Source organism: Natrix helvetica (genome assembly GCF_964273705.1).
Source record: "Natrix helvetica genome assembly, chromosome: 2".
Classification (NCBI taxonomy): domain Eukaryota; kingdom Metazoa; phylum Chordata; class Lepidosauria; order Squamata; family Natricidae; genus Natrix; species Natrix helvetica.
Window position 1 is genome coordinate 278849270 of NC_138552.1, and position 144179 is coordinate 278993448.

Consider the following 144179-nt stretch of genomic DNA (forward strand, 5'->3'; position numbering starts at 1 on the left):
ACATAGCCATGCTGATAAACCAAGTGGCAGCAACTTGGTTTATTTATTTATTTATTTAGGTAGTTAGTTAGTTAGTTAGTTAGTCAGTCAGTCAGTCAGTCAGTCAGTCAGTCAGTCAGTCAAACAAATATGTGGAAGACAACAGGTATAAGTATAAACATGGACATGAACAAAGGAAATGAGTACAAATAAATGGAGACAGTAGGACAGGGACGGTCCTTTGTCCTGGAGACACCCAATTGAAAGCTCATTTCATGTTCCTGGCAAGAGCTGGAGTGAAGGTTGGGAGCTCAGCCTAGCCCCACAGCAGATCTCATGTCTCAAACACAGACTTGCTAACCTCCTGCCCAGCATTCCAATCACTTGGGCCAGTGTGCTCTTTATTGTTATAAAGGTTTTTTTTTATTTTTTTCATTTTATAACATATAATCACATGTATACTATTACATAGCCAACATCATATTGTATTATTAAATGTTTACATCAATTCATCTTTCCATCAACTCCCAAAAACAATTATTGGCTTTTCTGCTCTCCATACACCATATTTGTACCTTATCCATCACTTTCTCCTCCCTCTCTCCTCCCCCTCCCTACCTCCTTTCTTCCCTCTGTCATCTTTCCCTTCTTTACTTCCCCTTCCTCTCTCCTTCTCCTCTCTCCCCTTTCCTCTCCTCACTTCTCTCCTACTCTTCCCCCACCCCTTGCCCTCTCTCCTATCTCTCTCTTCTTCCCTTACCTCTCTCCTCTACTTCCCACTCTTCATCCCATTTACTTGGTGTATTTCAGCTTCTGAGCAAGCCCCATTTTATGTTGATGGTATTTATAATTTCTTTTCAATATACATATTTAATTTTAACATGTATTCTCCTCCTTTTAAAAAAAATAGAGCAAAAAAGTATACATATATAGTCATTGTGCTTTTAAACTCTCTCCACCTCGCCCCCAGCCTAATTTTGGCTGAGATGTAGACCTGGTTACAATTCCCAGCTATTCTCGTCATTATCTTTATATAATTATACATCCTTACATGCCCCCAATTTGTGATTCTGTCTTTAAATCTCAATAGTTTCCTATTGTAGGTATATTTTATGTTCCTTCTCTATTTTTCCATATCTTGGATTAGATTACCCTTAATTGTCTATAAATGACAATCCTCGCTGTTCAATGTTCATTACAATTCCTAAATCTGTTATATAGAATAACAAGAGGTAAACATCTCACTTTATTCATCATCTTAAAGGTTCTATATATGTCCATGTTTCATATATTTTAACCCATGCTTAGTGCTTAGTTGTCCTTCTATTGTCATATTCAGTCAATTCACAACTCAGTTTAATTATCATGTATAAAAGTGAATCACAAACCTCTGCTTTACAACCTCCCCATATCATTTTCATATTTAAGCATATTCCACATATTTCAACCTTTGTTTAATTATCTTTCCATTATTATATTCAACCAATTAGCAAAGTCCATTTTATTGTCATATTTAGGAATAAAACCCTTATCTTAGCTTTATATTTTCCCATATAACAGTTTCTAGTTGTCTGGTTTTTTCCTAGTAAGTCTTTTGTCCCACTTCTCTGTTCCTGTCCTCCCTTTTCTTTGTTTGACACATCCACTCCCAGGCAGCCATCAAAAGGATATTTTATATTTCTGTTTGTTGGGGCATACTCTCCTACTTCAATTTTCCTTATGCCACTAACAACCTCAACCTCTTTTGTCTGCTTTTTATTCCTTTTTGTTGGGACACCTCCCCTTTTTACAGTTTTCCCTATACCACTACCAAGACCAATAGAGTTTTTTGTCTGCTTTTTATTTCCCTCCATTTCTACCCCGTCGTTCCTTGCCCCCCTTCTTCTTTGAATTCTTCTTTAGATATTTGCTTCTCTGGGTTCAGAATTCTATTTTGGCTTGCTTTTAGTGATTTATGCATATTTTTAATAATTTCACGTAGTTCTTCAAATTCCCAGTTTTCCATGATGTCCAGTTCCAAAGTTACAGTTAGTTATACAGTTCTTATTTCAGAGTTCTGATCCACCTTAAATTTATCTACTTCAGCTGCAGTGGGGAAGAGCAATGGGAGCCATCTTGGTCTTTTGTTCTTCCTTAATGTCCAGTTCCAAAATAGCAGTTAGTTATAAAAGTCTTATTTCAAGGTTCTGGTCCACCTTAAATTTAATTTAACTACTGTGAAATTGTAAGAGAAGCTGGAGCCATCTTAAATCTTTTGCAGAGAGAAAAAAACGATGAAAAAGGAGAAAAACCCCTCACATTTCCAAGTTTTTGACTCTGTTATTATTCTTTCCACTGCCACCTTCCACCTCCGGTTGACCACAGCTATCAAAACATATCAATTGGAACAAACTTGCAAACAGCCAGATTCGGAACATTTCTCTTTTGCCTCCTGCTTTCCCAAATTCAGATTTTGAGAAAATCCCGATCTGACCATCAACATTATTTATGCTCTCAAGATTTCTTTGCCTTTTCCAGGTTTCATTTTTGGCTGTGGGTTAGATAATTTTTTGTACTGGTCTTTCATCTCTTCCCCACCCTCCTGTTCATTTGCTTTGACTGGAAGTCAGCATCTTGTCAGCCATATTGCAGGCTGCCACCCACACTCCGATTCATAAGGCAAATCTCCGACCTGCAAGGGACCTGTTGTCTCCCTCTGGGTCTACTGAGACACTGCCCTTCTTCGCCCCCTCTCCAGAGGGGTTCTGATCCAAAAAAGGATCCCCGGAATAGGTTTGTCAGACAGGGTTCATGTGAGGCTCTTCAGAGCTCACATCCCCCATGTCTGTCCAGCTGGAGAACTTCCTGTCAAATCTAGCGTGCTCTTTATTATCCCCATTTACAAAAGGAAATAGTACACAAAACAATGAGGAGATTGAAATAAGGAAAAGAGAAAACATAGAAAAAACTAATTAAAAATATAGGTTTAATTATTTTTATTCTTTATTTAGTTTGTCAAGCATGTACAAGATAACAGGTATAAGTATAAACATGGAAATGGGTAGGAATCAATGGGGGCAGTATGACAGGACGGTAGGCACACTGGTGCGCTTATGTATGCCCCCTTACAGGCCTCTTAGGAATGGGGTGTGGTCCATGGTAGACAGTTTAAGGTTGAAGCTTTGGGGGTTTGAGGATGTAACAACAGGAGTCAGGTACAGCATTCCAGGTGGTGACTACTCTGTTGCTGAAGTCGGATTTTCTGAATCGAGTTTGGAGCGGTTTACTTTGAGTTTGTATCTATTGTTTGCCCGTGGATTATTGCGGTTGAAGCTGAAGTAGTCATTGACAGGTAGGATGTTGTAGCAGACAAATTTTGTGTACAACGCTTAGGTCAGACCATAGGTGGCATAGTTCTAGGTTGTCCAAGCCCAAAAGTTGAAGCCTGGTCGCATAAGGTATTCTGTTGTGAGCAGAGGAGTGCAGTACTCATCTCGTGAAATACCTCTGGACTCTCTCAATTGTATTAATGTCCGATATACAGTGTGGATTATTCATTATATTTCTCCATATCTTACTGTCCTTGCAAACCATCCTTGAGTCCACCATATTTACCTGTGGATTCACACCTAGCCTTTAAATTTCTCTTCCCTTTCTCCTTTTCAGAAACACCTCAATGTCATCCCAGCAGCACAATTTCTTCTGTCTTTCCTCCGCCAACTCATCCACTCTTCCTTCATTTAGGCATATGCCTAATGCCTAACACATATTCAGAAAGAAACTCTTGTCTGACTCTAACAGTATTTTTAAAATGAACTGTCAAAATAAATTGATGAGAAAAATGAAAAATGTCCCATGGAAACAGAGTAATTGAACTATACCTTTATGTTTGCATTATTTATTTAAATGCAACCTTAGAGCTAAGCAGAAAATTTCTAGATGGCTTGTTTTTTTAAAAAAAAATGTTGGTGGAGGAGAGAGGTTTTCTTTCTTTTTATCTTCTTTGTAAAAAAAAAGTTTTATTTTTTCGTCCAAATATTTCCCACCTAATTAAAAACATACCCCCCACCCCAAATTTCTAAACAATTCTATATGCCACGATCATTGCAGATCATGCAAAATAGTATCAAGGTTGGTAAGACTATTATTACTCATGCAATAGCACAGCACAATAACAATAATAATAGTTCCATGAAAGCAAAAATTCAACACATCCGGGAACAACAGCAAATGTCGCTTGTGCAATGAGAAAAATGAAACAGTGGATCATCTTATCTGATGCTGCAGCAAAATTTCACAGACTGATTATCTACAATGTCGTGATCGAGTTGCCAAAGTTGTACATTGGAAGCTTTGCCTGAAGTTTGAATTCGGTTGCAGCGAAAATTACTGGGAACACCCAATTGACAAAGTTCTTGAAAATGAGAAAATCAAGATCCTGTGGGACTTTTAGATCCAGACAGATATCTCTCCCACAACACTCCTGATATCACTATTGTGGAAAAGAAAAAAAAAGTCTGATTCGTTGATATTGCAAAACCAGGTGCTGCATGAATGGAAGAGAAACAGCTAGAAGAAAATAAAGAAATATTGCAGTTTGCAAACTGAAATTGAGCTATTATGGAAGAAGAAATCAATAGTTGTACCAATAGTAATAGGAGACCTTGGAACAATACCCAAAGGGCTGCCTAGATATTTTGAACTTATTAGACCTGAATATTCTGACTTTGCAAAAAACTGTCCTACTTGGAACTGCCTGTATATTCAGATGCTACCTTAATAGCTCTTAGGTCCTTGGTTAGGACTTGAACTGTTACATTTTTACCAGTCCCAGACTGTGAATCAAATTGAAGATTAAATCTGTAATAATCATAGTCATAGAAATAGAACAATTGGGCAAAGGCAAGCAAGGGTAGTACCAAGAGTAATAGGTGCCTTGGGTGCAATCCCAAAACAACTGGAGCACCACTTGAACACCATCGGCATTGACAAATTTGCCATCAGTCAATTGCAGAAGGTGGCTTTACTGGGAACAGTTTCCATCCTGCGACGATATTTGTAATACCATCAAACATCCAGATTTGCCTATCTCAGGTCCTTAGTAAGGACTTGATAGGTAGACAAATTTGCCAACTCCAGTCTGAACATCTGGTTGATTGTAATAACAAAAAACAACAACAACAAAGCTAGACACGACAGAGTTGCTAAATTAATCCACTGGTCATTATGTAAAAAATACGACTTACCTGTATCCAAAAAGTCATGGGAGCACAAAGTAGAAAAAGTTACCGAAAATGAGAAGTTGAAGATCTTATGGGACTTTTTAATACAGATGGATCGTCATTTGGAACACAACACCAGATGTCATGGTTATAGAGGGCTGAAACGTACAATTTATTGACATCAGCGTCACCAGGAGATGCCAGAGTCGAAGAAAAAGAACTGGAAAAAATCATGAAATACCGCGGCCTGGCAATCGAAACTACCCAATTATGGATGAAACATGTAACAGTGATACCCATTGTCATTGGGGCACTTTGTACCATGTCGAAGAATTTTATAAGATGCATCAACAAATTGCAGCTTCCTGCAATAACACCAGCGGAACTGCAAAAAACTGAGCTACTCAGAACATCGTATTTTTTAAGAAGGTACTTAGTTGATACCTAGGACGCTGGCAGCAACCGGTATCAACCATTAGCACCAGTCAATGGTATTTGTGATGCATTTTTGAATGTTCAGTTGGCTGAGTTTAATGTTTAATGAATAAATAATAATAATAATAATAATAATAATAATAATAATAATAATAATAATAATAATAATAATAATAATAACAACAACAACAACAACAACAACAACAACAACCATCACCACCACCACCAGGCCATTTTAGCTAATGGACTCCAGTTCCCAAGAAAAAAATAACAATGCAGTGAAATGTATTTCCTGTAAGTAGGGTGAAAATTATTTATGTTCAACAGTGACACCAACAGAGGGTGCCAAATGTTTCCCCCCCAATACATTGTTTTATTCCATTATAAAATGTGAATAATACATTATAAAATGCAGACAGAAACTAAGTATAGTGGTATATATATATATATATATATATATATATATATATATATATATATATATATATATATATATATATATATATATATATATATATATATATATATATATAGTCAGAAATGGTCAGCATGTGACAACTTAGATAAGTTAATTCTTTAAAGATGAGAAAAAGTTATATATATATATATATATATATATATATATATATATATATATATGTATGTATGTATGTATGTATGTATGTATGTATGTATGTATGTATGTATGTATGTATATGTGTATTTGTGTTACAACCCCTGGTATGACTAAATATGGGAGGAAGGTCACTACTCCCTCTTTCTGTCCTTCGGCTTATCACAAAGACCATGCAGGCAGAAAACCAGGGGTAGACCATGCAGGCAGAAAACCCAGTCATACCAGGGGTTGTAACACAAATACATACCTATTTCCCTGGCTCAACTGATAAGGAAGAGAACCCGTGGCTTAGTGGTTAAGACTCCTGCCTAAGATATATACAGCCCGGGTTCTAATCCCAGTAAGGGTATGGCTAGCTGATGAGAGCTAATTAGCTCGAAATAGATTTATCCTAGTCTCCCTTTATTTATTTATCAGTACAATTACAACACAAATATAAAAAGGCAACAGTAAAAATAAAAATATGGTTTTCTGCCTGCATGGTCTTTGTGATAAGCCGAAGGACAGAAAGAGGGAGTAGTGACCTTCCTCCCATATTTAGTCATACCAGGGGTTGTAACACAAATACATACCTATTTCCCTGGCTCAACTGATAAGGAAGAGAACCCGTGGCTTAGTGGTTAAGACTCCTGCCTAAGATATATACAGCCCGGGTTCTAATCCCAGTAAGGATATGGCTAGCTGATGAGAGCTAATTAGCTCGAAATAGATCTATCCTAGTCTCCCTTTATTTATTTATCAGTACAATTACAACACACACACACACACACACACACACACACACACATATATATATATATATATGTGCGTGCGTGTGTGTGTGTGTGTGTGTCAAATATGATTTCTAAAAGGTTAATTATGGTAAATTATACCCTTAATGCTGAGTGTTAAATTAATAAACAGTTGCATAACACATATTTCATAATATGAGAAAGGTTTCAATTCTTAAAATTAGGACTTAATGCTGAATTCTCTGCCGTATTGTTATTTATAAATGCTAAAAGAATGAAAGGAGGAAGAGAAAGAGAGAGAGGAAGCTGTTTGAAAAGAATAGATGGGTATTTAATTTCTGGCTTCCCCCTTTAAACACTTGGGCTCTGTATGTCTGTGTGTGCATGGACACGTATGATTTGTCAGGGTGCTGATAATTAAGAATACAGCTATAACTTGCAGAATATACAGCTTCACTGTGTACACACCAATCATGTATATACTTTCGTCAGTTTCCTGAATGATCAAACCCGCCTGGCTCACTCCTGAGCCACTGCGAAGCTCTGAGGTCTCTTGTCAAATCAGAGAATAAAATGAAATAGTTTGTGAGGAACACGACACAGATATTCCAAAAGAATGTAACTTTAACAAAAGAAATTCTCAGGATCTGCAATTGAATTAGATTTCAAAAGACCGGAATGTCTGCCAACTATGCATTTAATTTTAAGGAAGCAACTCGTTTAAGACGTGTCATGTAGCTGACAGGTGCTGTGCAGAAACACAAGGGTGCCTATATCTTTCTAAGTGGGGTGTGGATCAGAGTGTGGTTATTCTTCAGCTATTGTGTGTCTCGGAATTTGTAGTGCAATTTTTCACTCTAAGGCCTACCCAATTATAGATTTAAAACACAATTTTAAGGCTAGGTACCTCTTACAGAAAGTTAGAAATTAAATTGCAATTTAAAAATGGGAATTTTTTGACAAAACATCTTCAAAATTTTGTATTTCAATATTTCGTTATAAACACAGTTTTGCTCTTGGCATTTTGTTTTGCTTCTTCAATTGCACATTAATGCAAACACACACACACACACACACACACACACACAGACAAACCTGAAACAACAACTGGATTGAATGCTTGTAAACGAACAGATGCAAAGCTGGTCTGGACTGAAATAGTACAATTTAGCCACAAAGTTTACATTAGATACTCTCATTTTCATTTTGCAAAAGTGCAAAACACAAGAACTGATTGAATACTTATAAATGAACAGATGTAAAACTGGCAGGGGCTGAAACAGCACCATCCATCTGCTAAAAATGTATTATATTTTTTTCGTGTTCTTTTTCAGATGTAACAACTGCTTAGAAGATCTTTTGGTCATTGTACTTTACTTCGTCTTCCTCCTTTATTTTATGTCTCAAGCTGCTACTATGGCCTCTGCAAAACAGCAAATAATATTTCTGTTTTATTCAGTGTTTCTACTTGCTTTTGTAGGGATTGGTGGTGCAGTCAATTTTGTTTCTTCAAATCTCACGTCAAGTTCTGTTCATTGCTGTTTACAAATTCAGCTGAAATAAAGGTTACACCTATTGTGAGCAAGAGCATGCTTTAACATTTGGTAGTGTTTCTCCAATTTGATAACTTTAAGATGTTTGGAATTCAGCTCCCAGAATTTATCAGGCAACAGCTGGCTGGGGAATTCTGGGAGTTAAGGTCCACACATCTTAAAGTTGCCAAGTTTAAAATCTCCTGCTCAAAATTATACCTAAAGATAAAGCTACTGATCAGTGGTGGGATTCAATTTTTTTTACTACTGGTTCTGTGGGTGTGACTTTGTGGGTGTGGTGTGGCTATATGGGTGTGGCTTTGGGGGCACAGCAGGGGAAGGATACTGCAAAATCCCCATTCCCTCCCCACCCCACTAACCTGTTTTCCAGCTCCATTCTCCTGTTCAGGGAAACAAAAGAAGATATATAGTGGTTTCCACCAAGGTCCTCTGTTACGGAAGGAACAGAGGTTTATCTCATTGGTCGAAGGGTCTGACAGCTCCCTATAAAAGGGCTGCTGTCAGACTCAACCTTCGCTGCATTGTTCTCACTTGTTGTACTTTAATAAAGAGCTGTTGTTGCCTTTTAGCCTTGTGTGCCTTTCCATTACCCGATCTAACACTGGCAAGGAAGGTGGGATTGGAAGGCAACTAGGCGAACCAAAAAGAGTGTAGCAATCCAGCAAGTACATCCAGCCTGGAGCTCAGAGCAGCTTTGAGCAGCCATTTTTGAGCGGCAAACTCAAAACGCCCTCAGGACACAAAATGGCTATGCACGCCCCACCGGCTCCATATGACCCAGTCACCAAGCACTGGGACTCAAATATGCTGAGGTTCGACTGCTTTCTCGAAGCCAACAACCTCATGGGCCTTTCTGAAGGCCGCAAAAAGAACATGTTCCTTTGATACTGTGGCCGGGAAGTGTTCAAAATGGCGAAAGACCTCTCTGAACCAACGCCGCTACAATCGTTCACTTGGTCCGTGCTCCAGCAGATGCTGAGGACCCACTACACCCCCCAAGCAATCCAAGCATGTTCGCCGGCATGAATTTAATATTCAGAACCAGAAGGAGGGCAAGTCGATCAACGAGTACGTTGCGGCGCTACGAAAAGCTGCAGCGTACTGCGAGTTCTGAGACCTAGACGAACTTATTCTTGACCGCATTATATGCGGTGTGCGTGACATTAATTTACAGAGGAGGTTATTCGCTAAATCTAACCTCACTCTACAAATTGCCTTGGACGAAGCCAGGGCGTCTGAATCGGCCGTCAAATCTACTGAAACTCTGCAGTGCCAAAGTGCTCCACAAGACACGTGAAAGAGTACATACATACATCGCGAGGCTGCAGAGGCCGAGAGCTCAGAAGGTGCGGAAGATGACAGCTGCTGCATGTGCAGTAGCTGCTCCCAGCTGGTGTGCAAATTCAAACCGCATCTCCCGCCTTGCGCTAGCTGCGGAGGAGGCCATGCCACATCAGTTTGCCGTTTCAGCGATGCTACCTGCCAGCGCTGCGAGCAAAAGGGGCACATCGCCAAGGTGTGCCGGAGTGAACCCTGCTATTACCTGGCATCCAAGAAGCAGACCAAACCACCAGCAGAGGCCCAACCAAGGGGCCTGGCAGAAGCCACCACGGCGCTCAGAGGGCGACACTAGAGTCACCTACCATACCTCAATCGGCCAAGTCGCACCAGGCGGCCAAAAAAGCTGAAGGTCACAGTCCTCATCGAGTACTCTCCATGTGAAATGGAGATCGACACCGGGTCATCTCTGACCATCATGCCATGGTCTACCATCAAGCAGGTATTCCTAGCCTGAAGAAACAACATCTACATACCCCTGACATTCGCCTTCGCGATTACCAGGGGAACCGGGTCCCCATTGTGGGCCAAGGGACCTTCCGGATGAAATTCAAATGCTTCAGCAGCCAACTCCCAGTGACGGTGGTCAGCGGCAACTTGCAGGGCCTCCTGGGGCTTGTTCAAAGCCCTGGGCCTAGAAGTGACCAGTATCAACACCTTGAAATACAAAGGTGCCAAAGCCATCCTTAAGGAGTTCAAGGACGTCTTCAGCACTGGTCTGGGTAAGTATGTGGGGACTCCAATCTCCTTTAATTTGGACCCCAATATAGCCCCCATAAGGCTAAAACCCAGGAGAGTCCCTTTTGCTCTCTGCCCCAAAATTGATCTGGAAATTGACAAGCTCGTAGGCCAGGGAATCCTAGAGCCGGTTGATCACGCACGCTGGGAGACCCCTATTAGGGATGTAACTCTAGGCTTGGCTTGGCAATGTATATAAGCTATGATTATTTTACTGTTACTTTAAATGCTTAATAGATGTAATTGGTGTTAGCATTCTAAATACCATGCAGAATAAATCATTGTCCAAGACAAAGGTATCCTTAAAGGTCCAATTTATTTGTACAGGCAAGTTAGCACCTCTATGGAAAATTCCAACACTGATTTAGATCCTGTGGGTTCACCCAGTTGAAAGTTCATGCTCTATCCCCACACCCACAAATCCATCACTTGTTCCAATCATCATCTTCCACGCTGGCATCTACACCCCTCTACTTCCGGTCAGGTGTCGAGGTGCGGAGACAAAAGATGACCTTGGCTTCTATAAAAGAATGTCAACAATACATTCCACAATCCTACTCCTTTCTATTCCCCCCTCCCAACTACTACACTAATGAACAGCATAGGAAATTAATAAAAAGTGTGGCAGGCCAAAGATCCTAAAAAGAACATAACTACAGGCCTGACAATTGGTTTGTTACCTCAAGCAGCCATAAGAGGGAGCCAGTATGGTTGTTAGATCTCTCTCTCTCTCTGTGTTTTGTTAGAAGCTGGTTGGTGTATTTTTCACTCTCGTTATGCTTCTGTCAGCGTTCCAAATATCATGCAGAATTAAATCATTGTCCAAGGCAAAGTGATCCTTAAAACTCCAATTTAATAAGACAGGCATTTTGGCATTATGCTGTTGAATTTCAACTCTAACGCACATCCTGTGAGTTCACCCAGTTAAAAGTTCATCATCTATCCCCACACCCCATAATTCATCACATGGTCCAATCTTCATCTTCCACGCTGGCATGCACACCCCTCTTCTTCCGGCCAGGTGTCGAGGTGCGGAGACAAAAGACGACCTTGAGCTTCTAAGAAAATCCATAACAATACATTCCACAATCCTACTCCTTTCTATTCCCCCCTCCCAACTACTATACCAATGAAACAGCATAATATATATATGTTTTAAATATGTGGCAGGCCAAAGATCCTAAAAGGAACAGAATTACAGGCCTGACAGGCGGCCTCTCCTCAAAAGAAAAACGTTTCCTGAAAAGAGAATAACATAAAAGTTAGCCTATTAAAATTTAACCACCTCTTCCTCCCCCAGGGGGACCCTTTGGCTTATCAGGGAACTTCTCATGGAATTGCTTCACTAATTTATCTGCTTTCAGATCCCAACTTTTCACCCACGTAGCTTCTGACAAAGGGTATCCCTTCCAATGCACTAAATATTGTAAGCGACCCCTATACAGCCTGGAATCTAATATTTTTTTCACTTCATAATGTGTTTCCCCTTCTACCACTACGGGAGGAGGTGGAGTTTGGGTGGATGGTCTCGTGCTAGACTCTCTTACCGGCTTCAATAAGCTACAATGGAATACCAGGTAAATTTTCCCTAAGAGTCTGGGTAGGCTGAGTCGAACTGTAACTGGGTTAATTATCTTTTCTATTGGGAAAGGACCTAGAAATTTTGGACCTAATTTCTTACTAGGCATCTTTAATCTTATGCATTTAGTAGATAAAAAAACTTTGTCCCCCACTCGAAAGGGGGGTTGTAGGGAACGATGTTTATCAGCTTGCTTCTTGTAGGCTTCTGCCGCATCTGTTAGTGCCTTTTTGGTATTCTCCCATCCCTTCTTTAGTGCCTCCAGCCATTCATTCAGGGACATGGAGGAGGGAGGTTCCTTAGGTAGTTCAGGCATGGGAACGAATTCCATGCCACTGGTAATCTGGAAAGGAGTTAATCCTGTACTGCCGTGAACTGCATTATTATATGCTACTTCAGCGAAAGGTAGCAAGTCCGACCAATTGTCTTGCTGATAGTCCACATAACACCGGATGTACTGTTCCACCATCACATTGGCCCTCTCTACTGCCCCATTTGTGCTGGGATGAAATGCTGAGCTGAGTCCCTGCGTGGACCCGATCGATTTTAGGAATTCTCTCCAGAACTTGGTGGTGAATTGAACTCCGCGATCTGAAATGATCCTTTTTGGAACTCCATGTAGACGATAAATGTGTTTCACAAACATTTTTGCTAATTTCTTTGCGGATGGTAGGCTTGAACAAGCGATAAAGTATGCTTGCTTGGAAAACAAATCAATAACTGTCCAGATTACTTTATTACCACTGCTATCTGGAAGTTCGACGATGAAGTCCATTGCTATCTCTTCCCATGGTCGGCTAGGGTTGGCCACTTGTTGTAGTAGTCCAGGGGGCTTTCCCGGACGAGTTTTCATTGTTGCACAAGTAGCACAGCTTTTTACATAATCTTCCACCTCCGACCTCATCTTTGGCCACCAAAATTGATGTCTAGCGAGGTGGAGAGTTTTCAGGAATCCAAAATGACCTCCTAGTTTCGCATCATGACTCCGCTGTAGCACTTGTAATCTCATCTCTGCAGGGACGTACAGTTTGGATCCCTTCCAGGCTACGCCATCATTAATCGTTAGGATGTCCTTGTTGTTGTTGAACCATGGGTCTGTCTGGAGGGCTGCTTTCAGTTCGGTTCTCAGTTTATCTTGGCTTCGACTGGTGACTTGAGCTGCCTTTTGGTGAGAAGGAGATATGATGGGGTGGAAAATTTCTTCCTTCTTACTGTCAAACTGGGGTTTTCTCGACAGTGCATCTGCTAACAAGTTCTTCCCTGCGGGGATGTGTTTAATTTCAAATTTGAACCTTTGGAAATATTGGGCCCAATGGACCTGTTTGGGGGATAACTTTCGATGGGCAAGGAGAGTTTCGAGGTTTTTATGATCAGTCCATACCTCGAACGGTATATCCCCCCCCCCCTTCCAGGAGATGTCTCCAGGTGAGCATGCTCCACCTGATCGCGAATGCCTCCTCCCAAATGGGCCACCTTCTTTCCGTAGTGGTGAGTTTCTTGGAGATGTAAGTGCATGGTAAGAGGTGGCCTTCTTTATTCTTCTGTAGTAGCACCGCGGCTATCGCGACATCACTGGCATCCGTTTGGATTATGAAAGGTCGCTCTGGATCGGGGTGTTGCAATATGGGTTCTTGGGCAAAGAGCCGTTTTAATTTCTCAAAAGCCTTTTGACAGTCGATTGTCCATTTTAATGGTTGGTTTGCTTTTGGTTTAGTAGGGGAAGGCCCCGTTCTTAATAGGTCAGTCAATGGTAGGGCAATTTCAGCAAAGGTTGGAATAAACTGCCTATAAAAGTTTGCAAATCCAAGGAAGCTTTGTAATTGTTTGCGAGTGCTTGGAGGTTTCCAATCTAACACCGCTTTCACTTTTTCTGGGTCCATTTCTACTCCTTCATTGGAGATACGATATCCCAGATAATCTAGCGAGGTCTTGTGGAATTCACACTTTGCCAATTTTGCATAAAGTTTGGCAGCTAGAAGTTTTTTCAGGACTTGCCGTACCAGTTTCACATGTTCTTCCATGGTCTCAGAGAAGATCAAGATGTCATCTAAATAAACGAGTACTCCGCGGTACAGGTGGTCGTGTAGCACTTCATTTATGTACTGCATGAATACCGCGGGTGCTCCTTGTAGTCCGAAAGGCATGACTTTATATTGGAAGCTGCCTAAGGGAGTATTAAAAGCGGTCTTCCACTCATCCCCTTTCCGGATTCGTATACGGTAATATGCCTCTCTCAAGTCCAGCTTGGTGAAGATCTTGCCCTTAGCCAAGTGGTTCAACATATCTTTCATGAGAGGGAGGGGATAGGTATTCTTTTCGCATACCGCATTCAAAGCTCGTAAGTTCACACAGAGGCGAACCCCCCCATCTTTCTTTTCCCTGAAGAGTACTGGGGCCGCTACTTTTGATTTTGCTGGTTCAATAAACCCTCTTTTCAAATTGGTGTCGATGTACTTCCTCAATTCTATCATCTCTTTAGGCGTCATAGAGTACATTTTGGGCTTTGGTAAGGTTACCCCAGGTTTGAACTCTATGGCACAATCTGTGGCGCGGTGAGGTGGAAGGTAGTTTCCGTCTTCCTCACTGAACACCTCCGCCAGATCCCAGTAAATCTTTGGGACTCATTGGATTCCCGGAGGTTTAGTGTCTGCTGCGGTTGCTGCAGGTTCTGGATGGGTTGGGCTGTTAGGTTCCAATGTTCCTGGGTGGCCTTTTGGTTCCACTGGTGGTAACGGCCCAAGTCCAATAGTCACCTTTCTAACGCCATCTTCCCACTTTATAGTAGGTTCCCACTTGTCCAACCATGCAAGCCCTAGGATAATTGACTCCTGCATTCCAGGGGCCACGATGTCTCTGAGGAACTCATAGTGGCAGCCTATCACCAGCTTTACTAACTCAGTGATCTTTGTAGCCGGAGCTCCTCCAATTAGGGTTCCATCCACTTGCTCAAACGGAATGGGATGTTTTAGGGGTCTGGTGCATATACCTAGTTGCTCCACTATTGACATGCTGATTAAGCATCGGGTGCAGCCGGTATCTATAATCACCCCAACTTCCCCTTCTACCCCCGTTTTCGGTATTTGGAGTTTGGCTTTTATTTGGAAGGGGCGGATAGGTGCACTCACCATTGGGTCGTCTTCTGGGTTTCCTTCCTCTTCCTCCTCTGAGGTGGCCAGGGCGTTTTCAGTGGCTCCGCTCTCTGCCCCTGCTGGCTGTTGTGCCAGACGACTTTTTTCTGGTGGTTTTCTGGGGGTTTTCTGGATTGTGCTGGCAGGTGGTTGGCGTGGTTGTGGAACTGGGGCTGGAGCCCAGCATGTAGATGCCCGGTGGCCAAGCTGACCACAATGGTAGCACTTTATTTTGGGGGCCCAGGAACGAAGGGTTGGCGGGGGCTTTTCAGTTTGCTGCCTCTGCGTTCGGTGGGCTAACGGTTTTTTTTCAGGGGTTCTGGTACCCGGCTTTGGATAGGTGTTAATTTTGTGGTCCAGTATGATTGCAGTGGTGTACCATTCTTGGATACGATCTGGGGTCCCCCTTACGGCACAAGCTTGTTTCAGTTTGGGATCTAAAGCCTTTTTGAACGTATAGACCAATAGTCCCTCTGGCCAGTATCGTAGTCTTCCAGCTATTCTCCGGAATTCCCAAACTAATTCTTTGACCGGCCGACTCCCCTGTCGTAATTCCTGGATCTGGTCTTCAGCATCTACCTGTTGGGCCACATCGTAAAATCGGGCCTGCATCAGTTGGATGAACCCCGTTATGTCATCTAACTCAGGAGCTGCTTCTTCATGGAGTTCCGCTATCCATTGTGCTGCCTCTCCTTCATTCATCCCCTCTGCTATTTCTTGGATCAGTTCTTGATCCGTCGGGTATTGTGGGCCTACTTGGTCAACGTACGCCAATACTCGATTCATAAAGTAAGCCAGTTTGTCTTGGCTGCCATCATAGATTGCACGGAACCTTGGGGGGTGTGGGAGGAGGAGGGGGTGCTGCTGGTTGAACCGGAGCAACCTGTCGGCCTGCTGCTTGGGGTGGTAAGCTTCTTTGTGGGGCCACACCCATCGGTTGGGCAAAAGCCTGCTGAGGCATTGGTGGGGGGGCTGGACCCTGTGGTGGTCCCAGTCCCTGGCTCTGCCTCTGGGCAGCTATTTGGGGTGGCGCCATTAGTTGGGAAGGGGCAGGCGTCCACTGGCATTGAGCCCATCCATGATCCGGGAAGAAAGCCCAACCTGGATTGGCTTGATTGATGGGTTCAGAGCCATCACTTTGCAGAGGGGGGGAGGTGAAAGTGTTCCAGGCCCCTTTCGGCTGGTTAGTTTTTACTTCCCAACTTTTTTTCACTCCAGGAGGGGGGGGTGCTGATTCGCTGGTGGCTGTGTGGAAAGAACCAAGGTCTCCACTCCACTGCGCAGCAGTTTCTCTGCTGGGAAAGGATAATGTGGGCTTTGCTAGGCTCCACCCGGGTGGTTCTGGGGCCCCCATGGGTTTTTGTTCACTCACATTTAGGCGTCGGAATTGATCCTGAAGGCCCATCAAAGACTGGCTGTGTGAGAGCGACTGAGATCTCCATTCATGTGCTCTTCTCCCCATGCTCCAGTCGTCTGTCAGAGTTCCCTTGGGGGGCCCCTCTCCTTCTAGCAGGCATTCCTGAGAAGCAATAAATCCCGAAGCTAATTCCGTCTGTGAGGAAAATCCTGGTTTCGGTTCCTTTCGCCGGGCGCCCACCTGAAGTTCCCTTCCCCTCGCCTCTGCCTGTTGAACTATTTCTTGAAATAATGTCAGCGTTCCAAATATCATGCAGAATTAAATCATTGTCCAAGGCAAAGTGATCCTTAAAACTCCAATTTAATAAGACAGGCATTTTGGCATTATGCTGTTGAATTTCAACTCTAACGCACATCCTGTGAGTTCACCCAGTTAAAAGTTCATCATCTATCCCCACACCCCATAATTCATCACATGGTCCAATCTTCATCTTCCACGCTGGCATGCACACCCCTCTTCTTCCGGCCAGGTGTCAAGGTGCGGAGACAAAAGACAACCTTGAGCTTCTAAGAAAATCCATAACAATACATTCCACAATCCTACTCCTTTCTATTCCTCCCTCCCAACTACTATACCAATGAAACAGCATAATATATATATGTTTTAAATATGTGGCAGGCCAAAGATCCTAAAAGGAACAGAATTACAGGCCTGACAGCTTCTCTGCATACTCGCTCTTCAAATGGGGAGCTTAATTACTATCGTGACACCTGTCAAATCTGATGGGTCTATCCGCATCTGCGCAGACTACAAATGCACAATCAATAAAGGGTTGCAACAAAGCGCTTATCCTGAACCCATTGTACAGCATTTACTACATTCTTTAGGCCCCGGAAAAATATTCGCTAAATTGGACATGGCGCAGGCATACCAACAATTGCCTGTAGATGGCACTACGGCAGAAGCCGAAACCATTGTGATGCACAGGGGTGCATTCAAATGTCACCACCTGCAATTTGATGTTAGTATCGTCCCAGGACTGTTCCAAAGAGTCATGGAACAGCTTTTGCAGGGGATTCCAGGAGTCGTCCCCTATTTCGATGACATCTTGGTATCGGCTGCAAATGAGATGCAACTTTTCAAACGTTTGCGAACAGTTTTGACTAGAATTCGAGACAAAGGCCTCTGTCTCAAAAAAGAAAAATGCCAAATTAACATGCGAAGGATTGAATTCTTAGGGTACCTAATTGATGGCTCTGGGATTCACCTGACCACCCAAAAAATTCAAGCAATCCAGAATGCCCCTACACCTCGCAATCAAACCGAGCTGCAGGCGTTCCTCGGGCTCCTTAATTTCTACAGCGTCTTTCTTAAACAGAAAGCCACTGTTGCTGAGCCCTTACATCGTCTCCTGGAAAAGAACACGAAGTGGTTCTGGGGCAGAGCTGAGGCTGCCATATTTGCCATGGTAAAAAGACTTCTGTTGGCGGACACTTTTCTGGTACACTACAGCGAGGCCCTGGCACTGGTGCTGACCTGCGACACTTCCCCTTTCAGTGTCAGTGCCGTCCTCAGCCACTGCATGCCCAATGGAACCAAGGCTCCCATAGCCTTTTACTCTAGGACCTTGTCCGCTGCCGAGCGGAACTACATCCAGCTGGATCGTGAGGCTTTGGTTGCAGTGGCCGGAGTAAAGAGGTTCCATGAGTACATATGGCCATGATTTCAAACTAATTATGGACCACAAGCTGCAACTGGGCTTACTGGCTGGGGACCGACCTTCCCCAGTGTCATTATCACCGCGGATGACCAGGTGGACCATCTTCCTAGCTGCCTACTCCTACCATCACATCCACCGACCAGGTTCCACTTTGGGGCACGCCGACCCTTTGAGCCACTGCCCACTGCCTGAACTTCTTGCTGACCCTACCCCCAAGATGCCAGTCCTCCTTATTGATTGCCTTGAGACTGGTCCTGTTTCGTCCAGTGATGTTGCCCGCCACTCTGCAAAGGACTCCACCATCAAACAAATTTTGAACTGGGTGTGGAGGGGGTGGCCAAGGGGCCTGTTGGGGCTGATTTCAAAATGTATTTTAGCAAGTGTAATGAGTTATCTGTTGTAAATGGCTGTTTACTGTGGGGGGACCGGGTCATTGTTACACCCAAACTGTGCATTGCAGTATTAGAGGTTTTATATGTAGGGCATCCTGGAATTGTCAGGATGAAGTCTTTGGCTAGGAGTTATGTGTGATGGCCTAACATGGACAGGGAGATTGAAGAATGGGTGGCTACCTGCACACTATGCCAGGAGTCCAGACCAGCTCCCCCAGAGGCTCCCGCTAAGGAGTGGGAGTGACCTCAAGCACCATGGTCTAGGGTGCACATTGATTTTGCTGGCCCAGTTCATGGCCAGACATTCCTACTTGAAATGGCTAGAGGTAGTCCTGATGACTTCTACTACGGCAGAAGCGGTCATCAAGGTACTACAGAGACTTTTCTCCATGCACAGCCTGCCTGATGTCTTGGTCTCTGACAACCGGGCCCAATTCATCACCATGCAATTTGAGACCTTCTTAGCAGCTCAGGGAATCAGACATGTCCTGGTCACGCCATTCCATCCAGCCTCCAATGGTCAGGTGGGGAGAATGATGAGATCTGCAAAAGAGGACCTATCCAGGATGGGCCTGGGAGATTGGCAAACACAGGTTGAGCACTATTTGCTAATTCAGCACATCACACCCAGTGCCACTACAGGGAGAAGCCCCTCTGAGCTTCTCATGGGTCGCCGGCTAAGATCCCACTTAGACCGGCTACACCCAAACTATTCTGCCTCATCGCCCCATGACTCCACAAGCAAGATTCAGAATTTTAGCATTGGGGACTCAGTATATACCCACAACTACGCTGGGGGAACTCTGTGGATTCCTGCCACAGTGATAGGCATCACCAGGCCTTGCTCTTATCTTGTAGAGCTTGAGGACAGTTGGAATTGGAGAATGCACATTGACCAACTCCGTGGCTGCCTCTCCAACTCCACTCTTAGACAACCAGAGGTAACTCCTGCTCGAGTTAGCCAAAGTCCTACCCAAACAGAGCAAACAATCATTTCTTCCTCAAGCCTGAGGGTACCGGGAAACTTATCTGGTTATTTTGCAGGCCCGCAGCGAGTGTGAAGCGAACTGGCTCTAGAAGCTCCAGCCGCGGCCTTTGAAAGGTTCCAGGAGCTTCCACCAAGCAGAGCTGCGGAGCAAACAGGTCCGTCCGACTTGTCCAAAGAACACCCTCCGACTGAACTGTGCAGGTCTGGCAGAGCTACCCAAAAGCCCGCCTACCTGCATGACTATGTAACGAGTAGGATTATTCCATCTAAGAGGGGAGGGGTGTTAGATACTTGCTTCAACTATAGTGGTTTCCACCAAGGTCCTCTGTTCCGGCGGGAACAGAGGTTTAATCCTATTGGTCAAAGGGTCTGACAGCTCCCTATAAAAGGGCTGCTGTCAGACTCAACCTTCACTGGATTGTTCTCACTTGTTGTACTTTAATAAAGAGCTGTTGTTGCCTTTTAGCCTTGTGTGCCTTTCCATTACCCGATCTAACAAGGACTGGCTGAATACCACCTCTGCTACTGCTTAAAAAAAAATAGGCAGTGAGGCTTTACCTAGTTCTTCAAAGTGCTAATAAGCATGACAAAATGTTATCAAATACCTTCAGCTAGAGTATGTCAAAAATCAAGATGGCAGCTACGATGGAGTGATCAACCTTTTTTGACCATACTTTGTGGACATCACTGCCTTCACTCTTTTTTAGAGATTCTCTTATGCAGAACCATTCTGTGCTTTAGTTCTCCTTTCGGTTTCCTTTTCTCTATTGTTTTCTGTTTTGTTTTTTAACTGTTAGGAGTCCAATTGCAGTGTAGCTCAGCCAACACAGGAAACATCAAAGAGCCTTTTTAGATGTTTGGTTTTTATTTTTATTTTTTTAAAAATCATTACATTTTGTTTATTTATTTTTTGGGGGATTAGAAGTGTGCCTCATGTCCTTGTACTTTGCCATGATAGGGCCAGATTTTTTAAAACAATAAGTTAAATAATCTGTTGATTCCCCTGGGAAGAAACTTCTTTGTAAGCCTTCTATTTTTCTGCATCAAATTACCTTTTTCATTGATTTCCCCTTGCAGGTTGTCCTCAATTTACAACTGATTGCTTAGCAGCTGACCCATCTGAAAAAGGAGACTTATAGTGTGGATGCGGGACGTGGCGGCTCAATGGCTAAGACGCTGAGCTTGTCGATCAGAAAGGTCAGCAGTTTGGCGGTTCGAATACCTAGTGCCGCGTAACGGAGTGAACTCCCATTACTTGTCCCAGCTTTTACCAACCTAGCAGTTTGAAAGTGTGTAAAACTGCAAGTATAAAAATAGGAACCACCTTTGGTGGGAAGGTAACAGTGTTCCGTGAGTATTTGGTGTTTAGTCATGCCGGCCACATGACCATGAAGATGTCTTTGGACAGTGTTGGCTTTTTGGCTTTGAAACAGAGATGAGCACCGCCCCCTAGATTCAGGAATAGCTAGCACATATGTGTGAGGGGAACCTTTACCTTTACCTATAGTGAAGCTAGGAAGTTCCAACAATCGCTGGTCCCTGCAGTCTCATACCTGTACTCCCAGCACCTGGCAAGACAGCTGCATTTGCAGCATCCTGACATCCTGCTTTTTATAACAATTTGCCAAAAACTATCATTGCTTCTAGGTTTTGGCAAAACCATGCCCATAGCAAACCATTGGTTCCCTTAATAACCAAACCATTGGTTCCCATAAACAATTTTACAACCATAATAACTTATGACCCTAATGGGAAGGCGCCATTACGGTCATAACTCAAGGAGTATCTCTATTTCCCAAACATCCATGCCACCGTTTTGTTTTTTTCTTACTTTACCTATTTTCATTCTTTGTACACAAACCTTTTAGTTTACAGTCAGTGGCGGCATTCAGCCGGTTCAGACTGATTCGGGCTGATTTGAGATAACTGGTTGTTAAATTGCTGGCTGGCCCTGCCTCTTCCTATCCCGCCCCTTCCAGGAGTCCCCCTGTGCCCCGTTTTGACTCCCAGGTAAGTGCAGGGAGGTCTACTAGGCCCAATGTATAGTTCCCAGAAGACGACCTAATTAATATACGAGCCTCGAGACAAAGTTCAAAAGAAATCCAATCATTTATTAGGATCGACATTCTGGCGTGAACTCCTGTGGAGCCAAAACTGCTTTCGCTTAATTGCGTTTGAACTTTACCCCTGTATCCCCTCCCTTCTGTCCTGCGTCATAACTCATATTCTCCAACTAGGCTGTAGACATGAGATCCGACTCCGGCCGAATTTCCCCCCTCCATGCCAGCCTGATAATAGTCATGGCAACACTTTAGAAGTTGACACCCAAAACTGGACGCAAAGGATGGTATGGTGCCCCCCCCTCCGCAGTCCGTTTTTGCTCATAGCGGGGTACAAGAGGCCGAGTGCTGCCTGTCACATCACCTGGCCACGCCCACACAGCTGATCAGGGCAGAGAACCGGTTGTTAAATTATTTGAATCCCAACACTGCTGACAGTCCATTTAAGGCAGGAGTGTCCAACCTTTGCAACTTTACGACTTGTGACTTCAAGCGTCAGAATTGGCTAGCTGGCAATGTTAGCAATTGAAGTTCACAAGTCTTAAAATGGCTAAGGTTAGATATTCCTGCTTTATAAAGGGAACTAACGCCGCAGAAATGCAAAGGACAAAGACAGAGGAAGAAGCCCAAATATCCAGACAAGGAAGGGAGACAAGCTGTAAGTTTTGGAGAGAGACAGAAGTCTTTGCAATTTATAAAAGCCTCATTTGAGGATCGCTTATTTGCCTCACACAATTAGAATCAGAAACATTTTAAAATGAAAACTGGGACTCCTGTTAGCCCCACAAAAATGTATGCTTTGTTCCTGCCCCCCCCCTCATCAAAGTCAAGATGTGGGTGGAACCATCCAAAAGAAGAAATCCTGCCCTACCCAGATGTTTTAATTATATAAATCAGTCCAATCCTGTTCTTTATCCAATGCACACAGAAAGGGTACCCAGAATCAAGAGGCAGTTCAGTGTGCGGTGTTTTATTTCACCATCTTCGTACAGGAAAGCTTTGAAAGTCTATCCTTGTCTTCACCAATTCAGCTAGTCTAAAGGAAAAAGAAAAGAGGGGCCAGCAAATGATACAGAACCTGCAAAGTTAATTAAATTAGCCTGTTAAGCAGGGGGCTTGTAGGCCAAAGGAAACAGGAGTGAACAGAACCTTCTCCATTTTTGCATCCTGCAGCAGATATCCCAAGTCAGCGTTTCATTAAAGAAGCTGTTCTTTCTGCTTTTTCTTTCAATTAAAAAAAATCATTTACTATAAGTCACTGTGGAAGACTAGGAACTTTCAGCTAGCGTATAAATTGGCGATACAGTCAATTTGTGTTATTACCCCTTCTGGAAATTTTGTCTGTAGTGGATCATTCTATAGAATGGATCTCTCTGTGTTGATTCAGATGGTCCTTGACTTACGACCAGAACTGAGACCAGAAGTTCCATTGCTGAGCATGTTGGCTGTTAAGTGAGTTGCACCCAATTTTATGACCTTTTTTTGCCATGGTTGCTAAGTGAATTACCGTGGTTGTAAAAGTGAATTATGCTGTCGTTAAGTGAACTGGGCTTCTTCTATTGCTCATCAGAAGATGTCTGGAGAACACATGACCCAAGAATGCTGCAACTATTGTAAACAAATACTAGTTACCTAGTGCCCGAACTTTGATCACCTTATCCTGGAGTTGATGCAACAGTCATAAGTGGGAGGACTGGTTGTAAGTTACTTTTTCCAGTGTCATTATAACTTTGAATAGTCACCAAACAAATCACTATAAGTCAAGGACTATCTGTGTAGGAGAGAAGGACATCCACACATACCTCTCCCCTTTGGAAGTGCCTAACCCCATGCCACCCATTCATCTATTTTACTCTACAGCAGGGGTATCAAACTCGGTTTCATTGATGGCCGCATCAGGGTTTTATTTGAGACACCAGCAGAACACAAGTAAAGTAATGTGGTGGTAACCTCTAGTTTACATAGCAAAGAATTCCCTGATTAGTGTAAAACTGATTAGAATCTTGTCAGTGTCAAGCAGTAGCAAGAGGCTGAGGAGGTTTCTAATTGATTAATAAAGGCAGAGCTGAGCTTGTTAATTTGCAGGTTACACTTTTAGGGAAGTGCTAAGTACAGAGAAAAGCAGCTCAGGAATAGATTGCTTGTTTAGGCAATGTCTCCTCTCTGTCAGGGGGAGAAAAATAATAATAAAAAAATAGGTCAAGCATGTATTAACTGATGACTCATAACTAAGAAAGGTGCTCTGAAGTTTATAAATCACAGTTATAACTGCAAACTGTGTATGTCCAGGCAATTGATGAATAAGACCCACCTGTAAATAAATTTCCTTACTATTGTAGGTATAACAGCTGCTTCACTAATAGCAACTATCTGTCTCCCTTTCTTACAGACAGTATTTTCAATGTCCAAATGTATGATCAAATGTGCTATATGTCTAGCATTGCAAAGGTGGGTATCAGTGGCACAAGCTGTCTAATGAAATGAAGTTAAACATTGCAGCAGCATTTTAGAATAAAATAGAATAACAGAGTTGGAAGGTTTAAGGTTTAAGGTTTAAGGTTTATTTAATTTATAGACCGCCCCCCCTCCCCGTAGGGACTCGGGGCGGTGTACAGACCATTCATAATCAGAACAACAGAAAATAACATAAGGCATAGAACAAAAACAACACACACACACTGTCTGTATATAAAACCCCAAAACCAATTTAAATAATTAAAAACAATTTTAAAACCCGTTTAAAACCCCAATATAAAATTTAAAAAGCCATCCAGGAAAGTTAGTAATAGATGTTAAATGCAGTTACGATTATAATTGTAATTAGGCCAGACCAGCTACTCGAAACAGGTGGGTCTTGAGTTTCTTGCGGAAGGAGCGGAGATCAGAGGTGGTTCTAATATCGGGGGGGAGGTCGTTCCAGAGGGTTGGGCCCATCACAGAGAAGGCCCTACTCCTAGGCACCGCCCGCCCGCACTGTTTAGCGGAAGGTACCCAGAGGAGGCCCTCTCTGTGAGAGCGGATTGGTCGCAGGGATGTATGGGGTAGAATGCGATCCCGCAAATAACTAGGTCCTGAGCCATGGAGCGCTTTGAAGATGACGATCAACACCTTGAAACGCACCCGAAAGGCCACAGGTAGCCAGTGCAGCTCGCGCAGGAAAGGTGTTACATGGGAGTACCTAGTACTCCCCATAATAGCCCGCGCGGTTGCATTCTGGACCAGCTGGAGCCTTTGGGTGCATCTCAAGGGGAGCCCCATGTAGAGAGCGTTACAGTAATCAAGGCGAGAAGTCACTAGGGCATGGGTGACTGTGCAAAGGGCGTCCCGCTCCAGTAAGGGACCTTGGAGGTCTTCTAGTCCAACCCCCTGTTTAGGCAGGAAACCCTACACCACTTCAGACAAATGGTTGTCCAACACCTTCTTAAAAACTTCCAGTGTTGGAGCATTTACAACTTCTGGAAGCACGTTGTTCCACTGATTAATTGTTCTAACTGTCAGGAAATTTTCATAAACTTGGTTAATTTTAATGTTGACACAGGGTTTATATGGGTCAATAGTTTAACATCTTGCACAAAGCTAGCCTAGTTTACAGTAAAATATTCTGTCTGTGCAACCTAGAAAATGGATTAATTCAGTAACCAGGTTAAGAATCCTGGGTGAACCCAGACCGTCTGTTTTTGACAAACTTCTGAAATGCTTTTGCATTTTCTGGTTCCACTTAAAACTTTGGGGGAGAGTTAATCAAATGGGATGTGTTGTCTGGATGCCATCTCTGTCTCTACCTAAAATACAGTCTTGATCCTTTTCAAACAGCAACAATCCTCCCTCCCACACACACGCACATGCAACGCAACACATAACAAAAACTTTTTATTAGCAGTGCCAGAAAGTGATGAAAAGGAATTAGGAGACGTGAAGACAGGAGACAAGCTCCTTTGCAGCTAATGAGTCCTATTTGCATGGAGAATTCATGTCACCCCCACTTCTGTGTCCTTGGCCGTTCTTGCTCCTCTGTGCCTGCCTAATGTCTCTTGGCATTTATTAATGCCATTTGCTTTGATGGTTTTTGAATCCTCAGCAACTGATTCCAGATGTGTGAGCTGCTTTGATTGCAAAAGTAGCTCTCTGGAAATCTTCTGGAGACTTTACTTATTTGGTAGAATTGTTTTGTTTTTGTTTTTCATGTTAAGATGTTCAGATCTGAGTTTTGTTTATTCTCCAAGGATGGGTTTTAAATGTAGGGTGTAGATTCCTCAATCTATTGTTTTTTTTTATTCCTTTAATGATCCTTCTATGCCACGTCCCTCAGAAGGATACAATTATTGACTTGGGATAAGAAATAGGGGAACATACACAATTAACCACTGGAACAACTTGCCTCCAGAAGTTAGGAATTGTCCAATACTGGAAGTTTTAAAGAAGAGATTGAACAACCATTTGTCTGAAATGGTATAGAGCTATGGCATGCGTGCCAGAGGTGGCAAGCAGGGCCCTCTCTGAGGCCCACAAGCTGTTGCCCCAGTTCAGCTCCGCCATGCATGTGTGCCCATCTACTGCCGACCAGCTGCTCTTCGGGTCTCTGCTGCACATGCGTAGGGGGGGCATACCTGCATGCATGGGGGCAGGGCATATGAAGTGTGTGTGTGTGTGTGTGTGTGTGTGTGTGTGTGTGTGTGCAAGCATGCATGAGGCACATCCAGGGGCCACACATGCATGGGGGGGTAGGGTACATGGGGGGGTTGTGCACGCATGTGCGCCCTTTCAGCACTCAGTCAGGAAAAAGTTTGCCATCACTCATACAGGGTTTCTTGCCTGAGCAGTGGGTTGGACTAGAAGACCTCCAAGGACCCTTTCATTATTCTATTCTATTCTATTCTATTCTATTCTATTCTATTCTACTCTACTCTACTCTACTCTACTCTACTCTACTCTACTCTACTCTATTCTATTCTATTCTATTCTATTCTATTCTATTCTATACAAACATAAGGCAAGACAAGAAACAATGGATGGAAACTAATCAAGGAGAGAAGCAATTAAGGAAAAGTTCCTAATAGTGAAAACAATTAACCAGGGGATCAGAAGTTGTGAGTGCTCCATCCCTGCAAGTTTTTAAGAAGAGACTGGACAGTCTCTTTTCAGAAATCGTATTAGGGTCTCCTGCTTGAGCAGGGGCTGGACTAGAAGACCTCTAAGGTCTCTTCCAGCTCCATTCTGATTATCATACATTGGGTCTTATTTTAGCTAAAGTGGAGCACTGCCTCCAGGAAACATCCTATATTCACAAGCATTGGCATGCTGAGCGGCCCCGACCTGAGACAAAATGAGAATGATTGTGCCTCTGCATTGTAACATTTTGCTGCGGTTCCGACTTGCATAAATTATGACAACTCATCCTGCACTCATCAAACTTCTGTTGAAATGATTTGCTGACGGTCCAAAATGTGAATGCCAGAGAGAATTCTATACTGACAGCGGACATATGCAAGAAATCATCGGTTGGCTGACGGAGCGTTTTTTCTGCCTCTCAGTTCCTCCCTGCACATTGTCCCCACTGTGGTGTATTACAAGAATATATATATATATAAAAGTGAGATGAAAAACTACAGGACTCAATAAGCAATAAGATTGATTCTCCCTTGGTTTCGATGATACTTCATTGCTAATAAAAGCAGAGTCCTTTGCTTCTTCTCCTGGAGGTGGAGAAAATCAGCAACTGGGAAGAAGTTGCAGAATAAATACAGCTGATGATGGAGTCCAGACCAGTGGTGGGTTCCTATAGATTTGGCCTGGTTCGGCTGAACTGGTAGTGGTTTGGCGGCCTGGGTCGCTGGAACTGGCAGTGATCCAGGCTTACCACGCCCCTGAACTGGTTCTCCCAGTGGCGCTGTAGGCGCCGCCGTCTTGTTTTTGGCTTCTGCGCATGTGCAGAAAATGTTTTATTGAACTGTGCATGCGTGCATGGGGCGTGGCCATGAGCGAACCAGCAGTAGTGCCTGCCGGAAGTCACCCCTGCTCCAGACCACAGTAGCAAATCTATGTTTATCTAAAATTGCTGTGGTTTAGGATAGGTAGTTAGCATCTGCTTGGAGCAATCTTCCCAGTTTGGTTATTCCAGATATTTTATTTTATGTTATTATTGTTTTAATTCTCTCTCTCTCTCTCTCCTTCCCCCTCCCCCCTCCCTCCCCCTCATCTCTCATCTAATCTCTCTACCTGTCATCATCTATCTATTATCTATCTATTTATTTTTATTTGATTTCTATTGCTCTATAGATATGAGAATTGCATCCTCCACACTTTCCAATTAGCATAGCCAAGGTCCAAGAATTTTTGAAATTTTCCCAGATCTTTTGGGAGTGTTCCATCTTGGGAAGAAATATTCTAAAGTTTATGGCTTTAGAGCAGGGGCTGTCAAACTCCTGGCTCAGGGGACAGATGTGTCACATGCTGGCCACACCCATGCCCGGTTTAACGAAGGGGGGGGGAGTCCCAATACGTCATGTCATGTGATGCCGCCGTGACAATGTGAGTTTGAAACCCCTGCTTTAGAGCTACCAGATCTGGAGTCCCTTTGGGGAGAGGGGGTGGTCTATAAATTTAATAAAATTAAATTAAATTAAATGGAGAATAAAAATCCAAGGAATAAGTAAAAAGGCAGCAGAGAAATACAGAATACAAGAATGATGTTATCAATCAATCGATCTATCTTTATTGATTAGCCCTTGGGCCATATCAAAGTGCTAAGTTCCAGAGACAGAAACTACAGTTTAAAATGAGAGTGAAATAAACCACAATTTAAAATGTAAATGGAATAAAATACAATTTAAAATATAAACAAAATAGAGTGCAGTAATTTAAATTACAAATTAAATATGCTTAAAATTATATTACAATGTCACCCCTACGTCTATCCCGTCAAGTGGTCTTTCCTACAATCTACCGCGTTCTGCTGCACCAACTTTGTCCTCGTTTCCATCAACTTTACAGTAAATTTGGCAATCCATTTCACCAACTGCAAATTAGAACCTAACAAACAACGTTGCAAAAAGTGCTCTTTGGATTTAGGAGTACTGGTATAAAAGATCCTACTCAACTGGTGTTCCCTCAACTCTGAGTATAGGGGGCAATCAAAAATTACGTGGGATATTGTTTCGACTTTCCCTGTCCGACATAAACAGACTTTCATTTGCACGGATCCCCTTATACCTGCCCCAAAGCATGTTTGTTTGAAGTTGGTCCAATCTCAATTTGGAAAAAAAAATCTCTTTATGACAGGAGATAAAGGCGAAGTTAAATATTTTTCAATTTTAAAAATTTGTTTATTTACTGATAGCCAGGGGCAAACCTTTGCTGCTGTCACTTATGCAATGTCTGATTGCGCACTTATGTCCATAAATCTTTGTGCAATCCAAGCTCTGATCTGCCTAAGATCATACTGCTGCCAGTTTAAAGAAATACCAAAGCTTGATACCTGCTTCAAAATTCTTGATAACCAATTATTTTTATTACTTGAGCTAATCTGCTCCATTAAGTGCTATCTTTATTAATCTCCCTTCCTCCATCTCAATTATTCTTAGCCAGTAATAAACAGTCTTCAACATGGCCCTTGTGCCAATCGCATATACTCCCAATTCTGCCCTCACTACGCATGCTGGGGTTCCAGGGGACACAGCCAAGATTCTCCTCAAGAATTTATTTTGAGTGATTTCCAACCCAGGCAACTTAACTAACCCCCATATTTCTGCCCCATAGGTAAGTATTGGTTCAATTTTCACCTGAAAGACCTTTAACACTGGGGTTAATGAAGATGGAGTTTTCTCTAAAATAAATTTATTTAATTGGGCCGTCCAAGCCTGACCCTTCTGAGCTCCGGCGTTTACATGTTTATTACTACACTATACTATATATAGACAAAGACTATAGTTATCACTATAGTGTTTGTCTGAAGATTTGCAGCCCGTATCTAACAGCCCTAAACAAGAGGGCTTGAAATTCCATGATTTGGGGTGGGTGGGAGGTGAACCTTAAAGAGAAAGACTTCCATTATAGAATTTAGCATTTCATTATCTCAATCTATTGTTTCAATGATAATTTGTAAAAGCTACATAAAAGAAAGCAGATGTGGCCAATCTGCTGTCCCAAAATAGCCCATTTGGTAGTTCCCTGAACCTTGATTAAATTCACGCTGTCAAAATTAATTGGCAAACCACTGAATAAAATGTCGTAACTTCCTGTTCATTTGAAGAAATCAGTCTGAAAAATCTCCAGTATGTTTTCCACTAGGTTGAAAATTAGAAATCCTAACTAATCCTACTCCTATGTTGACCTTATTAAAGATGGGATGGTTTACGGGGGATAGATGGGGAACTCATCACATTTGCAGATGACACCAAGCTGGAAGGAATAGCCAACATTCCAGAAGATAGGCTTAAGATACAGAAGAATCTTGACAAACCTGAACATTGGGCACTATCTAATAAAATGAAATTCAATGGTGAAAAGAGTAAGGTTCTACATTTAGGCAAGAAAAACAAAATGCACAGGTACAGTATATGTGCTACCTTGCTCAATAGTAGTGACTGTGAGAGGGAACTTAGAATTTTATTGGACAACCATTTAAATATGAGCCAGCAGTGTGCAGCAGCTGCCAAAAGAGCCAACACAGTTCTAGGCTGCATCAACAGAGGGATAGAATCAAGATCACGTGAAGTGTGATCTTTACCACTTTATAATGCCTTGGTAAGGCCACACTTGGAAGACTGCATTCAGTTTTGGTCGCCATGATGTAGAAAAGATGTGGAGACTCTAGAAAGAGTGCAGAGAACAGCAACAAAGATGATTAGGGGACTGGAGACTAAAACATATGAAGAACGGTTGCAGGAACTGGGTAGGTCTAGTTTAATAGAAAGAAGGACTAGGGGAGACATGATAGCAGTGTTCCAATATCTCAGGGGTTGCCACAAAGAAGAGGGAGTCAAGCTATTCTCCAAAGCACCTGAGGGTAGAACAAGAAGCAATGGGTGGAAACTAATCAAGGAGAGAAGCAACCTAGAACTGAGGAGAAATTTCCTGACAGTTAGAGCAATTAATCAGTGGAACAGCTTGCCTCCAGAAGTTGTGAATGCCCCAACACTGGAAGTCTTTAAGAAGATGTTGGATAGCCATCTGTCTGAAGCAGTGGTGGGTTCCAGATCTCATCGCAAGTGGTACGCTGCGACGGGGCGAGGCATCCACCACATGCATACCCTCACCACCCGCGATGCTCCAGCTGCTCGGTGGAGTGTTGCGCAGGCGCCGTATGCTTCATACGCTCTGTGCATGTGTGCAAATGGCCTGGTTGGATCAAATACAGGTAAGGAGGACTGGTGGGTGGGTGGGCCCTCCGGAGCAGTGTACCGAAACGGCATCTGGTGCTCCCAGCAGGCACTGGTATGCCCGTACCGGGGTGTGCCAGCTGTAACCCACACTGGTCTGAAGTGGTGTAAGGTTTCCTGCCTAAGCAGGGGGTTGGACTAGAAGACCGCTAAGGTCCCTTCCAACTCTGTTATTATATAGAAACTCTTTTGGCTCCCAGGTTGTTGCATTTTTGTAATCTATTAGATTATTTTTCCCCCTATGTACTGTAGGGGGAAGAAAATGTTCCCCGGAGGTCCTCAGCCAGTAATCTTTGTTTGTAAGTAGACCAATGGGGCAGCCATCTTGTCCTTTCATTAAATCATCTGAAACAGCACAGAACATTTGGTATTTATGTCATACGGGTTAACTGCCTGCAGAATTTGACAGGTGGATATAAGCCATGCCACCATCAAGTTCTCCCTGGTCTTGACCACCCCACTTGAAAGTCTGAAGACTGGCAGGTGGATATCTCAAATGCTTTTGAAGTTAGCCAATTAAACCCAGGCAATTTATAACACCGGTCTGTTCCAAAAAAAGCAACTTGGGGGGGGGGGGGGGGGAATGTGGCAGGATGGTCCCCACTTCTCAAGCTGTTATATTATGACCTCCTGTCAGTGTTTTCATTATTGGTGCTTAATTATTTCCCACCACCCAGCCAGTGTTTATGAAAGAGTTGTAGGAAAGTTTACATTCACGGCACGCCTGCAAAAGGGAGGGAAAATGGCTCCCTATGGAAAGGAAAGACTGCGCTTCCAAATTTTCCAGCTGCACGGTTTAATCCAGGGTTGTATAGCCCAAGGTTGCATTGTCCCTCACAGTGGATGCCCAGTTGTGATTTTTCAGTCTAACTGGGGTGGGGGGGAACACCATTATTATGCACATAAGGAACTAATCAGAGGTGATATTCAGCAGGTTCTTACCAGTTCTGGAGAACCGGTAGCGGAAACTTTGAGTAGTTTGGAGAACGGGTAAATACCATCTCTGATTGGCCCCACCCCCACCTACCTGGCCCTGAATCTGGACTGAAGAGAGCCCTCTTCCATTCTGGAGTTACAATTCCCTGTGTTTTGGGTGGAAGTGGATGCTATAATACTTCCTTAAAAACTTTACTAACAAGGGTTGCGCAGCTAGAGATCAATTTATAAATATCAAAGGGTCATGGATTCCATACACCCTCCTCTTCAATGGCCTGCAGGATAAAAAAAAACTGCCATGGCAAATCTACAGTAGAAATTTAAATCAGTTTAGAAGTGTGGGTGTTCAGATCCTTCTCCATTTTGGAGCTCTATTTGCACAAGTAGTCCTTGACTTGCAATCATTCGTTTAGCAACTGTTCAAAGTTACAACGCCACTGGGTCACATGATCGCCATTTGTGAACACCCCACTTGGCTTCTGGCAAGCGAAGTCAATGGTGGGAGCCGGGTTTGCTTAATGATTGCGTAATTCACTTAACAACTGCAGTGATTTGCTTAACAACTGTAGCAAAAAAAAAGGTCATGAAATTGGTTGTGACTGATATAACTTCCTTGCTTAGCAATGATCTCAGTTGTGGTTGTAACTTGAGGATTACAGCAGAATTCTCTTTGGCCTTCAGTTCTTTCTTGCTTTTAAATATCTCTTCCAGTTTCCAGGCTTCTGCAAAACAGCGGTTGACTTCATATACACTGTGAAGCCAAAATAGGAGTCGTTGTTTGCGGCTTAGCATGTTGTGTGAACCAGCAGCAATTTGGCTTGTAAATCATGGTTATGGCTCAGTGCATTATGGCACATTTGTCCTATACTCTGTCAACTGAGGTTAACCCAACCATGGATTGGAGTGTTTTGTGAAACAAACCAGATGGAAGAAGACTTTTTGGACACAAAATGACATAAAATGAAATGAGGGAGTTTAGTATCAGCAATAGGGTTATTTTTTAGTAAGTCAAAAAACACAGCACAGCATCAGGATAGTTAGGACATAGATATAAATTCTAGTCATGGGTCATTTTTCTATAGAGTCTGCCTAGATTCCTACATTCTCCTATGTGGTTTATTTAATTTGAGGTTACAGCATTGTGTGAACTCAGATATATTTTTATGAAAAGAGTTTAATCTTAGAGTGGGATCCTAGAGGAAAAACTAAAAAAAGTAGTAGAGAATAGGCCACTTTTTGCATACACACACACACACACACACACACACACACACTGAAATGAAATGAAACATCAAATTTTAATTGAAACAAAACATAGCTAATAAGATTGTCCTCCAGTCATCTATTTTAATTATTTATCCTTCTGACATGTTTGGTAAAAAAAACTTTCAAAGAATTTTGGGGGAATTTCTTTCAGGTCCTGGGTCTGCATTTGGTAACTCTGCTTAATGGTGTACTACACTATGTAAATCCAGCCCCTTACTAACTGTGACAATACTTTCACACAAAATAGAATGCAGAAATTTGCTCACGCTGTGTACCTAATCTGATTACTGACAAATTCATTTCCTGGGTTCATATCATACAAAGATTGAACCATAAGCTAACCAAACAAGCTGAGTTTGCATACCAATAACTCACAAAAAAACCTTAAATTAATCAAATTTAGCATTTACATATATATGTCATTGTTTGGTCTTTAGGTGACCTAATTAAACATATACACGAAACAGAGACTGGTAAAAATAGAAGCACATTTGTAGGTGGGCTATTTAATCCCTGCCTGATGTACAAACCCCAGAATTAAAGTCTCCCTGGATAGTTGTTTAATCCTTGTTTAAAGACTTCCAATGAAAGACAGCTCACTATCCCTCTAGATAAGAGAGCCCTACTTTTCCTTAGTTCCTAAGTTGTGCACCACAAAGGTGCTGCGATGAACTCACTAACAATTCTATTTATTAAATACATGTAGTCCTCGACTTATAATTCATTTAGTGACTGTTCAAAGTTACAATGGCACTGAAAAAAAGTGATTTATGACCATTTTTTCACACTTATGACCATTATAGCATCCAAATGGTCACATGAACAAAATCTGGACACTTGGCAACCAGCTCATATTAATGACGGTTGCTGTGTCTCGGGATCATGTCATCCCCTTTTGTGACCGTCTCACAAGCAGCCAATCGAAAGCCAGGTTCAATGTACAACTACGTATGTTACTAACTTAACTGCAATGATTCACTTAGCAACTGTGGCAAAAAAGGTCATAAAATGAGGCAAAACTGACTTAAAATTGTCACACTTAGCAACATAAATTTTGGGCTGAGTTGTGGTCATAAATTGAGGACTACCTGTAGTAAAATATCCTATGTCGTCCATGTGATTTACTCCCAGAGCCATGCTGTAGAGTTTGGGAACCTCAGCCCCTATCCTGAATTGCTTTTGCTAAGAATCATAGAAAAAATAATAATTTTTTTCTGATTAACAAGTGCTATTAAAAGGAAGAAGCTCTGATGAATTGCAGGCTACTTCTTAAAATATGCTTTCTCTTTCTGATTGTTTAGATACCATAGATTAGCATGGTTCTCTTTCTACAATGTCTAAAATGGAATCTTAGAGATTCTATGAGAAGGAAAGAGACCTTGGAGATCTTCGTGTCCAACCATCTGTCCCAGAAAGATATCTTTATGCCATTCCAGACAAATGATTGTCCAATCTTTCTTTGAAATCCTCCAGTGATGGAGCACCATAATCAGGAAATAACTCTCACAATCAGGAAATTGCTTTTGGTTTTGAGTTTGTCTCTCCCTCTGCAAAGCTTCCTTTCATTGGTCCTTCCTTCTCAAGAAGCTTCTAATGCTCATTTTGAATCCCTTATCTTGTAATTTAGATCTACAATATTTAATCCCACTTTAGGGATAACGCGGAATAATAAGCAACTCTTCTGAAGAGAATCTGGCATTGTGTGGTACAGTATGACAACTACGGATGCAGTCTTACCAACTTCCCCCCAAAAACAAACTCCAAACTAAATTATTACCTTTTAAAAAATTAAAGGCTGATATCTCGCAAGTCATCTAGCTTGAAATGTTGTGTCAGATAACCCAAGTCTCGTAAGATTTGAGGCAATTAGTTTTTAAGGGGGCTTGTAAAAGTTACTGACCTCCAGGGATAGAAAGATGGACTAACGGAATAATAAAGCACACTCGGAATGATGTATGGGGAATTTTGTTGCCTGCCATAGATATAACTTTGAAAACAGGGTGTAGGTATAGTCCTCAGATTGAGAGAAAGAGATTTCCAGTGATTGCCAAGAATGCAACCATTGAATGCAAAACATTTTAACTAGTTTCTAAAGAGTCTTTATAGCGCATGCAGCTAATTCTAAAATGGTAGGAAAAATGCATGTTGAAAAAAATATATATTAATATTATTCCAATTTACAGGTTTTGCAGCTGGCCTTCAAATTTAAAACAGGCCCTGAGGTTAGCCTTGGATCAGATTAAGCCCAGTCAAACATTTATATATAATCATGACTGTTTAACAAAGGCTTTTCCTCAGTAAGGAAAAAAAAAGGCAGCCCCAAGTGTTTAATAAAGGAAATAGAAGAGGTTAAGAACCATCATGCTGGCCAGTAAAGGCATCTGGTGAATATTAGACGTGTCAGCAAGTCATAAAAAAGCCAGTTCATCAAGAACATTCCATTTATATATTGCTGACAAGAATAACAGCAGAAAATGAAAATATGAGAAGAAGAATAGGGAGACAGGGGAGAAACATACAAAAAATAGTATTATGTAGTTTTATCAAATAAAGAAAAACCCACCAAGGTAATTTAGAATAATGTTTTAATCTGGCTTCCAATGAACAATAATGTCAGTACCAAAGAAACATGGGTGAATTGTGTTTTCTTGATGGATCAGTTCAACATCCTGTTAATCGTTCTCTTCCCCATGGGTAATAACGTAAACAAGATTCTTGTAATCAAGATAACCGGAGGGATCTGGAGGAAAAGCACTGAAGGTCTGCTTCACCTGAAGAAGATGTACAAAATAAAGGTTACATATGGGGAGAGTTAATAATTGCAGTTTCCACATACATAAAACAAATCCTAACCAGGTTTCTAGTCCTTAGGAACATAATTCATTGTTGTCTTCACACTTGGAAGAATGAAGTGTTGACAGCAAAGCTATTGGACAAGAATTTACTGCAGGCGGTTGAAGGTGGAATTAGACAAATTGTCAAATGTGATTTTGCAAGGAAAAGCTTGGCCGCCATTTTGATTGTTTTGTCTTCTGCTTTGAATTGAGAAGAGTTAGCAACTATTCAAAGTTACGATGGAATCCGCCCCCCCCCCCCAAAAAAGGAACTTATGACTTGATTCTGGAGTTCTGACACTGGCACACACACAACCCACAATCTCATGACCGCATTTCAAGTGTTTGTCAATCAACTCACTTTTACAGCTAGTTGCAAAGTTCTATATTCACCTGATACAATTTACAATATATTTTGCTAGAAACTGGGGGTTTTAGGCAGTTTCCAGCAAAAAACATCCATATAATACATTGTCTCGCTTAACAACCATGGAGTTTTCTTAGTGATCACCACAAAAAATATCATAAAATCAGATTGGTCTCAAGCCTTGACTTATGGCAGCAATGGCTGATGGAAATCCCAAGCTCTGTTACAGCTGTAAGTTAAGAACTATGTATTATTAAGAATGATCATATAGAGGCAATAAATCTGGTTTTCACATGAATACTGGTTGCAATTACGATGAAAATACAATAGTTTGATTAAGGTGGACAATCCAGTCAAACATAATATGCTCTAAAAAAATGGGACAAATTTCAAATCTATTATTAGGAGGGGGGGAATCTTATATGAATGCAGAATGTGGTTACTCTTAGCCTCTTGCACAGATATTAGCAACATAAGATGCTTGAATTTGCAGTATTCCTATATTAAATTTGAATAGTGGAAGTTAGCCTTTTTAAATGGCCAACTTCTTTTTCAGTTTCAAATCTTGCAAAAAGTAGGCATTCTGACTAGAAATCATGAGATTTTAGCCAAAGAAATTCACAAAAACCCACTTAAGATTGCACAAAATTGCAAGGGGCACATTTGTCAAAATGGAGTGAATTGTTGCCATTATATATACATATCTATTCACATGTATAGATAAAAACAGATAACTTTTGAAGGTTAGTGATAGTTAGATAGCTATAGAGATATGCCAGTTCTTAGTGTTCGGTCTACATTTGATCATTGATTGCTTGATTGTGTGTCATCCAGAGGTGGTATTCACCAGGTTCTGACCACTTCTGGAGAACCAGTAGCGGAAATTTTGAGTAGTTTGGAGAACTGGTAAATGCCACCTCTGTCTGGCCCCGCCCCTATCTATTCTCTGAATCCCAAGTCCCAGCTGATTGGGAGGGAATGGGGATTTTGCAGTACCCTTCCCTTGCCACGCCCACCATGCCACGCCCACCAAACCACCCGCACAGAACGGGTAGTAAAAAAAAATTGAATCCCACCACTGGTGTCATCTATTTGTTGAGGACTATTAGCCACCACATAGATTTTCTCCACAACTATCTGTTTCCAATCTGATCTTTCAGGTCTTCATATGATATATTTTTGGTTACTTCATCACAAAGGAAAAAGTAGTATAGTGTTGAATAGATGTTTTAAAAAAGCCAAGAAACATTATTGAGACTTTCTTCTTAAGGAAAAACTAAATCATTTTGGGATCCTTCATTTAAAAGAAAAAAAAAAAGGAATTCAGTAATTTTTACCACTCTTCCAAAATGAAAAAAAGTTTTTAAAAATCTATTCCTTGCTTTTTTTCAACAGTGGCTGCTGGCACAGATCCTCCTACTCTAGATTTGTCTTGATGAGCAGCCACCTTTGTTTAAAAACCTCTGAGAAAATCAAGTCCTTTTTCATTCACAGGAATGCATTTTGCTGTTGACCAGCTTGTGATTTCATGAAGTTCTTCCTAAGGTTTTATTAAATATATTAAGCAGAGACTCAAAAACCATCTCTTGTGGATGCTCCCATTCAGTATTTTTCAAGCTTGGCAACTTTAAGATGTGTGGAGTTTAAGAGTTGTAGATTTCAATCTCCAAGATCTCTCCAGCATGTTTGGGTTGAAGTTCATGCATCTTAAACTCGACAGATCTTAAAGCTGCCAAATTTGAAAAATACTGAATGGGACCATGCATGAGAGATGGATTTTGTTGAGTCCTCAAGGCTACGACACCATTGACTATCATTGCCGACCCCGATTGGTTGAGACGCGAGCAGCCAGCTGGCGGGAGAATGCAGCCATTCTATTGGTTCAGCGTCTGACAGCTCTAGTATAAAAAGGACTGTCAGCTGTCAAATGTTGCTGTTTGCAGGGTCGAGGTTGCCTTACATTTTGCCATGTTATACTGTTAATAAAGGTTGTGTTAGCTTCAACCTGCCTTGCCTCAGTTCCTGTCTGCCTCGTTCTCCCTACAGAACACTGGCAACAAGGATGGGATCAGGACTGAGGTAAAGGAAAAGCGAAGTCACTAATAAGAGCTGTCTCAAGTCACAGGCGATGAGAAATCGCTCCAAGGCTAATTCCTCAAGTTTTGTCCTTCTAAGGATGGCTAATCTACTGGCATTCATGGCATTCAGCCCAGCCACTGAAACATCGGACGTCTACCTCGAGCGGTTCGAGTGCTTCCTGGAAACTATGGCATATGAAATGTCGGACAAATCCACCACAGAAATTTAGAGATTTCTGCCACCGGCCACCCATGCCAGCAGGGGCCATGCTGTCCACCACGAAGATGACGAAGAAGACTTCTTGGACGAGGAAGAAGAGATTAGCCATCTCAAACTGACCACCAGGAAAAAACAGACTCAGGCTGATTTTTCACCTCAGAAGGGTTGCCTGAGTTGTGGCGGGAACCATGCAAGGTCAGTCTGCAGGTTCAAAGCCACAATATGCCGTTGGTGTGACAGGAAAGGATATTTAGTGTGCAGAGCGGCCATGCCAATCGCTGACCCACCTCCGGAGCACGCCTTGTCTAGACAATTCGTAAAAAGACTTCCCAAGCGCCGCAAAGACTGCTTTGCCATCGCAGGTGACCAGCAGCACCCTGATTGGGCTATCAGCCATGTGTCCCTGACTAAGCCTACCTATAAGATATACCTGACTGTGCGCAAAGAGGGAGAGCCCTGCAAGATGGAAGAGGACACTGGCTTTTCCAAATACCTGGTCTCTTGGGCTTCTATCAAACGGATAGTGCCCAGCCTGACCAAAGTTCAACTCAGGCAGTGCCCACTTCACCTCAGAGACTGTCAAGGACAGCCAATACCCATTGTGAGTTGCGGCACATTCACCATAGCCAGCAATAACTTCCAGGGGCCTCTTTCCCCCATCATTGTAGATGGCCATCTACCCAGCCTCCTGGGGCTTGACTGGTTCTCCTCATTGGGGCTCAACGGCATCCACTCCGTTGTTCCAGATTCCTTCGCTGCGCTGGCCAGCGACGTATTTGACAACAAGCTTGGTAAATATAATGGGACCCCCATTTCTTTTAACTTGGATCCCCAGGTGGCACCAATACCTCTCAAACCCAGGAGAGTGCCTTTTGCTCTTCGGACCAAAGTAGATTAGGGCTAGATAAATTAATAGCACAAGGAGTGCTCGAAGCAGTAGACCACTCCCCCTGGGAGACCCCCGTAGTAATACCTATTAAGTATTAGAATTTGCGGGGATTTTAAATGCACCATTAATAAAGGGTTGCACGCCAACTCTTACCCAGTGCCAGTGGTTCAACATCTGCTCCATTCCTTGGGCCAGGGGAACATTTTTGCCAAGTTAGACTTGGTGATTGCCTCCCATTAACTTTGGCCTGCGATGCATCGCCTTATGGCATTGGGGCCGTTCTGAGTCACATCCTACCTAATGGCTCAGAAGCCCCAATTGCCTATTATTCACGCACGCTCTCAGCAGCTGAAAGAAATTACAGTCAGCTGGCTAAGGAGGCCCTAGCTGCTGTAGCAGGGGTAAAGCGGTTTCATGATTACGTTTATGGTCGTTTTTTTCACTTAGTGACCAACCATAAACCCCTTGTGGGTCTTCTGGTGGGGGATCGCCAGACTCCTCAGATTTTGTCTCCAAGAATGTCCAGATGGACAGTCTTTCTAGCGGCGTATAATTATCAGCTACAATATAGGCTAGGAAAAAACTTGGGGCAGGCTGATGCCCTCAGTCGCTGCCCTCTGCCAGCACCTGTTTTGGACCCTGCTCCTACAGTTTTGGTCCTCTTAATTGAAGAGTTGGCCATGCCAGTATTCGCCCGGGATATTGCCAGGCTCTCTGCCACAGATCCCATATTGGCCCAAATTTTGGACTGGGTGCACAGCGGGTGACCACAGGGGCCGTAGATCCTGAGTTTCACCCCTATTATATATGGCAGCATGAACTGTCTGTCCTTAACAGGTGCCTGTTATGGGGCAATAGGGTGGTAGCTCCCCCAAAGCTTAGGTCGCCAATTTTAAGTTGCCTGCACACTGCTCACCTGGGCATTGTGCGCATGAAGACTTTGGCCCGAAGCTACGTGTGGTGGCCCAAGATTGACCAGGAAATAGAAAACTGGGTAGCCACCTGCCGGCAGTGCCAGCAATCTAGACTGGCTCCCCCTTCTGTACCCATCAGGGAATGGGACATGCCCCGGGCTCCATGGGCATGAGTCCATTTGGATTTTGCCGGCCCATTCTTACGGCAGAACTTCTTGGTCCTTGTAGATTCCTATTAGAAGTGGGTGGAGCTGGCACTCATGCCATCCACCACTTCGGAGGCCATAATTAGGGTGCTGGGGAGGCTATTCGTGACTCATGGGTTGCCTGATGTGGTGTGACTGACAATGGGCCCCAGTTCACGCCGGCACCCTTCCAGGTGTTTTTAGGCCAGCATGGCATACGACATGCCCCAATGGCCCCATTCCACCCGGCCAGAAATGGCCTGGTAGAACGAACCATCCGGTCGGCTAAGGAGGCATTGGGCTGCCTGGGGCCAGGGAATTGGCATGACAAAGTGTCCCAATACCTCCTGGCACAGCATACAATCCCGTGCCCAATCACCAAGCAAAGTCCTGCAGAACGGCTTATGGGTCATCGGCTCCGGACAACCCTGGACTGGCTACACCCCGGTTATGCAGCAGAGAAAAGCCCCCTTGCAGGCAACACGGGCTTTTAATGTGGGAGACCCAGTCTACGCCCAAAACTATGGGGCCAAACCAAGGTGGCTTCCTGGACAAATCACGCAACTAACTGGACCCTACTCTTACAAGGTCCTGCTCAGTGACGGGTGAATGTGGCACCAACACATCAATCAACTCAGACGGCAAGCCACCAGCACAGCAGACCAACACCCAGTGCAGGCCCAATCCTGCCCCGGGGAACTAATATCGACAGAGGCTGCTCCAGCGCAGACAGAGCTGCACGCAACACCCCCCACCGATGCGTTCTTGTCACCAGGCTTACCTGAGAATCTGGTCAGTCCCACAGCGGTCAAGTTTCCCGCTGACTCGGCTGCACAGTCTCCTGATGTTCCACAGGACTCTCCACCAGCGGCTCCTCCTTTGGCCACCACCCCTGAACTAAGGCGATCTGGGCGGAGCCAACGCCGGCCGGCGTATTTGGCTGACTACGCATGTGCTAACTGGGAGGAGAGGGGTGTTAAGTCCTCGAGGCTACGATGCCATTGACTATCATTGCCGGCCCCTGATTGGTTGAGACGCGAGCAGCCAGCTGGTGGGAGAATGCAGCCATTCTATTGGTTCAGCATCTGACAGCTCTAGTATAAAAAGGACTGTCAGCTATCAAATGTTGCTGTTTGCAGGGTCGAGGTTTGCCTTACATTTTGCCGTGTTATACTGTTAATAAAGGTTGTGTTAGCTTCAACCTGCCTTGCCTCAGTTCCTGTCTGCCTCGTTCTCCCTACAGAACAGATTTTGATCCTTCCCTTCCTTTCCTTCCGTTCCCCTTCCTTCCCTTTCTCTTTTCTTCCCTTCCCTTCCCTTCCCTTCCCTCTCCTCTCCTCTCTTCCTTCCCTTTCCTTCCCTTCCCGCCCTTCCCTTCCCTTCCTCTCCTCTCTTCCTTCCCTTTCCTTCCCTTCCCTTCCCGCCCTTCCCTTCCCTTCCTCTCTTGCCTTGCCTTGCCTTCCTTTCCTTTCTTTTCTCCTTTCCCCTCTCATCTCCTCTCCTCCCTCCCTTTCCTCCTCCCTTTCCAGTCATCCCCTCCTTCCCCTTCCCTTTCCCTCCCTCCTTCCCTTTAATTAGTTAGCATTCCTCAATGGAGGAGGTGCTAGAGTGGAATCTTACAGAGGGCACAGTTCAGAAATGGGTTGCTGCCGATTTGGCCCAGTTCGGCCAAACTGGTAGTAGAATTCAGACCTGGGTCACAGAACTGGCAGGGACCCCGGCCTGTCACGCCCCCAGAACTCATTCCTTTGCCATTGCTGGGTGCTGCCATTTTGGTTTTTTAGTGATTGCATGTCACTGCATGCACAAAGAACAATTTACAGTGAACACTGCATGCGCGTACAGCGTAGGTTGCATGCAGGTTGCGAACCGGTAGTAAAACCGGCAGCAACCCCCCCCCCTGGCACAGTTAGATAACTCAGAAGTGGTGCTCATTGTAAAGTGCACCCCATTGAAATCAACGAAGTCCTTTTTGCAGCATTCAATGCAGACACTAGAGCCACAGGACTGTGGCGGAGAAGATAAGAACAATCTTTCTTACCACAATCTGGACCTGCTAGAGTCCTAATTTGGGATGGAGGAGTGAAGGGGTAACAGCTTTTTAAAGAGAGTTTATATAACCAGAAGCAGCTCTTTCCATGTATTCTGGAATCACCAAATTCTTGTGGAAAAATTATAATTCTTTACATCATATTTTGACCACACAATCCTTCCCAGCACTTCCTGCCATAAAAATTATTCTTGCCAAATAGGGGAAAAAAAATGTGGGATGCATGCAGCTTTCATGATGAAGTAAATCTTACCTCTTCCTCAGTGAACCGGTCGGCTTGCGTCATGAGCACTTCTTTCATACTGTATCAAGTAAAATAGATAAAGTAAATTAAATAAAGCAAAATAAAATACAAAAATAAAAGAGATAAAGTGAAGAAAAATTAAATTAAATTAAAAATAGCGTAAAGGTGACTGGCCAAGTTGCTTTATCAATGCAATGCCGTCTCTGACACTAAAAGGAAATTGATAGCAGTAAATAGCACAGGTAGTTCTCGACTTATGACCACAATTGACCTCGACATTCATGTTGCTAAGAGAAACATTTGGTAAGTGAATTTTGTCCCGTTTTATTACCTTTCTTGCCGCAGTTGTCAAGTGAACGACTGTTGTTAAATTAGTAACATGGTTGTTAAGTGAGTCTAACTTTCCCCAATGGGTTGTCAGAAAGTTGCAGAGGGGATCGTCTGATCCGGGAACGCTGCAATTGTCATAAATACGAGTCCCTTGCCAAGCACCTGAATTTTGCTCACATGGCTACGGGGATGCTACAATAGTTGGGTGAAAAATGATGATAAGTCACTTTTTCCAGTAACGTTGTAATTTTGAATGGTCACCAAAGAAACAGCTGTAAGCTAAGAATACACACACACACACACACACACACACTTACATACATACACATACAGTACATACACACACTGTGTGATTACTGAAAGGTGCAAAAGGAATTGTTCTTACTATATTTGTCTGAAACGGTATCGGGTTTCCTGCCTAGGCAGGGGGTTGGACGAAGAAGACCTCCAAGGTCCCTTCCAACTCTACTATTGTATTGTATTGTATATTCCATGTATTGTTTACTATAAGGTACTCCTCCCTCCCTCTCCTCCACACTGAATGGGGCAGGATAATACTGGCTGGGAAGTTAAAGTCCACCTATCTTAAAGTTTCCAAGGGTGAAAAACTATTCTGAACTAGAATAATTTCTATTTTGTTGCTTCCTTATGGCCTCACTCTCCACCCTTTCCCTTCTTTACATCTCTATACTCAAATAAATATATCAGTCAGGTGACTACATTGAAGTCCATGAAGCTCTCATTCTCTATAGTCAATTTATTCATCTTTGAGGTGCCACCAGAATCTCTGACATTTCTATTTCAATTATCTATTCAGAAAGTTACTGAATTTTTCGGCCTATAAGACGCACCGGAGTATAAGACGTACCATGATTTTGAAGAGGTAAAAATTATTTTTTTAAAAAAAGGTTTTGCCCTCCCTGGACCCTAGGAGCACTCTGCAGGCCTCCCAAACCCTCTCCATGCTCTGGGGTTTTTGTTTTGCAAAAAACACCCAAACAGGGCATGCAGAGGGTGTGGGAGGCCTGCAGAGTGCTCTTGGGGCCTGGGGAAGGCAAAAACACCCCCGTTTTTGTGAAAAACAGGCCCATTTTCACTTGTTTTTGCCCTTCCCAGCTGCCAGGAGCACTCTACGGGCCTCCCAAACCCTCTGTACGTCCATTTTTGTGAAAAACGGGATGCATGGGGCGGGGTTTCGGGAGGCCAAAAATGCTGTATTCAGTGTATAAGATGCACCCAATTTTTCACCCTCTAGTACACAAAATTGTCTGCTACAATGTCTTACCTGTCAACAACTACTTCAGCTTCAACCTCAACAATACACGGGGAAACAATAGATACAAACTCAAGGTAAACTGCTCCAAACTCGATTGCAGAAAATGCGACTTGAGCAACAGAGTGGTCAACGCCTGGAATGCTCTACCTGACTCCATTGTTACATCCTCAAATCCCCACAGCTTCAACCTCAAACTGTCTACCGTGGACCTCACCCCATTCCTAAGAGGTCCGCAAAGGGTGTGTGCATAAGCGCACCAGTGTGCCTACCGTCCCTGTCCTACTGTCTCCATTTATTTGTACTCATTTCCTTTGTTCATGTCCATGTTTATACTTATATCTGTTACATTGTACATGTTTGACAAACCAAATAAAAAAATAAAAAATAAAAAAGAGGTAGCTGGGATAGGAAAGGACAAGGCAAGGATGAATAAATGCAGTTCAGATTCAATCCTAAGCATTTCACTTCTTGACATATAAAGAGGTCTGGGGGGGGGGGGAAATATCTCTGCACATTTTCCATTATTTATTTTATAGAGAAACAAAGATGCAGATTTTCCAAACAGAGGACTTTCTGCAGTTGTTGTTTTCCGTAATGTTTGTTTCCCCAGAGGGTATGAAAAGAAAAGATGTCCAACAAGAACAAAATCACAGATCTTCATAAGATTTTCATAAACCAGTGCCCGCCCAGTGTCCTTGATGTGGCCCACCAGAAGACAGGATCTGCAGTCCCAGACTCATCCAGCTCCAGTATTAAAACAAGACTGGGAAATCCTACAAGGCTACTTAAACAGAAATGGAAACAATTGTGTTTTATTAATTGGGATGCTGCTTCAAGAAGGCTTTCATAGGGCCAATGACATGGTATTTCATGTCTGGATATGTGTCCAGAAAGACTCCAAAGCATTTAGGGTTCCATCAGAGGCCTACTGAATTCTTAAGGCTTAAATAGATGATATAATATAAATCAGATTGCCTAACATTGAAGCAAATCTGGATTAGAACACAACATTCTACCATTTTTCAGAAATAAACTTTCCATTCTTGATGTCCCAAAGGTGCTTTTTCAAAAGACAATGGATTCCCCCCCCTGAAGTCATTTCACTTCTCATCCAAGAAGCTTCTTTAGTTCTTGCATCCCTTCTGCCTACCAAACATCTGGAAACCAGCCCTAGTCAACAAACGAACACCACCCACCACCCAGGCCGTTACAATACAAAACAACAATGCATACACAGCCAGCACCAATCAGCACCAATCTACCAATTATGATGCAACCACACAACCAATCATTCCACTTACTGAAACAAAGCCAGCACCCCATCCCCTCCCACCAAGATTTACAGAAAGACGGCAGCTCCAATCGCATTTTAAACCTAGCCGACAGCAGCCTGAAGATGGCAAGTGAGATCTTGCCGAAACGTTGCCAAGACAATCTCAATCTTAGACGGGAAAAGACCCGAATACAACAAAACCAGGATAGATAGATGATAGATAGATAGATAGATAGATAGATAGATAGATAGATAGATAGATAGATAGATAGATAGATACATACATACATACATACATACATACATACATACATACATACATACATACATATATATATATATATATATATATATATATATATATATATATATATAATCTCTAACCTTGTTACAAAAAGTCCATGAAACATTTCAGTTGGTAACAAAATAAAAATAAAACAGAGAAGAAAGACAGTTAAAAAAATGGGTCAAAGAGAAATACAATACTAGGTTGGATATCCCCTCCTATTTTTCATCTTGTCCTACTGGTTCTTTATGATTTATCAATTGTTGTTTGTAACTAATGATTGTAACTATTATTACGACCTATGACCTATTACTTGCTGATTATATGTACAGTGAGTTGGTGCACTGGGGACAAATTCCTTGTGTGTCTTATCACACTTCACTAACAAACATTTCTATTTCATTCTACTCCTATTTCATTCCCATTCCATTTTCTTGTTCCATTCCATTCTATTCTAAGCATGGAAGCTTAAAACTTAAAACTAAAAAGATGTAGTGCTTTATTTTTTTTCAAAGCGGCTGCTGAAGATGTTTTGTGATGGCTACCTTTTTTCTCCTCCGCCCCTAAACTCCTGGAATCCTCTCGATCCCAAGTTTTCCAACCACTCATTCATTCATAGATATTGCGGGAAGGAAACAAAGGCGGGTCTCCTTGTGAATGGACAGAAGTTTTTACAGAAAAGGGATAACCCGAATGTCTGAAGCCAGCTGCTGCAGAGTGCCCATGTGAACTTCCGAGTCTCCGAGGAGGAGGAGGCTGCGGACTGAAGGGATATCGTCGCCATCCTTCCTGCCTCAGTTCTTGGCTCCTTCTTCCCGGCGTCCCCTCCCCTCCCCACTGGGAGACCAAGCTCGGCCCAGACACCTCTCAGGGCGCTGCCTCGCCGGCACTCCATTCTCCCCCCTCCCCTCCCCATATCAAGCACAGCTGTCCGATCTGCCCGCCGGTGCCTCTCATGTCACAATTGGCTGGGTGCCGGCTGTCCTCACGCCACCGCTCTTGTCAGGTGGTCCCTCCCTTTCGCAAGGCAGCACCTGCTGCGCCGCTCCCCTGGCTCCAAACACTGGCACGCAGGTGTCTCAGTTCCTAAGACCATCAAAAATATGTTTCACAACCCACAGGTTGAGAACCGCTGCTTTAGACTATATATAAACTTCATAGTGCTTTTACAGCCATCTCTAACGCTTTATAGAGTCAGCCTCCAACAATCTGGGTCCTCATTTTACCCTCCTCGGAAGGATGGAAGGCTGAGTCAACCTTGAGCCTGGTGGGATTCGAACTGCTGAACTGCAGCTAGCAGTCAGCTGAAGTAGCGTTGCTCAGGTATTTATAGACGTCAAAGCGTTTGTCTGACAGGGAGTCATCGAGAAGGGCTTTCTTTCCCCTATTCCCATGCCAATCATCCCTGGCCTCTCCCTTCCCTCTCCCATGTGCTCCTCTTTCCCGTCCTGTCTATGATCCTGGCACTTCATAGGCCTACAGTGTAAGGGAGGCCTAGGCCTTAAAGACCCACTGTGTGAGGGAGCACGCTCAATCAAAGGCCTCTGCACTGGCCTAATCAAGCTCCCTTTCCTTCACAGACCTACTGTGTGAGGGAAGCCTATGCCTGAGTTAGGGCGAAGGATGATACCGGGAACACAGGCTGAAGCTGTTTTCTGCAAGATCAGGCTGCCGCAGTGAGGCGGGGGCGGGGAATCTGCTTAGGCCATGGCACGCTCAATCAAAGTCCTCTGTACTGACCTAATCAAGCTCCCTTCCTAGGCTTACTGCTGTAATCAGGCTCCATTCCCCCTCCCATGACATCACGAACAATTGCCGCCCTAGGATGCCACACTCGCTCTCTTTAAATGCCCAGGCGTTCCAGAGTTATGCTGGAACACACACACGGACACACACAGACACGCACACACACACACACACACCCACACACACACCAGGGGTGTCTTACCCCCACAGTGTTTGTCTCCGGGGGGTAAGTCATCTGTGTACCAAGTTTGGTTGAAATTGCTCAAGGTGTTCCAGAGTTATGCTGGAACAAACAAACATCCATCCATCCATCCATCCATCCATCCATCCATCCATCCATCCATCCGTATATATAATAGATCAGAGCTTGGTTCCCCTGTTATTTTTTATCCATTGAAATCTGTACAGAGAAGGGTGTGGGAAAACCCCAGATTGTACAATAACTCTTGGGATTATAATTTAATTTCGTCTTTTTATTGACTGAGTGAAAAGTACCAATTAATTAGTGTTTTCAAATAAAAAAAACCACCCATTTGTTTGATGGTTCGCCTGTTATGGATGAGCTCCAGGGCCTTTGCCCCATCCTGAAACAACAACTGTCTTAGACAGCTGCTGGCCTTGTTTAACAAGACAGAAAACTCCCATAAAATAAATTGGCAGAAAATGTTGCAACTATTCCAGTTAAGGATTAAGAAACTGGTCCTAGGTAGGAAGAAGACGACTGAATTCCCACTGCTAGAAATTACTACCCTCTGCATTGATTTCCTGTTAGACAGAAAACTGAGCATCCCTTTAGCTAATTAGATAAGGCAGGAAGCAAGATAAAGGAGAATTTCCCCCACCCCAAGAGTGCAGAGAGGAAAGCCTCAGATATTCCAGGCCCTAGAAATAGGCAGGTTGATGGCTAAATTTTGAGTACAATTAATTTCCAACCAATTCTAGTTGGATTCAGATATATGGGGCTCTTCTTACAGCAACTCAACTATTATTTTTCGAGAAAAGCAGAAAACAATAATTGCAGTTTTGTAGCTTTCTGATGTTCAAGCATGCATGTTTGGATGCCCTAGGAGGATGGTGCATGCATATATGCATGTATGTGCAGGTGTGAGGTGTGTGCATACATATAATCTGTTTCAAATCTTCCAAATGAATCATAGCTTCCCAAGCAAGAAGTAAAAATATCTCCAGTGGAAAAAATGAAATGCTCCCCAAAAGGAGGTTAATAAGACCAACGTTCCTGTTAAAAGGTCAAGCATAGCCAAGTTTGAGGGGGAGGGGAGTTATTTTGCTATTGCCATTTCTCGCTCCTTTAAATAAATTTAAAATGGAAAAATGATATTCATTAATAGCAACCCTCTCATGAACAGGACCAATTCTCCAAGAGGTGAATGAGAGGCTCTAATAAATAAATAACAATTAGATTTCAACGTCTAAATCAGGGGAGTCAAACTCGATTTCATTGAGGGCCATATCAGGGTTGTGTTTGACCTCCCGGGGCCAGGATGGGTGTGGCCAGCTCATCGCCACTCATGTCAGGGGGTGCCCGTGGTGGCCCCAATGCTCTGCCAGCGAAAACAGGCTCTCGAGCTCTGTTTTCGGATTCAACTGCTATCTGCAACCTTCTGCCAGAGAAAATAGAGTTTGGGAGGCCACTCTCAAGCTCCGTTTTAGTTGGCAGCAGCACTACGGGCCAGTCCTTTGCTGTTTCCAAGGCAGTCCCGCAAGCCACATCTAAGCACCCCAGGGGCTGGATCTGGCCCCCGGGCCTTGAGTTTGACACCCTTGGTCTAAATGATGGGAGTGTATAAATGGTGCTGAGTGTCAAAATATAGTCATGGAATAGATTTGTAAGGATCATTGTTACCCTTAGGTCTAACAAGTAATACTAAGGTTCTCTTGTGGTGATGAATGAACGGAGTTGTTAGCAAATCTAACTGGTTTACAGAAGACTGGTTGCTGCTAGTGTGATCATTCCCAGCAAGACAAACCCTGGGTTTATATATTATATACTAATATCACCTTTTGGTCTCATGTTATTGTAGCTTTTCCCAACCTGATGCTTTCAATATATTTTGGCATGATAAGCCCAATTATTCTCCACTGGGAATTATAGAAGCTGTGCTCCCAGTCCACCTGTAGGAGAAGAGCAGGCAGAGCCAGGGGAGTGGAGCCAAGTGAGTAAGAAGCCTAGAATTGTTACATTCCCACAAATGGTTTAAGTCCAACCACTCTTGAATTCCATTGACTCTTAATCTAGTGCCATTTAGTGCTGATTGTTAGGGTTAGGGTTAGAGTTAGGGTCATTGCCTAGATCAGCGATGGCGAACCTTTTTTGGCTCACGTGCCATAAGTGGGGGGAGCGCAGGGGGGTTGTGTGCGGGCGTGCCGCACCCATAATGCAATGTGCAACCCCCCCCAGTGTCCATGCGCACACTATAGGCGCGACCCCCCATTTTTTGCATGCTTTTTTCACCCTCCCCAGGCTCCAGAGGCTTTATAGGAGCCTGGGGAGGGCAAAAACAGCCTCCCCCCCCCCGGAATCCCTCCGGAGGCTTCAGGGACCTTCAGGAGGCTTCCCTGAAGCCTCCGGAGCAGTCAAAACGAACCTCCGAGCAAACCGGAAGTCTGTTTCCGAACTTCCGGTTTGCCTGGAGGGCTGGTTTTTTGTGCTCCGGAGGCTTCAGGGAAGCTCATGAAGCCTCTGGACGGCCTCCAGGGGGGCAGGGGAGGCTCTTTTCGCCCTCCCCAGATTCCTATAAAGCCTCTGGAGCCTGGGGAGGGCGAAAAATGGCTTTAAAAAAGGGTGAACCCAGCTAGCCAGCGCGTGCATGTGCACTGCCCAGCTGACAGGGCAGCGCCTCGCGTGCCCTGACAAATGGCTCTGCGTGCCACCTGTGGCACGCGTGCCATAGGTTCGCCATCACTGGCCTAGATTGTTGTGTATAGGCATGAGCAGTAACTCATCTTACCTGGAATCTAACTGGAACCTAATGTATGGTCCTAATTCATTGTCCCTAATACCATCTGGGGGACAGCATAGCAAGGAAGGATTCCTTATTTATTTTACACATGCTCTAAACTACCTATGAGCAGATTATCTATAAATGTAGACTTTTATGGCTAAGTGTAATGAAATATGGGACTCGTTTATACAGAATACAGTAGGTTAAAAATGATAGTGATAACAATTTTTTGTTCGTATTTCGTATTTTGTTATTAATTAAAAAGCAATAAAAATAAACATAAAATATGCATTAAACCACATGACTCTGAAAGCTCTGTGAATTGCACAAATTCAAAACATGCTACAAGATGGAACAAAATAACGTGACAATAAATAACAGCAAACAATCACAGGGCAGATTTTAACAGAATAACAAACCTTGTAGGTCAGGGGTGTCCAAACTTGGGAACTTTAAGACTTGTGGACTTCAACTCCCAGAATTCCCCAGCCAGCCATGCTGGCTGGGGAATTCTGGGAGTTGAAGTCCACAAGTCTTAAAGTTCCCAAGTTTGAACACCCCTGTTGTAGGTCATCTAGTCCAACCCCCTGCCCTAGCAGGAGACCCTACGCCATTTCTGATAGATGGCAGTTCAGTCTCTTCTTGAAAGCCTCCAGTGATGAAGCTCCCACAATTTCTGAAGTCAAGCTGTTCCATTGATTGATTTTCCTCTAGCTTTTAGTTAGCTGAATCACCCTTGGAAAGCCAACCTTTAATAATCTGAATGCACTGAGCATTGAACAGTCTTTGCTTCAAGCTCTATATTTAGCATTTTCATGTGGATCTTAATCTCAATGCCCTGAAAACTTTCAGTGTCCTCACAGAAATTGGACTAAAGGCAGATTTGTTTTCTGTGGCAATAGATTTGATCTTTTGGAGAACTCATTGAAACAAGATCACGTGAAGTGTTAATACCACTTTATAATGCCTTGGTGAGGCCACACTTGGAATACTGCATTCAGTTCTGGTCGCCACAATGTAAAAAATATGTGGAGACTCTAGAAAGAGTGCAGAGAAGAGCAACAAAGATGATTAGGGGACTGGGGCTAAAACATATGAAGAACGATTGCAGGAACTGGGTATGTCTAATTTAATGAAAAGAAGGACTAGGGGAGACATGATCGCAGTGTTCCAATATCTCAGGGGTTGCCACAAAGAAGAGGGAGTCAAACTATTCTCCAAGGCACCTGAGGGTAGAACAAGAAGCAATGGGTAGAAACTAATCAAGGAGAGAAGCAACTTAGAACTGAGGAGAAACTTCCTGACAGTGAGAACAATTAATCAGTGGAACAGAAGTTGCCTCCAGAAGTTGTGAATGCCCCAACACTGGAAGTCCTTAAGAAGATGTTGGATAGCCATCTGTCTGAAACGGTACAGGGTTTCCTGCCTAGGCAGGGGGTTGGACTAGAAGACCTCCAAGGTCCCTTCCAACTCTACTATTGTATTGTATTATTGTAAGGCACGATACTACAGACAAAATGCAGACAATAGAAACAACAACGGGAGGGAAAGGGATTTTTTGTAAAAAAACAAAAAACCTCTACTTACTAATCTGCTTTTATGTAACCTTTTCCTTCTCGATCAAAAACCCTGAAAGCATTCAAAATGATTTCTTCTGGATCAGTGCCTAAAAAAAAAAAAAAAAAAAAAAAGAACAATCAGATTCTTTATACTCGGAACACTTTTTCTGCGCAGGCATTAACGGTAGAGGTATTGAATGTGCAATGTTTGATTATTATTTTTTGCCATTTCATTGATTCCTATATCTTTTGAGCTCTGGCAATTGAAAGCATGAATAAACTCCACTGAACAAGGCCATCTAAGGTAATTCACCCAGTGCTGCTGTGGCAGGTGTTTGCGGGTACTTGTTCTGCATTTTTCAATCATTTGGGATCTATCTAAAAGGGAACAATTCCAATTTTCTGCAGCCGTGTAACTACTCAAGCATGAGCTGCCACTCTTGTATCTTGAGTTAGTTTTGAAAGCATCCTCTTGCATTCTGCACCATATTTTAACGTACTACACCTGTGTATGGTTTGCCAATTGCACAATTAGACGGTGGCAGATAGGACTACACTCCAGAGGGTTAACATCATTGCCCAGAGGATCATTGGTTGCCCTCTCCCCTCTTTGGAAGAGCTTTATAGCCCCCACTGCCTTAAGAAAGTTCAAAACGTTCTTAAAGTTCCAACTTATCTTGGGCACCCTTTTTTTTTTTTGAACTATTACCATCTGGCAGACGGCACAGGACAATAAAAACAAGGACAAATAAGATGAAAAACAGCTTCTATCCCAGAGCTGTAACTACTGAATTCTACTGTATAGTGCAATATTAATGCAATATCAGGGGTTTTCAATTCATTTGTATAGAAATGTGAAGGCTGTGTATTTTTGTTTTATTTTTTATGTATCATGTACGCTGGAGATGGCATTCAATTTCGTTGTGCGAGGTGCAATGACAATAAACTAAACTAAACTTCAGTAAGCCCTGCCCCCTCCCCATATTTTATCAATGTTCCTATTTTCTCATGAACATTGGAATCTCTTGTTTACCCAAATAAGGATCAGACCTGTTGTATAATGGTGACAACTAACTAGGGAACCAAGATTCCAAGCTATTGTTCCAGTCCCACTTCTACAAATGCCTTAGAAATAGGCGCAGCATGGCGCATACTGAGCCACCAAGGCTGCCAGACATCTGAGAACAGAAGAACAACCGTAGCACAAGAGAAGCGAGCACTGCGCAAAGCCAGAGCTGCAAATGCTGCAACAATGATGCCCACACATGTCTTCCCAACATGTAGCACAACGTTTCCTGCCTGTGTAGGCCTTACCAGCCACCTGCGGACACATTGTGGATAGTCCACAACCTGACAGGTTTCAAGGTCCTCTTCGAACACGATGGACAAACATCATCAGAAATAGATGCTACCAGTATTTTTGGATATGATGCAATGCAAGCAGCCTTTGACAGATAATAGCCCATCCCTTGCACGAGATGAGAAAAGAGCAAATAGGTGAATGAATAAATAAAACTACTTGACTGTAACTTTTTTTAGATCTCCAGACCAGGAAAGAAAGGTGACATTGACTCAGGGGTGAAATTCAACTTTTTTTTTTTTACTACCGGTTCTGTGGGGCATGGCTTGGTGGGCATGGCAGCGGAAGGATACTGCAAAATCTCCATTCCCACCCCACTCTGGGGCCAGCCAGAGGTGGCATTTGCTGGTTCTCCAAACTACTCAAAATTTCTACTACCGGTTCTCCAGAACCTGTCTGAACCTGCTGAATTTCACCCTTATATTGACTAGACTCTGTTACTGCCGAAGATATGGACAAGTTGCGTGGGCGACTGCGAGCCACCACATGTTTACTGGACCCGTGTCCCTCCTGGCTTGTACTGGCATCCTGGGAGGTCACACGAGGCTGGCTCCAGGAGTTAGTCAACGCCTCCTTGAGAGAGGGGTTCTTGCCAGCCGTCTTAAAAGAGGCGGTGGTGAGGCCCCTACTCAAGAAGCCTTCCCTGGATCTAGCTATATTAGCTAACTACCATCCTGTCTCCAACCTTTGCTTTTTGGCGAAGGTTGTAGAGAGTGTGGTGGCACAACAGTTCCCACACCACTTGGAGGAAATTGATTATCTAGACCCGCACCAGTCCGGTTTCCAGCCCGGCCACAGCACGGAGACGGCTTTGGTCGCGTTGGTGGATGATCTCTGGAGGGCCAGAGATGGGGGTTGCTCCTCCATCCTGGTCCTATTAGATCTCTCGGCTGCTTTTGATACCATCGACCATGGTATCCTATTGCGCCATCTAGAGGGGTTGGGGGTGAGGGGTACCGTTTTGCGGTGGTTCTCCTCCTACCTCTCTGGCCGAGCGCAATGTGTGCTGACGGGGGGGCAGAGGTCGACCCTGAGGCTGCTCACTTGTGGGGTGCCACAGGGGTCGGTCCTCTCGCCTCTCCTGTTCAACACATATATGAAGCCGCTGGATGAGATCATTCGTGGTTTTGAGGTCGAGTACCATCTGTACACTGACGATACTCAGCTGTACATATCTACCCCGAACCACCCCAACGAGGCCGTCGAAATGATGTCCCGGTGCCTGGAGGCCGTACAGGTCTGGATGGGCAGTAACAGACTCAAACTCAAACCCTCCAAGACGGAGTGGCTGTGGTTACCGGTGCCCCGGTTCAACCAGTGGGTTCCATCACTGGCCATCGGGGGCAAACAGCTGGCCCCCGTGGAGCGGGCACGCAATTTGGGCATCCTCCTGGATGCCCGGCTGTCAATGGATGACCATGTGACGGCCGTGGCAAGGGGGGCGTTCCACCAGGTTCGCCTGGTGCACCAATTGTGCCCCCTATTGGACCAGAGCGCCCTGCACACAGTCACCCATACGCTAGTGACGTCCCAACTGGACTATTGCAATGCTCTCTACATGGGGCTTCCCTTAAGATGCACCCGAAGGCTGCAGTTGGTCCAGAACGCGGCCGCTCGGGCAATTATGGGAGGTACTAGATACTCCCATGTAACACCTCTCCTGCGCGGGCTTCACTGGCTACCTGTGGCTTTTCGGGTGCGTTTCAAGGTGTTGACTATCATCTTTAAAGCGCTCCATGGCACAGGACCTAGCTACCTGCGGGATCGCATCCTGTCCCATACATCCCTGCGGCCGATTCGCTCTCACAGGGAGGGACTCCTTCGGGTGCCGTCCACTAGGCAGTGCCAGCGGGCGACGCCCAGGAGCAGGGCCTTCTCTGTGATGGGCCCGACCCTCTGGAATGACCTCCCCTCCCGATATTAGAATAATGACCGATCTCCGCTCCTTCCGTAAGAAACTTAAGACCCACCTGTTCAACTTAGCTGGCCTGGCCTAACTAGTTTTTGTGTCCCTCTAGCCTGTATTTTAAATTTTTAGGGGTAGATTTTTTTAGGTTGTTTTAATTTTTAACTATACTGTACAGCCTATCATTTAATCTGTTTTATGGGTATTTAAAAATATTTAAGTTTTGTATATTGTTTTATTTGTGGTCTGTACACCGCCCCGAGTCCCTTTAGGGAGAGGGGGCGGTCTATAAATTTAATAAAAATTAAATTAAATTAAATTAGATAAAAGTGAAAGTTGATTGAATTGAAACAAATTAAATAGGGTTATTTTATTATTATCCCATATGCATTTAATGATTATCTTTTTAATTTTTTTTCCAGAATAAAATGTTTGCGAAAGCAAAACAGATTGTCCTTTGGAAGAGTGATAATAGCTTCAAAGTAACAGCTGCAAAATAACTCCAAGCGTTCACAGGACAGAGGGACTAGTTCCAGAAACTGGTTGCCAACATCAGTGCCTGTTGGATTAATGCCTTGAAAAAAAATATAACAGACTGTTTCCTCCAATAGTTTCCTTTTAATCTTTGTAGCACATTCTTTGGAAAGAAATACACACAGATACATGGATTTGATGTTCCTGGTTCTTGGCTTCAAGGTGAAAAGGTCTCTTATGCCTTCACAGCTGCAGAAAAATGTCATTCACCCTATCTGGCAGCAAAATCTGGATAACCATTAGGGGACAGCAAAGTGAGCATAAAATCAACTTTGTTCTGCCCCCTGAAGGCTGCCTGAGTTTTGCAACTAAAGTATGAGAGCCATAATTATTTAAATAACCACCCAACCAACAGGACCTAAATTTGAAACTGAAAAGATGTGGAAACTCTAGAAAGAGTGCAGAGAAGAGTAACAAAGATGATTAGGGGACTGGAGACTAAAACATATGAAGAACAGTTGCAGGAACTGGGTATGTCTAGTTTAATGAAAAGAAGGAGTAGGGGAGACATGATCGCAGTGTTCCAATATCTCAGGGGTTGCCACAAAGAAGAGGGAGTCAAACTATTCTCCAAGGCACCTGAGGGTAGAACAAGAAGCAATGGGTGGAAACTAATCAAGGAGAAAAGCAACTTAGAACGGAGGAGGAACTTCCTGACAGTTAGAACAATTAATCAGTGGAACAGCTTGCCTCCAGAAGTTGTGAATGCCCCAACACTGGAAGTCTTTAAGAAGATGTTGGATAGCCATTTGTCTGAAACGGTATAGGGTTTCCTGCCTAGGCAGGGGGTTGGACTAGAAGACCTCCAAGGTCCCTTCCAACTCTGCTATTGTATTATTGTATTGAAACACTATCAAATCAATTGTTAGCAATTGCCTTCCCATCGATACTCCTGGTGATCCACTAAAATTGTTATGTGGTTTAGAGGATAAGTATATTTACGACACGTAAACAGGCAGAGTCCTATAATATGAACCACGACTCCTCAGGATTCCATATTACATGCATTAATTTAAAGAGGTATAAGATCTACATAAATGAACGTAATCACACATGGGCGCCACAAAATTGGAAAAATTGAACTTGTTTGGAGCTTCTAGCATGGGAGCACAGCTATTGTATACCCTTAACAGAAGATCGGTACACTCCTTCTATCTGGGATGGTCGTCGTCCTCTTCCATCGAGCATGCAGCTTCGGAAGGGACGCACATGGAGCTGTGAGGGAGGAAGGGGACACCCACCTAGCCAGCCAGATCAGCTGAATCAACCCTGGTGATCAATGGGATGACAGATGTCGCAGCCAGATTGCCCTCACATCCTGGGAAAGTTGAGAATAAGTTGCACAAATACCTTGTGCAAGGCTAGGGAGATAAGCAAGTATTACATTTTATGAATCCTGCCACCTCGCTCATTTGGAATAGAATGGCATGGTTCATTGCACAGTCAGCTAGATGCTTAGACCAGATTTGGCATTTTCATCCACCTATTGAGTTCTTCCCGAGGACTTGCGATAGCAGATGTTGTTTAAAGGTATAGTCAAGGGATGTCAGCTGTTCCAAGTAAAGCTGCCTTTTGCAATTGACCGATGGTGACTTTGTCAATGCCGGCCTTCAAATGGTGCTCCAGATGTTGTGGGACTGCACCCAAGGTGGCTATTACTATTGGGATTATGTTTATTTTCCTTTGCCACAGTCGTTGTACTACTATTTCAGTTGTTCTATGGCATTATTATTTTTATTCCCGTTTAAAATAATTATAAACTAGAGGAAGTTATTAATACCAACAATAAAGATCAAAGTAGTCGATGTAACAGAAATTGCAGCCCTTTATATGAGATAGAGTGACAGATAAAAAGATATAGCCTGATTTATATATTAAATAGATGCTGGTTTCATTTTTTAAAATACTCATTGTGCTTCATATTATAATCTTATTCTTCTGCCTATGGGGTCAATCCAAAACGGGAGTTTATCAATATTTATAAATAAATGCATGCAATCTGATAAATTGAATCTGAAAAGAATCGATGATGCAGGGTTTACAGAATATAGTTTGAAAATCTGGGGAGCTACTGCTAAACAATATAAAATACAGTTCTAAAAAAGCCATGAAAAACACTAACTTAACGGAGAAGTCCCTTATACATTCATGGAATGTAGGCTAACACTGGGTATCTATCTATCTATCTATCTATCTATCTATCTATCTATCTATCTATCTATCTATCTATCTATCTATCTATCATCTATCTATCTATTGTATCTCTACCTCTACTTCCCTACCTCCCTCCCTACCTCCCTACCTACCTACCTATCTACCTATCTATCTCTATCTCTACCTCCCTACCTCCCTACCTCCCTACCTATCTACCTATCTATCTCTATCCCTACCTCCCTACCTCCCTACCTCCCTACCTCCCTACCTCCCTACCTACCTACCTCCCTCCCTACCTACCTACCTACCTATCTCTATCTCTACCTCCCTACCTCCCTACCTCCCTACCTCCCTACCTCCCTACCTACCTCCTTACCTCCCTTCCTACCTACCTACCTATCTACCTATCTATCTCTATCTCTACCTCCCTACCTCCCTACCTCCCTACCTCCCTACCTCCCTACCTCCCTACCTCCCTACCTCCCTCCCTCCCTCCCTCCCTACCTACCTACCTATCTCTATCTCTACCTCCCTACCTCCCTACCTCCCTACCTCCCTACCTACCTCCCTCCCTACCTACCTACCTACCTACCTACCTATCTACCTATCTATCTCTATCTCTACCTCCCTACCTCCCTACCTCCCTACCTCCCTACCTCCCTACCTCCCTACCTCCCTCCCTCCCTCCCTACCTCTCTATCTATCTATCTATCTATCTATCTATCTATCTATCTATATATCTATCTATCTATCTATCTATCTATTCATTTGATCCTAATAAGAACTCTGAATGTATAATATAAAATTAATACATTACATATTGGCAGAATAAAACCAGCATTAGAAAGAACAATGCAACCAGAGTGATCAGAACTTTAGGAAGGGAAATCGTTAAAGTTAGGTAAAAAAAAGTTATTGCCTACTTGAAAATAAGGGAAAGTAAGTTCATTCCATCTATTTATGCTAACAGGACATAAAGAACATTTGGAACTCTTGCCTGTCCCTGATCAAAAGAAAATACTTGCAAGTCAAGCCCTCACAAAGGATTTGTTGAGCAAAATAAACCCATCTTTTCCCCCAGTTCTCAAACTGGCCTGAAGCTACAGATTTTTAAAAGCAATTATGCAACAAGGAACGAAGCTGTGAAGGAAGCCACAATGGCAGGTTTGCCGTCCTTTTCCTTTAGAACCCAACACCATGGTATAACTTGGACAATTTCCCTATTCAAAAAAATTAGCTGTGCTGGAAATCAATTAAATTCATCAAAGGTTGGTCAAAGCAGGAGCAGAGGGGTGGGGTGGGTTTCTGGGAATTTTGAACAGGGAGATACATATTCTGACGCCAGATGAGTAGTTAAAGAAAAACGAAAAAGCATTTTGTGCTAATGCCAACCACATGGGTCTCCTCTCTACAAAGAGTTGGAAGAAATGCAATTTGTATACCACACAGAGATCCTTCACTTCATCAAAGAAACCACTTTATGCACCAGCTAATCAATAGGGAATGCTGGCCGCAAAGTTCCACTTTAAAGCAAAGAGTCCAGGAAGATGACAAAATACACAAGGCATATTCGTGTCTTCTCTTGTCTCTTTTTTGTTGTTCTGGCCCGCCAGCGGCTGGCGGAAATGGGAGCAAAGTCGGACAGTGAGGAGGTTGGGGAGGAACATGTGCCAGACCTGGGGGTTGAGAAAAGCTCAGACGAGTGGTTTGTGTCAGAGGCAGAGAGGGAGTTACACAGCAGTGAGGCAGAGGAACAGCTGGAGCCTGTTCCCAGTGTGCGCATGCGCAGAGCTGCCAGAAGACAAGAACAACTAAGAAAGCAGGGTCGACTTAAGAGTAAAGCCACACCTTGGAGGTTATTGGCCCCTCCCATAGGAAACAAAAGAGGGGTGAACAGGGAGTGGGGCTTTTGCAGGAAACAATTCATTCATTTGATCATTTCAAGAGCGGAAAGTTCTGTTTGTGACTATGAGAGACTCTGTGCCAAGTTTTGCCTCGCCCTGCATTTGGAAATTAGTTATTTGGCAGTTCGCCAAACGAGATAAAGTTCGTGTTGATAAACATTCCTCTCAAAGACTGTTTGCTAAGCCTTGCGGACTATGAATGAAAGGAATTCAGTTCTGGTTGCCACGATGTAGAAAAGATGTGGAGACTCTGGAGACAGAAACTATTCTCCAAGGCACCTGAGGGTAGAACAAGAAGCAATGGGTGGAAACTAATCAAGGAGAGAAGCAACTTAGAACTGAGGAGAAACTTCCTGACAGTTAGAACAATTAATCAGTGGAACAGCTTGCCTCCAGAAGTTGTGAATGCCCCAACACTGGAAGTCTTTAAGAAGATGTTGGATAGCCACCTGTCTGAAACAGTATAGAGTTTCCTGCCTAGGCAGGAGGTTGGACTAGAAGACCTCCAAGGTACCTTCCAACTCTACTATTGTATTGTATTGTATTGAATTCACAATCGTGTAAATAAAAGGGGTTTTGCTGGGACCAAGACTCTGTTTCTTGCTTTTTAAGGAAGCCTGGGTCAGAACATTTTTCCCCATCAGAGAGAGTAGAAAAACTCCAATGCTGGAGACTTAAAAAAACAAACACAAATCTTTAATGGATATAAGCCCATTAGTGAAAGAGACAACTTCTATGGGAGTTGATCTCAACTGGGTTGTTCACAACTGTTTTGCTCTTGAGTGCAGAATGCGCTGGCATCTTAGACTATCCAGCGCAACAAAAAGCTGTAGGACAGATTTTAGGCAGAGAAGAACATCATGCACTTCCTCGGCCTAATCGCCCCCTGCAAGCTCAGATGTTGGTGATAATGTCTAAGGATCTTTAGACCTTGCTGCTTGGCAGAGAAAGAAGGAAGTGCCTGAAAGAGAGAGACTTGCTGTCCCACATATGTTCAGCTCTTTCTCCACTCATTCCTGGTTTCAGCTCCATGGACTCCTGTTCTGCCAACAGATTTTTTCTGAAGGCCATTGATCCTTGACAAAGAAAGCATCTCCCAGCTTGAAGGATGCAGGAATCTTCCCCCACATGGCTAAAGTTGCTTCACCACTCCTGCCATCTACTAGAATAGAATAGAATAGAATAGAATAGAATAGAATAGAATAGAATAGAATAGAATAGAATAGAATAGAATAGAATAGAATAGAATAGAATAGAATAGAATAGAATAGAATAGAATAGAACAGAATAGAACAGAACAGAATAACAGAGTTGGAAGGGACCTTGGAGGTCTTCTAGTCCAACCCCCTGCTTAGGCAGGAAACACTATACCAGTGATGGCAAAGCTTTTCAGCACCGAGTGCTGCAAAGGGAACACGCGTGCACACACACACACACTTGTCAGGGCTGCAACCCGGAAGAGGAGCTTCCCAGGGGGCATGTGCGCACTGAAAAATGAACTTTTGGTTTCCAGCGCGCATGCGTCCAAGCAAGCTCACCTTCCGGTTGCTGGTGCGCATGCACATACGACAATCAGCTGGCCAGTGCGTATGCTCATGCCAGAAAATGGAAGACCATCTCTTCCAGTTTCCGGCACTGCCGCATATGCACCAAGGCCAGCTGATTGTCGCATGTGCATATGCACCAGACACCCGGAAGAGGAATGGGTGACGTAGCATGCCAGGCTCCATGGCTCCATGTGGCACTTTGGGCACGCATGCCATAGGTTCGCCATCAAGGCACTATACCATTTCAGACCAATGGTTATCCAACCTCTTCTTTAAAACTTCCAGTGTTGGAGCACCCACAAGTGTTTCACTGATTAATTTCAGTGAAATGTCACCGAATGTCAATGTCAGGAAATTTCTCCTTAGTTCTAGGTTGCTTCTCTCCTTGATTAGATTCCACCCATTGCTTCTTGTCCTCAGGTGCTTTGGAGAATAGCTTGACTCCCTCTTCTTTGTGGCAGCCCCTGAGATATCGGAATACTATAGTTGCTGCCAATTCATAGAAATGCTGCAGTCATCCGGGGGGGGGGGGGGCTTGGAAAAACTGTCTAGATGTCTCTTCACTCAACCAAGCAGGCCAGGCTATAGGTCTGAAACATGTCGGAAGAAGTCATTTAGGTAAGGAAGGCATCCAAACCAGGCCAGTATTTCAGGAAATCATAGAATCATAGGGCTGGGAAGGGACCTTGGAGGTCTTCTATTCCAACCTCCTGCTTAGGTAGGAAAGTCTATAGCAGCGATGGTGAACTTTTTTGGCTCGTGTGTCATAAGTGGGGGGAGTGCAGGAGACTCGTGTGCGGGCGTGCCACACCCATAATGCAATGCGTGACCCCCCCAGTGTGCATGCGTGCACTACAGGCGCGATCTCCCCATTTTTACATGCTTTTTTCACCCTCCCCAGGCTCCAGAGGCTTTATAGGAGCCTAGGGAGGGCGAAAACAGCCTCCCCTGCCCCCCCGGACGCCCTCCTGAGGCGTCAGGGAAGCCTCCGGACGGTCCCTGAAGCCTTCGGAGCGCTCAAAATGACCCTCTGAGCAAACCAGAAGTCACTTCCTGTTTGCTCGGAGGATCGTTTTGAGCGCTTCGAAGGCTTCAGGGACCATCCGGAGGCTTCCCTGATGCCTTCGGAGCGCTCAAAATGACCCTCCGAGCAAACCGGAAGTGACTTCCTGGCCAGTTGACAGGGTAGCGCCTCGCATGCCCTGACAAATGGCTCTGCGTGCCACCTGTGGCATATGTGCCATAGGTTCGCCATCACTGGTCTATAGCATTTCAGACAAATGGTTGTCCGATCTCTTATAAGCATCCACAACTCTGGGAGGAAAACTGTTCCATTGATTAATTGTTGTACCTGTCAGGAAATTTGTCCTTAGTTCTAGGTGGCTTGTCTCCTTCATTTTTTCCCCATTCTTTGCTTCTTGGCCAATCCACAGCTGCTTTGGAGAATACATTGACTTCCTCATCTCTGTGACTGCCCCTCAATACTGGAAAACCATTGGACTTCCGGTTCCGGCGGCTGACAGCAATGGGCAAGCCTTGCTCGCCCCGTGCTTTCCCGGTGGGCTCCCCACTCCTTGGGGGGCACAGGACACCCCGTAGAGGCTCCTGCCGGAGGAGCGGCACCGCGGGGGATCCCCTGGATCGGTGGTGGCCGGGGGCCCCCCCGCTTCACTCTAGGCACCAGGGAGCATGATGGGGGATGCTCCAGCGTCTTCGCTGCGAGGCTGACGGAAGAAAAAAACAAGCAGAAGGACGCGGCTGCGGTGCGGTGAGGCGACAACTCCCTCTCATTCCCTTCACTAACTTGGAAAAATTGCCAGCAGTTTAAACTTCATTTTCGGCTTGGCTGGAGAAGCGTGGCTGGAGGGAGGGGGATTTTTCCCCCCCTCGGACAGGCGGCTTGAAACAATTTTGCTCTCAGCCCCAAGGGAAGGAGGAGGGGGGAGAGCCAACTAAGGATGTCACGCTCCTATTAATGGCGAATTTTGAACTTAAATCTACAATGGAATGATGATCTGGAAAGTTTGGAAACTTTGAAAACTTTTTATGCCTCTAAGCCCGAAGCTGGCAGGGCAAGATGGCACACTTCCACTGTCTTTATGAACTGTGAAACCTGACTCCACCTTTAAAACTTCAGGCTTCCGGTCTTTGTCTCCGTGCTACTCAGACAAATCTCTTGTTGACTGCTATCTTTTGGACTCCCTGGAGTGAAAAACTTTACTCTATTGCCAGGGTGATTAGAAAAATCCTCTTCTGCCTGGACCTTCTGTCTCCTGGACTCTCCTGGCTGTTCTACCTCTCTGACTGATCTCTCCCTGTACTGACTGAACTCTTTATCCTATAAACAATGTCTCCTAAAAAACCACCTCCTGGAAAGCCTGGATTTGCTGCTTCTGCCCCGACATCTGCAACGTCCAGTCCTAGTACACAATCAACGATAACAGCCTTGATGCAACCTAAAACTACAGAGACTGAGTTTCAACAAATGTTTCAGCAACTCCTACAGGGACAAGAGGAAATAAAAAACAACTAAAGGAGATGAAAGAAGAAATTAAAGAGAACCAGGCCCAAATCAATAAAAACTCACAGAGACTGGATCTTTTGGAGGGTGGGACGGCTGAGATGAGGGAGGGGATGGAAGGGGTGCAGAAGGGGAACAAAGAACTTGATACCCAACAGATGAAAATAGAATGTGAGAGAATGTCATTTTACCTTAGATTTCAAAATGTGATGGAGGCAGATGATGAAAATATAAGGGACATTATGACAAGTATTTTGGCTGAATACATCCAGAGAGAGAAACAACAGATGGGGTGGGAAATAGATTTGGTTTATAGAGTGAACTCAGCTTATGCTAGAACACATTACGTACCCAGGGAGGTACACATTAAATTTCTTAGAAAAAGTACAAGAGATGAAATTCTGAGTGCACAAAGGGGGCAAGATTTGAAATACCAGGACAGGCAAATAACCATTCTGAAACAGATCCCCAAGAAAGTGAGGGAAAAAAGAAAAAGCTATTCGCAGCTAGCGAAGAGATTATACCAGAAGGGGGTGTGGTTCAGATGGCTGATGCCTGAAGGTATGCTAGTATTCTGGGAGGACACAAGAGTTAGAATTAACACACCCATAGAGGCACAGGCCTTTATGGAAAAAAACAAAGCTCTCTTAGAAAAACCAGATGATCCTACACCAGATACACAGGACACGGGAGGGGCCGGAGCTCTGCCAGCAGGGGGAGATGGGGCGACACCGAGGAAACTCAGATCACAAAAATGAATAAGAAAATCTGCTTGACATAAGTTGACCGAAATTATTAGTTGAATCTATATGCTGACTATATGTTACTATTTAGTAATGAATTTTCTGTAAATGTATACTTTGAGTATGGAGGGAGGGGGCACCTATCGCACATTGCAACCACCAAAATTTGTACCTTTCCACTACCTTTTTCCCTGTAAAATTTTAAAAAAACCAATAAAACTTTGTTTAAAAAAATAGATAAATACTGGAAAACCGTTATCATGTTACCCCTGCTTCTTCTCTTTGATAGGTAGACATGCCCAGTTCTCCTAATCATCCATCACAAGTAAGCAGGGAGGCATCTCTCAGGATTGAACCAGGAAGGACAGGTCCTCAGTCCAAAAGACACCACTCTTCTATCTATCAAATCCTTGATCTGCTCCAGCTCTTAAAATGAGAAAAGGAGGGCAGGAGATGTCTGCCTATTCCTCTCATCTCATGAGACTCAGACTGACCTAAATCTTATTGGCTTACTTTTAAATTAATAATACAACGTTATCGTATTTAGTCCATTCCCTCATCCTACCCCCATATCAACTCAGGAACTCTTGTTCATGTCAACAATCTACAGAATCAACAATAACCATTTTTGGAATGCTAAACTAACAGGCTATTAATTAGCATTCCGCAAGCCAACCTGAATTAGGACTGATTGCAGGAATATTTGTCTTAGTAAATATTTCATTTTGAAACAAAGTAGTTCCTTAGGGATACAGATGTGTCTGAGCTAAATAGAAGGGCTTTGAACATCTCCTCCCATGATGGCCTTTGCAGAGAAAAAATAAAAATTCTGACCCTAACAAACTACTTTGAAATAATCCTTATTGAGCTCAATCACTCTAGATCGAGGATTGAAGTCAAAATTTGCTTTATCAGCCAGTAAATTGAAATTTAATTGATAAATTTAGTTGATTAATTTGTGTGTGTGTGTGTGTGTGTTTGTGTGTGTATATATTCTCAAAATTTAGGCAACTATGAGAGGATCAGGTTCTATTAGTTGAACAATTAATTGAATAGGAAGTAGTGATTTACTGAATCTTATTAATGGAAAGCAGCTGGAGGATATGTACAAAGAAAATCTTAAGATTTACATTGGAATATATAGGGAAAGGCCTTTCTTCAAATGATGTGGTCTCATTCCATAATATTCTCATCTTGAGTTATGTTCTTTGTGGATGTGATCTGTAGTCCCTCCACCCCAGGGGTGGGTTTCAATTTTTTTTACTACCTATTCTGTGGGCATGGCCTATTCTGTGGGCGTGGTGGTTATGTGAATGGGTGGGTGTGGCCAACTTGATGTCACTCACCAGGAGATGTCATGGATTGGGTAAAATGTGGTGAAGCTCACTTAACAACACTCTTACTCAGCAACCAAAATTTTGGGCTCAATTGTAGCCATTAGTCAAGGACTATCTCTGCCTTCCTCTGCATGGCAGCCTTGTCCTAGTAAACTTCTTCTACTTTCTGGCAATTTTCCTCTCTGTTAGAGGGACCAAAATAATCCAGACAATGTAAGGTTTCCTGCTGCAGCAGGGGGTTGGACTAGATGACCTCTGAGTAGCCTTCTAGCCCTAAATTGCTGTGCTGGTTTTCTTTCTTTCTTTCTTTCTTTCTTTCTTTCTTTCTTTCTTTCTTTCTTTCTTTCTTTCTTTCTTTCTTTCTTTCTTTCTTTCTTTCTTTCTCCCTTCCCTCTGTGGGAAGCAACCAACCCCCCCCCCTAAAATATTACTCCCAGAAAGACTCATTCCACATTCCTGCCAGATAAGAGATAATGACATAATGAGCCTATAGAAAGTTTGGCTCCATTCACAAGCAGGGAATGATCCAAACCCTTTTAGAAACACAAAGCCCATGTTGCACAACCCCCAAAACTTCAAAAACATAGAACCATATAAGAATCCTACCTTTTATCCAGTTTATTGTTCAGTTGACCCAGAAACAAACTGCTGCATGTCACTTTGCAAACTTCCTTTTGAACAGCTTTTCAATTTAAAGCAGGCTTCAATTTAAAGTTTGCAGCATTAAGATTTGTGGACTTCAACTCCCAAGAATTTCACAGCCAGGCATGCTCAGTTCCGATTTAAAATGACAGCATTTATTTTTGCTGAATCCCGGCTAAATAGTGAAATTCCTTCTTTCTTTTTCTTTCTCTTTCTTTCTCCCTTCCCTTCCTCCCCGCCCCCCCCCCTCTTTCTTAGCTTTTAAAACCTCTTTTCCCTTTCCTGAACCAGCAGGGTTCAAGCAGCCCCACCCCCATTCAGGGTCATTCAGCAAAGAGAAAGAATAGAAGATTCCAATTAGAAAAAAAGGGACATGCTGCATCCAAACAAATCAATGACTTTATGCAGGGGGGGTGGTTGCTGCCGGTGTTGTTGTTGGTTCACTTTGCACGCGTGTGCACAGTTGACTTTAAATTGTTCTGCACATGAGCAGAACATGAAAAAATTAGCAAAAAACAGCATCACCGACCAGGGAACTGGTTCAGGGGCCAGTTTGCTGCCAGTTTGGGCAACCAGGGCCAAAACACCATTACTGCTTCGCCCGAACCGGTGGCAACCCACCTCCGACTTAATGGGTGAATGTGATGGTTTTTTTCCATACAAGATGCTAATCTAGAAATTTCTCCTCTCCTTTAATTTTGCCTTAGCATCTGATCTAAAACGTGCATTATGTAGACACAGGTGGTAAGTTACTCTTGCTCATAAAGTTGCTTCTTTGGTACTGTCTTTTCCCGAAAATAAGTCAGGGTCTTATTTTCTTTGGACCCCTGAAATAAGCGCTTGGTCTTATTTTCTGGGAGGTCTTATTATTATGTTAATACCATTTTTTAATGCCTTGGTAAGGCCACACTTGGAAGACTGCATTCAGTTTTGGTCACCACGATGTAAAAAAGATGTGGAGACTCTAGAAAGAGTGCAGAGAAGAGCAACAAAGATGATTAGTGGACTGGAGACTAAAACATATGAAGAACAGTTGCAGGAACTAGGTATGTCTAGTTTAATAGAAAGAAGGACTAGGGGAGACATGATAGCAGTCTTCCAATATCTCAGGGGCTGCCACAAAGAAGAGGGAGTCAAACTATTCTCCAAGGCATCTGAGGGTAGAACAAGAAGCAATGAGTGGAAACTAATCAAGGAGAGAAGCAACTTAGAACTGAGGAGAAACTTCCTGACAGTTAGAACAATTAATCAGTGGAACAGCTTGCCTCCAGAAGTTGTGAATGCTCCAACACTGGAAGTCTTTAAGAAGATGATGGATAGCCATATGTCTGAAACGGTATAGGATTTCCTGCCTAGGCAGGGGGTTGGACTAGAAGACCTCCAAGGTCCCTTCCAATTCTGCTATTGTATTGTATTGTATTGTAATTGTTATAGTTTTGAATTTTCCTGTTACAAACCGCCCAGTCACATGATCCCCCAGACATGTCCACCAAGCCACGCCCACAGAACCAGTAGTAAAAAAAATTGAATTCCACCATTGGGTGGGGGGCACTGAGGATCAGTTTGTAGCACCAAGGGGGTGGTGGACTGAAAAAGTTTGGGAACCACTGCTCTACAGCATAGCACTGGGAGTAAATCACAAGGATGACATAGGATATTTTACTACAGGTAGTCCTCAACTTATGACAACTTAGGCCAAAATTTATGTTGCTAAGTATGACAAACAGGAAGTCTTTAAGAAGATGTTGGATAGCCATTTGTCTGAAACGGTATAGGGTTTCCTGCCTAGGCAGAGGGTTGGACTAGAAGACCTCCAAGGTCCCTTCCAACTCTGCTATTGTATTATTGTATTATTTCCGAGGTGCAGGAGGCGGCGAGCGTGGCCACCTCGTGGCTGCTGCTGAGTTGTAATATTTTCAGGAGGGCTTATTTTCAGGGGAGGGCTTATTTTAGCGCATGCGCTCAAAAGCCCGATTGGGTTTATTATCCGGGGAGGTCTTATTTTCGGGGAAACAGGGTAGGAATGGCCCTTGACATTGGAAAGCTACTCTCCAACATCATCTCTGGACCTTCAGAATATTCTCCACACACCCAACAGACTGTTCTGGGTTGTTGTTTTTTTTAATTTATACGTGAACAAGAATAAAAGAAAAAATACAATGACAGGAACAATAGGCACATTAGTGCACTTATGCACGTCCCCTCTACTGACTACTTAAGTAAGGTCCACGGAAGACAATTTGCAACTGAAACTATGAACATTTGTAGCTCAGGCAGCTGGATCAGGTGGAGCATTCCAGACTTTGACAACTCTGTTACAGAAATCATATTTTTTACAGTCAAGTTTAGAACGATATACATTTGAGTTTAAGGCAGTTGTTCACGTGCATATTGTTGCACTTAAAACAAAAAAACAGTCATTTACAGGTAAATGTTTGTTTGCCTGTCTGTCTGTTCGTTTCTGATTGAGGAGGTACCTTTTCAACAAGGCATTGGGGTACAACCATCCACAATCCTGTGGTCCACAAGTCCGTAGGAACTTTTTTTTTTTGCCTCCAGCACACGTGGTCCCATTCCCCGCCTTCCTGATGACGTCACCAGCCTCACCAGCCTCACCAGCCATAAACCTCACCGCACGTCACTGTTCCACACATGCCATTCTCATCTGATTACTCCTTACCTTTCAGTTTCTCACCAAACATAGTAAGGAAGACAGTAAAGTTGATGGCACCTGGAGCTTCCTTGATCATTGCTTCCAACTCTTCCATTTTAACATTCATACGCCCTGTGGGGTAATATTCTGATTATGTACTATGAAAGCCAAGGAAATATCAAATGCAGTAATGAATCAAGTCACTATGGTCTGGAAGAACATAAGATGATTGCTGAAATATTACTAATATTACTAGGCCAAATAAGGCTTCTATATATGAGGATGCTCTCTGTCTTTGGTTGCTTTCTTACAGACGTTCTATTACCAAACTAGGTAACATCATCAGTACACTGAAGATGTTACCTAGTTTGATAATGAAACATCTAAAGAACTAAGGTCAGAGAGCACCAAGGGCCCCCTCATTCCAGCCCAGAGCTACAAATATTCTCCTCTATCACTTCTATATATGTTCTATAATCTGATATTTCAATTTGACTTTATCTAATTTCACTGAAGTTATTAGACTAACTACATAAACTGTTTCCTCTTGGGGAATACACTGGCAACTCTTGGCTATCAGCTCTAGTCACCCCTGGGCTACGTGCAAGATTCCTTGATACTAAGGACAGTGTCAATCAATTTTAGCAGGTTTGGCCAATATCGCACAAGCTTAGTTAAAGTCCAGTTTTCCCCATCCATGTGTATGCTGTTCTATGTAATACAGGATCTCTAACCTAGAAGCTGTCTTCCCTGGCCAACATTCTGTTGCCCTTATGCCAACTAAGAAGCACTTGCAGTGTGCTGATACACTTAGGATAACCCCTCCTCCAAAGAAACTTTTTAATAAATAAAAGAGTATTACAGCAAATGACACATTTTACGGTGATTTTTTAATCTTTACCCAGTGCAGCAAAAGTGTCTCTCAGGTCAGCCTTGTCAATGAAACCATCTCGGTTCTGATCCATGATAGTGAATGCCTATTGAGGAACAAAACATGAATCAATATTTGGAATGCAAAGAACCAGCAGATCCCAATTGCTCTTCAAATTTTTGTATCAGAAGACAGGAATGACATTGTTACAACAGACTTTTAAAAAGCTTCTTATGACTCGTCCTCCCTGTTACAGCTGCCAACTGAGGGCAGGACAAGAAGTAATGGGTGGAAACTAATCAAGGAGAGAAGCAACCTAGAATAAGGAGAAATTCCCTGAGAGTATTAATTAGTAGAATGACTTGCCTCCATAAGTTGTGGGTGCTGCAACACTTGAGATTTTAAAGAAGAAACTGGACAACCGTTTGTCTGAAATGGTATAGGGTTTCCTGCCTGAGCAGGAGGTTGGACTAGAAGACTTCCAATTCTGTTATTCTGTTAATAGCAGTAGCCATTAGACTTATATACCACTTCACAGTTCTTTACAGACCTCTCTAAGCAGTTTACAGACACTGGAAGTCTTTAAGAAGATGTTGGATAGCCATTTGCCTGAAACGGTATAGGGTTTCCTGCCTAGGCAGGGGGTTGGACTAGAAGACCTCCAAGGTCCCTTCCAACTCTACTATTGTATTGTATTGTATTGTATTGTATTGTATTGTATTGTATTGTATTGTATTGTATTGTATTGTATTGTATTGTTTACAGAGTCAGCTTATTACCCCCAACAATCTGGGTCCTAATTTTACCGACCTCAGAAGGATGGAAGGCTGAGTCAACCTTGAGCCTGGTGAGATTCGTACTGCCAAATTGCAGGCAGCCGGCAGGCAACAGAAGTAGCCTACAGTACTACACTCTAACCACTGTGCCACTGCGGCTCTTAACTTAACCCCCATCCACCCCCAGTCCTATGATCACATTTCAGGCACTTAGCAACTGACTTACATTTACAGGTTACAGTGGTGCCGTCATGTCACTGTGATTTACAACGATTTATGTTCCAGGAAAAAAAATGGCAGAAAACACCCACTGGATATGCTGGGTTCACTTGCTGACCATAAGATTCATTTAACAACTGTGGTGACTTGCTTTTTACTCATAGAATTGAGTCCAGTCATGTGGTATCTTGAATTATGACTGCAATGACATGACCAGAATTCCAGGCTATGTTGTGGTCATAATTCAAGAACTACCGTATTTTTTGGAGTATAAGACACACTGGAGTATAAGATGCACCAAGATTTTGAAGAGGCAAATTGAAAAAAAAAAGTGTTTGCACTCTGCAGACCTCCCCAAAACAGTCCGTTTTTTGCTCATTTCTGCCCTCCCTACCCCCGGGAAGCACTCTACAAGCCTCCTAAAGCCTATGCATGGCCATTTTTACAAAGGGGGGTAGGATTTCAGGAGGCCAAAAATTCTGTATTCAGTAGATAAGACGCACCCAGATTTTCATCCTCTTTTTTGGGGGGAAAGGTGTGTCTTATACTCTGAAAAATATGCTACCTGTAAAGCATCCCAGTTGTTACAACAGGTGTAACAAACTCTGACTCCCTGTATAAAGTATTTCACACTGATGGTTACTGCTCCACCTTTTCAATGTAGGCATAGGCAATCTGAGATCTCAAAACTTACTTGAGATCAGGTGTAGAAACTGTGAAAAATGCTTGCCACTGTGTCCTCAAATATTTTACACAAAGATTGCTGCACAATAGTTTATTTTTTTTGCAGTTTGGCCTTCTGTTTATAATACTCCTTCTAGATCAGTGATGGCCAACTTTTTTGTCAAGACACGTCAAAAGCGGGAGGGAGCGGGGGGGAGCACGTGTGACCACACTCATAATGCAAAGCCCTCCCCCCACACACAACACCCCTCCCCCCGGCGCATGCGTGCAGGCCTCACTGAAGCCTCCGGACTTCCAGGAGACGCGTTGGGCCATTTTTTCCTCTCCGCAGGCTTCAGGAAAGCCTCCTGAAGCCTCTGGAGGGCGAAAAACGGCAAAAATTAGCTGGCCAACAAGCACATGTGCGCTGGAGCTAACAGGGCAACTCCTCACGTGCCCTCAGAAATGGCTCCACGTGCCACCTGTGGCCTGTGTGCCATAGGTTTGCCACCACGGTTTTAGACTGTATGATAAATGAAGACTCCTTTGCTTAACTTTTACTTTTTAAAATGAATGCCCTGAGTGGTTAAATAACTATTAAATTGTCTAGCCAGAATAAATAGGATGATGATGATGATGGATGATGATGGATGATGATGGATGAATTTCCACCATCACAAACAAGAATGATTTTTAATCCTTTTCAATTATCTCAGCACAATCTTAACCAATCCCACTTGATGCTTCCCAGGTGTGTTGCACTGCAGTTCACATTATCCTCAGCTAGCATGCCCATTATCCACGTTGGCTGGATATGTTGGGAATTGCAGTCCATCACATATGAATGGCAGGCTTCAAATTTCAATCAAACCCCTTTGATTTAGCAAATAAAGCTTTAATTGCTGCTCTTTTAAAATTGCAAGTTATCCGTAAACCATCTGCTCTGCTTCATAAATAAGATGTACTTGCAGTAACAAATTGTCGTGTCCCCCCCCCCCCCCCAGTCTACTGGATGTTATGTTTATTATTCCAGAGCTAGGTTGGTTTTAGCAACCTTGGTAGTAGCAACCGTGTGATCCAAGTTTTGTCGTTTTGTACAAGCAAAGACATCACAAGTACACAGGACAAGGCTTCAACTGTGTGGTTGTGGACATAGCCTTGACTTCTTTGTGTCCTGCCCTCCCTCCAGGGTGTTAGCAAGAAGACTTCTTGCTTTCCAGGGTAAATGACATTATAGGTAGGAGTATGATGGCAATTGGGACCAGAACTGCCACCATTAAGCAACACAGCCATAAAGGACAGTGTCCCATGATTGTGTCACTTAGCAATGGCAACTCTGGCAGACACAATTTGCCATGCTTAAGTGAGGACTACATAAATTGTGAAATAAGGATCTCACATGATCGCAACTTCTGGCTCCCTGAGGGCATTGACTTTGTATGTGGGAAGTTGGCAGAGAACATCAGAAATCACAATTGTGTGACTGTGGGGACGTTGCAATAGGTGGAAATCCAAGACCTGTCATAAGTACCATTTGTCCAACACTGTCATAACTTTGAACTGCTGAACAAGTAGACTTTAAATGAGGACTACTTGTAAGCCCTTCTCCCCACCATTCGCAGGTCAAAAATGGAAGTGACCCACATTAGATGCCAGCTCTTCCTTCTCTTCCTCTTTTGTCCTTCACAATAAAATTTCCCACAGGAACATTTAAGAAACAAAGAGCTCCATATTAATGTGTCTTCCCAATCAATTAATTTAAAATCATGAAGCAGTAAATGGAACGTACCTCCTTAAATTCCTGAATCTGGCTTTGTTCAAACATGGACAAAACATTGGCGCTGCCCTCTTCTTTCCTTTGCTTTGCCATTTTGGGAGCCTATGAATTAAAAACAAGAAGAATCACATCAGGCAGAAACCACTTTCTGAGGGGCTTGTTTCCTTCGTTTCCGAGGAGCTCTTAATACCTGCCATAGACTTGTAATGGACATAAGGAATCACCTCGAGCAACAGGAGGAAAAGTCACAACCAAGACTTTGGTCAGAGAAAAGCAATGGTGGGATTAAAAAAAAATTACTACCGGTTCTGTGGGCGTGTCTTGGCGGGCGTGGTGTGGCTTGGTGGGTGTGGCTTGGCAGAAGGGGAAGGATACTGTAAAATCCCCATTCCCCCTCTATCAGGTGGGACTCAGGAGGTAGAGAATAGATGGGAGCGGGAACAGTCAGAGGTGGTATTTACCGGTTCTCTGAACTACTCAAAATTTCCACTACTGGTTCTCTAGAACTGGTCAGAACATGCTGAATACCACCTCTGGATAAAAGAGATCTGAGTCTGGGATAGAACTGTAACATGAGATAGGATTTCAGATCAAACCACTCTACTTCTTTCAAAGATAAAGAGAGCGGGGAGGGAGCTGCATTCAGACTTGCAAGATTCTGTTATTGTAGCCCTATAAGAAAAGTATTAGTATTCATGACTTTAGTTTCCTACTCTTGAAGGACAAACAGGTCCCTGCTCCACTGGTTTGATTTTGTTTCAACCAGGTCAGTTCTTGGGGAGGGGGGAATCCAAACAGTTAAGATTGTGGCCATAGTCATGCAATCAAAGCTCAACCCTACTTTTACCTCTGACGTGCCATACAAAAGGTAAAGATTCCCCCTCACATATGTTCTAGTTGTTCCCGATTCTAGGCGGCAGTGCTCATCTCTGTTTCTAAGCTGAAGAGCCAGTGCTCTCTAAAGATGTCTCTGTGGTCATGTGGCTGGCATGACTAAATGCCAAAGGGGCACGGAACGGTGTTGCCTTCAATACAATACAATAAAATAGTAGAGTTGGAAGGGACCTTGGAGGTCTTCTAGTCCAACCCCCTGCCTAGGCAGGAAACCCTATACCGTTTCAGACAAATAGCTATCCAACATCTTCTTAAAAACTTCCAGTGTTGGGGCATTCACAACTTCTGGAGGCAAGCTGTTCCACTGATTAATTGTTCTAACTGTCAGGAAATTTCTCCTCAGTTCTAAGTTGCTTCTCTCCTTGATTAGTTTCCACCCATTGCTTCTTGTTCTACCCTCAGTTGTCTTGGAGAATAGTTTGACTCCCTCTTCTTTGTGGCAACCCCTGAGACATTGGAACAATGCTATCATGTCTCCCCTAGTCCTTCTTTCTCTTAAGCTAAACATACCCAGTTCCTGCAACTGTTCTTCATATGTTTTAGTCTCCAGTCCCGTAATCATCTTTGTTGCTCTTCTCTGCACTCTTTCTAGAATCTCCACATCTTTTTTACATCGTGGTGACCAGAACTGAATGCAGTATTCCAAGTGTTTTGTATTCCTTCCCACCAAAAAACCCTATTTTTCTACTTGCATTTTTTACATGCTTTTGAACTGCTAGGTTGGCAGAAGCTGGGACAAGTAATGGGAGCTCACTCCGTTACACGACGCTAGGGATATGAACCGCGGAACTGCTGACCTTCTGATCGACAAGCCCACTGAGCCACCGCGTCCCTATAACGTGCCATATAGAAGGGGTTAAATTAGAAAATAGGAAATTAACAGCATGTACAGTAAGCAGAACTATGATCACATATAATGCAGCTCAAAAGCACTTTCCATAAATCCCAGCTTCATGGTAATTATCACTGATAAAGCACATTGCTTAATAACTTGATATAATTAGCACCGTTACTAACAGTTAATCTATTGTTAGTAGATTTTATAAGTTCTAGCTTATTTATTTCTTTTAGTAGAAAGCGATTACCTAGTTGAGATTCCATTTTGCCATTAGAGTTGGAGAAGTCTAGCGTTTTAATTTCTATTTTGCATTTTTTGTGTCCTATTGATATGCATTCCTGTTTGCACAATTAGTTTCTAAGTGCAACATAATCAATATATTGTTGTCGTTAACTGTTCCACTGCCAGTAGTAGTGATTTCAGAAACTCCTTGACATGGATAACATATAGTTTAGTTATTAGATGGCAGTAGTCAAGGAATGATGATTAATGTCTTTTCAGTTTCTCTATTTTCCAAGGCTGAATTTGTTTTCAGCAGCTTATTTACTTATCCAATTTCTACATTGCCTATTTCCCCTAAATGATTCTGGGTGGTTTACAAATAATAATGTAATGTAACAATATAAAGTTTTGAAGGGGGCATGAAAGTCAATTTGGGCATATTCTCCAGTACACATGATTTTCTGTGCCATTTGATCTGCATGAAAGTTAACAAGTAGTTTTCTCTACTTGAATACATTTTTAAAATTATTTCATTAATATATACGTTATGTCAGATTTTGGAGAGCAAATATTCTCTCTTTAGTTTGATCTGAGAACTGCCTCACAACTCTTAGAGACAAATAAAGAAGAATAACTACCAGATTGTCCTGGGTTGTATTATTTGTGAAATGCAAATTGATCATCATCATCAGAATGGATGAGGCCAGGAATTTCCCACTCTTGTGGGTAGAATCAGCCCTAGAATTCTTTCCTCCTTTTCAAAATTAAATGTCTCTCTAAGAGTACTTTTAATTTCCACTCACCAAAATAATAAATCAACCTGCAAAGATAAAACCAGAGGCTGAGTCAAGCTGTACTCTCTTGGCCAAAGGTTTTGTTTTCTTTTCTTTTAAAGTTTAGGCTAGGTTTTCCTTGCAAGAATTCTTTACATTTTTTCCAGGTCATGGAGTCAAGGAGAAAAAAAAAGAGGAGCAGCTATAAGCTCTAAATCAGGGCTACCATTGAAAGCCATTGAAAATCTGAATTAGTTCAAAACTCAGATGCTGAATGGAAAAACACACATACACACAAACATACAGTACAGGTAGTCCTTGACTTACAACGGTGCATTTAGTGACTGTTCAAAGTTACAATGGAACTGAAAAAGTGACATATGATTGTTTATCACACTTACAATCATCCTAGCATCCTCATGGTCATGTGATCAATATTCAGGTGCTTGGCAACTGATTCAAAAATATCAGGGGTGTCAAACTTGATTTCATTGAGGGCCACATCTGGGTTGTGTTTGACCTGGGGGAAGGGACTGGGGCAGTGGTGGGTTTCAAAAAATTTTTAGAACCTCTTCTGTACGTGTGGCCTGCTTTGTGGGAGTGGCTTGCTGGCCATGTGACCAGGTGGGAGTGGCTTGCTGGCCATGTGACTGGATGGGCGTGGCCAACTTGTAAAATGTGGTGAAACTCACTTAACAACGCTCTTGCTTAGCAACCAAAATGTTGGCTCAGAAACTCTGACATTTGAAGCACACAAGTCTTAAAGCTGTCAAGTTACAAGACCCTTGCACACCTAACCCTTTAGAAAAAAAACCCTCAGAGGTGTTCAAAATTGACAGCTTTAAGGCTTGTGGACTTCAACTCCCAGAATTCCTCCTCAAATCATGTTGGCTCAGGAACTCTGGCATTGAAGCACAAAAGCCTTAAAGCTGTCAAGTTTCAAGACCCTTGCACCCCTAACCCTTTAGAAAAAAAAACCCAAGGATGTTCAAACTTGACAGCTTTAAGATTTTAAGGTTTAGATAGGACTCTTAGAGGCGGGCGGGGTGATTGGTGAGCCAGCCAATCAGTGAGCGGTGGGCGGGGCAAGCGTGGTGCGGACGGGTGGGGGGGGAGCTGGAACTGGTTCTAAACGGCACGGTAGATTTGTGGAACCTCTTCTATAGAAGAGGTTAGAACTGGCAGGAACCCACCCTTGGACTGGGCCACAGTGGGCGTGGTCCTCTGCCAGAGAAATTGGAGCTCAGGGGGCTGTGCGTGCCCCCCCCCCTGACCCTGTTTTTGGCCAGGATGGCCTCCTGCAGCCTCTGCCAGTGCAAACCAAGCTTGGGGTGGGGAGATTTTCACTGGCAGAAGGTTGCAGGAGGCCGTCCCAGCTGAAAACGGAGTCTGGGAGGGTCGGCAGCTGCACCACAGGACAACTCTTTACTGTTTCCCGGACAGCCCCATGGGCCAGATCTAAGCATCCCACGGGATGGATCCAGCCCATAGGCCTTCAGTTTGATGCCCCTGATATATATAATGGTTGCAGTGCCCCAGGTTTACGTGATCAACTTTTGTGACCTTCTACGAACATAGTCAATGGGGAATACAGATTCATTTAACAATACCAGTGACCTGCAAAGCAGGGGTGAAATTCAGCAGGTTCTGACAGGTTCTGGAGAACCAGTAACGGAAATATTGAGTAGTTCAGAGAACCGGCAAATACCACCTCTGACTGCCCCCAGTGTGGGGAGGGAATGGAGATTTTGCAGTATCCTTCCTCTGCCATGCCCACCAAGCCACACCCACAGAACTGGTAGTAAAAAAAAATTGAATTTCACTACTGCTGCAAAGGTCCTAAATGCAAAGTTACTTTTTCATCGCCGCTGTAACGGCAAATGACAAACAGTTGCTGCATGAGGCAATTGCTAAATAGGATTATATGTAGCCAATGACATCAAATTCTTTAAAAAACACACACCAGGTGGTAGAAAAAATAATAATGGTTTTTTAATTATTTGTTTGTTGGGAAATGAGCAGCAGGCTGTAGCCATTCTACTCACGGGACAGGAACTGGCAATTTCTGGCAGAAAACTAGCCACCGCGGATGACTGTTTTTTGACTGTTAAGCAAAATTCATTGAACAAGAATGGCTGTTTTTTTTTTTTTTTGTCGGCAAGCAAGGATCCAATTGTGCATCAGAAGCATTTGAGCATATACAATAAAATTGTATATTGAACTTCCAGAGGAATGCCATTCCTTGTTCTGCTCTGTCGCAGACATCAGAAATTTGGAAAGTATCTGCAAAGCCTTGGCTTATGATCTTTCTTCTCCCCATCTTTTTATTATTATTATCATCTTTATAAACACAAAGTGAATTTTGTTCACTACAAGGAAAGGAAAGGCAGAATTGCAAATATAGATGACTGAATATATTTGCAACAGAAATTGTTTCAAGTCAGGTTGAATCATTCTTCTATAATTTTTTTTTGGGGGGGGGGGGTTCAGCTACAATGATACATTGTCTTCTTCAATGATAGCAAGGAATTCAATGTATCAGAAACATTTCTTAAATAAGGCATGACAGATTCAGTGGTGGGTTTCCAAATTTTTTACTACCGGTTTGCTCTCGCATGTGCACAGAAGCGTCCGGGTGGGTGGGAGGAGCCTCCTACCGTTACTACTACCGGTCTGCCTGATCCGAGCTGAACCCAGAGCAATCCACCTCTGGACAGATTCTCTTGAAAGTCTAAAACTTTGAAGGGGATCTGAGCATTCAATGTGAATCTCACAAGAACTCTTTTTAACATTTTTAAAACGTACCGTAATTCAACAAGTCATGAAGATGATCCATGGGTGACATTAGACAGAACTAAATAATATTCTATATATAAATATAGTATTTGTACTATAGGAATGTGGTGTTGTTGATCAGAAATGTCGACTGTTGGTTTACTGTCTTCTATCTCTAATGCATATAAATTGATACAACATAAGAAATCAATTCAAGCTCCTGTTATCAGTTGCCAGGTTTTTTTTTTTATTACATAACATTGGAAAAATAAAATACATATTTTACTATACTTTCACATTTAAAATTGTGGAAAGTTCTTTGAATGAAAAATTTGAACAAGGCATTGTTTTTGGAAAACCTACCATCTAAGAATAAATTTTGGCCATATTAAACTATTTTTATAATATATTATTTGTGTAATTTTGGACAAAACCATTGAATATGGATGATAAAAATATATTTCTCAAGAACTCGTATGTATTTGCAAACATACATTTGAACATTTCTACATTTTTTGTTCTGATGCATTTTTCCCTCTGATTTCTTTGTTTCGTTTTTAAATTACTCTCTCTTTTTGTTATACAATTTTTTTTTTAAAAAAAAGATCTTTAATTCCAGTTGGGAGAAAAGAAGGATTTCATTTCATCTCTCACAATGCAGAGTTGATTCCAAATGAGGCGGACAATTGTTGTTGTTTTTTAAAGTTCATTAAAAGACAAAACTTAATTCCCTTTATATGATGACTATGAATTCAGATTGCACCTATTAGCCTCCTGCTCACTTTGCAGACATTGCTTTTAAATATTTAAAATTAAGCTCCAGTATGTATTTTTCTGCCAGTCAAAAAAGGTTGTGCCTTTTGTAAAGTTATTCAGAGAGAAGCAAAAACAGCATTTTAGAATTCTCCACCAAGTTAGAAGACTTTTTCCCAATTACTTTGGGGAAGAGCTTGCCTCCAGAAGTTGTGAATGCCCCAACGCTGGAAGTCTTTAAGAAGATGTTGGATAGCCATCTGTCTGAAATGGTATAGGGTTTCCTGCCTAGGCAGGGGGTTGGACTAGAAGGCCTCCAAGGTCCCTTCCAACTCTACTGTTGTATTGTATTGTATTGTATTGTATTGTATTGTATTGTATTGTATTGTATTGTATTGTATTGTATTGTATTGTATTGTATTGTATTGTATTGTATTGTATTGTATTGTATTGTAAGAAGGAATTCTCCAACAACTTCTCAAAGGCAAAGCATTACTGTTGGAATAGCTCAGTGATTTCTAACCTTTTCCAGACCGAATGCCCAAGCGCATGCACTCATGTGTGGCCGAAGTCCCAAAATGCAATGTGTGTGCGCCCCCACGTATGCACATGCTTCTTCCTGCACATGTGCCCTGCCCCTGCACATGTGCTTGGCCCCCATGCATGTGCATGACCCCGCCCACGTGCCCTGCCCCCCGCTCATGCGTGGCAGAGACCCAAAGACCAGATGGCTTGTGGGAGGCACGCATGCATGCTCAGTGGAGCTGAACTGGGGCAACGGCTCAGGTGCCCATGGAGAGGACATGCGTGCCACCTCTGGCACACGTGCCATAGGTTCGCCATCACGGGAATAGCTCATTGAAGGAGTCGTCTTGCCATGTTTTTTGCGGGGGAATTAAAGGTAGCCCTCGACTTATGACCACAACTGAGCCCAAAATTTCCACTGCTAAGTGAGGAATTCTGGGAGTTGAAGTCCACACATCTTAAAAGTTGCTAAGACTTGAGAAACACTGGGCTAGAGAAACATCTAGGATTTGATCGAGTGGACCTTTTTCCTCGCTGCAACATTCCCCCCTCCTCCCTCCCCCAGCATTTCACCATTTTATTTTGAAAAGTGAACTGAAAAGCATTCCTTTTCAATTTGTGGCTCTCCGGGGGCTTTTGAAAAGTACAATTCTCAGCAGCTCCAGATTCAGGATTTCTGAGAGGCCGTTTGGTGGCTTGCAGACTCTCTCTGTGCCTGCTTAGAAAAAAATGCCATTAATGTACCTAGGAGTTTCCCTCCCACGGGATTCCTTTTTAATCCAATATGCTGCCATGGTTTGATGCCTTCCTTTTATGGACAGCATTCCATATACCTCTGATCATTTTTTGGAAAAAAAAAGATCTTCTTTTTTCCCCTAGTTCTGCTATAATTAGATGATAAATCTAATCCGAGTGTCTCTGTTTATGATGTCACAACAGATTCCTCTGAAGTGACGGATGGGTGTTCAAGACTGGAAAAACGGTTTTGCTTTGGGTTTTCTACAGCAGTTTTTCAGGCATCAGAGCACTCGGGTGAAGTGGGAGGATTTGGATCAGAGGTGGGTTGCTACCGGTTCGCATCGGTTCGGGCGAACTGGTAGTGGAAATTGGGCATGGGTCACCGAACCGGTAGGGACGGCAGGCTAGCCCAGCCCCCAAACCGGTTCCCTGGTAACCCATGCCTTTGCCGGAATGATTTTAGTGATTTTTTAATGTGCTGCGCAGCACAGAACAGTTTACAGGCAGCTGCACATGCGCAAGCAACACGCGACAGGGGCACGCGAAGCAAACCGGCAGTAACGCCGGTAGCAACCCACCCCTGATTTGGATGTCTCAAAGAAAACAAATCCCTCAGTTTTTGTGGGAACTGTTCGCTAGAATGAACATTCATTTCTATAGAACGGGGCTGTCAAATTTACGGCCCGCGGGCCGCATGCATCACATGCTAGCCACTCCCACTCCTGGTTTAGCAAAGGAGAAAAAAATTGTGATGTGTCACGTGACAACACCATGATGACCTGAGTTTGACACCCCTGTTATAGAACCCCTCAGAAAATAGAAGCAAGGATTCACAAGGTAGGCCCTACTGGATCCCTCAGAAGACAGTTACAAAGACAAATATAAAAACTACTTAAAATACTTAGAATATGGTGAGTCCATTAAGTTACACATTTAGTAGCCTTTAGTAAATCAACTTTCCTCCATAAATTTGCTCTGCCGTTAGAATCACGGTTTGGGACTTGGCTCGAGGCGATCGCCTCTCCTCGCCCTGCCTGGCCTGAGCGCCAGGATTGTTGTTGACAGTTATTCAGTGAATCTGGCTTCCCCGTTGATTACTCTCATCAAAAGGTTGCAAAAGGGGATCACAGGACAGAGCAACGGTTATAAATATGAACCAGTTGCCAAGCGTATGAATTTTGATCACATGACCGGCTGCTGCGGAGGTTGTAAGTGTGAAAAAGGGCCATAAGTCAACAACAATTTCTGCTGTTAAGTGAAACATTTGTTAAGTGAATTTTGACTCATTTTACGACCTTTCTTGTCACAGTTGTGAATCCTGTCAGTTGTTAAATTAGCAACATGGCTGTTGAGTCAGTCTGAGCTACCCATTGACTTTGCTTGTCAGAAGGTCGCAAAACGGGATCGCATGCTCTCCGGGACACTGCAACGGTCACAAATATGAGCAGTTGCCAAGTATCTGAATTTTGATCAGATATCGCAATGGTTGTGTGAGAAGCCACCTCCCCTCCTAGAAAAAGGAAATATTTTGAGAAATATTTTAAAAAGGCAGATTGTAAGGGGCAACACTTTGACACCCCTGTTCTCTAGATGGTGTTCTTAGGAACCTGGCATATATAATATTGCTAATACAGTGGTCCTTTTTTACTCAACTGCTTTGAAACTCATCAGATTTGATACTCAATATATTTTGATGTGAAACTTTTATCCGGGTACTCATTGTTTGTTGGGTACTCAACGCACAAGCTAGAACTTGTTGGTGTGGGCTGCCTTGTGACTCACTACATTATTCCTTATGAAAAAAAAAATGCTTAGTACTCATCGTCTATGGCAGGGGTGTCCAAACTTGGGAACTTTAAGACTTGTGGACTTCAACTCCTAGAATTCCCCAGCCAGCCATGCTGGCTGGGAAATTCTGGGAGTTGAAGTCCACAAGTCTTAAAGTTCCCAAGTTTGGACACCCCTGGTCTATGGAGATTCTCAGCCTAGGTCAAGGTTGTTCCAAAGGTGCTTTTTCAAAAGGCAACTGGACTCTGTTTTTCCTTGAGTACATTTGGTACTCATCGTTTTTGGTACTCATTGTGCCTCCCAGGATCAATTAATGATGAGTACTGAAGTATTGTGTTCCTCAGAGAGTTGGTTCTCATGACATCTTGAGATGATGTCTTGATATCTTACTTTATCTCCATATTCAGCTGATATTTGTCCCAGCATGAAAGAGTTTTCATCAAGGATGATTCCAAAACAGCAATAACTGTCTGGTGTGGGAATCTTCAAATTCCATTAGGGGACCCTTAAGTCACTCTAAGACCGGAAAGAAGAAGTACAGTATACATTCTGGTTTCTTCCAGAACTTTTTGGGAAGAAAAGGAAGATATTCTTGGTACAGACTGGGTCTGTATTGTACCATTCACCCTGACCAGGGGTGGGCTTCAAAAATTTTAGCAAGGGGTTCTCTGCCCGGTGGGTGTGGCCTAGTCAGCCTGCTGCACCATGCCGGGGGGAGATTGCCCTCCCCAGGCTCCGGAGGCTTCCCTTGAGCTTCTGGAAGGGTGAAAACGGTCTCCCTGGGCTCTAGAGGCCCTCTGGAGACCCGTTTCCAGCCTTCCCGAAGTTCCGGTAGGCCCGTTTTTTTGCCTTCCCTGAGCCTCCGTGCGCGCCCTTACCTGCATCCAAAATGGCCTGTGGGGGGGACGACTCCTGGGAGGGGAGGGGAGGGTGGCTGGGGCCAGCCAGGAATGGGATTCGGGGGTTCTCCAAACTACACAGAATCTTAGCTAGAGGTTCTCCTGAACCCCTGCGAACCCCCAGCAGCTCACCCCTGATCCTGACATACCAATACAGGTAGTCCTCAACCAGCAGCCACAATTGGGAACAGAACCTCCATTGACAAGCAGGGAGGTTAAATGATCCATGCCCAATTTTACAACTTTTCCCCCCACAGTTTCAAGCAAATCCCTGCCGTTGTTAAGAGGTTCACCTAGTTGTTAAGAAATTGGGTTTCTCCGTTGACTTTGCTTGTTAGAAGCCACCTGAGAAGGTGACAAATGGTGATCATTTGACCCTGGGATGCTGCAACTGTTGTAAATACATGCAGCTTGCCGAGCGCCTGAACTCTGATCCCCTGACCATAAAGATGCTGCAGCAGTCGTAATAGCAATAGCGCTTACATTTATATGCCTCTACATAATGCCTTTACCGCAGGGGTTCCCAACCCCCCGCCGTGAACCAACACCAATTGCAGCATGCCAGAAACCGGGCCACAGAAACAAGCAAAGACCCATCCATGGGATACAAGCAGCATGTGAAACCATGCCCCGCCCCCCCCCGGTCTGCAGAAAAATCTCTCTCCAGATTACAATGTCAGCATATTGTCCCCAACAATCTGGGTCCCCATTTTACCAATCTTGGAAGAACAGAAGGCTGAGTCAACCTCGAGCCTGTCAGGATCGAACTCCAGGATGTGGGCAGAGTTAGCCTGCTATATTACTTCTAATCACTGTGCAGCACTATCGCTCTTAAGGGGAAAGACTAGTCGTTAGTCACTACTTTCAGTGCCATTGTAACTTTGGTTGCTAAATGAATGGTTGTAAGCCGAGGACTGCCTGTATTTACATAGTCTGCAATTATTTCCCCATGCTTTTTTCTGTCTTGTGAGTGACCATCGCTTGTAATTATGGCTGTAATTTTTTCTGACTGTAGCTCTTTGTCTCCAGTAAACCATTGTGACGCGACTGTTATTGAACCTCCATAATTTTAATACATTTTTAAAGACATCATAAAAAGGTAAGGGATGAGGCACAGCTTTTCTGCAGAGTTCATTTAGCATAATTGCACAGTTTCTTATGTGTAGACAATCTCAGTTGCTTTCATTAAGGATATTGCTATCATTTGAGGTTAGGTCTGGTTGCTCCCACCCCTCCTTCTTCCCTTCCCCTATTTTAAATTCCCTCTAATGCTTCTCAGAGGTATTTCAGAAAATGATCATCATCATTAATCTAGGCAGCCATAAGCCAAACAAACGTACCTATATACATAGTTATTTCCCTTTAGAATGTTACGTAGAGTACAGGAAAGGGGTGATGAATAAGGTAAAGGAACAAGAGGCATAAGATTTAAAAAAGAAAAAGAAACATAATCACCATCTTCACGCACCATACCTCTCCATATTATCTTTCATTTTCTTTATAAATTCATTTTATCATTGATTTGCCTCCAAAGGTTGTGGGTGCTCCAACATTGCAGGTGTTTAAGAAGAGATGGGAAAACCATTTGTCTGGAATGGTATAGGGCAGGGGTGTCCAAACTTGGGAACTTTAAGACTTGTGGACTTCAACTCCCAGAATTCCCCAGCCAGCCATGCTCAGTTCCGATTTAAAATGACAGCATTTCTGGGGAATTCTGGGAGTTGAAGTCCACAAGGCTTAAAGTTCCCAAGTTTGGACACCCCTGATATAGGGTTTTCCTGCCTGCGCAGGGGGCTGGGCTAGAAGACCTCGAAGGTCCCTTCCAACTCTGTTATACTCTTATTCTGACCTTCCAAGACATACTCTTCTATTTGGTATAGTCCAGGGATCAGCAACCTGTGGCTCTGGAGCCGCATGTGGCTCTGGAGCCGCATGTGGCTCTTTCATCCTTCTCCTGCGACTCCCTTTCGCTGGTCGGCTCCACAATTGATAGGTTTTTTGGTTAGGACAGGTAGAGGAAAAAGGACGCCACGCTAGGAGGAGACTCTATGGTGGGGGAATCGGATTTCTGGTCAGCTCCAGAATTGAACAAGGGGCTTCCAGTTAGGACCTTTGTGGTTCTTTGAGTGTTTAAGGTTGCTGATCCCTGGTATAGTCTTTACCAGATTGGCCCTGAGATATGGACCTCCACTGTCCGTCATGGCTTTGATCCGTTCTGGCTTTCGCAGTAGAATAGACAAAGTGAATCTCTGCCACAGGCAACCTTCTCCACAACCAGAGAGAACAGGACCTATCAGTTTAGGCACAGCTTGGCCAATATGTCACAAATAGCACTTAGCACTAGCACTTAGACTTATATACCGCTTCACAGTGCTTTACAACCCTCTCTAAGCAGTTTTACAAAGTCAGCATATTGGCCTCAACAATCTGGGTCCTCGTTTTACCCACCTCAGCAAGATGGAAGGTTGGAGTCAACCTTGAGCATGGTGGGATTCGAACTGCCGTACTGCAGCTAGAAGTCAGCTGAAGTAGCCTACAGTACTGCACTCTAACCACTGCACCACCGTGGTTCTTATGCAGCCAAATGCACTAAATGCAGCCAAAGCCCAGTTTTATTTTTTCTGTGCAAGCTAGCATTTCTCATATAGACACAACAAACCATGGTGGGGCAGTGGTTAGAGTGCAGTACCGCAGGCTACTTCTGCCGATCACTGGCTGCCAGCAGTTTGGCAGATCGAATCTTACTAGGCTCAAGGTTGACTCAGCCTTCCATCCTTCTGAGCAGTGACGTGCAGTCAGGTGAGGCAAGTGAGGCACAGCCTCACCACTCTCATCATGAAAAAAAAAAGTAAAAGGAAAAAGCTGAGCTAGTTACTGCCTCACCGTGGATGACTCTGCTTAACTGTTAAAAAAAGCTGGAAAAGGTACGTGTGGGTTGGAGGGAGGGGGGGAATTCAAACTTCATCCTCCTGGTGCTGTGCAGGGCTTTGGGCAAAGGCTGGAGGGAAGGACCCTGGCTCGCTTGTGCTCTCCCTCCCCAAGAGTAGTTTGATTGCAGGCAGAGCCATGTTGTGGGGCCGGTGTGTGTGCTACAGCATGGCTCTTTGCCTGGCTTCCTGCCTCCTCCTGTGGTCTCCTCACTGGTGCTCTCCCTCCCCAAGTGTAGTGACTTCCTCCCCAGGCCCCCATTCATTTCTCTCTCTCACACACACAGCTGGATAAAACTATATAAAAATCTAGGCCAGCTTCACTGATTACAAGTTTGAAAAGGCAACGTGGCTCCACCTGCAATCAAACTACACTTGGGGAGGGAGAGCACAAGCGAGCACTGAGGAGACCACAGGAGGAGGCAAGAAGCCAGGCAAAGAGCCATGCTGTAGTACACACACTTCCCCCCAGCCTCTTTCTTTTGGAAGGCTCGGATCGGCTCCCCTCTGGCTTCTCTGCCTCTCCTCTCACCCCAGCCTGCCAGCAGGAGGTGGTGGGTGGGCTTTATTGTGTTCCAGGCATTTCCCACCCAGACAGCAGGCTGCATTTGCAATGGTGGAGGTGTTTGGGAAAGGCAGCAGGGGAATGGGGGGGATGGCAGAGGAACTGCTTTCAAGCCACTGGAAAAGATATCCAATCCAACTTTTGTGTGTGGGGGGGTTTGTTTGAGAGTGAGTGAGAGAGGGAAGGGGTAGGAGAGATAGTCCAGTCCAACTTCTGTGTGTGTGTGTGTGTGTGTGTGTGTGTGTGTTTGAGAGAGGGGGAGGAAGGGAGAGAGGGAGGAAGGAGGGGAAGGAGAAGAAAAAGAAAGAAGGAGCAAAGGAGAAAAACAAATGCTGTCACTTTAAATTGGAACTGAGCATGTCTGGCTGTGGAATTCTGGGAGTTGAAGTCCACAAGTCTAAAAATATTTGAAACCCAGCACTGTGTCAGTGCATCACCAGTCATAAACCTCACCGCACGTCACTGCTTCTGAGGTGGGTAAAATGAGGACCCAGATTGTTGGGGGCAATAGGCTGACTCTGTAAACTGCTTAGAGATGGCTGAAAAGCAGTATGAAGCGGTATATAAGTCTAAGTGCTATTGCTATAACCATGCCTCTTTTTTACCTGCCGTCTTCATTTTTTTATTTTACTTGCCCTGCCTGGCAAGTAATGCAGAATTCCAGATTCAAACAATCAAGAGACTTCCTGGGGGAGACCTCTTACCAGTTGCTTTCTTTCTATAACCATTATCATAGGAATGCTTGCTTTGAGCTTGTTGGAAGAAAAGTAGAATATTTATTAATAGCAAAGGTAGCACAAGAGGGATTAGGATTGCACAGTCTTGATGCCAATAGCTAACAGATCTGGTTTCTTTTGATTTCCACCCATCGGACATCTCTGATGATGTGATAAGCAGCAGCTGCTGATGCCAATCTTCCAGTCTTTGAAAGTTCATTTTTTATCACCCAAATGCAGAAGCAAGGTCGTGATTATCAGGTGCAAGTAAATAATGTTTGCTTATAACTAATCAGAAGAAAGAACATGCTTTTTAACACCGTTGGAATTGGGAACTGTAGTTGCAGGGGAAGACCTACTATTATGCAGAATAAGGTGGAAGGCAGCAGATGTCTATATCATGAAAAGAACACTACTTTCAAGCATGAAATTTTTGACTGTCATATACAGGTCTGTGGGATTCTCCAGGTCAGAGGTTAGGTGATTTTGGGGACTGTAAGGAGAGGACACGTGGCTCAGTGGCTAAGATGCTGAGCTTGTCGATCAGAAAGGTTGGTGGTTCGAATCCCTAGCGCTGTGTAATGGAGTGAGCTCCCATGACTTGTCCCAGCTTCTGCCAACCTAGCAGTTTGAAAGCATGTAAAACTGCAAGTAGAAAAATAGGGACCACCTTTGGTGGGAAAGTAACAGCGTTCCTGCACCTTCAGCATTTAGTCATGATGACCACATGAACACGGAGATATTTTGGGACAGCGCTGGCTCTTTGGCTTTAAAACAGAGATGAGCACCACCCTCTAGAGTCGGGAATGACTACCACATTTACATGCCCTTAATCTTTAAGGGCAGAACTTGTTTCGTCAAGCCAAATCAGAAAACTATCTTGGATTAGTCTTGGATTCTCACCACCTCAAGGCAACTAGTTTGGTCATACCCAACCAATTAAATGTGGTTAGTAATGAGATAGACTGCAGATTTTGTGCCAATGATAAATCTGACCCAGAAATGTGTTCAGTAGGGCACTATTAATCCTAGTTCCCACAATTATTAGGCGGGCATCTTCATGACTCTCTGTAAAATCTTCCTTCAAGCTTATCCTCTTCCATTTTTCTTTTAACCCCCTTCCGCAAAAGAGCCAGATAATATTGTAATGGACTATGTTACAGCCATCTGAATTCTGGATAGAGGTCAAGCAGGCAGGTCTATGATGGGACCAAACAATGGGAAATACAAAGTACAAATCACAAATATTCCCTCCACACCAACCACAAAATAACTCTGGAGCCTGTCTCTCCCACTCTTTGTCTGGTTTGTACCAATGTGGCATGCTACTCCAAAGCACATTCTTGCACTAAGAGGAGATAGGTTGCATTTTTCTTTCAATTAAAATGAGCATTACCAAATACTATCTTTGCATTACAGCTGTAGCTAATATATTTAGAACAATTGCAATGCACTCAGTATTAATAAAGCCATTCTCATATTTGGGATCATTGCGATGCATTCAATAAAACAAATTCTTTACCCTCTTTAATTCAAAAGCAATGCCTAGAACTTGTCTATCATCCCAGGATCTCTGCATATTTTGACTATCACAGTGAAAAGTGAGAGATTTACTTCACAGCAAGGAACAAGTTAAATCCTGCCTATATAAGTTGAAGTCCTGGTGATTTCTAACTCATCCAGGAAGCTGAAAATCAAGAACGTAGCCTGAAATCCCCCTATATGATTCAAACCTTGTCTGTATATCGGATATTAATACAATTGAGAGAGTCCGGATGTATTTCACGAGAAGGGTACTCCAGTCCTCTACACACAAACACAATACCCTACGCCACCAGGCTTGGAATTTTGGGCTTGGGCAACCTAGAATTATGCTACCTATGGTCTAACCTAATACACAAAATTATCTGCTACAAGGTCCTACCTGTCAATGATTACTTCAGCTTCAACCACAATAATACACGAGCACACAATAAATACAAACTCAAGGTAAACTGCTCTAAACTCGATTGCAGAAAATACAACTTCAGCAACAGAGTGGTCAACGCCTGGAATGCACTACCTGACTCTGTTGTTACATCCCCAAACCCCCACAACTTTAACCTAAGACTGTTTACTGTTGACCTCACCCCATTCGTAACAGGTCTGTAAGGAGCATGCATAAGCACACCATCGTGCTTACCGTCCCTGTCCTACTGTCTCCATTTATTCATACCTATTTACCGTGTTCATATTTATGTTTATACTTATATCTGTTATCTTTTATATGTTTGACAAACTACACAAAAAAATAGAGAAAGGGGATGGAAGGGGAAGGAAAGAAAAGGAAACGAAAGGGGAAGGACAGAAATTGCTTGTGGGGGAAAAAAGATAATGCAGAAGGGAAGGAAAAGGAAACAAGGATCTTACCATAATGACTTTCTTCTCTTACTCTGGCAACTTGACCACCAACCCACCAAATGTCCATTGTGTTTTTATATATAGCATTATTCTGGAGTAAAAATATGCCCACTCCAAGTTTAGACAATAGATGCAAGATTAGAGACGGTTGCAATTGGATCTCAGTGCCATTCCACACATATCCCACTTGTTGGGAGTTTTGTTTTCCTCAAATTAACTCAGCATGTAAGTAGAACAGGAAAGCTGAGACCACAGGGAGAGAATCAGGCTGAAAATCTTTTCCAGGTGCACCAATCCTCCTGGTATTTTTTTTAACCACCCGGATTTCCCAGAACAGAAGGATTATCGCAGGACACTAAAGATAAAATAACACAGGACACTAAGTGAAATAGGATTATTTTAAACCATGAATAGATACGTTCCGGCTGGTAGATTGGATCTAGGATTAATCATATTTTACTGCTGTTAAATGAATGAGACAAAATTTAAATGCTCTTGTCAAGTCAGTCATGGCTGCTATGGACTACCTGCAGGTCCTTCCAGGATTTTTTGGTAACATTTTTTCGGCAGTGGTGGTGTTTGTCTGCTTCCTTGGGTTGTGAGAGATTCACTGGCTCAAAGTTACTCAGCTGCCTTCCTGCGTACAGTAATGTTTTCTAGCCTGCTACCTTCAACCACTACACCAAACTGGCATTCAATTACTCTGAATAATTTTAACTAACTACAATCAACTATCAATACTTTACAATGTTCATTGGTTGGAACATTCTGGAAGTGAAGCCTCACATATGAATGTTGAGAAACACTGGTCTACTCTTCCCAGGAGAACACTAGATTAGACAAAAACATTCATTCCATAATAGTATCTCTATACATAAAAAATGGCTGTGTGTGTATGTGTGTGTGTGTGGCTGTTCCAGCATAACTCTGGAACGCCTCAAGCAATGTCAACCAAACTTGGTACATTATCAACATTATCCATTACCTACCCATTATCAACAACAGCTCGACTACCCCTCGCCATCCATCATTGACCATCACTGACTTTCTACCAATCCCCACCATTGACCATCATTAACCATACTATCCCCACTTATTGTCTGTCATCTGACCAGCCTACTACCATCACCCCCCTCATTTAGGACTGGACAATTCTTTTATTCACTGGAGCACGGCTTTTTAACTTCTTCAAACTAGACTGGAGCATGGTACGTTGGCTGGAACATCCACAGCACAGTTCCTAGGCCCTGGCGAATTTTCTTTTCACCATTATATGTACTCAAGAGCAGACCTCATCCTACTGCGGGAGTCCCCCCTCTCGCAGGTGTGGCCCTCCGCCCTTTCGAGGGCCCGCCTTGATGACGGATTTATTAATCTCGAGAGGTGGAGGAAACGGAGAGTTAGGGGTTTTTTAATTAATTGTTTTTTTAAAATTGTATAGGGGTTCCGGGGTTGGGGGGTGGGTGGGTCAGGTCAGGAGCGAGGGCAGAGCCAGGTCACTAGGTGTGGTCACAAGCAGAGGGAGCGATAGGGAGGAGGAGGGGGAGGATGTCGTTCCTGTGCAGGGCCTTTTGATTCCAACGGTCGTAGGGAGGGGCAGATATGAGGACAGATTGAAAACTTGCAGTCGGTTGGGAGACCGTGGGTGCTGGTTACACCCGGTCACTTGTACCAACCCCCGCATGCTAGGTGGTCAGGAGCTCCAGACCCAGGGCCTGAGGCTGGTGCTATGCAATGTGAGGTCCGTTGTTAACAAGGCCCCCCTCATTTACGACCTAATCTCGGAGGGGGAGCCGGACCTCGCAGGAATAACGGAGACCTGGTTGGGCCATGAGGGAGGTTTACCCCTCGTGGAAATGTGCCCGCCAGGTTATCGAGCATTTCACCAGCCTCGGGCCCAGGGAAGGGGCGGTGGGGTAGCAGTGATTATCCGGGAGGACTTAGAGCCGAGGGAGTCCACTGTGCCACAGACGTCCGGATGTGAATCCCTTGTTGTGAAATGGGGCCCTAGGAGACAGTTGGGCCTGCTGATAGTATACCTGGCTCCTCGCTATACATCAGCGGCCCTGCCGGAACTCCTCGAGCTGATCGCATCGGTGGCGGTTGAGACCCCCAAACTTTTAGTGATGGGGGACTTTAACCTGCCATCGGTGGGAGAAGCATCCGAGGGGGTTCGGGAGTTCATGGCCTCCATGACAGCCATGGACCTGACTCAATTGATTCAGGGCCCGACACACGAGGGAGGTCACACCCTGGACCTTGTTTTTGTCTCTGGCCAGTGGTTGAGTGATCTGGGAGGAGGGGAATTAACCATCACTCCCCTGTCATGGTCAGACCACTCACTCCTCCGACTTGACTTCCCTGGTGCTACCCCCCGCTGCGGGGAGGCGGAACCGGAAAATACTAGATGGTTCCGCCCCAGGCGCCTGATGGAACCAGAGAGGTTCCAGATGGAGCTTGGGCCACCTTCTGCGGCCCTGACCCGCCCTCGGGTAGAGGACTTGGTGGTCGCGTGGAACAATGCGACTACCGGGGCCTTGAACCGGGTGGCGCCTTTGCGGCCTCTCCGGCGGCAATGCTCCACCCTGGCCCCTTGGTTTACCGAGGAGCTAAGGGTGATGAAGCGCTGCAAGAGATGCCTAGAGAGTCGTTGGAGATCCTCCCGTTCCGAATTTGACCGAACACAGGTACGAGCCCATTTAAGGACGTACCTTGTGGCATTGAGAGTGGCCAAACGTCAATATTGTGCCACTCTCATTGCATCCGCAGAGAACCACCCTGCCGCCCTGTTTCGGGTGTCCCGCTCCCTCTTATTTCAGAGGCCGCGGGAGGCCCCTTTACAGGGTAGGGCAGAGGAATTTGGGAATTATCTGCAGGATAAAATCGCTCAAATCCGGAAGGATTAGGTCCCTTCCAGTGGTCCTGTAGAGGCGTCCGTGGCGAGTCTTGAGAGTCCTATCTGGGAGGAGTTTGACTTGGTTGCCATCGAGGATTTGGACAGAGTGCGTGGACGACTGCGAACTACCACATGTTTACTGGACCCGTGTCCCTCCTGGCTTGTACTGGCATCCTGGGAGGTTACACGCGACTGGCTCCTGGGCCTAGTGAACACTTCGCTGGGTGAGGGGTCCCTTCCAGCCGCCTTGAAAGAGGCGGTGGTGAGACCCTTGCTCAAGAAGCCTTCCCTGGACCCTACGGAGCTGGCCAATTATCATCCTGTCTCTAACCTTCCCTTTCTGGCGAAGGTTGTAGAGAGTGTGGTGGCGTAACAGTTTCCACGACATCTGGAGGAAAATGATTGTCTAGACCCGCACCAGTCCGGCTTCTGCCCTGGGCACAGCACGGAGATGGCCTTGGTCGCGTTGGTGGATGATCTCTGGAGGGCTAGAGATAGGGGTTGTTCCTCTATCCTGGTCCTATTAGACCTCTCGGCGGCTTTTGATACCATAGACCATGGTATCCTGTTGCGCCGACTGGAGGGGTTGAGGGTCGGGGGCACCGTTTTACGGTGGTTCGACTCCTACCTTTCCGGCCGGACGCAACGTGTGTTGACAGGGGAGCAGAGGTCGACTCTGAGCCCCCTTACCTGTGGGGTGCCACAGGGGTCGGTCCTCTCGCCTCTCCTGTTCAACACATACATGAAGCCGCTGGGTGAGATTATCCGTGGCTTCGGGGTGGGATACCACCTGTATGCTGATGATACTCAGCTGTACATCTCCACCCCGAACCACCCCAACGAGGCCGTCAAAGTGATGTCCCGGTGTGTGGAAGCCGTACGGGTCTGGATGGATGACAACCGACTCAAGCTCAACCCCTCCAAGACGGAGTGGCTGTGGGTTCCGGCCCCCCGGTTCAACCAGTTAATTCCATCTCTGGCCATCGGGGGCGTGCAACTTGCCCCGGTGGAGCGGGCGCGCAATTTGGGCGTCCTCCTTGATGCTCGGCTGTCCATGGATGACCATGTGACGGCTGTGGCAAGGGGGGGCGTTCCACCAGGTTCGCCTGGTGCGCCAATTGCGCCCCCTATTGGACCAGGATGCCTTGCGCACAGTCACTCATGCGCTGGTGACGTCTCGCCTGGACTACTGTAATGCTCTCTACATGGGGCTTCCCTTGAAATGCACTCGTAGACTACAGTTGGTCCAGAACGCGGCCGCACGGGTGATTATGGGGAGTACAAGGTACTCCCATGTGACACCTCTCCTGCGCGAGCTGCACTGGCTTCCTGTGGTCTACCGGGTGCGTTTCAAGGTCCTGATAACGATCTTTAAAGCGCTCCATGGCTCAGGACCTAGCTACTTGCGGGATCGTATCCTGCCCCATACATCCCTGCGACCAATTCGCTCGCACAGAGAGGGACTCCTCCAGGTGCCGTCCACCAGACAATGTCGGGGGGCGACGTCTAGGAGTAGAGCCTTCTCTGTTGTGGGCCCAGCCCTGTGGAATGACCTTCCCCCGGATATTAGGACTACCTCTGACCTCCGCGCCTTCCGGATTAAGCTCAAGACCCACCTATTTCAAGTAGCTGGCCTGGCTCAATCATAGTTCCTTCACTCTGCTCCTGACGGGTTTTTTAATTCTGTGACTTTGGGAATTTTATTAGGGGATTTTAAATTGTGTTTTAACTGTTTTTATTTATCTTCCTACCTCCTCCATGTACATGTATTCGTTTATTTCGTTTGTGTATTGTCCATACTGTTTTTTATGTGTTTTATTGTACGCCGCCCCGAGTCCTTCGGGAGAGGGTGCGGCTAAGAAATAAATTTTATTATTATTATTTATTATTACAAGGATGACTTTCTCTCTGGAAACGAATACTGTGGGAGTAAGACACCCCTAACACCTCTTGGTGGGAGGGGGGGTTGTTCTGTTAAGATACAGCCTGTTGTGCCTTAAAATGGCTTCTACTGTACTGCTGTAAAATGGCTTCTACTGTACAGCGCAGTGGAGTTGCCATGATAATGGGTTCACAGTACTGAGCAAGGGGGCTCCCTCTAGTAAGGGGGAAAATCCAGCATTAGAAATTACGTTTGGACATTTCCAACACAGTGGTATCATTTTTCTTGACCCTTGTGGGGGCACAGGGAAAACAATTTTAACTAATTTAATTGTCGCCGAAATCAGGGCGCAGGGAGAAGTTGCTCTTGCCATCGCCTCTTCAGGAATTGCAGTGAAGTTAATGGAAGTAGGGAGGACAACCCATTCCGCACTTACAGTGCCACTTATAATTCATTCCTTTTTCTACCTAATACAGATTTGGGATAAATAAATACCCGGGCAATGCCAGGTTATCAGCTAGTTTCTCAATAAATCTAAGATTTGCTTCTTAAATTATTTTACAAAAAAAAAACCCCACCCACCCTAATGTTTTAAGATCAATATAGTCTTTTGCTTTCTGTCACACCTTTATTATGCTTTCTGATGGGTTTCATACAAAGGTTACATCTGACAAAGTTATAATCAAACAGCATGCTCTCCAAAGAGTTGATGGGTTTCAAATCCCATCCTCCCATTAGTTTTGTTTATTTATTTTATTTAAAAGAAATAAAAATTATGTATTTACTTATTTGAATCCCGCTTTTATTATTTTTGCAAATTATTTGATCAAAAACGGTCCTTTTCAGTTTCTCACTCCAAATTGCTACGCTTACTTTTGCCCTGCTTTGTTCACAATTACAGAACTTCTGGACCCAACACTGTGTAAGCTAGGGAACAAAATTACAGGTGGTCCTCGACTTACAAACCCAATTGAGCCCCAAATTTGCATTGCTAAGCAAGAACAGTTGTTAAGTGAGTTTTGCCCCCATTTTATAACTTTTCTTGCCACCGTTCTCAAGTTGAATCACTGCAGTTGTTAGAAGTGAATTTAGCTTCCCCATTGACTTTTCTTGTCGGATGTTCACAAAAATGGGATCACATGGCCCTGGGGCACTGCAGCCATCACAAATATGAGTCAGTTGCGAGGTGTCCACATTTTGATGACTTCTAACAGTCACTAAACGAAAGGTTGTAAATCAAGGACTACCTGTATCTAAACGAAAATGTCTTTCCTCCCATTGCAATCAAAATCTCTTCCTGCTTATTTATGGCGTTGGCCACATATATTGTCGGAATGCAAACCCAGAGTCTTTCTACTGAAGACAATGTGGGTATTCATAAAGAAAAGACCTGAACCTCTGATACAATCTAGAACATCTGCTGCTAAATTTTAATCTGGGACATCCTCAGAAGAAACACATGTGAAAATATGCAGAACTTTGGTTATACACTCAGGGTTGCTAACTTGATTTTTTTGATCTGCCCCCAGGAAATAGAAATGGTCCTAGAGGAGATCAACCCTGACTGCTCTTTAGCAGGCCAGATCCTGAAGATGAAACTCAAATACTTTGGCCACCTAATGAGAAGGAAGGACTCACTGGGGAAGAGCCTAATGCTGGGAAAGATGGAGGACAAAAGAAGAAGGGACCGGCAGAGAATGAGGTGCCTGGATGGAGTCACTGAAGCAGTAGGCGTGAGCTTGAATGGACTCCGGAGGATGGTAGAGGACAGGAAGGCCTGGAGGAACGTTGTCCATGGGGTTGTGATGGGTTGGACATGACTTCGCAACTAACAACAACAGGAAATGGACAGGATTATGACTTTATAATTTTAATCATATAGAAGAAGTTTAAAAATTATTGTATGTATGAGAAACAGTCATATATCTATGTAATAAATGGATTATATATTTTAAATCCATTCCCATGTCTGATTGGCTCCTCCTTTAAAGTGTGTCTCCCAGTCAAATAAAGAAATGGATATTCCTGTACCTAAGGAATCTTATATGTGTAATAGTGAGAGATAACTTAACTGGATTTTGATTCTTGTTTAGTTCTGAAATCTCCACAGTGAAAATTCTGTTGGTAAAATATTTTGCTTTCACCGTCTGGATTCTTCACATTAACAGCTAATTCCAAGTCTCAACACACAAGTACTCAAAGGAGAACTGAGAATTTTTTAAATACCTATAAAAAGGGAAGGCATATGTTTATTTAATCTACCCTGCCCTAAGAATATCCATCATTCAATGTGCTAATTAGAAGGACAGCTGATTCAGCAAATAATTGCCTTCTAAGACCCTTCTGGAGGAAGAAGAGAAAAAAATGCACAAAGATAAAAGGCTCTGAATGTTTACTTGAAATATCATCTACTGAATTCCAGGTTTCAGGATTTCTTCTCTTATAACAGAATAAGAGAAAAATGGAGTTAGAAGGGACCTTGGAGGCCTTCTAGTCCAACCCCTGCTCAAATAGGAAATGCTTACAGTATTTTTCTCCAACGTTGGGCTTTTTTTGTCCCCAGCAGATTTCCATTTTCTTATGTAAGAGGAAATACTGCTGAAAACTTAAGTTGATGATGAGTAATCAATGCTGCTCTCTAATTCCTGTGAAATTCACTCACATGAAGAAATGTGACTATTACTTCTTATTTTTTTAAGATGTTATATCCTGTTTATCTTTTACAGAGCTGTAAACAAATCAAAAGAAATAACAATTTGTTTGTGTGTGTGTGTGTGTGTGTGTGTGTTTAAAACAACAAATCCTGTGGCTTGACTTTTTAAAATATCTGTTTAATGTCTATCATTCTAATTTAATTAAGGCCAGATAAATTTTATTCAGTCTTCCATGTTTAGCATAAATTTTGTGATTTCCACAAAATATTTGTGTTACAGCTACTATAATAATGCATTTTATGTAATGTTACTTATTTTAAAACAGTATTACTAATAATTGCAGGTCTACATATTTTCTGGTTGTGTTTTCTGGCCCAAAGACCATAACAAGGGATTTAAAAAGAACAAAGAAATTACTTCTGCACTCCCAAGGGCATTACAATCCATATCTCATAATAGTTGCCTTGATTGATTGATTTTTGATTGCAAAGTGGTAGACAAATCACATGAATAAGTAATTCACTACCAACATGAGGCAAGGTGCATTGAGAAAGAGTCACTCATTTAGTGAAGTTCTATGGCTGAGGGAGGATTAGATGAGGGGCTCCTCATTGCTAGACTAAGATCTTAACCCCAAAAGCTATTTCTTTGTTTTATATCTTGCCTTGTGTTCAGGAGCTCAAAGTGATGTACCCAAATAAACCAATTTCACTGAGGAATGATTTGAGATAAAAGCTAGTTCTCCGTACTGTCAATCCAATGTCTTAAACACTACACCAATGTCTCTCAGCCTTGGCCATTTTAAGATTGGTGGACTTCAATTCCTCAGCCAGCTGTGTCATTGCCATTTTGAAAGGTTTGAGCAAAATAAGATTCAGCTCTGAACAGGAGCATAATCAACGGCTGAAAACAAGAATGTTCTAGTGCAGTGTTTCTCAACCTTGGCAACTTTTAAAATAGGCGGAATTCAACTCCCAGAATTCCCCAGCCAGCATAGAATTCTGGGAGTTGGACTCCACTATCTAAAAGTTGCCAAGGTTGAGAAACACTGCACAACACCATATAAAATGGTAGTTTAGGACACTAGAGAAGCTGCACTATTACCTTTCTAATAGAAATGTCCATGCGCATACATGCACACACACACACATGCACACACTACCTGAAGAAACTGGCAGGGCCAGGCCTAACAGATTCTGCATTCCACCACCGCAACTACCTTGGCAACTTGGTTGCATGTCTACAGCAATGAATTGTTGATTTGTGATTGTCTCTTTTGCTGTGGACCTAGAACTGCTGTATCTAACTTGACAAACACAGTGCTCCTTTTCAGCCTCCAAGCTCACTTCTGCTTATTTACACCTCATTACACTCCATCAGAAAAGATAATCTGTCAAAAACAGAAAACAAAACTAATTTAAATAAGCACCAGGGAAAGGAACATAATCCGATGTGGCCTCAGTAGAATGCCATTTTGGGTCAGGGCATGAAGTCTATTTGCAATCACAAGCAGGCGGCTAAAGGGAATAAAATGCGGGATAGTTGAACAACATGCCTTAAGCAATGAACAAACTGACTGGTGTCCTACCTGAAAAGTTGTGATCATTCCTTGATGGCATTCTTACACACCTGTTCTGACCTAGGCTTCCCAAAGCATGAAGCAAATTCCTTGTCCTGACAAAAAACCCTTTTATTAATTTATTTTATTTTATTTACTTTTATTAATTTATTAATTTATTTTACTCATTCACATCCAGCAAAGTCTTTCAAGGGAGGATTCACAGTCACAGACCTTATCTGGCTTGGAGAGCTGACAGGCCGATATCTGCAAAATTTGGCAAGGAGTCTTGGAGTGTCACGAATCAATTAAGCGAACTAATTTGTCTCCTGTAAAGTCCACTCCCCTTTCACTCCTCTTTTATTTCCTTTGGGAGGGGCCATTCATTGTCCACCTGTGGCCTTACTCCCAAGTCGACCCCTGTTCTTTAGCTGTTCCCTTTGTGTGGCAACTCTGCGCATGCGCACACTGGGAACAGGTTCCAGCTGTTCGTCTGCCTCACTGATGTCTCTGAAGGCAGCTGATAAGTGGCATAGGGCTCTGGCCCCCTGTCTGCCTCTGACACAGAGCCCTCATCAGAGCCTTCCCCAGACTCCAGGACTGGCCCATGTTCCTCCCCAACCTCCTCACTGTCCGAATCTGCTACCATTTCTTCTGGCCGCTGGTAGGCCACAAGAACACCAATACTCAATGGCCACATAATTCTAAAATGCTCCTCCCTTACATCCTAGAATAGAATATGATGGATCAAATACAGATAGTCCTCGACTTAAGACCATGATTGAGCCCAACATTTCTGTTGCTAAGTGAGACATTTGTTGAGTGAGTTTTGCCCCATTTTACAACCTTTCTTGCCACGGTTGTTAAGTGAGTCACTGCAATGGATAAATTAGTAACGTGGTTGTGAAGTGAATCTGGCTTCCTCATTGACTTTGTTCGTCAGAATGTTGCCAAGTATCTGAATTTTGATCGCATGATCATGGGGATGCTACAAAGGTCGTAACTGTGAAAAATGGTTATAAGTCACTTTTTTCAGTGCCATTGTAACTTGGAACAGTCACTAAATGAACTGTTGTAAGTCGAGGACTACCTATACTCAATAGTGTAATAAGATCACCTCTAAAACAATGTTTTTACAAACATCAGGAGCTAGATTCACATAGCACATTAAGTAAAACCAAACCATGTTATGGTTTAACATGTTACATGAAAAACACACATAATGAGGCATCTTATCTTCACAATTTCCTGTCGATTGAGCTTCATGAAAGCCATGATGGTGGTTTATTCTGATCCTATTCTGGGGGAGAAATGTATCTGCTAGAATAATTAAAAGAGGGATCCCTCAGAGATTCTTAATTTTTTCTTATTAAAAGGTGGGGGGAAACTACATAAAGATATTGTGGCATGTGCTACAGCACATTGGCTATTGGTGTTTGAGAAGGATGACTGATATTGTCAAGAATTTATAGACTAAACAATATAATTTGACCAAAAGCACCAAAGAGTAAAGAATGATACTCTATAGGCACCATTGTTTTGAAGGACATTTTAGGTGGCTTCTAGGTAGAAAAAGTTTTCCCTTATTATATTATATAAAATAATTATTTATATTAATTGAATTCCTACTTGTTTTTCTGCTGCACTCAGATTGATAAAGGAAAAAGGGTAGAATGCAAACCAAATTGACTGACAATGTAGCCTAATGCAATGGTGCCAATTGTGAAAATGTCAATAATTCATATTAAAAACATCATTAAAATAACTCATACGATTAAAAAGATATATCTTGACACACTTCCTGAGAAAGAGAGTGGGAATCAGTTGCAAATTCTAATGGATTATGTTTCAGAGCTCTTGCCCTCATGCTTAATAAAAGAATTTCCAGAAGTGGGGAGTTAGTTTACAAAGACCTCTCCTGCTTATCTTACAAACCAGGCAGTTTTGTAACAAGACCGGTCGTCCTCTAAGCCAGATCCTAAGACCAAACAACACTTCTGTTCCACCACCAAAAACTATATCGCTGGAATAAGCACGCACACAAATTCCTTAGTAGTTGCTATTACAGTACTGGAGCTTTGTGGTCAGGCAACGAAATCTGCACTCTGACAGGCCATTTCTTTGGTGGGACTGGAGTTTCACAGTCATCAGGGACTTGATCAGATGCTGAACAATCAAACTGGAATCTTATGAAGCTCACCATCCAAAAGATATAAGCTTGGTGATCTTCACACTGATTGTTGCTATTCTACTGTTCTGTATTGGAGATGGAGACAACATCCACATTAGCACAAATTAGCACTTGGAATGGTGTTTATGATGTCTGCAGTCCTAAGACAATTTACCAGTGAAGTTGAAGTGGGGTTTTGATTAAGAATAGGAACATCCTACTGTTGCTTCTTCTCTGTTTGATGGCTGGGGAAAAATTGATGCTTTATCTGAAAGTGTGGAATGTCCCTTTCCTTGTTTCTGCTCTTTTGTGGAAACATACTGTTGAAAGAAATATCCTTCAAGGTTCAGTTCCAAGTGGGGGGAAAGACACTGGATTCATGGAAGTTGCTTGGAAAGAAAGTTTCTTGATGAACAGGATCACATGGCTTGAGATACTGGGGGTGGGGGAAGAGATGCTGAGAGTGCCCTGGTTTTGTGCCCTCTCTTGGCTTTTGAATTTGAGCTTGTATTCTGATTGGTTGTCAAACTCCCATGGGGCCATGCAGGGGCAACTCTGTAGGCTGTCCTGAGTCCCAAGCTTGGTTGCGTCTTGCTTGGCAATGATGTAATGAAAGGGCTTTGGGCAATTCCTACTATGGCTGTGCCTGAAGGAGGTAGATCTTTGTTATGTAGAATAGACTGACTCAGGCCTTAATGGCCCATTGATAAAGGTGGTGGTGGGGGCTGAATTTCTGCCTCCCTTTTAGGGGAAATATTCTGCCCTTTTAATATTTCCTAAAATATCTCATTTTCCTAGGAGAGGGGGGGGGTTGCTAACTTTCTACAATAACAGTTTAAGATCTGGTTATCATTACCAGTTGTATTCACACCAGATGCTTAACCGACTCATGTATCTGAGTAGAACTTGCCTTCACAATATCCCAAGTTTGGATGGTGCCAACACTACTATGTTCAGTACATGTCGAACATGAAATATGAACAGTATGTGAAAAAGGTTTAATTCCCTAGCAAGTGTAAAAGATTATAAGAATGCCATTTTGTAGTTTTGTACACACTTCTGTAGAGAAATGTGTTATACAATACAATACAATAGCAGAGTTGGAAGGGACCTTAGAGGTCTTCTAGTCCAGCCCCCTGCCTAGGCAGGAAACCCTATACCAGGGGTGGCGAACAAGTTCGACAAAAAGAGCCAAAATTTTAAACTGTGAGAGTCAGAGAGCCACACCACGCAGTGACCTGCCAAAACAGACAAACACTCACACAAAAGCATATAATTTTAACAATAATATATTAAACACATAATATAACATGCTCAGTCAGGTGTTTTTTGTTATAAATTTTTATAAACCCATTAGAGCTGCTGTATAAGTGATGGGATGATAATCTGAAGGATTTTCAGCTTCTAAGCAAAGAGGCAGTACAGTAAAGAAAGTAGTACAGAATGTTTCAGCAGGATGGGACAGGCTGCCCACAAGTGTCTCTCCGTTCAGGGACTGAAAATCCTGCTTGGATTTCATCAGACAGAATTTTCAAGTCCTGAGCAGATCCTTCCAGATCACTCCCACCACCCAGAAGACACCCTACTTTCCTTATGTGGATCTCTGTCCACCTAACAACCTACAAGATTACTTGATGACCACAACCAGGAATGCCACACTTGCAGTCATTAAACAAAGCAGTCACATATCTCGCTTAATGACTGCTTTGCTCAGTGATGAGATTGTGATTGTAAATCGAGTACAACCTATACATGGGTAAAGCCTGGTCCTAATATTATCTTCCTTTAACCTAATATATGTATTATAATATATATATGAGTTTGGATTATCTTTGATATCTATTACAATTACAGGCTGTGAGAAAAACACTCGTAGAATTTTGGGATATATACTAACCATGGAAATTCAATTAAATGTTTTCTCCTATTTAAAACTCTGCTGCTCCTGAACCCAGAGCTTCAATATGCAACCATTATTATTAATTTGAGCAATCATTAGAACCTCACCGGAATCCTGCAGCAACTGTGCTAGACTTTGAAGCATTATTTTTTGGGGCGCAGCAGAGGGCGCTGTTGAGCTAAACCCGGAAGTACGGTCGACGCGACGATGCTTGCCTGCGCTCCACCAGCTCGGCTGGGAACGGAAGCGCAGGCAAGCGTCGTCGCGTCGACCGTACTTCCGGGTTTAGCGCGCGATCCGAGCTACAGTATACTAAATAATGGTAAGAGGCAAAGAGCCTCATTTATTTTGGCCGCGAGCCGCATGCGGCTCGCGAGCCGCGTGTTCGCCACCCCTGCCCTATACTGTTTCAGACAAATGGCTATCCAACATCTTTCTTAAAGACTTCCAGTGTTCACAATCTCTGGAGGCAAGTTGTTCCACTGATTAATTGTTGTAACTGTCAGTAAGTTTCTCCTCAGTTCTAAGTTGCTTCTCTCCTTGATTAGTTTCCACCCATTGCTTTTTGTTCTACCCTCAGGTGCCTTGGAAAATAGTTTGACTCCCTCTTCTTTGTGGCAACCCCTGAGATATTGGAACACTGTTATCATGTCTCCCCTAGTCCTTCTTTCTATTAAACTAGACATACCCAGTTCCTGCAACCGTTCTTCATATGTTTTAGTCTCCAGTCCCCTAATCATCTTTGTTGCTCTTCTCTGCACTCTTTCTAGAGTCTCCACATCTTTTCTACATCGTAGCAACCAAAACTGGATGCAGTATTCCAAGTGTGGCCTTACCAAGGCATTATAAAGTGGTATTAACACTTCACGTGATCTTGATTCTATCCCTCTGTTTATGCAGCCTAGAACTGTGTTGGCTTTTTTGGCAGCTGTTGCACACTGCTGGCTCATATTTAAATGTTTGTCCACTAGGACTCCAAGATCCCTTTCACAGTTACTACTATTGAGCAAGGTACCACCTATACTGTACCTGTGCATTTCGTTTTTGTTGCCTAAATGTAGAATCTTACTCTTACATTTCTGTTCACAAATGCCTCATGGGCCTTAGTCTAGTCAGCTGGGAAATTAACTTGCAATCATTCCATGACAAAGAGGAACATGAACTTTCCTGGGGAGAAAACCTTCTGGATGAACCTCTCCCCACCCTCCACCCCAAATCTCAGTCACTTGTATTTCATGTATTCTGAGGTGACATGGGATATGGTTTTACTGGGATTGGGGAGCGGTAGTCATGCCCTTGTTAAACCTGGCAAACTGCCTCCCTCCCCTTCCCATAATCTTTGCCGCAGATGTTGTGTTTATGCTTTGATCCTCAAAAATGTTCCAGGCAAACCACAAGTAACTTGACGCCCGCCTTTAATAAGATTGAAAGTTCTATCAGATCCCTTTTATATGTGTAGGAGGAATCAATGAAATCAGATCCCTCCCCATTTTGTTCCGCCGGACCACCATGTGAGATACAAAGCAACTATTTAGCAGCTGGCAGGTCTGTATTGTTATTTGCCAATATAAAGCTCTTTAGTCATTTTGACCTTAAAGGCAGCTGCACATTTCTACGGTCACCTCGATAGAAGTCCTAACATGGTCACACAGCCTGGGTGTTGGCACAGTTACAGCTTTACCCCAATATAGAAGAAATCTCAGGACAAGAAGCACTATTATAGGTTCCTCCAGTAGGAATAACTCAAGAACAAGCTTTTCCCAAGTTGGCACTTGCCAGATACGTTGGGCTTCCAATGTTGTGTTGTTGGAAGGAATGGCTTCCTTCCAACAACACAACGGTGGCCTCAGTTTTTAGCTATTTATTACCAAAAGACTAGCTCTGATTTTATTCAGGGCACATGGAAGTCATGCAATCAACATTCTTAAGAGGAATTTGGGCTGCCCCAGATGTATATTCAATGCTATTCTCAGACTTGAGATGTGGATACCCAAAATTGAGATGTTAGCTTGGAACCTGATGATTAGACACTGAATAAAAAAATCTTATTTTTTCCTACCAACCCTTTACCTCTTGTATTTACAGAGAAACATTAGCATGCGGTAAGATAGGCAGCTAATAACTTTTACAAATAAATAAGCTTGCAGTAGTCTTATTTAAAAAATGAGGGACGCGGTGGCTCAGTGGCTAAGACACTGAGCTTGTCGATCAGAAAGGTCGGCGGTTCGGCGGTTCGAATCCCTAGCGCCGCATAACAGAGTGAGTTCCCATTACTTGTTCCAGCTTCTGCCAACCTAGCAGTTCGAAAGCATGTAAAAATGCAAGTAGAAAAAGAGGGACCACTTTGGTGGGAAGGTAACAGCATTCCGTGTGCCTTCAGCATTTAGTCATGCCAGCCACATGACCACGGAGACATTTTGGGACAGCGTTGGCTCTTCGGTTTTGAAACAGAGATGAGCACCACCCCCTAGAGTCGGAAACGATTAGCACATATGTGCAAAGTGAATCTTTACCTTTACTTTAGTCTTATAAAATCCATAGTAAATTCTTATGGCCTTTTGGCTGAGTTCCTTCTTGTTTTGGATTACAATAAGGCTACAAATGTATTCAGAGGATAAAGGACATGGAATATCAATTGGAGGTCAGTAACATCCCATGAAACAACAGAACCTGGATACTAAGAGGAAATGTTGGCTAAATGTTTGACAACTCTCACTTTTCTTATGTAGAAGAAGATTGGGCCCAGCATAACATCCTGCCATTGGTGTTTTTTATTTTTTTTGTTTGCTGAATAGATAGTTTAAAAAAAAACATTTTACTTGAATAGAATTATCCATGCAGTTCAAGAGAAATGAAAAGGAGCACTCACATCCTATTATACTGTAATATCTATAGGTATCATGTAACAACATTCTGGACAGACAGAGGTTTAGTATACTGCACCAAGTTTCTACTCCATGCATCCAATTTCACTATCATGAATATTGTGGTCACATTTTCTGTGGCAGCAGTTACTCCTGATGACTATATATTTATTTGTTTTTTATTCTTAATGACCACTGCAAAAAGTTGTAAAATTGGGTAGATCACATGACCCATCTGTTTTGCAACCATCATGACATATGACTGTAGGAGCCCTGGTGGCCTAGTGTTTAGAATGTAGTATTGCAAGCAAGCTCTGCCCTCACCCTGGAGTTCAATCCTGACTGACGCAAGGTTGACTTGGCCAACTATCCTTCCAAGGGCGGTAAAAATGAGGACCCAGATTGTTGGGAGACAATATGCTAATGTTGTAAAACCACTCAAAGAGTGTGTGGTATATAAGTGTGTTATTGGTATTGTAATGGGCAGGGTCCATTTCGGTTGTATATCAAGGACTACCAGTAGGCGTTCCAAAGTAATTGATCAACTTGCCATTTACCCTTTCTGAAGTTCTGGCTTACTCGTCATTTCACATGGACATTTGCTTAACAATGTTCCCCTACAAAAGGGTGCCTGACACTACTCTAGAACTGCTGACTAGATGATTGATTTAAATGAATTGGGGTCTACTCTTAGAACAACGATCTGCTTACAACATTCCAAAGCAGTACAATTAAAATCATAGCGAAACATTCAAAGTAATAACAGCAACTACAGGTTTGCATACCACAGGAGGGTTTTGTTTTGTTTTTTTAGAAAAAAAGTACTTCTATTATTGCATACCTTAGAATAGAATAACAGAGTTGGAAAGGACCTTGGAGGTCTTCTAGTCCAAGCCCCTGCTTAGGCAGGAAACCCTACACCACTTCAGACAAATGATTATTCAATCTCTTCTTAAAAACTTCCAGTGTTGGAGCATTCACAACTTCTGGAGGCAAGTTGTTCCACTGATTAATTATTCTAACTGTCAGGAAATTTCTCCTTAATTCTAAGTTGCTTCTCTCCTTGATTAGTTTCCACCCATTGCTTCTTGTTCTACCCTTGGAGCATAGCTTGACTTCCGTTTCTTTGTGGCAGCCCCTGAGATATTGGAACACTGCTATCATATCTCCCCTAGTCCTTCTTTTCATTAAACGAGAGATACCCAGTTCCTGCAACCGTTCTTCATATGTTTTAGTCTCCAGTCCCCTAATCATCTTTGTTGCTCTTCTCTGCACTCTTTCTAGAGTCTCCACATCTTTTCTACATCGTGGCGACCAAAACTGGATGCAGTATTCCAAGTGTGGCCTTACCAAGGCATTGCAAAGTGGTATTAACACTTCATGTGATCTTGAAGCCTAGAACTGCACAAAAGTTAGTGTCAAAATATTTGAGTAGCAACAATGCGCACAATGCTAGAATGCAGAGACTTGACTGCACCTTTTTCTGAATCTGATTCTATTTTTAATCCTGAAAAGGGAGTAACAAGAGAGAGAGAGAGAGAGAGAGAGAGAGAGAGAGAGAGAGAGAGAGAGAGAGAGAGAGAGAGAGAGAGAGAGAGAGAGAGAGAGAGAGAGAGAGAGAGAGAAAGAAAGAAAGAAAGAAAGAAAGAAAGAAAGAAAGAAAGAAAGAAAGAAAGAAAGAAAGAAAGAAGGACTGGTTTAATTGCCTCCTTTTTATTTATTGTTTTCTTTCTTTCATGGCTCTGTGTTAATTATCAAGATGCTACCGACAACCAAGAATTAGCTTTTGGTCCTCCAACCATCCTTCACTGGACCCAAGGAAGTCTTGAGGGAACAAAGCCAAAATCCAATCTGTTCCCATAGCAGAAGATGATAGTAACTTTTAGGGAAACTAAAAGTGAAGGCACCAGGCAAGAGATAAGATTGGTTCGGCTGGCAATGGTATAACAGCAGCTGCTCTCCCTTAAATTGCAGTTTTAATCCTTTACAAATCGCTGTATTTGCTCTGCTCTCAAAGGCAGATGGACTCCATCCTGCTAATCTTTTGTTCAGGTTACACCTCCCCTTTGGAGTTTTGTTACAGCAGAAAGAAAAATGTGAGTTTTGCAGCATGTACGTATTCATTGCAAATCTCAACCATCTCGGAAGCTCCTTGTCTGCATAAATATGAATCCAAGAGTTCCTTTTTTTCCCTTATAAATGTCAGGTACTGGTTTCTTGTCTTTGCAGTGTGCTGCCCCTTTTTCAATCACTCTGAAAAAATCAGCTTCGTGTGAAAGAGCTAGGGTCTTGCCAAAGCATGTTTTTCTATGCAACGACCAACGCCTGTATAATAAACGTCCCAAAGATGCTTTTTCCAAAGGCAACTGGACTTTTCTTTGTTTTTCCTTGAAGACGTTTTGCTTCTCATTCAAGAAGCTGCTTCAGTTTTTCCAGAACCGAAGAAGCTTCTTGGATGAGAAACGAAACGTCTTCGGTTCTGGAAAAACAAAGAAAAGTCCAGTTGCCTTTGGAAAAATCACCTTTGGGACAACCATAACCTGGATGATGGAAAATCTCCATAGATACCTGTATAATAAAGTTCCTAGGTGGCATGGGATGGATGGGAGAACAGAATTATAATCTAATATCTCTTGATTGTCTGTCTTGATGGACAAAGTGTTGTTTAATTGCAATCCAAGTCTCTGAATATGAAGAAAGCACCCCTTTAGCCACCCATTCAAATTGATGGACAACCTTTTGAGTTGTCTTTTTCACTTTTAACATGAGTGAAAAGCCATGGTGGTGCAATGGTTAGAGTGCTGTACTGCAGGCTACTTCTGCTGACTGCCGGCTGCCTGCAATTTGGCAGTTAGGATCTCACCAGGCTCAAGGTTGACTCGGCCTTCCATCCTTCCGAGGTGGATAAAATGAGGAGCCAGATTGTTGGGGGCAAATATGCTGACTCTGTAAACTGCTTAGAGAGGGGCTGTAAAGCACTGTAAAGCACTGTAAAGCAGTATATAGGTTTAAGCGCTATTGCTATTGCTAAGTGCTGAACAACCTTGGGCAAAAGTTCTGTTTCTTCCTAACAATAGCATAAACTATTGCCCTGTCCTATTTGAACTGCCAAAACACACGGGGCACAACATGTGGGGAGGATCAGCACGTGAGTGTGGATGCACGTTGGCAAAATCAGACCTCCTTTCACACGCTTAAGCTTTCTTGCTAAGTCAGAAGGTTGCAGCTGTCATGGGGGAAACTGATGAGGTGGCCCAGAAAGATACATTCACCCTAGTCAAGGGTGAATACAAGTCAAGGAAAGAATCTGAATGCAGGGCATCAATTGATGGCCGAATACTTGGCCTGCAGTTCAATTAAATATTGATCTAACGCCCTGAGCTTTCACATGCCACTCCCTCCCCATCTCGGATGAAGGCAGATGATCCCCAGGTCTTAGCAAGGAGGCTTCGTTACAAACAGATCAGGGCTTAACCAAAGCCGTAGCTTTGATTCACCCAGGGATGTGTGGCACGAACAGCCCACTCAATTCTTGCCCTGGAGGAAAAATCATTTTGTTTGTTCAGAATATTGGAAGTCAAACAAAGGAAGTTGTGGTTTCCACAACAGGTGTCCCATAATTTGGGGTGGTGGAGGTGGATGTTAGACTACCTATTTGGGTATTGAAAAAAAAATAACTGCCACAATGGCAGGATCAATCACAAAATACCAATTTGATCAGAAGGGAGAGTGGTAAGGTTGTGCCAATCATCCAGTCCAGCCAGGAGCTTCTCTGCAAGGGGGCGGCGGGGGAGAGGGGGACGACAGCAAAATTGCAGTTGAAGCCTCCTCTCTTTTCAATATGCAGCACACCCATTGCACAGATATAAAGAGGGGTGTCCTTTTAGCCATTTGAGCTGCACCCTCACAGTTGACTCATCCTGCAGATCAGTAGTGGGTTCCGGATCCCGTCGCAACCGGTACACTGCAACAGGGCCAGGTGTGCTTGTTGGGCGCTGCCCAGTGACACTCAGCTGCTCAGTGGAGGTCGCGCAGGCACTGCACGCTATGCATGCGTGCTCAATGGGCCCATTTCCCTCAAAAAGCAGTAAGGAATGCTGGTGGGTGGGTGGGCCCAATGAGCCACCGTTCCAGTACGGTGGCTGCTGCTCCCAGCTACCACCGGTACACCCATATTGGGGCTTACCGCCCGGAACTCACCACTGCTTCAAATGTCATGTATTCTCTGCCCTCTCTAACTCAGTCTTTGCCTTTTTTGAGGGGAAGGGGACTTTTCTGGACAGACAGGAAGTCCTTTGCTAAAGACCTTATGAAGAACAGCTGCAGGAACTGGGTATGTCTAGTTTAATGAAAAGAAGGACTAGGGGAGACATGATAGCAGTCTTCCAATATCTCAGGGGCTGCCACAAAAAAAGGGAGTCAAACTATTGTCCAAGGCACCTGAGGGTAGAACAAGAAGCAATGGGTGGAAACTAATCAAGGAGAGAAGCAACTTAGAACTGAGGAGAAACTTCCTGACAGTTAGAACAATTAATCAGTGGAACAGCTTGCCTCCAGAGGTTGTGAATGCCCCAACACTGGAAGTCTTTAAGAAGATGCCATTTGTTTGAAATGGTATAGGATTTCTTGCCTAGGCAGGGGGTTGGACTAGAAGACCTCCAAGGTCCCTTCCAACTCTGCTATTGTATTGCATTGTATAGATCTCACAGCAACAACTACCATATTTATTTTCCATGGATGCTTATTGGATACTGGATTTGGTGTACGGCCCCGAAAGCTGCCAGCTTCCCATTGAAATTTTTTTATTATTATTAGACGAATCCCAACAAGAAAGGTACTGGGGTGTCTGTGTGTCTGTAATTGTGTGTATCTGTATGTGTTTGTGTAGAGGAGTCAGGGGTGTGTGTATGTATACACAGAGAGCAGAACCAGCCATCTTCCTACTGAAATATTTGTATTATTAGACAATTCCAACAAGAAAGGTCCGTGTGTGTGCGTGTGTGTGTGTGTTTGTGTGTTTGTGTGTGTTTATGTGTGTGTGTGTTTGTGTGTGTACATGAACACAGAGAGCAAAGCCAGTTTACTAATTCTATAGGTTTCCAAGTGGTGAATATGAACAACAGAGTTAATGCCCAGGGTGACTTCCAGATCGTTGGGATGGGAGCGTCTCTAATTATGTTGGGTACTGTTAACAAACGTTAAAAGACACCGAGGGCATCTGCAAGATGTGTATGTCAAAAATGTCAAGGGGGGGGATTTCTGATTGCATGACTACCCACTTTTTAATGCTGCGATTGCAAGGATGTGATTGCTTTCTGATGCCACACAGATCTTCCCGAAAGCCACATCTGGAGGGTGCCAAGTGGCCTACTCAAGATGGATTGGATTCCCTGGGTGTTTGACAATCTAACCCAGGGATTTTCAGGGGTTTTGAAAGCATTTCAAAATTCAGCGAAACTTGTTTGACCCCTGAGGTGATTAACATTGAGTGGGGGGAGCTTGTACTTACGATGCCACTTTCAGTTCCTGAAAAACCTCTTGTCTCCATTTTGGGAGAGCCTGCTGCTGGGAATAGTCTAAAAGGAGCTGGCTGCTTTCCTGTCCCCCTGACTGAGTGTTGTTTCACTCAGCTGGAGGTAAAGGTAATATTTCCTGGAAAAAAATGTTTCCGTCATTTGGAATGTAATTAATAGATTGATTTGATATCCTGCGTTTGCAAATAAATGCAGCAGCTTTCAACCCATCTCTCTCTCTCTCTCTCTCTCTCTCCCCTCCCTCCCTCTGTGTGTGTGTGTGTGTGTGCATACAGCTATTTTACTTTTATGCTGCTTATTGACAAAAGTTTCCTGTGTAGTACAGACAGACATAAAAAGGGGAGATTAAATAAAAACTTGAAGGCAATGTAAGACAATTGAGGAACAATATAAAGCTCACAGAGAAAATGTTACATTCACCATCAGTTGATCACCCCTTTTTAAATTAAATTTCCAGGGCACTCTGATAATTTTTATTTGCATTATATGTTAGATACCCAGGTCAAATCTACTTCTCTAAAATTCTGCTGCCTTTATGTATAAACTCTGCCCACAAACAGTGGCAAGCAGTCTTTGATATTAGGGATTAATTCTGTTATGTTATTCAATATATTTTTATTGGTCAATGACTCAAGTAAAGTTTCTGTCTACCATCAAATCTTCTTCATCTATATTTATAAAAACATAAAAAAGTGTGTGTGTGTGTGTGTGTGTGTGTGTGTGTGTGTGTTCAAGCATAACTCCGGAACGCCTCGAGCAATTTTAACCAAACTTGGTACACAGATGACTTACTCTCTGGAAAAAATGCTGCGGTGGTAAGGCACCCCTAACACCCCCTCCCGGGTGTGTGTTCTGTTAAGATACAGTCTGTTGTGCCTTAAAATGGCTTCTACTGTACTGCTGTAAAATGGCTTCTACTGTACAGTACAGTGGAGTTGCCATGGTAACGGCTTCACAGTATTTCACAAGGGGGCTCACTCTGGTAAGGAAAAGCTAACATTAGAAATTACATTTGTCCGGACATTTTCCCCCCTATAAATAAATACCTGGGCAATGCCAGGCTATCAGCTATAGAGGATAAAAAGGAAAGTGTTCACTTAGTCACTTGTACCCTGGTCATCTCCCCTTTGGACTATTGCCATGTGCTCTACATGGGGCTTCCCTTGAAAAGTATGTGGCAGCTTCAGCTGGTAAAAAATGGAGCCACAGGGGAAATTTTAGGCATCCAAAAAAGCATGCATGTAATACCTCTGCTCTGGGAGCTGCATTGGGTGCCAGTTTGCTTCTGGGTCCCAGGTATTGCTTTTGACATGGCATGGGGCCAGGCTACCTATGGAGCAGACGTGGGTTGCTCCCGGTTCAGCCCGGATCAGCTGAACCAGTAGTAGCGGCAGTGGGAGACTCCACCCAACCACCCAGACACTTCTGCACATGCGCAGAAGCATTGCACACACACACACACACACACACACACACACGTAAAAGAAATGGAAACCCACCACTGCTATGGAGCTATCTTCATATCAGCCCATCCCAAGTGGTCAGGCAGGGAAGGTATGCTGTGGTCCCCGTCAGTTAAAGAAATTTGACTGGTAAGGTTTAGGAAGAGAGTTTTCTGTGATGAGCAATATTCTGCCCCCCAGAAATGAGGCAGGTCCCCACTCTCCTGGCCTTTTGGAAAGGAATTAATACATGGCTATGTGATCTCGCATGGGGAGCCCAGAAGGGCATGCAGCCATGGGGCTGGTTAATCTCCTGAAAGACCTTCCTTCACCTCATAACTAATTTTAATAGTGGTTGATCAACTTCTAAATTTTTCTTTTGTATATGCTGTCCTATATTTTAACATTTTATTATATACCACCCTGTTGTGAAAACAAACAAACATCAGAATAAGAATGCAGGAAGAAAATGTTGAAATTCTAAAACATGAAAATGATTATTTTGAGAGTCACTTTGCAGAGCGAGATGGGTGGCCTGTAAATTTAATCAACTGTTGAGAAAGTTTTAGATCACGCTGTACACACTGGTGGAATCTCTCTATGGAGGGCATTCAACAGCTAGGGAACTGCTACTCAGAGATATTCCCAAGGCTCAAAAAAGTGGGAGGCACAATTACATTTCATCGCAAAAACACTTTGATTACATCTTTGTAGCTGCCATCTTTTTTGTCTTGCTAGCAGACACCCTTGGCATTACACCTTGGCAGTTATCTCCCATGTTTTATTCAGCAATAGCACCAGAACAGAATTCTTAGATTGAGATATTTTGGCTCTTAAGGGAAAAATATGGGAGGGGACATTCTTCCAAGTGAATGGCACAAGCATTTGGGGTTTTATATGTTAACTAGTTGGATACCCATGTTTCATTACGAAACCATATGATCGGGCCAGCCTGCAGGCTGCATGATTCATGCACTGGCCACGCCCATATAAGGCAACTGGCAGTTGGAACAGAGTTCCTTTCAGGTGGGGAGGGGGAGTAGAACATCTAACTCCTTAATATCGACACGTGTCAGTATAATACTGTATAAGAAATACTGATGATATGATGATCATTTTGAAAAATCCTTTCTTAGCGAGTACCTAGAAGCCAAGAGGAACATATGTGCCAAATTTCAAGTTTGTAGGCTTTTCAGTTCTGGAGATTTCTTGATGAGTGAGTGGTATTTGGCTTAGATAGATAGATAGATAGAGAGATAGAGAGAGAGAGAGAGAGAGAGAGAGAGAGAGAGAGAGAGAGAGAGAGAGAGAGAGAGAGAGAGAGAGAGAGAGAGAGAGAGAGAGAGAGAGAGAGAGAGAGAGAGAGAGAGAGAGAGAGAGAGATGTAGATATGAGCACCCATGAATGAATCTGCAAATCAGATGGCTAAAGTGGCAAAGGGTGCTTATACCCACAGTTCTCAGTTTAACTGCTCTGCATTGAAACTAAATGAAATTTCCAAACTATTTTCAAAAACAGACCCAAATATAACACCTTGCATTGTTCCAAAACGGTCAGATGGAAGGAATAAAATAAGTTGGTGAAGCATCTTGCCTCCTAATAAAGACAACAGATGATCTCAAAAACATTTTCAGTGGGTCATTTGCTCGAAATGCTGAGATTTGTAGACCCACACATCTGCAGGACACAATTTTGAGGAACACAGCATGACCCCATTTGTTCCAATTACCCCAATTTCATAGGCTGTTTTCAGCTGTTCTTCTCGTGAAGAACAAACAAAGGAATGTGTTTTTAAGGAAGTCAGTGAGAACAATCCCAGGGGCCACCCAGGCACCGAGAAAATCAGCACCGATGGGTTCTTTTCACAGTTTAGTTGCAACAATGGACTGTGGTTTGGACAGTCCCAGGCCTGGAGTTGATCTTTGTCATTGTTTCATCGCCCCTGTTTTGTTTTGTGGGTTTTGTCAGCACAATATTTGAGCCTGGGGTGTCTGCTGATTTAATGTTTCTCGCTTTATGTCTTTCTTTCTTTTTTTTATTTTTGTTCACTGCTCAGAGTCCTCTGGAGTTGGGCAGCCCATAAATTTCAATAGATAAATAAATAACTCCAGGTTGAGTTACGATTCTGGAGCAACGTTATTCACAGATAGGTAATCCTCAAGATACAACCATAATGGAGCCTGCCCATTGTAGCCAGATGTCAGAACAATTGAAAAGCAGGTGGGACTTCCTGGATGTACTCAGTTTACAGCCACAATCAATACAGTAATACAATACAATACAATAGTAGAGTTGGAAGGGACCTTGGAGGTCTTCTAGTCCAACCCCCTGCCTAGGCAGGAAACCCTATACTGTTTCAGACAAATGGCTATCCAACATCTTCTTAAAGACTTCCAGTGTTGGGGCATTCACAACTTCTGGAGGCAAACTGTTCCACTGATTCATTGTTCTAACTGTCAGGAAGTTTCTCCTCAGTTCTAAGTTGCTTCTCTCCTTGATTAGTTTCCACCCATTGCTTCTTGTTCTGTCCTCAGGTGCCTTGGAGAATAGCTTGACTCCCTCTTCTTTGTGGCAACCCCTGAGATATTGGAACACTGCTATCATGTCTCCCCTAGTCCTTCTTTCTCTTAAGCTAAACATACCCAGTTCCTGCAACCGTTCTTCATATGTTTTAGTCTCCAGTCCCCTAATCATCTTTGTTGCTCTTCTCTGCACTCTTTCTAGAGTCTCCACATCTTTTTTACATCGTGGCGACCAGAACTGAATGTAGTATTCCAAGTGTGTCCTTACCAAGGCATTATAAAGTGGTATTAACACTTCACGTGATCTTGATTCTATCCCTCTATTTATGCAGCCTAGAACTGTGTTGGCTTTTTTGGCAGCTGCTGCACACGGCTAGCTCATATTTAAATGGTTGTCCACTAGGACTCCAAGATCCCTTTCACAGTTACTACTACTGAGCAAGGTACCACCTATACTGTACCTGTGCATTCCGTTTATATTGCCTAAATGTAGAACCTTACTCTTTTCACCATTGAATTTCATTTTATTAGATAGTGCCCAATGTTCAAGTTTGTCAAGATCCTTCTGTATCTTAAGCCTGTCTTCTGGAGTGTTGGCTATTCCTGCCAGCTTGGTGTCATCTGCAAATTTGATGAGTTCCCCATTTATTCCCTCATCCAAATCCAATCAAACCCAACGTTTCTGTAGCTAAGTGAGACACTTGTTTAGTAAGTTTTGCCCCCTTTTATGACTTTCCTTGCCACAATTGTTAAGTGAATCACCGCAGCTGTTAAATTAATAACATAACATAAGTATATCTGGATTTCTCTTTGACTTTTCTCGTCAGAAGGTTGCAAGAGGTGATGACATGATCGCGGGACACTGCAATTGCCAAGCATCTGAATTTTGATCACATGACCCTGGGGATACTGCAAAAGTTGTAAATGTGAAAGCCACTTTTTTCATTGCTGCTGCAGCTTGAAGGTTCACGAAGGGAACAGTTGTAAGTCAAGGACGACCAGTGTGTGAAATAGGATAAGAAAAATTCCTGGGCATGACACAGATCATTCCACAAGGTTCCATAATCCATATTTCCAAGTGTCATTTGAGGAAATTCTCCCCAGAGTGTCAAGATGGCCACCACAACAGTGCTATTAAAGTTCTCCTGTTTTTCCTCATGGGCAAGGCCCCATTATGGCCCCCGTTTTAAATTTTTGGGGCCCTGCGCTGCAGATACAGTTTGTTGCCCACCAAATCATGGGCAGACACTAAATCAAAGGCAAAGGAAGGAGAACCAACACAATGGGAGTGGGGTACACCTCAGGAAAGGAAAGCTGACACAAAAATGCCACCACATCATTTGTAGTTTTGTCACTCCGCTGCCTAATGCCATAAAGCCTTTCACACTCCGTTCTGTGACAGGAAATGATAAATGATCCCAGTCAAAAGCTCAGGGTCAGGTTTTAAATCTCTTTCCCCCCCCACCTACTCCCACCCCCATAAACACACGCAAACACACATACCGCTGGCACTTTCTTATCTTTCTAAATTAGTTTTAGATTCTCTGTAAGATAAATCAAACGACACGTTTGTTCCAGCTGAAAAAATGAATTTGCCCCATAATTGGGAGAGGGAGAGGAAACAGGAAGAGACACAAAGGGACAAACAGACACACAGTGGTCAACACAATAGGCTTAACCAGGTAAATTAATATATATATATCCCAGTAAGGGTATGGCTAGCTGATGAGAGCTAATTAGCTCGAAATAGTTCTATACTAGTCTCCCTTTATTTATTTATCGGTACAAATACAACACAAATATAAAAAGGCAACATTAATAATAAAAATATGGTTTTCTGCCTGCATGGTCTTCTGTGATGAGCCGAAGGACAGAAAGAGGGAGTAGTGAGCTTCGTCCCATATTTAGGCATACCAGGGGTTGTAACACAAATACATACCTATTTCCCTGGCTCAACTGATAAGGAAGAGAGCCTGTGGCTTAGTGGCTTAGACTCCTGCCTAATATATTATATATATATATATATATATATATATATATATATATATATATATATATATATATATATATATATATATATATATATATATATATATATATATATATATATATATATATATATATATATACACACACACATACATACACACCAGGGGTTGTAACACACACACACACACACACACACACACACACACACACACACACACACACACACACACACACACACACACACACACACACATATATATATATATATATATATATATATATATATATATATATATATATATATATATATATATGTGTTATATTTGTACTGATAAATAAATAAAGGGAGACTGCCTGGATGGTTTTCTGTGATGAGCCGAAAGGACAGAAAGAGGGAGGAGTGAGCTCCCTCCCATATTTGGTCATACCAGGGGTTGTAACACAAACATATATATATATATATATATATATATATATATATATATATATATATATATATATATATATATATATATATATATATATATATATATATATATATATATATAGTATTTGTGCTGATAAATAAATAAAGGGAGACTTTACCAGGGGTTGTAACACAAACACACACACACACACACACACACAGACAGACAGACAGACAGACAGACATACATACATACATACATACATACATACAGCCCAGGTTCAAATCCCAGTATGGGTATGGCTAGCTGATGAGAGCTAATTAGCTCGAAATAGATCTATACTAGTCTCCCTTTATTTATTTATCAGTACAAATACAACATATATATATGGTTAGTGTCATTAAATTTATTAAGAAGGTCCAGCAAATTATGTGAATGCAGATAATGTGTAGGCAGGGGTGAAATTCAGTAGGTTCTGACAGGTTCTGGAGAACCAGTAGCAGAAATTTTGAGTAGTTCGAGAACCGGCAAATACCACCTCTGGCTGGCCCCAGATTGGGGTGGGGATGGAGATTTTGCAATATCCTTCCCCCAGGAATGGGGAGGGAATGGGCATTTTGCAGTATCCTTCCCCTGCCACACCCACCAAGTCATGCCCACAGAACCGGTAATTAAAAAAATTGAATTTCACCACTGTGTATAGGGGAGATGGAGAGAAGAAGAGGGACATGACTATCAGCAGAGTCAAGTCAATGAGATGCTCAAAGTCAAAGTCTGAATTTGCGATCAATGACCAGCAAAAAAAAAAAATCCCAACAACAACAACAACCCATAAACATGCACACAATGAGATGCTCTGAAGAATCAATAATCATGTTGCTCTCAACCGCTTTGGTTTAAAAAAAAAATCCATGTCTACATATCTATTGCTGTAAGTGATATTTCTGGGAAAAGAGATATTTCAAAGCAAGTCAAGCTTCATTTAAAAAATGGGGATGACAACACAATTCTCCTAACAAGACTTCGGAATCAAAATTCGATGGCGATGAACCTATGGCTGCCCACAAGAGATGGGCTTTCTTCCAGCTGGAGTCAAAATCTACCCCAAGATCCAATCAGAATAGAGCTGGAAGGGACCTTCGTGGTCTTCTAGTCCACCCCCCCTGCTCAAGTAGGAGACCCAATACCATTTCAGATAGAGCTGGAAGGGACCTATCAGAATAGAGCTGGAAGGGACCTTTGTGGTCTTCTAGTCCACTCCCCTGCTCAAGTAGGAGACCCAATACCATTTCAGATAGAGCTGGAAGGGACCTATCAGAATAGAGCTGGAAGGGACCTTCGTGGTCTTCTAGTCCACCCCCACTGCTCAAGTAGGAGACCCAATACCATTTCAGATAGGTGATTGTCCAGGCTTTTCTTAAAACCTCCAGTGATGAAGCACATATAACATCTGAAAGCAAGCTGTTCCACCCGTTAATTGTCCTGTTAGGAAGTTACTCCTTAATTCCAGGTTGCCTTTCTCCTTGATTAGTTTCCATCCATTGTTTCTTGTCTTACCTTCTGGTGCTTTGGAAAACAAGTTGACCCCCTCTTCTCTGTGGCAGCCTCTCAAATACTGGAATACTGCTAATATGTCCTCCCCTAGTCCTTCTTTTCTCTAGACTGGCCATAATCAAATCCTGCAACCATTCTTCACGTGTTTTTTTTTTTTTGTCTCCTGGCCTTTAATCATCTTAGGTGCTCTTCTTTGCACTTTTTCCAAAGTTTCAACATCTTTTTTTGTAATGTGGTGACCAAAATTGGATGCAGTATTCCAAATAAATTCCTTCACATTTCTACATCCCTGCCCTTTTTCCTTTGCACAAATCTGCCCCACCCCTAGCAGAGGTGGGTTGCGCCTGGTTCGGCCCAGATTGGGCAAACTGATAGTGGCGGCGATGGGAGGCTCCGTCCACCTGGCCAGACGCTTCTGCACATGCACAGAAGCATTGCGCATGCATGTGAGAATGCGCGCGAGTGAACCGGTAGTAAAAAAAATGGAAACCCACCACTGACCCCTACCCTGGAAAGCCACCAGCTTCCTTTAACCAGCAGAATTAAAATGGGAGTGAAGCAGGCAAGGAAGAGAGGGATAAAATATCCTGTAGTCTGTTTTCTGAACATCTGGCGTCAGAATAATCAGAGTGACAATCATGGGTGGGATTCAATTTTTTTTACTACCAGTTCTGTGGGTGTGGCTTGGTGGGCCGGCTTGGCAGGGGTCATGTGACTGAGTGGGTGTGGTCAACTCAACGTGAGTGTCATCGAGTTGACCAAGCCCACTCCGTCACATGACATGACCCCTGCCAAGCCATACTTCCAAGCCACGTCCACAGAACCGGCAGAAAAGGCAGCTCCTGTAGCCTGTCCCCTTATGGTCCCCCCTCCCACCTGCATCCAAGTACCTTAAAGGGACACTGCAGTCTGGGTGCCTTCCGAGCCGCTCCGCTGTAATGCCGTCCCTCCGGCACAGCAGGCCGTTTTCCTCGCCGGGTCTGGCAATGGGGTGTGGCTACAGGGAGATTGAGTAAGGGCCAGGGCTTCTGAAGGAGGGGAAATGGGGTGACGCGTGGCGAAGGGAGAGCGGGCAGCATGCAGGAGGAGGCTCCAGGAAGGCCGAAGCCAGGGAATGGTGCAATCCCCGACCTGGCAAAGGTGAACAGCGAGCAGGCGGAGGCTCCGGGGCTTCAGGTAATGGTGCATTCCTGGGCCACGGACCCCAACCCAAAGTGAAGGGCAAGTGGGCGGCATTCTTACCTTTGGTGAGCTGAGCAGAGCGGGTGAGGCACAGAGGTGGCTGGCGAGGCGATTAGCTGGGCTGCGTGGTGAAGGCAACATAGATAGGGCTGGGATGGGCGGGTTCAGCATTGAGCAGGTGGGGTGAGCGTCGAGCAGGTGGGTGGGTGGGCGGGGTAAGTGAACAGCAAATGGGTAGGTGTGGGCGGGGCCAGACAGAGGTGGTATTTACTGGTTCAGTGAACCAGTCAAAAGTTTTGCTACCAGTTCACCCTAACCAGTCCGAACCGGCTGAATACCACCTCTGGTGACAATGTGCCACTGCCAGGGAGCTGGGATCAGGGGAAGACTATCCCCCAGAGGGCCCAATCCACAGAGTCCCTGTATATTACAGATAGTCCTTGACTTACAACAGTTCAACCATACAAAGTTACAACATGTACTATCTCGCTCACTCTCTCTCTCACACACAAACACGTATCTGTGGTTTAGTAGGGTTTTTAATATTCCCCAGCGATTCTCTTCACCAGAAACCCAGGACTGTTCCAATTACATCCAGCTACCAGGAGACTGTGGCTAGTCCACATGCAATGGCCAATGTGTCCACAAGGCACTTCAAAGTTTTCCAATCAAAATAAAACCAGTGGGCAAAAATAAATCCACAATACAAAAGGGTTCACAAGGCAAGAAAAGTCCAGAGTTCACAAGGCACAATCTGAGTCAAGGTACAGTGTCAATCCAAAGTGAGGTAAGAATCACAATGTCAGCCTCTGTTTCGTTATTTGCTTTCGGCTGCCATTGAAACGGGGAGGGAGGCTGGTATTTGGGAGGGGAAATTTAAGTACAGGAGAGATTGTAGAGTGGGAGTTTTGGTCTCACTGTCCACTGCGCATGCTGGAGATTGGTGCTTGGTGTTGATCAAGGCCAACTGTCTTGCATACCAACCTGATGATGCTCCTTGAAGATGGAACTCACATGACACCTAAGGGATTTGCAGATTGGACACTGGGATGAGGGTTACCAGGGGGAGGGGGTTTGGTCACATATTGATATGTATGATTTCGCGCGCTTTTGCCTCAGATCTTGCTTTGCTTAGCTGCTATCTTTTCATAACCAGTAATTCTGTATTCATAACCAGTAAACCTTAATTCTGCAAAATGGAGTTAAGTGGTTTCTTTCTTGGTTGCTGAGAGAGGCCGGCTTGACACACAATGACCAGAAAACACACAGCTAGAAAATGAACACTATATTCCCAGCATTTCTTCCATCTGGGCATCTATGCAGCCCCTCAAGAAGGGCAAGGCTTTGTCCTCGTGAGTAATCTGGATGATCTTCGCTGCTCCTGCCTTTTCTCTGCCTTACGTGTTCTTGGATCAAGTGAAGAAGGCAGTTCCTCTTCCTCATCACTGACCAACTGCATTCTTTCCCCACCTGAAGCTTCAGCGCTGTCCTGCTGCAGCTGTGCCTCAGCCAAATCCCTCTCTGACAGCTGCTTGGAGACATTCACCAACACCCCTCCAGATGTGTGCCTGGAACTGGTTCCTCCTCCCCCAAGTTGACATCTGGAGAGGTATCTGAGGAAGCATCTGGGGGAGTCATCACAGAACGGCAGTGACTTATGACCATTTTTCACACTTACCACTATTGTAGCATCCCCATAGTCATGTGATCAGAATCCAGAAACTTGGCAACTGACTCATACTTACGACGGTGGGATGTCCTGGGCTCATCCGATCCACCCATCCTATGGTGCTCTCTGCTTAAAGCCAGAGACTTTAGTCCTTCCATTCTCAGAATAGTTGTTTGAAAACATAAAGCAAAGTTGGAATAAGGATAATTATTTTAATATGCTTCCTAATCCAGCCTTTCTGCAGCCTCCCTTGATCTGCAATAATTCTTTAAAAAATCTCTGGCTTTAAATGATCAATGGCCCTGCTTTCTCTAACGGCTGTTCTGAATTTGATTTCGGAGAAAAGGCTGGGAAATCCCTATTGAAATGTTAAGGGGGATTGCTGGAGATCTAAAAAAAAATCCCTATTGAGGGGGAAAGATTCGTTTTCTCTCGTTCACATCCAAGTATAATTTATTACAGCACTGAATCTTCCAAGTCTGGTGCAAGTGATAGGCTATTGACTGGGCTGGTCCTGCTATTAGGAAGGAGAAGTTAGAAGATCTAGATGTGCTGTGCAACCAGCCTCATTGGCTTCGGCATCAGGCTCAGACCTGAAATGGGGGCGCAACAGTAGACTTAGCAAATTGCATATACAGTATGTATAGTGGGTAGTCCAACTAGTGGCTGAAACTGTCCAACCACTAGTTGGTCTACTCACTATACATATATATGCAATTTGCTAGGTCTACTGTTGCGCCCCCCAATTCAGGTCTGAGCCTGATGCCGAAGCCAATGAAGACCACTAGACATGAGGTGCAGATTTTACTTCCTTTTATTAAAGTGCTTCAGGAAAAGGGGTCCCAGCCAGCAAAATGCAAAGGACCCAGAACAAAGGATTCAGAAAGCTTTATACCAGTGATGGCGAACCTTTTTCGCCTCGGGTGCTAAAAGCACATACGTGTGCACTATCACACGAACTCGAGTGCCGACCCACATAACATAATGTCCCCGCTCACCTGTGTGGACCGTGCATTTTTGCACAAGGCTTCCTCGCCACTCCCTGCTCTGGCTGCTTCCCCTTGGATAACACCCAGTGAGGGGAGAAGTTGCTCTGCCACTAACGGGCAGAGATTGGGGTGGGGGTGGGGGGATGCTCAAGTGTGCTCCTGTGTCAAAAAACCTTCCCTTATCATTCTCCTGTGTAAAGATTGGGCCCTTTTTACAATGGCAGGTGTGAGTCCAGTTGCTAAATTCTCCCCTTCTATTAAAGAGGATCCTGGGCACTACAGTCAATAGACAAATTGTTGGGAGAAATGTCCTTCTGGGTTCAGCTCCAAGTGGGGAAAAAGACACTGGAGACATGGAGGCTGCTTGGAAAGATGGTTTTAATGGTGGACAGGACCGCATGGCTTGAGTCCTGAACAGCAAAGGTGATCACATGGTTCAATGTTGGTGGAGAAGAGAAGAGAAGAGAAGGACTGAAGAAGGGCTTGCAGGGATTTTTATAATCTGTTCGGCCCCACCTATCTGTTTCCTGTTCCTGTGTAAGAAATGTATTCTGATTGGTTGCCAGACTCCCATGGGCCCGTGCAAGGGCAACCCTCTAGGGTGAGTTTTGAATTCAGGTTTGATTGAGTTTAGATGCCATGTGGTCAGTTGAGTAAAAGGCAATATTATCCTGCCTTCATTGCCATCCCCCCTGGAGCTGAAGGGGAGAACTCTTTATTATGTAAAGTGGACTAGCTTGGCCTTCTTAATGGCCCATTGACAAAGCGGGGAAGCTGCAGGAATTTACTCTGTGTTTAAAATGTGTTTCTCCCTTTTTCACATCCAGGAAAATATAATATTCTGCCTTATCAATATTTCCTAGGATATTTCATTTTTCTGGGAGAGGGCTGGGTGATAACTTCCTACAATCCCTCCTTTTTTTTTTCAAAAAAATGTGAGTGGAACCCACATGTTTTTGACAAAAGATAAAATTGGTCAGATCAGGGAAACTTAATTTTTTCTGATGGAAAAGCATTGAAAGAGACAGCAGAAGGATCCCTTCAGTGGCTCCCAGAGAGCTTTCAACCATGAAGGTCTTAGCAACCAGGGCACAATTTCTGGAAAGAAATTTACAATATCCAATTTACCATGCCAATTAATATCAGATATCACTTTCTGTGAGCTTCCAGGTTACAAGCAAGCAGAAGTCCCCAAAAAACCTTCACAGCCATGGTTCTGCCTTTTAAAGAAGTACAGGCTGCCCATTTCCAAGGGATTTCTTTAACCTGCCCTAACTCCTATTTTAGTGAGGCCAAATTGAGTTTAGCTAGTGTGCAATACAAGCTATTTAGTATTTTTTTAAAGTTACACACTGAGCCCAGGGACTCCTATCAGAGACCACCAGTGCAACATGTCCTGCTTTACTGGGCAACTGGGCAGCATCATTATTATTATTATTATTTTGAGTCAGTCGGGGTTTGAGTTTTAAAGATCCTTTCTGCTACTCTTCAAGTGGGGGAATTGCCTGAGGGGAACTGACCCTCCCCCATGGGATTAAAAGGGAGATATCACTGTTTAGGCTTTTGTGCAAAGACAAAAATCAACCTAGGAAATGCTTTGTGGAGTTGGGTCAAGGAGATAGTTTCAATCTAGTTCTGAATGGGGCCTCTCTCTCTCCCTCTCTCTCTCTCTCTCTTGTGTGTGTGTGTGTGTGTGTGTGTGTGTGTGTGTCTGCTTCTACAATACAGAAAATACAGACATTTTGGAGAAAATTTCCCTCCCACCAGCCAGAAATCTAAGGTGTTCAGAACTTGCTGTGCTAGCCACTCTCAAATACAATTCTTACATGAGTACATTAAACTGATTACAATATAAATGAGGCAAGGAAGAAAGCATAATAAATTTCTGTGAATGAAACAGAGAAAGAAAACCTTATCAAATTCCACCCTCCCCATAATCTTTTCAGCTGTCTTCTGGGAATTGAAAAGAGTCTTTTGGTCTTTACTTCTTCATCTCCTTCAGGGTTCTTTCATGTCTGCTGGATGGTACTAGGCTTGGCTTGCTGATAAGAGTGGTCAGTCAGTCTTGGCAGTCTGTCCCAGGCTTGGCTAAGTTTTTTTCCTCATGTCAGGTTTTATCAGGAGGCAATCGCCAGCAGCAAATTGGAGAGTTATGGTTTGAGCTAGCAGTCCTTTGTTTCCATTCTGTCCAAGTGTGGAAATCCAGACATTATTTCAGGAGGCAGACGAGGTAAATTTCATGGAACATGACATTCCCACTGCCTGTATGATTGAAACACTTTTGCAGTAAGATGAGTAAATTTCCAAGAGGGATAACAACTTGTATTGCAAACAAACAAACAAATAAAATATCATAGGGTAGAGCACCTTGACTCATAAACATTTAAAAATGCACAGGTGTAAAAGAGGGAGGGAAGAAGAACAGCTTTTAAAAATTGCAATTTAAAAAAAAGGTACTTTGAGTCAACACTCCAAAATATCAAATTCCATTCAGATGGAAGCAAATTCTCATCAAGTATGTTAAAACATTTACAAATGTAAGCAAAATATCTCAAAATCATTCCTTTTTATAGGTTTAATTAAGCATTTTAAACCTCAAAAATTTCCAGAAGAAGAAAAAAAATCCAAATTGTATTCAGAGCAAAGAAATGTAACTGCATAATTTTTATATGCAGATGAAAGATCACAATAGTGAAAGGTGAGCGGAGCAGATCACCCATTTACTCCAAATTTCTCAGATTTCTCAGAAGAGAGAGAGGGGAAAAAAGTGGTTAAAGTGAGGAGAAAATTTTTAGCCTCCTTTAATGACCCAAAAGGAAGGAGGGAAAGAAGGAGGGGGGGAATGCCCAGAGGCATTCACAGGTATCACTGGGGCGTTTCATACACACACTCATGGTAAAAATGAGCAGACACTCATTCTCCCTGCTTTTCCTGCTTCCCTCCAAAGAATGAGCCAGAAGGAAGAGTGGGGGGGGGAATTCACACAGGCAATCACGTGGATCTCTGGATCCATTCACTTATCACTCCCTGGGGCATGGGGGACATATACTCACATTCATACTGCAATCAGACCTTCATGCATGCTCATGCCAAACAATCCTAGGTATTTCAGGAAGCTTTTTTTTTTTTCACAAGCCACCAAGCTTCATTTTCTCTTATTAGAGGATCTCACCCTCCCTTCAGGTTTGGAAATGATAACACACATGCATACACACACATACCATTAAACAACCTTGTAACTGACTGCTTCTTTATATGAAAGGGAATCAAACTACATTCATACCAACTTTACCATCAACATACTCACATTTGCACTGCAATCATTAATTTCACATACAAAAATCCCATTTCATTCTTTCTTCATGCAAGGCAGTTATTACAATTACTTCAGGGAGCTGTACATAAGCCAATGAGCTCCATTTTCTATTATTAAAGGATCTCAACTTCCCTCCAGGTCTGGAAATGATCACGCACTAGATTGTTAATGCCTGTCTCTGCCCTGGGGTGTTCGTTTCTAATTTGGACCTGCCAGCGGACGCTGGCTAATTTTTAAAGATCCAAATTCTATCTTGATATCCCAGCACGCGCTGGCATTTTTAAATATCAAGATGTATAGAAACAATGTACAGAGATGTTTGTCCACACATTGTTTGCATTCAGCCAGGGTTCTAGGTTGGCGCTCCCAGCACATGCTGGCATATTTTTAAAGATCCAAGATGTATGGAGACTTTCATTAACACATCATTTGCATCTGGGTGGGGCCCTTGATTCATCTGATGGTGGCCAGAAAATCAGCAAATTTGTTGACAAAATCTAAATCAAAACTGCCTTCTGGAGGCCAGGTTTTTACTTTAGGACTAATAGAGTAGGTTGGTCAGAAAAATGTGCAGAGGGTTTTTACTCAGGTTGAAGGCAAATCTGTAGTAGGAATTTCCTTCATTTCATACATGCACACACAAGGCAACACTCTCCTCCTCCCCCCAAAAGGGAAAAAAAAATCTATACTCACCTGAAGAGTACAATCTTCTAGGGCTGAAAGACATGAGAACAAGGTTCCCTCCCCCACAGAAAAGGCATTGTTGGAGGATTAGAGGTAAGGGAGGGGTGTGGGGGGGTAGATAGCTTGCAGGCAGAGTTTGAAAAATAAAACCATCAGTTACTCAGCAGATAAACAGATAAATATTATGGGGATATCACAGATGAGAAATGGAGTCTGGATTCACATGCTTCAGGAAAGAAATGAACAGGTAAAATCATTTAGACACACAATAAATGGAAGGATGAAACTTTTCTTGCAAACATTTCCTGGGTTGTTACTTTAAGGTATAGGCAAGGAAGGAAGGAAAAAAAAATATTTTTACTCTGTTTCTGCTGGCCAGAACAGACACAAAGTAAAGACCCCTCCCAGTTTCAGTTAGTTTTCTAGGCCCAACAAACTGAGCGAAGGCAATTTCTGCCAGTTTACTCCTTTCTTTCTTTGAACACTTTAAAATTCTTGTCTTTTGGATTGGAGACATCTTAGTTACAATTACCTTGAGGGTGCACAAAGACTTAGACATACACACACAGAGACAAAGAGGGAAAAACAAAATCATTCCCACCATGAATTTCAGTTAAATTGGGGAAGGCACAAATCTTAACAAACAAAAACCACGTGGTTATATAGAAGACAGAGAAAGAGACAGACAAGAGGGAAAAAAAAAGAAACCCCACCATTTTCTTTTAAGTACCTTTTCAGCCAAATTAGTTTTTCCTGTATCATCTTTCAGCAAAGCCCATTTTCTACAATCTGCTCTTTTTTTCTTCATTCCGGCCAGGACGGGCATTTGCTTTTCGTCCCAGGCCCCCAACAACTCCCCTAGGGGGGTTTCCATGGCTACCCTCAAGCTACCGCTTCCCATGATCCCGTTTAGATGTGGGTTCACTTCGTCCTAGCCGGGTTTGCCACTTCGTATTTCCCCACTTTACTTTCGCATCCTTAGAGGACCTATTGCGCCCTTTTGAAGGGACTTTCTCTGTTTGCCCTTCGGAGGTTCTTATTGGTGCCCTTCGGAGGGACTTTTCTGGGGGTGCCCTTCGGAGGGACTTTTGACGCGTTCCTCACCGCGGGAACCTTCTCTCGATTCGCGCCCTTTCACGCAGGGACTTTTCTTACAGTTTCAAGTCTTGGGGAAAGAGACCCGGAGGACCAGCCGCACAGTGACCCAGGAGGGGTGCTGTCGGAGCGGGTATGCGTACCTCCCTTTTTCTCACTAACTTTCTTATGGTCTTTAGCTTTTTTCTCTCACAGGACAAAAACAGCAGCAACAACAAAAAATAAAAAATCCATTCACTTTTCCATCCATTTTCACACAAACTAGTCACACACAGGCAGGCATACACACATTTCCCATGCTTTAAAATTAAATTTTAGAGAATTAAAATTTAGAGGTACTCACCTTCTTTCCAGGCAGCCTTTGAGCTCAAACTCAAAACCCCTTTAAAACCTAGATCCAAATGGCTAAGGCCAAGTTAAAGTCCACCCACAGACTCAATGGGGTCTGTGCCGGCATGGGAGGCTTACCTGGGCCATATCCATTTGTTAGGCTAGCTTGGAGTCCCATCTGGGGGGTGCCAATTGTTGGAAGAAATGTCCTTCTGGGTTCGGCTCCAAGTGGGGAAAAAGACACTGGAGACATGGAGGCTGCTTGGAAAGATGGTTTTAATGGTGGACAGGACCGCATGGCTTGAGTCCTGAACAGCAAAGGTGATCACATGGTTCAATGTTGGTGGAGAAGAGAAGAGAAGAGAAGGACTGAAGAAGGGCTTGCAGGGATTTTTATAATCTGTTCGGCCCCACCTATCTGTTTCCTGTTCCTGTGTAAGAAATGTATTCTGATTGGTTGCCAGACTCCCATGGGCCCGTGCAAGGGCAACCCTCTAGGGTGAGTTTTGAATTCAGGTTTGATTGAGTTTAGATGCCATGTGGTCAGTTGAGTAAAAGGCAATATTATCCTGCCTTCATTGCCATCCCCCCTGGAGCTGAAGGGGAGAACTCTTTATTATGTAAAGTGGACTAGCTTGGCCTTCTTAATGGCCCATTGACAAAGCGGGGAAGCTGCAGGAATTTACTCTGTGTTTAAAATGTGTTTCTCCCTTTTTCACATCCAGGAAAATATAATATTCTGCCTTATCAATATTTCCTAGGATATTTCATTTTTCTGGGAGAGGGCTGGGTGATAACTTCCTACAAAATGATGAAGAGAGCTGCTGGCACAGGGGAAAGAAAAGCAGCAAGAAAAGAAGAAAAAGCAGCTTTTCCCCTCAAGGTGGCTGCTCTGTTTCCCCCCCCTCCCCTGTGCTAGCATAGAGGATCCTGCCTGGTTGCTGCAATCCAAAGAGAAATGAGGAAGAGAGCTATCTGCATGAGGGAAAGACAAGCAGCAAGGAAATAAGTAAAAGCAGCTTTTTTCCCTCAAGGTGGCTGCTCTGTTTCCCCTCCTCCCCCATGCTAGCACAGAGGATCCTGCCTGGTCAATCAATTCCAACTTTGCGAGATCTCTTCCCCCCCCCCCCCCCAAGTTGTAATTGATTGAAGTTTTGTTTTAGTCCCACAAACTTTGTTTCTCTGCACACGATGACAAGAAACGCGATGGAGCTGGAAATCAGGTAGGCAAAGAAATGTTTGGGAGAAGCGAGGACCTGGGCGATGGTGGGTGGGGCAACCTCGATGCCCTAGCACTGAAATGGAGAAAAGGGCAACAGCAGCCACGTTGAGTGAAAGAAGCCTCTTTTCTTCTTTCCTTACTGCTTGTCTTTCCCCCCTGCTGGTAGCTCTCCTCATCTCCCTGTGGATTCAAGCGGGCAGGGTCCTTTTTAGTAGCAGGGGGGAGGGGGGAACAGAGCAGCCAGCAGGGGGAAAGACAAGCGGCAAGAAAAGAGGCTTCTTTCACTCGTGCTGGCAGCTCTCTCATTTCCCTGTGGATTCAAGCGATCGGGCAGGATCCTTTTTAGTAGCGGGGGGGGGGAACAGAGCAGCCAGCACGGGGGAAAGACAAGCGGCAAGAAAAGAGGCTTCTTTCACTCGTGCTGGCAGCTCTCTCATTTCCCTGTGGATTCAAGCGATCGGGCAGGATCCTTTTTAGTAGCAGGGGGGAGGGGGGAACAGAGCAGCCAGCACGAGGGAAAGAAGCCTCTTTCCTTGCCGCTTGTCTTTCCCCGTTCCGGGAGCCCTCTGCTCATTTCTGGTTTGCATTGGGCTCTTTTTCGCCCTTTGGAGGCTTCAGGGAATCCTCCGGAGATTAAAAAAAACTATCGAAAATCAGCTGGCCAGCGGGTGCATGCGCACTGGAGCTGACAGGGCAATGCCTCGCGTGCCCTCAGAAATGGCTCTGCGTGCCGCCTGTGGCACGCGTGCCATAGGTTCGCCATCACGGCTTTATACTATTTCTCTAAAGTGGAAGGCAGGACAAGAAGCAATGGATGGAAACTAATCAAGGAGAAAACCATCCTAGAACTAAGGAGAAATTTCCTGACAGTTAGAACAATTAATTAGTGGAACAACTTGCCTCCAGAAGTTGTGAATGCTCCAAAACTGTAAGGGTTTAAGAAGAGATTGGACAACCATTTATCTGAGATGGTATTGGGTTTCCTGCGTGAGCAGGGGGTTGGACTGGAGGACCTCCAACTCTGTTATTCTGATAGGTTTGAGAAACACTAGTATAGAGGATAAGGAAGGTAACCTTGATAGAAATATGCAAGAATTGTTGTCAAGGCAAAGAGGTCAGAAGTATTTTTTAATGCCTTGGGAAATAAAATAATATTCAGAAACAGCTCAGGCAGACACCTCCCTAATCCACTTGTGTATAAGGAGAAGGGTGAGGTCCCGGCAATCAAACTTGCAAAATTCTGTTATTATAGCCAAACTCAATAAAGTGTAGCTCTAGTCTTCCTGTGGAATTGAATTTCTGCTCTCGTCTACTGAACAGGGCTGACATGTATAGATCAGGCCATCTATTCTGTTAAAAGGAATGGTCATACCAATAATTGTTTTGTCCAAGCTAATCAATGGGATCCTCATTTCTCATTTTGAAACCATTTGCTACCTGCCCAAAACTCTGAACTTTGCCCCAAAATTGAATGGCAAAACAACCAGATTTTTAACTGCACAAATACACACACACACACACACACACACACACGAGAAATAGTAAGTCTCTGGTAAGCAGATTTTCCATTCCTATCCATAAATCTCTCTTAACAGCGTAAAATTATATACCGGTAATTAGACTTCTTCAAGGTACTTTCTTACCAACTTTAGGCTCATGTGAATCCAGGCCGTTTGGGGGAATGCTGGGGGCTTTTTAAGAATGGATGTCCCTTCTGGCCTTCCAGAAAATGGGGAGAAAGTCCTGGTCCTGAGGATGAGAAAATTGTTATCTCTGTCTAGATTTATAGACCATAGGCATTTATATTTCTGGAAATAGGGGATCCAGTGAGGAATTATGTATAAGGAAGAATTGACTGCAGCTCAAAAGCTGGATCTCTGCCAAGGCCTTGGGTAAGAAATGGGAGGACATGGACTGCTGTGGAAAAAGAAGCATCATATTTTGTGCACCCTCTTTTTGACATGCATGTGACTTGGGACTTTCAGCACGATGAAATGCTTCTTCCATCAGTCTGACTCTTTTGATTTCCCCCTGCTAGCATCACTCTCTGGGTCTCACACACAGAAGGGACTTCACAGAAACAATGTTAGAAGAGGATTTTTACCCTACAAAGTCCAGCTCAGTGCAAGACTCCAAATTAAAGCACCCTTGACAGATTCCTGTCCAACCTCTGCATGAAGGTAGCTAAATGAAGTAGAGTCTACATTTTGAGAGCCAGTCTGGTGTTGAAAGAAATGTCCTTTTGGGTTCAGTTCCAAGTGAGGGAAAAGACACTGGATTCATGGAAGTTGCTTGAAAAGAAGGTTTATTGATGGTGGACAGGACCACATGGGTTGACGTCCTGTGGGGAAAGGGGGATGATATCTTTTAAAGATATTGAAGAAAAAGGGAAGAGATGCTGAGAGTTTTATACCAGGAGTTTTATACCAGGTGTAAAATCCAGCAGGTTCTGGAGAACCAGTAGCGGAAAATTTGAGTAGTTCGGAGAACCGGCAAATGCCACCTCTGGCTGGTCCCAGAGTGGGGTGGGAATGTAGATTTTGCAGTATCCTTCCCCTGACATGCCCACCAAGCCACGCCCACAGTGGTGAAATTTGAATTTCACCACTGTTTTATACCCTCTCTTGGACCCCACCTTAGAGTTTCCTGTTTCTGTCCAAGAAATGTATCCCATTGGCTGTCAGACTACAGGGGGTGGGTGAGTCTTAGCTAACTTTGTAGGCTGTCTGTGTCCCAGGCTTAGTTGCGCCTTGCTGGGTGATGCAATCTCCCCAGGTACTATGTGGTGAGATCTGTTGCTAGATGGGTAGAGTGCTAACCCTATCATGTCCTGAGGGCCATGTTTTAATCCCATCACCCTGGAGTTGAAGTGGGGGGGGGAGCAGCTTTGTCTTTAAAGTATTTTCTCCTTTTCTCATCCAAGGAAATATAATATTCTGCCTTTTTTAAAAATTGTTTTAATTAAACAGAAAACACACACAAAAACACTCTTCATTACATCTTCCAGAAAGCATGTCGATTGGTTACAATTAAATTTCGTGCGTTACTTTTCAATATTCTGCCTTTTTAATATTTCCTAGGATGTTTCATTTTTCTAGTAGAGGGTTGGATGCTAACTTCCTTCAGTTGGTCTAGCAGTTAAGGCACCAAGTCGGAAAGTGGGAGACTGTGACAGCATTATATACAAATCTATTAAAGCCAAAGACGATAGCAAGGCACTTCTAATGTTTGCAAAATGCTAAGCTTTGGAAAAACTGGCCACATTGGGCAACTTTTTGCCTTTAATACCATCAACTGACACACACATTTTCCTTGAGTCATGTCAATTAGAGAGCTCTGTATATTGAATAAACAAATAACATATCCTCAATGCCCCGGAACAGCTTTACAGATGGTTATAAAATGTTCCATTTCTTTAAAAAAAATGGAAAAGAGCACACACCAAAATGTTACTCTGTCCTATTTTAAATAGGAATGGTCCCATTTAGAGATTAGCTGACACTTTTCAATGGGGCTCTATTTGGAGTCCATTGCTGTCAACACAACTTGCCTGTGTTCACTATTAAAAGATATTTCATGAGGAGAGTCCTTCACTTCTCTGCTCGCAACAGAATACCTTATGCCACCAGACTTGAAATTTGGGGCTTAGACAATTTAGAACTTTGCCGTCTTGGATACGACCTAAGCATAGTACATAAAATTATATGCATTGACAATGTCCTACCTGTCAATGAATACTTCAGTTTCAACCACAACAACACACAAGCTCACAATAGATACAAACCTATGGTAAACCGCTCCAAACTTGATTGCTGAAAATACGACTTCAGTAACAAGAGTTGTCAAGGTCCTCACCCCATTCCTAAGAGCTCTTTAAGGGGCATGCAGAAGTGTACCAGCGTGCCTACCATCTTTGTCCTAATATTTCCTTGTATTCGTATTCATTTCATGTATTCATAATCATGTCTGTACTTATATCCATTACCTAATTCATGCTTGACGAAATAAAATCAATAAAACAAATAAAAATAAAAGGAAGTAATTGGCCCAAACAATAGGATAATACCTAATGGTACCAATAAAAGAAAATATTTGTAGCTAAGGATTGACATGAGCGGTCCTTGGTGCTCTCCGAGCTTGCTTGTTTCTTGAAGACATTTCATTACCCAACTAAGCAGCATCATCAGTGCACTGATGATATTATCTAGTTTGGGTAATGAAACGTCTGCAAGAAAACAAGCCATAGAGCACCAAGACCCCCCTCAATTCCTAATGGTGTTCTGATAGTTGTAGAGTGGTGGGTGGATGGATGGAGCAAATGTTCCATCCCTTCTGGTCTCTGAACTATGTTAAGAAGTATGCAAGGTAAGTCTGATATAGTTGCTGGTGACACTTTCCTCTCCCCACTAGGAAAATCAGTTATTCGGATAAGTGACTCAGATGCCCTGCTGCTTGCTATTCCTGGACAAATGATTACACGCATAAATTGAAATCATCAGAGAGGCTCAACAACCGGAGGAAAAGGGAACAGATTTCCCGAGGAAGGGGAGAGGAAAGGGAAGAAAAGCAATAATTCTCAAAGAAGTCAACAGGATTCAGGGTTGTTGTTTTTTTTGTGGGGGGGAGTCAGATAAGTTACAAATAAGTTTGAGCCTAATGTTCAAACTGATGATTTCAACTTTTGTGGTCATAAAATTCTAGCATGTCTGGACTAAACATCTGCAGGATCTTTTCCATCCTTGGAACAATCCAATTGTCACTGAAATGTTGAGGGTAATTGTGAGTTGGGAGTGTGTAGCATGCTTTGACTTGCAGCTATCTGATGAGTGATTTGATCTATCTGCAAGACACACATTTTCATGAGCCACTGAAAGCTTTGATGTCCTACTGTTCACACGTTAGGTTACAACTTTGTTGTCTCTTTCCAATCATCATTGAACAATGGCAGGAAACTCTTTCATCCAAACAGGTACAGCTTACATTTGGTGCCACCTAGTCATTAAATGATATGTCCACAGGATCCTATAGCATGGAATTGTGTTTTACTTGCACACAAAATCTTAGGTATGCTTTTTTTAAAAGAATACCCTGTGAAGTTTAAACTGTCTGCCATAGGATTCTGTATCTTTCTTTAATATCTTTCAAAAGGTGTTCTTACAGTTGAAAAAGCAATGGGATGATTATTTTTAGAATACAAAGATGGGCAAGGTTTATGTGGAATTTTATCACTCGCTTCCCAATTTCAGATTTTCAAGGTTGCTTTTTTTAAAAAGAAAGAAAGAAAGAAATACAGCAACAGTAATATAGGAAATAATAAACCTTAACTAGATAACTCATTATCAAATGCACAATCCATTGCAAACAAATGGAAAAGTCCTTATATAACCAAGGAAACTTGCTCAATTTCCTTAACTCAGACAGTACAAGGTAACGGTAAAGGTTCCCCTTGCACAGATATGCTAGTCATTCCTGACTCTAGGGGGCAGTCGTCATCTCCGTTTCAAAGCCAAAGAGCCAGCGCTGTCTGAAGACATCTCCAAGGTCATGTAGCCAGCATGACTAAACACCAAAGGTGCACGAAATGCTGTTACCTTCCCACCAAAGGTGGTTCCCATTTTTCTACTTGCATTTTTACGTGCTTTCAAACTGCTAGGTTGGCAGAAGCTGGGACAAGTAATGGGAGCTTTCTCCGTTACATGGCACCAGGGATTCGAACTGCCGACCTTTCTGATCAACAAGTTCAGCATCTTAGCCACTGAGCCCAAAGTCTGACAGTAGAAGTTGACAAAATTATGAAGAATTCTAAAGCCCCCTTTTAAGTCTTTTTGTGTAAAGACTGAGAAAATATATTAAAATAAACATTTGTTTCAGTAGATAGAAATCAATAGGTCATTCTTCTGACAGCTCAAGAGATCTCCTAAGCATATTTCTAAGCAGTTTCTTGGATGTTCTCTGCATTTATATATTTTGAGACAAAACTTCCTTTTTGTGCCTGATACAATCTTTTAGCCATCTGCTCTGCTTCTCTTCCTAAAGCATCGGCTGTAGGTAAATTACAAGTTTTCCTGTTTTATTAACATTTAATAATGGAAGTGCTTCTTTCTGGTTAATAATAATGTACAGCCATGACTATTCTCACATCTGACACCAGGTGGCATCTATTTGATAACAAACCCGCTTTGGAAAAAAGCAGGTTTGTTATCCAGTATAGTTTACAAGCAGGGTTTTTTTTTTTTCCCTCAGCATCGAAATAAATTCTGCAATTTGAACAGGTACAATTTACTTCCCTGAAGGCTAGCATGGAACGAATCTTAACATACCCAAATGGGCCTGATATTGCAAAAATGTTGCAAAAATAACAGTTCCTGCTATTATCAGCTAAACTTCAGTGGATGTTATCTTCTTTCAGTTTCTTTTAATATTTTGTTACATTTACTTTCTTTTCTCCAGTCCGCTGGGGCTGAGAACAACAGAAATACACCAGAGGATCAAAGAAAAGAAAGTGAGCTTAAGACTTTTCCAAGGACAATTTTTTTACAAAACCTTTTGCAGGAGCCCAAACATGACCAGGGAAACTGACTCTGTGTTTGAATTTCTGCTAGCTCCTTAGTCAAGAGTGGGAAGTATAATAAAACTGTCTTTTTATGACCCTATAATCCCTTAATTTGGGGTAAAGTTTTTTTTTGGGGGGGGAAACTGGATGGAGCTGAACATTTACTGGCCGGATGCCTTCCTGACCTGAGAGTAACAATCAGTGGTGGGTTTCTACCGGATCGCACCGGATCGTGCGAACCGGTTGAAGAATGAACCCGGAAGTAATTTCCGGCCCCGCCCCCTTGGCGTTTTTTTTGCATCGGGGCTGACTCCCCGCCGCCACTGCTGTTCCTTGTCTTCTGGCCCGTTTCCCAACTGGCCTTTCCTCGCTTGGAGGGCTTTGGAGGGAAGCTTCTGCAGAAGCCTGGGTGAGTGACAACAAGTTCCCGCCTTTACGAAGTCTCGGAGGCTGTAATTTTCTGAGCTGTGCGCGCGCGCCTGTTTTCCACGGCGTGGAGCAGCAGCGAGGCTCTGCGAGGCCGGCAATGACTCAGGATGCCATCCGGGAAGACGAGGAACGCGAGGGGGGACCGTTGACGGCCTCCGCAATCATCGCTCGCCTCGCAGAGCCTCGCTGCTGCTCCACGCCGTGGAAAACAGGCGCGCGCGCACAGCTCAGAAAATTACAGCCTCCGAGGCTCAGAACGCTTCGGAGGGAAGCTTCTGCATAAGCCCGGCCGAGTGACAACAAGTTCCCACCGTTACGAAGTCTCGGAGGCTGTAATTTTCTGAGCTGTGCGTGCGCGCCTGTTTTCCACGGCGTGGAGCAGCAGCGAGGTTTGTGTGGCCGGCAATCACTCCAAATGCCATCCGGGAAGACGAGGAACGTGAGGGGGGGACCGTTGACGGCCTCCGCAATCATCGCTCGCCTCGCAGAGCCTCGCTGCTGCTCCACGCCGTGGAAAACAGGCGCGCGCGCACAGCTCAGAAAATTACAGCCTCCGAGGCTCAGAACGCTTCGGAGGGAAGCTTCTGCAGAAGCCCGGGTGAGTGACAACAAGTTCCCGCCGTTACGAAGTCTCGGAGGCTGTAATTTTCTGAGCTGTGCGCGCGCGCCTGTTTTCCACGGCGTGGAGCAGCAACGAGGCTCTGCGAGGCGAGCGATGATTGCGGAGGCCGTCAACGGTCCCCCCCTCACGTTCCTCGTCTTCCCGGATGGCATTTGGAGTGATTGCCGGCCACACAAACCTCGCTGCTGCTCCACGCCGTGGAAAACAGGCGCGCGCGCACAGCTCAGAAAATTACAGCCTCCGAGGCTCAGAACGCTTCGGAGGGAAGCTTCTGCAGAAGCCCGGGTGAGTGACAACAAGTTCCCGCCGTTACGAAGTCTCGGAGGCTGTAATTTTCTGAGCTGTGCGCGCGCGCCTGTTTTCCACGGCGTGGAGCAGCAACGAGGCTCTGCGAGGCGAGCGATGATTGCGGAGGCCGTCAACGGTCCCCCCCTCACGTTCCTCGTCTTCCCGGATGGCATTTGGAGTGATTGCCGGCCACACAAACCTCGCTGCTGCTCCACGCCGTGGAAAACAGGCGCGCGCGCACAGCTCAGAAAATTACAGCCTCCGAGGCTCAGAACGCTTCGGAGGGAAGCTTCTGCAGAAGCCCGGGTGAGTGACAACAAGTTCCCGCCGTTACGAAGTCTCGGAGGCTGTAATTTTCTGAGCTGTGCGCGCGCGCCTGTTTTCCACGGCGTGGAGCAGCAACGAGGCTCTGCGAGGCGAGCGATGATTGCGGAGGCCGTCAACGGTCCCCCCCTCACGTTCCTCGTCTTCCCGGATGGCATTTGGAGTGATTGCCGGCCACACAAACCTCGCTGCTGCTCCACGCCGTGGAAAACAGGCGCGCGCGCACAGCTCAGAAAATTACAGCCTCCGAGGCTCAGAACGCTTCGGAGGGAAGCTTCTGCAGAAGCCCGGGTGAGTGACAACAAGTTCCCGCCGTTACGAAGTCTCGGAGGCTGTAATTTTCTGAGCTGTGCGCGCGCGCCTGTTTTCCACGGCGTGGAGCAGCAACGAGGCTCTGCGAGGCGAGCGATGATTGCGGAGGCCGTCAACGGTCCCCCCCTCACGTTCCTCGTCTTCCCGGATGGCATTTGGAGTGATTGCCGGCCACACAAACCTCGCTGCTGCTCCACGCCGTGGAAAAAAAGCGGGCGCGCACAGCTCAGAAAATTACAGCCTCCGAGGCTTCGTAACGGTGGGAACTTGTTGTCACTCGGCCGGGCTTATGCAGAAGCTTCCCTCCAAAGCCCTCCAAGCGAGGAAAGGCCAGTTGGAAAAGGGGCTTTGCTCCTGCTCCGGGCTGGAGGCTTCCCTCCGAAGTCTTAGGATGTTCTGAGGAGCCCCTCAAGGAAAAACGCCGCTGCCAGGTAGTTAAAAGTACCTCTCTGATTCTGTCAGACTCTGTCAGTCTCTCTCTGCTTCCCTCTCTCACTCCCTCTCTGTTCCTCTCTCTCTCTGTCTGTCTGTCTCACTCACACACACACACTGTGGTCACCTTGTTGAGTGTTCCAATCACATTTGAAACACTCAACAACTGGCTTGCATTTATGGTATTTTGCAGCATTCTGCAGTCATAGGACCAAAATATATGGTTAAAAGCATATATTTTGGTCCTATGACTGCAGAATGCTGCAAAATACCATAAATGCAAGCCAGTTGTTGAGTGTTTCAAATGTGATTGGAACACTCAACAAGGTGACCACAGTGTGTGTGTGTGAGTGAGACAGACAGACAGACAGAGAGAGGGAGTGAGGGAGGGAATCAGAGAGACTGACAGACACACACACACACACACACACACAGAGACAGAGAGGGGGAGGGAGGGAGAGAAAGATAGAGAGAGACACACAGAGTGAGTGATTAAGTGAATGAGTGAGAGACAGACACACCCACATACACAGAGTGACAGAGAGAGAGGAAGGGAGGGGAGAGAGACAGAGGGAGAGACAGAGACAGACACACACACACACACACAGAGTGAGTGAGAGACAGACAGACACACACACACAGAGTGACAGAGATGGGGGAAGGAGGAGAGAGAGACAGAGATACAGAGAGAGAGACAGACAGATAGACACCCAGAGAAAATGACAGAGGGAGACAGAGAGGGAGAGAGGGAGAGAGAGAGAAAGAGCCAGAGAGAGAGAGAAAAAGAAAAAGAAAAAAAGAAAGTGGGAGAGAGAGATGAAAGAAAGAAAGAAAAAGAACTTATGACCACAATTGAGCCCAAAATTTTGGTTGCTAAGCAAGAGCATCGTTAAGTGAGTTTCACCACATTTTCCAAGTTAGCCATGCCCACCTGGTCACATGACTGCCAAGCCACTCCCACCAGGTCACATGGCCGGCAAGCCACTCCCACAAAGGAGGCCACACCCACAGAGTAGGTTCCAAAAAAATTTGAAACCCACCACTGGTAACAATCTAGATCGAAGTGTAATTCCATAAATCTGTAGCAATGTCATTTAGCATCTACTTTCAGCACCTGACAGATGGCAGTCCAGTCTCTTCTTGAAAGCCTCCAGTGATAAAGCTCCCACAACTTCTGGAGGCAACTTCCGTTCCATTGGTTGATTGCTCTCACTGTCAGGAGATTTCTCCTTATTTCTAGGTTGAATCTCTCCTTGGCCAGTTTCCATCCATTGCTCCTTGTCTGGCCTTCGGGTGCCTTGGAAAATAGCTTGACCCTCTCCTCTCTGTGGCAGCCCTTCAAATATTGGAACACAGCTATCATGTCTTCCCTGGTCCTTCTCTTCACTACACTAACCATGCCCAGTTCCTGTAACCGTTCTTCATATGTTTTAGTCTCCAGTCTTCTATATCATCTTGGTTGCTCTTCTCTCCACTTTTTCTATACCTATAACCAGTGACGTGCGGTGAGGTTTATGGCTGGTGAGGCTGGTGACGTCATCAGGAAGGCGGGGAATGGGACCACGTGTGCTGGAGGCTCAGGCTGCCTCAGCCTCTAGCACACGTGATCCCATTCCCCGCCTTCCTGAGCGTGCTCCGCCGGCTCGCACTCTGCAGTCCTCGAAAGCGACTGGGGAACGACGAGAACCTTCCTGCCTCTGCTGGACTTTGCGCGCTCCTCGCGACTGCATATTGCAGTCGTGAGGAGCACGCGAAATCCAGCAAATGCAGGAAGGTTCTCGTTGTTCCCCAGTCGCTTTTGTGCCTTTGTCATCCGGGAGCACCGAGAACATTTCTGCCTCCACAGCTCCCGGGCGCGGCCGGCCGGATGTATATAATATTATAATATACTATTATTTCATGAAGAGAGGTGAGGCTCTGCCTCCCCTGCCTCCCCTGACCGCACGTCCCTGCCTATAACACTATTGACCACTAATGGCAACAGATGTAGAGAGTGTTAGCAGAGGGACTCTGACTAATGTTCTTTGCTCAATGACAAGATTATCTTTGCACACAGCAACATCTGCAGATTCCCATAACTTTTGTCACATTGGTGAAAGTAGTGTCACAATGCAAGCTCCAGCCCTTTGGGGCATGTGTGCAATGTCGCACTGTAAATAGAAATGCAAATGAAATTGCAGTGATACTGCTTTTGTGATCATGGTCTACATAATATGATGTAATGTTCTGTGAGAATAATTTTGGGACACAGAGTGAGGAGATTCTGCCTAGAGAATAGTCAGATAAGAGAGGGCATAGTCCACAGCTGCCTAATAGATGGAGAAATAGGCTCAGAAAAAAATCAATCAATCAATCAATTTAAATTTATTAGCCGCTCCCTTTCCGAATAGGACTCGGGGCGGCGTACAATGGAGTAAAAAACATATAACATTTACATAAACCCATGACATACATAAGTACAAAGACACACATGTTCGGAGGAGGTTAACAGATACAATACATAGACAATTAAAAACCATTAAAATACCCTAATTATAAGACCCCATGTACAATCCAAATTCAAAATGTTAAAAACAGACAGTCAGGAGGGGTACGAGAAAATTACGGTTGAGCCAGGCCAGATAGTTGGAAGAGGTGGGTCTTCAGTTGTACACGGAAGGAGCGGAGATCGGAAGTAATCCTGATGTCCCGGGGGAGGTCATTCCACAGGGCTGGGCCCATCACAGAGAAGGCTCTGCTCCTGGGTGTCGCCCCCCGGCACTGTTTGGCGGTCGGCACCCGGAGAAGTCCCTCTCTGTGAGAGCGGATTGGTCGTAGGGATGTGTGGGGCAGGATGCGATCCTGCATGTAACTAGGCCTTGTGCCATGAAGCGCTTTAAAGATCATAATCAAGACCTTGAAACGCACTCGGTAGACCACAGGAAGCCAGTGCAGCTCGCGCAGGAGAGGTGTTACAGGGGAGAATCTAGTCCTCCCCATGATCACCCGCGCGGCCGCGTTCTGGACCAACTGTAGTCTCCGAGTGCATCTCAAAGGAAGCCCCATGTAGAGAGCATTGCAGTAGTCCAGGCGAGACGTCACCAGCGCATGGGTGACTGTGCGTAGGGCATCCCGGTCCAATAAGGGGCGCAATTGGCGCATCAGGCGAACCTGATGGAACGCCCCCCTTGCCACGGCTGTTACATGGTCATCCATGGACAGCCGGGCATCCAGGAGGACGCCCAAATTGCGCACCTGTTCCATAGGGGCTAATTGCACGCCCCCAATGGCCAGAGATGGAAGCACCTGGTTGAACCGGGGCGCCGGAAGCCACAGCCACTCCGTCTTGGAAGGGTTGAGTTTCAGTCGGTTGCCATCCATCCAGATCCGTACGGCCTCCAAACACCGGGACATCACTTCGATGGCCTCATTGGGGTGGTTTGGGGTGGAGATGTACAGCTGAGTGTCATCAGCATACAGATGATATCCCACCCCAAAACCACGGATGATCTCGCCCAGCGGTTTCATGTATGTGTTGAACAGGAGAGGCGAGAGTACCGAACCCTGTGGCACTCCACATGTGAGAGGCCTCCGGGTCGATCTCTGCTCCCCTGCCAACACACGTTGCGTCCGGTCAGTGAGGTAGGAGCCAAACCACCGTAAAACGGTGCCCCTGACTCCCAGCCCCTCCAGCCGGTGCAACAGGATACCATGGTCGATGGTATCGAAAGCCGCCGAGAGGTCTAATAGGACCAGGATAGAGGAACAACCCCTATCTCTGGCCCGCCAGAGATCATCCACCAATGCGACCAAGGCCGTCTCCGTGCTGTGCCCGGGTCGGAAGCCGGACTGGCGCGGGTCTAGATAATCATTTTCCTCCAGGTGGCGTGGGAACTGCTGTACCACCACACTCTCTACAACCTTCGCTAGAAAAGGAAGGTTGGAGACTGGACGGTAATTGACTAGGTCCGTCGGGTCCAGGGAAGACTTCTTGAGCAGGGGTCTCACCACCGCCTCTTTCAAGGCGGCTGGTAGAGATCCCTCACCCAACGAAGTGTTCACTAGGACCAGGAGCCAGTCACGTGTAACCTCCCAGGATGCCAGTACAAGCCAGGAGGGACACGGGTCCAAAAAACATGTGGTGGGTCGCAGACGTCCACGCAACCTGTCCAAATCCTCGATGGCAACCGAATCAAACTCCTCCCAAAGCGGACCCTCAAGACTCGCCACGGGCGTCTCTACTGAACCACTGAAGGGGGCCCATCCCATCCGGATTTGAGCGACTTTGTCATGTAGATATTTCCCAAACTCCTCTGCTCTACCCTGTAAAGGGGCTTCCCGCGGCCTCTCAAA

At 43.8% G+C, this 144179-nt stretch overlaps 1 protein-coding gene across 1 annotated transcript; it reads right to left on the bottom strand.

Moving 5' to 3' along the window:
- Nucleotides 1-35962: 35962 nt before the first annotated feature.
- MYL10 (myosin light chain 10) lies at nucleotides 35963-91093 on the bottom strand. Its single transcript, XM_081940824.1, has 7 exons — nucleotides 91038-91093; nucleotides 74228-74317; nucleotides 70811-70886; nucleotides 69937-70041; nucleotides 52637-52715; nucleotides 43185-43233; nucleotides 35963-36165 (listed from the first exon to the last, which is right to left on the bottom strand). Exons 1-7 carry the CDS (start codon nucleotides 91038-91040, stop codon nucleotides 36067-36069), a joined length of 501 nt encoding a protein of 166 aa, XP_081796950.1. The 5' UTR covers nucleotides 91041-91093; the 3' UTR covers nucleotides 35963-36066.
- Nucleotides 91094-144179: the final 53086 nt, after the last annotated feature.

What these genes read in the sequence shown, in the direction of transcription:
- MYL10 (XM_081940824.1), bottom strand. An exon ending in GGTTACATAAAAGCAGATTA is followed by an intron (nt 43,234 to 52,636) that starts GTAAGTAGAGGT and finishes TACTTGATACAG; the next exon opens with TATGAAAGAAGTGCTCATGA. An exon ending in ACCGGTTCACTGAGGAAGAG is followed by an intron (nt 36,166 to 43,184) that starts GTAAGATTTACT and finishes CATCTTCTTCAG; the next exon opens with GTGAAGCAGACCTTCAGTGC.